Source organism: Pleurodeles waltl, chromosome 8 (assembly GCF_031143425.1).
Source record: "Pleurodeles waltl isolate 20211129_DDA chromosome 8, aPleWal1.hap1.20221129, whole genome shotgun sequence".
Taxonomy (NCBI): Eukaryota; Metazoa; Chordata; class Amphibia; order Caudata; family Salamandridae; genus Pleurodeles; species Pleurodeles waltl.
Genome location: NC_090447.1, coordinates 557670211 through 557814389, shown reverse-complemented (window position 1 = coordinate 557814389; position 144179 = coordinate 557670211).

Below are 144179 nucleotides of genomic sequence, written 5' to 3'. Positions count from 1 at the left end.
AGCCTCTCACACCCAGAGAGACTGCAGCCAACTTCCACCAGGCATGCGCTAAGGGCCAGACACAGCATCACATTGGGTGGTTGGCTGCAGTGATTGGCTGCAGGCCAGCCCTTGTGGGCAACCACTAATGCACACAAGAGAAAGCTGTGCCCTGTGCAAGGTTGGGCCATGCAAGGCAGTGGTTGTATTCACATATAGCAATAAAAATGATTATATGTTAAAAAAGAACATAGAAATTCATTGAAAAAAACAAAGGTTACAGGGACTTTATAGTTAGATTCTGAATTTACTCATACAAAACCATAGAAATTCAGCAGATAAAGTTAGAGTTATCTAACTAAAGTAAGTAACTAAACTACATGCCATAAGGTAACTATAGCTCACATCTAAACTGAATAGCTGTGGTATAAAATATACAGTGGACATTTACCCAACGTTGGAGCACTTACTAACTACCCAGTAGAAAGTACTCCAGTTGGGCATACATTTTGGGCAGCAAAACTGTGCACTCTTGTTGGATAAATGGGCATGTGAGCTTCCGTTCTATCGATGATTCTCATTTCACAGAAATGAAACCTTTACATGAAGCACTTACAAATATAAACACATGTGTGACTTTGATGAGAGCAAAGTATATGTTTGTCCCTTTAAATTGCTACAAGTATGCAAATGAACAAATTACCTTGAAGCTTCAATTAGTTGGCCCCATCCTGCCCACCTTAGTAGTATGCAAAGGTCTTCCCGCGTTTTGTCAGGATGATGCACAGCTTTCCAAGTGGCCCCCCAGTGCATTTATTGCTGATTTTGGTGGTGCATTCTTGATGCTGAGGAATATGAGGACATCCCCACCAAACAAAGAAGCCCCTACATCACATAGCTAAGAGGAAAGACCCTGATTTGGTGGAGATTTATGCCTTTGTAGTCTTGTTGGCCTTCCTATAGGAAGATTCCTGTTATCACAGAATTCTGGAGAAAGACGGACGAAGAACAATCATATTGTCAAACTCACACAAGGTCCCTAGAGATATTTCCTTGTGGTCCATTATGCAGCCATAGTGTATAAATTACAGTGGACATTTACCCAACAAGGTAGCATTTTCTAACTAACCAGTAGAAAATACTTCAGTTGGGTAGATATTTTGTGCAAAACTGTGGACTCTTGTTGGATAAATGGGCAGCTGCGGTTCCTTGTGGCCAAGTCACTCTACTCATTACTGACCCACCCACAGAGACACTCACACACTCACTCACAGAAGCACTCAGACACTCTCTCAGACACTCATGTACCCACTCACAGACCCACTCACAGACTCATACTCACTCACAAACCCACTCACTCATGTACCCACTCACAGACCCACTTAGACACTCATGCACCCACTCCAAGACCCACTCAGACATTCACACACCCTCTCACAGACCCTCTCAGACATTCATGCACCCACTCACAGACCCACTCAGGCTCACACACCCACAGAGAGACTCATGCACTCACTCACAGACCTACTCACAAACTCATGCACTCACTCACAGACAAACTGAAAGAGTTAGGCAAACACTCACAGACCTACTCAGACACTCACACACCCAGTCAAAGACCCACTTAAACCTTCATGCGCTCACTCACAGACCCACTGAGAGGCCCACCCATCCACCCCCTCACAGACCTACTCAGACACCCACTGCCAGACCTACTCATCCTCACAAACTCACTTATAGACCCACTCGGACACTCAAACACCCACTCACACACTCACTCACAAACCCACTTAGACACTCATGCTCCCACTCAGACATTTACACACCCACTCACAGACCCAGACTCTCACACCCCCACACACAGACAGACTCACCCACTCACAGAGACACTCTCACACCCACTCTCTCACACAGAGTCTCCCTCTCACTCCTACTCACACACTCGAACACTCTCACACCCACTGTCACACCCATATGGACCCTCTCACACCCACTTTCACACCCAAACAGACACTGTCACACCCACTCTCACACCCAGAGACACCCTCTCATACACATTCTCACATCCAGAGAGACAGGCCCTGTGGCCAACACCCACCACTCACACCCAAAGGCTGTGCGCAGTATGGGGTTGGGTGGTTATGGGGGTTGGATGGTAACATGAATTGGCTGCAGGGCCTGGCTGCAGGTCAGGCCCTGCGGCCAACCACCGTTGCACATGGTCAAAGACTGTGCACTGTAGTAGTTGGATTAACATATAATAATTAAAATAACTTTATGTTAAAAAAACATAGAAATTCACTGAAAAAAACAAAGGTTACAGGGACGTTATAGTTAGGAACTAAATGCACAAGATCATAGAAAATTCTATTTAAAAAAAAAAAACTTACAGGGATGGTATAGTTAGGTTATGAATTTTCTATTACAAAACCTTAAAACTTTAGCAGTTAGAGTTATTTCAATTAACTATAACTCGCCCCAAAGGTAACTATAAGGCCTGCCCTTGCCATGCACTGCTAATTACCCCAGATATCACAGCACTCATGAAATTTGTTTATAACATCAGTAAAAATACTAATGAAACATTATCATTCAAATTATTGAACAAAAAATTATGCATGGCCGGCGCGACCTGTAGTTACCTTAGGGTGCAAGTTATAGTTACTTGGAATAACTCTAAATATATGATTTTGTGCAAGTAAACTCAGAACCTTGCTATAATATCCCTGTAACCTTTTTTAATAGAATATATAAATATATACATACAATGTTTATATATGTAGGTATGTATATATATATATATATATATATATATATATATATATATATATATATATATATATATATATATTGGAAAGGAAGCATGGAACATGGTAGTTCTCAAGTTTTGGTGGAGACCAGCTCTATAAAGAGCACCCTACAAAACCAACAACACTCCGTATTTGCTCACCTCAAATGTCTGTTTTTCTAGTAAAGCTATAAAAGCATAGGATTAGCACACTGCCATCCACGTTGAGCTAGAGAGGAACAAAGACTTTTGCCATTTTTACAGCAAAGTCCTTAAGCATGGGATTAGCTAGTGCTATCTATGCCGAGCTGAACATTGACTCTTCCACAATGAATTCATGCTATCCAAAGACACCCTTCATTCCTTTGAGATAGCGGAATCCCCAGAGCATTTTCTAAGCTGTCCCTTGAAGTGGAATCTCTACTCGACATCTTACTCCTAGATCCTTGCTGGTGGTAATATAAGTAAGACTTCTGGGATACAAGGTACCTGTACCTAGTTAGTATTCCTACTGCTCCTGGTCAAAGAAAGTCCAGAGTTCCCCAATATTAGTGAAAAATCAGCCTCACTCTAAATGGCTGGGAATTGGAAACTCAGAAGATGGAATTGTTCTAACTGCCATTAATGTACTACCCATTGGCCACTGCAAAGCTAAGCAGAAGCCATACTCCAGGATAACTAATAATATTACCATTATGATACCAAGGGAATTCTGATGGTACTTCTTTGGATATGAGGAGCTGTGCTCTTCCACATCTATTTGACTGGACCCAAACCCAAATCTCTCTATGACACCTTTTGGCTGTCCTGCTGCTGTGCTTTGTGTTGATGTGGTACACCCGACATGGCATCAAGGAGGTTTGCATCACCCACCTGAGCACCCACAATGTTTCTTGTTCTTTCATCAGAGACTATGTAAAACTACCATAGACCATCACATAAGGTAAATGTGTACTTTCCTGGTGATCTTGCTTATGCTGGGAACCATGATCCTTACTTTTTATATTGCAGAGACGTCTTCCTTGAATCACTCTGACACTGACTAACCTTCACTCAGTGTGTCAAGAGCAAAGATTGTCACCTGATTTGGTCTCGATGTTAAAATAGGCATCTCATAGCTGCAATCCAATGTCCTTGATCTCAGTTGGCTTTGCAACTGCCTCAACCACTTAGTAGGTGGAGCACTATCTCAGGCACGTTCGTTGCTCCCAAGATTAATTTGTGTGCCAGTGTCTGTTATGGGCCATAAATTCAGTGTCAGAGACCAACCTGATCATTCATACTAGTATATGATATGTGCCCTGTGACCAGAGCCACTAACACAGCTTAGAGCCCAGATTTATCAAGGGCTTCCATTGCTCTTGCATCACACAAGGTAATACAAAGCAACGTACGCCATTAAGTCAGATTTAGTAAGCCACGCAGAGCCATCTTGTGCATGACTTAGTAAACCTGGAGTAATGCAAGACTGCGCAAGGCACTGCCTTGTGTTACTCTGCGTTGAGAAGTTGTTCCCACGCATCTACCAAAGGATTTTGGCACATTCCCAGATTTACTAAGACTTCACAGGTAAGGTGTAACAAGGAGAATGTTTTCCTCTTTCTATGCATGCTGCATTCTGCAGACACATATAAGTAGGAAAATGCTTCTGAGGAATGTTTTTGTGCCGGAGGGTGTCGCTTCCTGCACAAAACAATTTCTGCCTGCATCACAGGCACACTTGCATCATGGCACAAGGGTGCATGCATTGACGCTTGGCAGCCACAAGTGCACAAGAGAAGTAAGAGGGCAGGATTATGCTATATGTTAGCAAATATGGTGCATTCCTGCTCTTTCCATTTGATGCAGCAAGTTGTCTTGCTGTATTACGTTGCACCAAATGTTGATAAATCTGGGTCTGTTGGTGTTCTGCTGAGGACTGGGGCCACCACACTCACTTACCTTAAAACACATTGTTAATGATAATCATTTAATCTTGTTTATAGTGAAAAGCATGAGTAATACATTAAAGAGGTAGAACATGGGTGGTTGTGGCATGAGGAACAATGGGTGCGCGATGTATGGTCCTTAGTTGTAGGAGCAGTACAGGGTCCACTATGAGCAGGGTGTAAGGCACTGTAGTGGTATGGTCAAGTATGGTGTGCATGGCCCAAGTGAAAGGAGAAGTACACTGTCCAGGGAGAGAAGGGAACTGTGTGTAGGGGGATGAGGGATCAGATAGGTTTCTTGTGCCAAGTGCCAAAAGACTCTTGCATCTCTTTCAGCAGCTGTTTCAGTTTTATGCTCCTGAAAAGACTCACTTAAGCTAACATTTTCTTCTTTTAAATTTGTTTTGTTTGAAACATCATGCTTTGGAAAGTCTACGGAGCTTCAAAAAACAGTATGTATATTTGAAATTACCAATCATCAGCTCAAAGATACACTTAACGGAAAGTGAAAGACCCCACATTTGAGGAACCTGGTTTGGTGGTGTTTTACATGAGGGGATCAGTAATTAAATGTACATGCATGTGGTATGCATATGCAAGCACAATTACCTGTCAAACCTTAACATAGTGAAACAGTAGTAGGTGCCCTATGAGTGCGGTATACTTTGGGTATACCCTACGTCCAGCACAATCTAGTGTTCATCTGTAGGATTCGACCAAACTATGGAACACATTCAGTGGACTCAAAGATGTTGAATTCTCCAAAGGAAGACACATTTAGGCCCTGATTTATACTTTTTTTGCGCTGCATTACTGTCATTTTTTTACGCAAAAGTGGCGCAAACTTACAAACTTACTCTGGGCCAGCTCTTCTAGTATCTGTTGCCATATATGGGACAGTTCTCCTCACAGGTCTGCTATCCAGTTGGATGTGCAGAGCCACTGATTCTCATGGAGAGCTTTAATCTTAGTATCACTATAGGGAAATCGGTCGCACACAGCTCCCAACATCCATGAAAGCACTAGTCTGATTGGTTGATCAGTCAAGGTAACTGTCTCTTACCTGGTAAAGTGAAAATAGTAGGTATATTTGTCTGGTGCTCGGTAAGAGGAGAAGGGTAGCCTATCTTATTACTTCAAGAGATAGAAAAGATAGTGGCAAAGGCAAATATTGGCACAAAGACAATTCATGAGCTGTAGATAAAAGTTAAAAAGCAAGCTGAACCTATTCCCTGTTACCAAGGGACAGGAGTCGTACCTTATAAGAGTCAGTAGGCAGGAGGTTAATAAAACAGCCCTCTCCATCTTTCATCATTAACAACATCTTCCAGAGGTCTCATGCTGGGTCCTGAGATCTGCATGCGTAGTTCAGTGAGCAAGGGCCTCATAACTAGAGAACGTCTGGTCTCCTAAGCAGGCACCATCATGTACTGAGACTTGTCTAAAGGTAAGCAAGGCTGTCAAGAACTCACCTGGTTCCAACCGCGAGGCGATGTTGGACCTTCAATCCCAGCTGGGGCAGTTAAATGAAACAAGTAACAGCTGTCTAGTTCCATCAACTGTCCCCAGAGCGGAAGGGGAATGGGATAAAACAATAAAAGATGAACTTGCATCACTGAGGAGACCGCTCTCCTGTCTTTTGCACTGCCTAGTAGGATCCAGTCTCCCTGGACCATTTATCCGTAATGCAGGGGTGGAACATTAAAAACAACAAGAAGCAATGTTACCCATAGGTTCTCAACTCAGAATGTGTTATCAATAGTTTATACAACAAGTACACTTACGGACTTCATCATAGACATTGCACAAGAGAGAGAGCAGAAACCATTTCAAGAATAAAGTTGAGATTTTCTAGAATTCCAGAACATACCTGGTTCAGATTCAAACTCGGATACAACTTCAAGCTCTAGATGCTTCTCCCAAAATACTGGATACAACAGATTTTGAGTTCAAGAATAATAATATTCAGAGTGCCGCACAGCAAAAGCCCGAAGGGCTGGGCCTCATGGGATTAATACTCAAACAATGTCCAAAGTCCAAAGATGTGCTCACGCCTCATAGGAAACAGTCTTTGAATTATCTGCTAGCCTATGGATTAATGTGCACTACCCTGAGTGGAAAGTACTTAGCCATGTCTAGTACTTTAAGTGGAACCCAAAGACAACAGGAGGCTCTAGTGCACGAAGCTCAAGAGGAGGTGGAATCATAGCTCATGAAGGAAAACACTAGAAGAGTCCCACAAGCCAGGATCACAGGGTCATCAGGCAGACATGAAAGACTAAATGGCTGGAAGATCTGGGCGACTCAGGAGGTGAATGCAGGGATGATGCTTGCTCAGGACAGGAATGAGGCCAAGTGCTGATGCAGATTCAGAGGGGGTATTTATGCTGGAAGAAAAGATTGTTCTAGAAGGCACGTGTCCTGTGTAGAATATTCCAATGAACCTGGGGAAAATCACATGTTACAACGGATATGAGGCCTCGCAGGTGGTAGGTACAAACAGTAATCAAACACAATTAACAAATATAATGGAACCCCAGTGGATAACATAACTTGTTCTAAGAAACACAACCAAACTTGCTTAGCAAAAGAAAAGGATGGTCAGTGGTTCAAGCTTCCTGGGACGAGGGCCATGGCGTGCTCAAGACAGGAAGGAGCCACAAGGGAAGGATGACTTGGAGTGCTCGGGGCAGGGAGGCACCACAAGGGAAGGGTGACATGAGCCTGGTGAGTAAAACCCACAACACATAGGGCACAAGATGGAGTTGTGACAAAGGCATTCACTACTCAAAAGACTTTGAGGGCCAGCACTTAGGCCCATATTTATACCTTTTCACGTAAAACTGCGCTAACGCAGTTTTGCCTGAAAAGGTTTACCACCGGCTATCTCCATTCCAAGACACCGGCCAGGCGTCTTCTTTATGGAATGGCGCAATCTAGTGCAAAGTGTGGGCTAATGTCAAGGAAAATGAGTTTACCCAGGTGTGGGGGGGTTGATATGGGAGAAGGGGGGTTTGCACCAAAAAATTACGTTAGGCTGGTTAGAGTAAAAAATTATGCCTCTAACCAGCCCAGCGTCATTTCTTGATGCAAAACCTAGAATACCACATGACTCCTGCCTTATAAAAGAAAGGCGTCATGCCCACCACCCCAATGGCCAGCACAGGGGACAAGGGTCCCCTGGGCATGGCCATTGCACCCAGTGCCATGTAGGGGGGCCTATTTCAGGGCTCCCAATGGCATTTAAAAAAAATAATGCTAAATACTTACCTCTACTTACCTTAGATGGGGTTCCCCATCCTCTGCTGTCCCTCTGGTGTGGGTGGGGGTGTCCCTGGGGCCTGGGCAGGCCACCTGTTGGCTTATTCCATGGTGTTCCACCATGGAAATGGGCCCACAGGTCCGCTAACACCTTCCCTGACCCAATCGTAAAGTAATGGTGCTAAGCAAGATTAGTGCCATTATTTAGGCCCACCTACCTGCAGTGCACCATTTTTGCATGGGAGGATAATTTAGTCGCCTGAGCCTCAGAATCATTTTTTGCCCGGGATTGCCTACGTTGCATCTCATTGACGCAAGGTAGTTTCCCGCCAGGAAAAAATGACTTTAACACTATAACTTTGGCGCTAGGTGGGGTCTAGTGCCAAAGTACAAATATGGAGTTAGGTTTGTGCTGAATGAGCGCCAAAAAAAATTACGCTAATTCAGCGCAAAGCTAGTATAAATCTGGGCCTTAGAGTTTTGGTCTGTAGGGAATATGTACAATCCTCTGTTTCATAGAACACCTTCATCCTCCTTGGAAAAGGCCAGCCAGTGAGAGACCACATCCTAAACTGTCCCTCTTTATAAATGCAGTACAGTATTTCCAGGCCACCCTAGTTGTCTAACTAAGCCAATGAAAACTCTTCAAACAGGCTGGTTTATTTGATACCAACAAACTGGGTGTAATGCTTGCAGTCTACATAGGATATCCCCCTTTATTTATTTAACAGTGGTCCCAAATCAGTGCCATGTGCACTGACATAAGGACAGCAATCCCAAGAAAGAAATAGCAAACGCTCAAGCATATGTCTGTAAGATGCTTTAGAATGAATAACCCCTCAATGTCTTTTCAGTAAACAGTAAAATGTGCCTAAGAGAAAAAACAACAGAGACATATGCCAGGGGAAGGAACTAGAGAGCATACCAATGGTATATTTAAATGAACTCCATGTGAGCTTAATGTCACTGAAAGGAGGATTTCGAGTTTGTCTAAAAAAGTAGTCAGTTCATTTCTGGTGGCTTGGTGGCATCTTTCTAAGAACTAGTTAGTGAAAAGAAGAAAGAGAAGAAAAAAATCAACAAAATGCCTACTTCCACAGTGAAATTTTAGAAAAAATACCTATTTATTTAGACACATTTCATAACTAGCTCAATAGCTCAATATTAACAACATTTATAGAGTGCCATACAACCTTCAGATCTATTATGGACGTGATGATCTAGTAGTAAAATCAGGGTTCAGGCACCAAATCAGGTTTCGTAGTTCTAGCACGGGGGATCCTTTGTCAAATATATATTTTTTAATGTTTGTGATAGAATATGGAACTTTCTGAGATGGGGGTACATGACAAATACGTGTATATCTCCAAACGGAACCAGAACTCAGCGATTCAGAAAGTACACGTTAAAAAGCTGCCTGGATATAATGCATAGAGGAACGCCTATAGTTTCCATTAGAGTGGAGCAGACTTTCCATTTCTGCATTTATGACACAGAATAATGTTGTTTTTTCTTAAATATGCCTTCGAAACCTTAAAAAAATTAATAGTTTTCCACTTGGTCACATTAGACTGAAAGGGATGTATACCACATGATGTATCTATTTTCTGGTATCCATAAAACAAAATGTTATTTAATGTGCATTCTATCCAGTGCATCATCCGAAAGGGAATATATGCAATTACAGAGGTAATCAGAGCCATTCGAGGTTTGAACCTTTTGCCATTAAAGGATAATCAAAGACCACGAGCATCTAACCCAATCTCCTGCCTCGGGTTTTAGAAGAATAAATCATGCTGTGAAATCCAGGGGCACAGAGTAGCATGAATTGTGCAACTTCAGACCTTCCGGCTGCATTTCTGACGTGACTGACTCCTTTTGGTATTTATGGAGATGCTTCAGTTCACATTGATCCTGTGATGCCTTCTCATCATTCTCTTCTAATGTGATCTCCAGCTGTCTCGCGATGAAAGGCCAGGCCCAACGTAAACAAACGCATTGACGTGCTCAGAGGGGATCCGTTTAATGTTCTCTTTTCCCACATTTTATATTTTTTAGCTTTTACTTTCGAGCGTTTAAATCACTGCACTTTACTGCTTCAATAGAACTAGATCATTCGTGGCTACAATGAACGAGCAAAATATTTTATTTAAGGAATAGTCACTCACACACGGGGTGACGTCAGCTAGTAAAAAGATTCTGACAGAAGATAAAACGTAATGTGATTTTTATCACTATATCTGATTTAAGGATCACTTTTGCAATCAGACCACAATAGTATTTTACCTAAAATGTATTTTTTTATCAATCAATGAATGATTTAATTGATTTCGTGGTACTGCCACTTCACAGTATAAGAATAACTGAATGTATGGGAAGTGGAAGGTTTAGTGCCTGGATTGTGTCGACATGCTGGTTGTGATAGCTAGTACCTTCCTTTTGCATTCTAGAATGAACAGTTAATGTGAACGCCGATAGTTGTGTGTAATTGCGTGACCCTGTGGTACTGGTGTCAACATGTTAACCAGCAAATAGGTGTAACAACAGCAAGGTGATCGGTGGAATGCTTGAAGTAATATCAGCCACTGTCAATTGCTCTGATTTAAGGCCCTAAGTAATAAGTTAGCATTTTCTTGCCCTAATCAATTTGTGTCATGCCCAGTGTCCTGGGTCACATAACTGTGAGGGGCTCTGCTGTTAGACCTTTTGTATTCCTCCCAGTGACACAAAATAGGAGTAGGTGTGGGCAGGACGGATGATCCTAGCTGGATGGGCCATCCTGCCAGGGTTCCTGGAGTTGGAGCGGTTGTTTGGGGGGTGGAGCTGTTTCCTGCCCCACTTACCCTTCAAAAGGCTTGCCTTGAGCACACATAAATCAACCTGAAAATAGGCCTTTGTCACTCCACACTCTTTGAGCCTTGACAGGGGAAAGGAGGAACTTTCCAAAATTAGATGTGGGGCTAGCACAGGGTATAGCCCCACATACAAAGACTGGAATCAAGTAAAAATATTGGACCTTCAGAACAACTCTGCAGTACACTCCTGGACCCTTGGGAAACTTCAGAAGGACAGTCCTGCAACCAGAGCACTGTCCTGCTGCAACCAGGTGATTTACCTTCTGCCTAAAGGACTGCCTTGCTGCTTGAAGGAGAACTGGTCCATTGCCTTGAACCAAGAACCATCTGAAGTGACTCTAAGGGCTGGTTGGCCAGTTACCTGTATGAGCTACAGGAACATAATAAGCTCCTGTGGCCTTGAACCCTTCTGTTGGCATCTGTTGGAGTGAGTCTTAACTTCTCCAAGTGGAGCACCCACCTATCCTGGAATCTTGTCTGTGGGCCTGGTGATACTTCTCCAAAAGCTGTTTTTTCTACTAAAACATCTTGGAGAACCAACAGAAGACCAGGTCCTACCTGCCAGCCAATCCACCCTAGGTGCAACACCAGTGGACTTGACTTTGCAGAAACTACCTCAGCATTCTTGTCCACATTAACAAATCATGTTCAGTGGGATTACCTGGTGTAGGAATCCAGCCTTGTGAAGCCCTCTTCATGCATGAAGTAATAATGTTTTAACATGCACAAGCACCTAATTATACTTTTCTCCCAATAATCTGTGCACCTGGCTTTCCCCAAAATTGATTTGGCATGAGTAGTGTGGGAAAGGGCACATAACAATCCAGTTTGGTAGGTAGAGTGTGTGTACAAAGAGATGTTTTTAGTAAAAAAAAAAGAAAAAAAAATATATATATATATATATATATATATATATATATATATATATATATATATATATATGTTTCCTCCCACAGATTCCTCATCTTTATATATTCTCTATTCACCAGATTGGATCAAAAAAACCTTTGTTATAGAAATAGGATGCTACCGTACATATTCACATGAGTAAGCAAATCATTTTTGACTCCCCTTTGAGGTCAGATAAAAGAATAAGGGTGTCTCTTGCTAAAGAACTTTTATATTTGAAAGAATCCCCTAGTAATTCTTACATAGGAGAAATGACCGAGAGTACTTGAGTTAGACCAGACAGTCATGCAGAACAGACTTTCAGAAATGGGCATTAACCCTAGACTGAGAGTCCAAATATATGAAAGAAGTCCCTGGATACAGCTCTTTAAATGGCAGACACAAAAAACACACTAGAATACAGTGAGGAAATTATTTTATCTGTACTCAAATGTACCTTACTACACTCCAGATCATCTTCACAAAACTTAATACAAAAGACAATCCAGCAGGCGGTGATGAATTTATAAACTTCCTTCCAATTCCTCTAGCCTGTAAAACTAAAAAAGCTCATCACAGAAGTGCACCACTGTGGTCCTTTCCACATAAAATGTGATAACATACTTAAGGAAATGTGCTGCCATTTCTCTCTGTTCTTCGAATGGGGAGAAGTGGAAAAGAAAAATAGTGGAGCAATGGATTGAGCCACGGAGAATGGAGACAAAACATTGGGCAGAACCTACATGCTCCTGCACAGAACCAGCACAACCAGAAATAATTAGTGAGGCAACTGACAACATCTGATGGTCAGTTACTCTCCGCACAAAAGTTATTGTAAACAAGAAAGCAATTTTCTGAGACAATTTGTATAGTTCCAATGTTAAAGCCATCAAAAACATTAACAGTAACTTAAGATAACGCTGTAGGAGTACAAAAGGTGAAGGTGAGAAAAGTTGATTCCATCCTTTAAGAAACCAAACCAAACCAAACTAAACCACCAATACAGAATTGAACAAAAAAGATTGATCAATGATCAGCTAAACACAAGCTCCCTGCCAAAGTGGCTTTATAGCCTTCAGTGGTGTCTAACACCAGATCCTCTTTGTCCAAACAATAGGAAAACCTCTGAATGGCCTTCTCAAAAGTGGATCAAGTAACAAAAGAAACTCAGGGTACTGCATACATTGAATACATTGAAGGTCAACAAGCCACTCGGAATGACATCTGCAATTCCCTATGTGATAAAAAAAGAAAGCCACATTGCCCCTCTCAATTTCTAGGAATGTAACTTCAGACTTTGAAGACTGAGGTGGGGAAGTTACCTCTTCTTTTGTGAAAGAAAGTTGTCCTTGATTGGAAGGGAAGTCTGAGAAAGGTAATGCCTGCCAACAGCTCTGCGTACAAAACCCTCCTTGCCAAATCTAGCATGCTGTGGATACTGTGAATTTGGTGTATTGTCATCTTCTGAAGCTCTTGTGGAATCACCAGAATAGGAGGATAGTGGTGAACTTCCATTGTATCCGAAACTGTCTTTCAGAGTCCCCAGAAGGAGAACTGCATATTGGACCTCAATCCACCCTGTGTGCTTATGTAATACATTGTGATTGACCAGCACCCAATCCCCCTGGTGTGTGGATTACTGCACCTCCACCAAAATCATCTTCAACTTTTATTTCTTAAGCGCATTGTTGAAAAATGGGTGTAGCTAGTCTGATTCTGGCAACTTTTTTGTTACACTTTTCCAAAAGGGAGCAAAAGCCTTTTTCATGAAAATGGAGGCCTTGAGGAGATGAGTGAGAAACACTCATAACTAGGAAAACTAGTTGCAGGAACTTGGAGGGAGAAGTTCAAACATAACATTAGTAAACTATTAACAGGAGCCATGAGCTAAAGGTAATATTCCTTCAACACTCCAGAAACAGTTGCTGTTAGCTGTTGTCTTTGCAGTATTTGCATTTAACCATCTAGTTCTTCAGCCATGTGCCTTTCTGCCTACTTAAGGAAAGCCACAGCACACCCAGGGTATGCTTGTCTGCACTTGTTCACACCTTGAGGCCACCATTGTCCAGTCATGCTACCTATCTGATCTCTAGTGAGCCTTGTCTTACTTACTCCCTAAAATCAACTGTTTCACTTATTAAGCAACACAGTCCCATAGATGTCACTATTTGCTGTATATGATTAATGACTAAAACCTGTTTGTATCACCTTCGCTGGGTCACAATCAGTTTGTAATCTCCAATATTAAAGACACCTCAGAGGTAAATGCCTTTTTATGCTACGTAGAATTGCTAACAGACATAATATTCACAGTTTTACCACAGAACACAATCATGACCTTTTTTCTAATTGAGAATTGGTGCACTATTCTAAATCCTTCATCTATGAGTTGGCACTAAAGAGTTTTAAAATTGTACATAAAGATCACATCACCAAGAGGGATGTAGGAATGGCAGTTATCTAGTACACCACTCATGATTTAAAAACTGAATACTCTGACATTGGTATGCCCTCAGACCAACTTATAGTGGCTCAAAAATTCCACAATAGCATCTATAATGTGCTTTTAATGTACAGCCCCCAATACCTGTAATTATCATGTTTCCATCCGGCTTCAGAGATTGTTTATTGTTAGACCTGACAGCCTTAGCATGTCTTCCCCCCTTTTTGCCTGTTTGCCTCACATTTTTGCTGTATCTTTTTGTTGTTCTTAGGTTTCTGAGCACTTTACCACTGCTAACCAGTGCTAAAGTGTGTGTGCTTCTCTTCTAAACATGGTAATATTGGTGTATACACAACTGCCTTGTTTTATTTACTTATACGTATCTTGTAAAGGAGCATACCAGATACCTGGGGCTGGTAAAGTAATTGCTACTAGTGGGCCTGCAGCACTAAAGGCACCACCCCCTTGAGTAGCCTTGTAAAACATGTCTCAGACCTGCCATTGCAGAGCCAGTATGTGCAGTTTCACAGCCACTTTGACTTGGCATTTAAAACCTCTTGCCAAGCCTTAAGCTCCCCTGGTATTACATATGTCACCCCTATGGTAGGCCCTAGGTTGCCCATAGAGCAGGGTGCTATGTAGGTAAAAGGAAAATATGTACTTTTAAGTTTTTAAGTCTCTATTGTTAGGCTCATCCCTCTCCTAGGCCAACATTGGGAATTCCTTAATATACCTTTAAGCTGTAATTCCTGATCAGAAAAGAGTAGCTTCAGCATGCTTCATATGATTGGAATGGTAATGATAAATCCTCCTTATTGGTAAAGTCAGATTTAATGTTACTTTTTTTAGAAATGCCACTTTTAAAAAATGGGCACTTCTCTGCTCTAACTTAGCTCAGTGTGCCTTATAGCCTGCTCCCAATACACAACTGGGTTAGGACTAGGTGACAGCTACACTTTGTGTATTCTCTTTAGACAGCCACAAACACAGGAAGGGTGTGTGTTTCAAAGGATTCATCTGCATTCATCTGCATTCTGATGGGCATTCCTGTGCTGGAAGGAAGCACACACTTACATTCAATAGGGAAGTTCCTGTCCCCACACAAAGGGCTGTTTACCCCCTACTGATAGTCTGACCCCAGGGCTGGAATGAAAGCGTGAATTGTGCACTTCAAGGAACTGCTTTGAAGTCACCTCTTCTTCAAAGACACTTTTTGGTATATGTACTGGGGTTCTGAAACTAGCAAATCAGTACACTTCGGGACCTGGGAAGAACTCTTCTGGAGTCTGCTGTGTTGTATGGATTGCCACTTTGCTTAGACTGACAATTCCAAGGAACTGCTTCTCTGTTTTGCTACGCAGCCCTGCTGCCTGCTGATCTCTGCCCTACTGAGGAAAACGACTGGACCCATCTTGCTGACCAGATTGACTCCAAGAGCTTGCTGGCCTGATGCCTGTTCTTCTGCAGTCTCAAGTATATCATAGACTGCCTGCAACTCTCCTGGAGCTCCTGGACCCTGCCATCTGTGAGTCCTACCCTTTACTGAGGTGCCTCCTCCAGTCCTAGGACGCAGAAGTGGGTCCTACGGCTGGTTTCTGCAAAAACCAATGCATTGCTTTGACTGCATGAGAAATTCAGCCACATTGCTACTTTGATGCTAAGGCAGAGGCTGTTCGACGTAAGTGGATTCACAGCATGTGCGGCCCAAAAACATCTGTCTGCGAGGTTCGCTGACGAAGCATTACATTCACTTCAGTGGAGCCGGACAATGATGCAGTGACACAACTGCATGGAAATGCTGCATCGAGCCCTCAACGTTTACGCTTTGCTCCATCAAAGGTACTGTTTCAGTGGATACTGCGTGGGTTCTGTAGTCGACCTATCCTCCATTGCGGTCAGCGTGAACTTTGGATTTGCACTGGTCCCTCATGACCACAAGTAACCTTTTGACCACTAGTGACTTCCAAGCACTATTTTGGATTTGGGGCTTGATTTAGAGTTTGGCAGAGGGGGTAACTCAGTCACAAATGTGACAGATGTCCCGTCTGCCATATTACGATCCCCTTATAGCCTATCGCGATCATAATATGGCCGACGGGATGCCGATTGTGTTTGTGATGGAGTAACCATCCACAAAACTTTAAATCAGGCCCTTAATCTTAAAAAATTCACATCTTGCATTCGACTAAATGGATTTTTGTCATTGAGGTCTTGTTTTACTCAGATAAATATTTCTCCATTATTCTAAACTGGTGTGGAGTCCTTCTTGTAGTGTTTTCATTGTGTTAGTATGTATTTACACATTCCCTCTTAAGTTAAGCCTGTGTGATCTGTGTCAAGCTACCAGAAGGTGAGGACAGGCTAATTTAGGGTGTGTATCTCACTTACCCTGAGTAGGATTGTGGTCCCTACTTAGGCAGGGTGCATAACACTGCCAACTGGAGACCACATTTCTAACAGTTATTATTGCCTCAAAAGAAGCAATGAAACAGTGCTTGCTGGCCTTACTGTATGGCTGGACAACACACATGAGACTGCCCTTTCATTTAAGAACTCTCCAGAGTCATTTAGGTTAAGGCTTATTATCACTCAAGTCACTCATCTAAAAGTCCATCTCTTGGACCCCATTTTCACCAATTGTAAAAGCCTTCTATGACAAAAGGTCACATCTATTGCATGGTCAAACCATTTTCTTTTATCTTTTAGCCTTTCTTGCATCCATAACACTTTGAAACCCCTCAAAATATGATCTTTAGTAATACAAAATTAGAAGTAGGCAGCCTTTGGAATTACAGCAGCTAAAACTGTTAAGTTTCATAGTCAACCCTTGTGCTTGAAGAAGGCTTTAATCTGAATAACACTCTAGCTTCATGTTCCCAGATGTTGCAAAAGAGACTAGATTATATTTCTCCCTTAGAGCCAAAAAGAAATTATTACATTCATAAGAAGAACCTATGGTTCTCCGATTAATTATCCAAACTACAACAGGAAACATGACAAACTAAAAGACAATGGAGAAAATGCTATTTAAGTGAGCTTACAAATGCCTATCTACTTTAAGCAAAAGAACATAAAGAAAAAAATAAAATAGCCAAAACTCTCTACAACAGTGGTTCTCAACCTTTTGACTTCAGAGAACACCTATTAAATCACTACAGAAAGCAAGGGACATCCAAGTCTTTTTACTCCCACATCATTCTGAAATCCTCATCCTTCTAAAATGTTCATGTTTCACACATCCCACATCATTTTCTTCTTCTGCACTCTTTTCATTCACTCCTTCTACATATACCTCCTAGCATATTACTCACTTCCGCATCCCCCCACACAGAACAGGACAGAACACATCCATTCAATTGCAAATACTTTGGTTCTGTCAGTATTTCAGCAGCTTTGTTTATTCACTTTCACACATATTCACAATTACAATTGGATTGGCACATGCCACCATTGCTCTCTGAATTCTGCAGAGGAGCAAGGATTGGATGTTTAAGTAGTCTGAACACCTTAATAACCCACTTAGAGGCTCTGTGAGAAACTTGCACTGCTTCCTGCCTCAATTCCAAACCTCTAAAAACTGTCATATTAAAAACACCGACCTACAACCTGAACTCACATTGATACATAGGAGCGATCCAGTATAGAAAAACAAAGTTGGTTCTGTGGTACTCCTTTAGTATGTAATCAACACAACTCTGCCTCTTTATACCAAACTTCAATCAGCATCTATTTTCTTGTAATAGGTAATAATGAATCAAAACAATGCAGACAGTGTAGTTCTCTGGTGTGTGATATTTGTGCAATATTTGCAGTGATGAATATATAAAAGTGGGAGAGCTATTTAAGTGTATAAATTCCAAAACAGTGTGTTTACTTGTCACACATTCTACCGGGCACTTTACTTCCTAGCAGAACATCTTGCTCAAATGCTGGAGTATCTACATCCACACTTAATTGGGTCAACGTCAGCGAACCAACAGAAACGATGAGGTTCGCACATAGATACCACAAGAATCAGAGAGAGTGAGGTAGATGCTCCCTACAGATAAGCAGCCAGAAAGGCGAACTGCAGCCACTTTAGATGAGGCATACATACCAACTATGGAGGTTGTTAGCAGAAGAGATCTTGGAACTCCCTATACCTGCTAGTTCCTCTATATGCTTAAGGAACTCCTTGGTGACTTGCAATATCCTTATAATGTGTGGCAGCGGATACTTTATGCCTTCTGTACACAAGTCAGACAGATTTGAATCTTCACTGGGAGCTATTGCACGCACGCCAAGGATAAAGAGAAATGATCTCTTTTCGTCAGGCCTAGGACTAATCTTGCAGCCATATTTTTGACCAGCTTGAGTTTTTGCATTGAGGAATTACGGAGGTCCAGACAGAGAGTATTACAGTAAACATTCTATGCAGAGATACTGGCAAGCATGATTTGAACTCTATGTGAAAACAAAAAGAACATTTGTTTAAAACACACACTTCGAAGAAAAAGGAGCTAACAACACCATATATTTGTGCAGGCAAGTTAAGCTGTACATCAAATTGTTTACCCAAATCCTTAACACAGGGCAGTGAGGCACATTTTTCCTCCAAAATGCATAAGGCACTATATTTTCCATTTTGTCTCCTTCTAATTTGAATCACAACCCCAAGGAATGATGAGCGTTTATAGTACATACAAAAATGATTTATGTGAGAAATGAAAAATACAAAAGTTCATCAAGACATTAAAAAATATATAGTACAATCTTATTAATCTGCCATACAACCAATGAGGAGCCAGGGAGTAGTAGCAAAGTAAAGCTGTCATGATTGTATTTACATTGCCAAGCAGCCCAGCCACCGAGTTTCATCCAACAACAGACTTCATCAGGGCTGTAAGTTAAAAACATCTATTAAAATCTCACAATACAATAACAGAACAGACAAAGACATAATCACTAGTCTATACATTACAGTTTTCTTTTGAAATCCATCACATTAGATATGACTCCCCATAAACATCTACCACACATCAAAAATTCAAAATATTTTGTTACCATAGGAAATGTCCATGATATCCACTATACAGTGATTCAACTCATATCTTACAGTATAGCATATCTAATATAATTGCCTTGTGTTACACTGTGCCAGGAAGACATTACATGGGTACAGAATGGTTGCAGCACACTTAGAAAGAAGAGAATGCCTCCAAGGACTGTTTTTGTGCAGGAAGGTGTCCTTTCCTGCACACAACAACCCTGCCTATAAAGCAGGCACCCTTGCACCATGTCGCAAATGCATCTGCAGTGGGACTAGGATGCAGTTTGTGTTCCGGCGCAGTCAGAGAACACAAATGCTTTATCTCTTCAGAGACATTGCAAATTCCTGCTCTCTCCTTTTCACACAGTGAAGAAGTTGTATTTCTGCATTGTGTGAAATTATATTAAATCTTGGTCCAAATCACATTGCTCTCAAGACAATCAGTGCAACGTTTCTTCCATGGCCATACGACATGAAGCTGTTGTTGTGTTAATTACTCAATAATGTTCATCGAGAGGTTGTTCTCCAAATGATGCCACTCTTTTCCTATCCATGAGTGAGATCTCTTCATTTAAAGAGGATTAATGAGGCACATCTGAAGAGTTGGCCCCCTGGACAGCACCAACACTGTCAATTGCAGAGTTTATAAGGGGTCCACGCACGTTCCTCACTATTTATGTGTTTTATTTAAGGCTCAGAGCTAGTACCAAGCTACTCCATTGAGGAACAAGGGGTGCTGGGTACAAGCCATCTGAGGAGCTAAGGCTGAAGTTCCTATTCCACCTTAGTAGCAGAAGCCATGCCGTAGGGCTCACATGTTTTTCCACGAAAAATAAATATGAAGAAACAGTTTTGAATAATTTATTTGGTCAAACCTTTGTTGACATTTTTTTCTTTATGACTGGTTTTCACCAGGTTTATGAACCCCACCCTAAAAAAAACTTTCTTGATGAAACCTTTGTTTCTTTATGTTTGTTATTCCCTTTGTCTATGTAGTTATCAGAGTGCTCCTTGTCGCCAGGACTCATCACTTACCATCCTACGCAATTCTGTTGCAGCACTTTGTTTTGTTTTCAGGTTGGCACCACTGAAATGAATGAAACAATAACTCTTAGAATACACCGATTCGTTTCCCGAAAGTCCGTGACACAGCTTACCCAGTGGTGTGGAGTCGTCTGGCAACTGTTTGTATGGGAAGGGAAATTTAACAGTGAACTGCCCTCATAACTATAACATAACTATGAATTATAGTGGGCTGGTTGCTTATAAATCAAAGTGCTTCACTCATGATAGTTATCATTGCTTTCATGATAGTTATCATTGCTTACAGCGATGTTCCTGATGTAGTTCATATTCCCCCAAAAAACGCTCAGGTTACAAAGTGGTGTGTTACAAGATTCCCTTACTTTGCTCTACATTGCTTTAATGATCTAAGATTCACCTATGTCTCAAATTGTACTTGCTCCATGCTTGCCACTGCTTGTAAGAAGTTGTGTGAGTTGGTGCTAAAAGCAGGAATCAAATCAAATCATTAATATTTATAAAGCGCGCTACTCACCCGTGCGGGTCTCAAGGCGCTAGGGGGAAAAGGGGGGGTTATCGTTGCTCGAACAGCCAGGCCTTTAGGAGTCTCCGGAAAGCGGAGTGGTCCTGGGTGGTCCTGAGGCTGGTGGGGAGGGAGTTCCAGGTCTTGGCCGCCAGGAAGGAGAAAGATCTTCCACCCACCGTGGAGCGGCGGATGCGAGGGACAGCAGCGAGTGCGAGGCCAGAGGAGCGGAGGAGACGGGTGGGGACGTAGAAGCTGAGGCGTCTGTTGAGGTATTCCGGTCCCTTGTCGTGGAGGGCTTTGTGTGTGTGGGTGAGAAGTCGGAAGGTGATCCTTTTGCTGACTGGGAGCCAATGCAGGTGTCTCAGGTGTGCGGAGGTGTGGCTGCTGCGGGGTATGTCGAGGATGAGGCGGGCCGAGGCGTTTTGAATGCGTTGCAGGCGATTTTGGAGTTTGGCAGTGGTCCCGGCGTAGAGGGTGTTGCCGTAGTCCAGGCGGCTCGTGACGAGGGCGTGGGTCACAGTTTTTCTGGTGTCGGCGGGGATCCAGCGGAAGATCTTGCAGAGCATGCGGAGGGTGAGGAAGCAGGCGGAGGACACGGCGTTGACTTGCTTGGTCATGGTGAGAAGAGGGTCCAAGATGAAGCCGAGGTTGCGGCCGTGGTCTGTGGGGGTCGGTGCGGTGCCGAGGGCCGTAGGCCACCAGGAGTCGTCCCAGGCGGACGGGGTGTTGCCGAGGATAAGGACTTCCGTTTTTTCAGAGTTCAGCTTTAGGCGGCTGAGCCTCATCCAATCTGCGACATCCTTCATACCCTCTTGTAGGTTGGTCTTGGCGCTGGCGGGGTCCTTGGTGAGGGAGAGTATAAGTTGGGTGTTGTCGGAGTAGGAGGTGATGATGATGTCATGCTTGCGTACGATGTTGGCGAGGGGGCTCATGTAGACATTGAAGAGTGTTGGGCTGAGTGATGAGCCTTGGGGTACGCCGCAGATGATCTCAGTGGGTTCTGAGCGAAACGGAGGGAGGTAAACTCTTTGGGAACGGTTAGAGAGGAAGGAGGCAATCCAGTCCAGGGCCTGGCCTTGGATTCCGGTGGAGCGGAGGCGGGTGATTAGGGTGCGGTGACAGACGGTGTCAAAGGCAGCCGAGAGGTCAAGCAGAATGAGGGCGACTGTTTCACCGTTGTCCATCAGGGTTCTGATGTCGTCAGTGACTGAGATGAGGGTGGTTTTAGTGCTGTGGTTGGTTCGGAATCCGGTTTGTGAGGGGTTGAGCAGATTGTTGTCTTCCAGGAAGGTGGTCAGCTGTTTGTTGACGGTCTTCTCTATTACTTTGGCTGGGAAAGGCAGAAGAGAGATGGGGCGGAAGTTTTTCAGGTCGCTTGGGTCAGCCGTAGGTTTCTTTAGTAGGGCGTTGACTTCGGCATGTTTCCAGCATTCGGGGAAGGTAGCAGAAGAAAAAGAAGAGTTGATGACGGTCTGGAGGTGCGGGGCGATGATGTCGTCGGCTTTGTTAAAGATGAAGTGCGGGCAGGGGTCCGAGGGGGCGCCGGAGTGGATAGAGTTCATGATGGATTTGGTTTCTTCCGTGTTGATGTGGGACCAGTTGTTGAGGGTGATGGCCGTGGATGCCGGTTCGGTGGTGTTTGGTTGGGTCTGGTGTCTGAAGCTGTCGTGGAGGTCGCTAATCTTGCGATGGAAGAAAGTGGCAAGGGATTCGCACAGATCCTGTGAGGGCGTGACGGCATTGGCGTTGGCGCTGGGGTTAGAGAGCTCCTTGACGATGCTGAAGAGTTCTCTGCTGTTGTGTCTGTTTTTGTCCAGTCTGTCGGTGAAAAAGTTCCTTTTGGCAGCGTGGATCAGGTGGTGGTGTTCGCGGGTAGCGTTCTTGAGGGCGGTCATGTTGTCAGCGGTGCGGTCCTTGCGCCAGGCTTTCTCAAGGGCGCAACAAGTTTTCTTTGATTCTTTGAGGGTGTCCGAGAACCAGAGAGGTTTTTTGGTGTTGGTCTGTCGATGCGTGCGTTTGAGGGGAGCAAGGATGTCTGCGCAGTTGGAGATCCAGTTTGTGAGGTTGAGGGCTGCGTCGTTGGGGTCGGTGGTGAGGGTGGGTTGGTTGGCGGCGAGTGCTGAGAAGAGTTGCTCTTCGGGGATCTTGTTCCACTGTCGACGAGGGATGGGTTGGGTGCGGAGGTGGCGGGTCTCGCGTCGGAATGTGAAGTGGACGCAGCTGTGGTCGGTCCAGTGTAGGGCGGAGGCATGGCTGAAGAAGACGTGTTTGCTGGCGGAGAAGATGGGGTTAAGCGTGTGTCCGGCGATGTGGGTGGCGGTGTTCACCAGTTGTTTGAGGCCGAGGTTGCCGAGGTTGTCGAGCAGGGTGGTGGTGTTGGAGTCGTTGTTTTGTTCCAGATGGAAGTTGAGGTCACCTAGGAGGATGTAGTCCGGCGAGGCGATGGCGTGCGGGGAGATGAAGTCAGCGATGGCGTCGCTGAAAGGGGCGCGTGGTCCGGGAGGACGGTAGACGAGGGATCCTCTGAGGGTGGTCCTCGGATCGGTGCGAATCTGAAAATGCAGGTGTTCAGCGGCGAGAGGGGTGTCTTCGGTGGAGGTGGTGACGCTGATGGAGTCTTTGAAGACGATGGCGATACCTCCTCCTACCTGGTTGGTGCGGTCTTTTCTGGAGATCTTGTAGCCTTCGGGGATGGCAGTGGCGATGTCAGGGGCCGAGGAGGCGTTCATCCAGGTCTCCGTGATGAAGGCAACGTCCGGTGCTATGGAGTCCAGGAGGTCCCAGAGTTCAACGGCGTGTTTGTGGACGGAGCGAGCGTTGACTAGGATGCACTTGAGGTGGTTGATGGCGCGTGGGCTTGTGGTTGTGGTTGTTGCGTGGTGGAAGGTGCGTTTGCAGGAGTTGCAGGCGAAGGGTCCAGCGGTGCGTTTGGGGTGAGCATGGAAGCAAGTGTTGGAGCGTCCTGGGTTGAGGGCGTGGAGGGTGGTAGGGTCGTAGTGGGTCAGCGGGGCTTGGGAGAGCTGGGGACCAGGGGTCGTGGCGCTGGGCGCGGGACAGGCGCGGACGGGCGCAGACGGGCTTGCCTCTGGCGCGCCTGCTGCGCGCGTGCAGCTGCCGCCATATGAGGTAGGAGGGGGGGGAGGGGTCAGGTGGGGGCGAATGGGAGCTGGGGGGCGGGGGCGTGCAGGAGGTCGCAGCGGGAAAGCGCGAGGGAGGGGGGGACAGGTAGAGTGAGAAGAGCTGGGGGAGGGGGGTTTAAGGGTGGAGGGGGGTGAGTGTTAGGAGGTTTAGGAGATAAGGGAGAAATATAGGAGTAGGGTTGAGAAGATAGGGGAGGGGGGGTTGTAGAGGTGTGTGAGGGTGAGAGGTAGAGTGAGAGGATAGGAAGATAGATAATAGAGGGGGTGAGGGAGGGGGGGAGAGATAGAGAAATAGATAGAGAAAATAGATAGATAGGGAAATTGATAGATAGGGAAATAGATAGAGAGATAGGAAGATAGGAGGAGGTGGAGAGTGAGGGAGTTAGATAGTGGGATAGAGAGATAGAGAGATAGGTAGATAGGAGGAGTGAGGGAGGTAGATAGTGAACGGGTTAGATAGGGGAGATAGAGAGGGGGATGCGAGTGGGGGAGGGGGATGAGGCAGGAGCAGGAGGGCAGGCGCGGGGAGAAGAGGACGGAGGAGGCAGAAGAGCCGAAGGCAGAAGACAAGAAGACAAGAAGAACAGAAGACAAGAAGAACAGAAGAACAGAAGAACAGAAGACCGGAAGGAGAGAAGAAAGGAAGATCAGAAGGAGAGAAGAAAGGAAGATCAGAAGACCGGAAGGAGAGAAGAATGGAAGACCGGAAGAACAGAGAAGAACACAGAAGAACACAGAGGAACACAGAAGAACACAGAAGAAGATACAGAAAACAAAGAACAGAGGGCAGAAGACCACAGAAGAAGATGAGGAAGAAGAGAAGAAGAGTGAAGACGGGGGAAAGAAGAGTACAGAAGAAGATTTCAGACGAGGAGCGAGGAGGAAGAACAGAAGAACAGAGAAGAAGAAAAGAAGAAAAGAAGCAGGAGCAGGAGAGAGGGTGAGTAGCGCGGGGCAGAGCGAGGGGCTGGGAGGGGGGGTACTTACTGTGAGGTGGGTCTCAGGAACTCAGGAACCTGGAGGAGCTGCAGCGGCAGGGGGAGCGACCTACCCTTGGGTCAAGGGTCGCTACCACTGTCGCGCAGCGGCCGCCATATGAGGTAGGAGGGGGCGGGAGGGGTCAGGTGGGGGCGAATGGGAGCTGGGGGGCGGGGGCATGCAGGAGGTCGCAGTGGGAAAGCGCAAGGGAGGGGGGACAGGTAGAGTGAGAAGAGCTGGGGGAGGGGGGTTTAAGGGTGGAGGTGGGTGAGTGTTAGGAGGTTTAGGAGATAAGGGAGAAAGATAGGAGTAGGGTTGAGAAGATAGGGGAGTTGTAGAGGTGGGTGAGGGTGAGAGGTAGAGTGAGAGGATAGGAAGATAGGTAATAGAGGGGGTGGGGGAGGGGGGAGAGATAGAGAAATCGATAGAGAAAATAGATAGATAGGGAAATTGATAGATAGGGAAATAGATAGAGAGATAGGAAGATAGGAGGAGGTGGAGAGTGAGGGAGTTAGATAGTGGGATAGAGAGATAGAGAGATAGGTAGATAGGAGGAGTGAGGGAGGTAGATAGTGAACGGGTTAGATAGGGGAGATAGAGAGAGGGATGCGAGTGGGGGAGGGGGATGAGGCAGGAGGGCAGGCGCGGGGAGAAGAGGACGGAGGAGGCAGAAGAGCCGAAGGCAGAAGACAAGAAGACAAGAAGAACAGAAGACAAGAAGAACAGAAGAACAGAAGAACAGAAGGAGAGAAGAAAGGAAGATCAGAAGGAGAGAAGAAAGGAAGATCAGAAGACCGGAAGGAGAGAAGAATGGAAGACCGGAAGAATACAGAAGAACACAGAAGAACACAGAAGAACACAGAGGAACACAGAAGAACACAGAAGAAGATACAGAAAACGAAGAACAGAGGGCAGAAGACTCCAGAAGAAGATGAGGAAGAAGAGAAGAAGAGTGAAGACGGGGGAAAGAAGAGTACAGAAGAAGATTTCAGACGAGGAGCGAGGAGGAAGAACAGAAGAACAGAGAAGAAGAAAAGAAGAAAAGAAGCAGGAGCAGGAGAGAGGGTGAGTAGCGCGGGGCACAGCGAGGGGCTGGGAGGGGAGGGTACTTACTGTGAGGTGGGTCTCAGGAACTCAGGAACTCAGGAACCTGGAGGAGCTGCAGCGGCAGGGGGAGCGACCTACCCTTGGGTGGCAGGATATGCAGTGCTCCAGGCAAAATTACATTTTGCCTGCTGGATTCCTCTCTACACGTTGTAGAAGTGTCTGTTTTCAGCCTTTTGTTGGACTTTGACATCGCCTTTGGATGGCACCATAGGACCACTGATCAACTTGCCTTACGGACACAAGTACCAGCCTAAAGATTCTACTTTTTCATGACCTTGGTTTTAATAAAACAGAACCACTGGTCTCAATATTATTCAAACTTTACAAATAGGATGGTTTTAACAAAAAAAATAGAACGATGTAACCATGACCAAAATTCCAAACTGGGAACTTTTGGAAGTCAGCCAACTCAATTCAACTAGTCTAAAGGGACCACTTACTCTTCACTTAAGTTTAACTACTCACATTCCTATGTAAAAAAGCAGTGTTAACACAGTACTATTTATGAGTGAATGCCTCCCGCATGGAAACAGTATGAGACATTTGTGTATTACTTCCTCAACAAATCCAAAAAGTCAAGTATTAAAAGCAAAAACACCTCAGATGGTTTCCTTATTAAAAGCAAGTAGAAACTGTAGTCTGTGCTCAGTGGGTGGTAGGTATATAATAAAAGTTGTGAAGAGGAAATCCTTCCTGACCCAACAGAGAGCATCCAGATGGTTAACCGTATGGGGCACATTTGCCACATATTAGCATTCTAGTCTGTTTACATTTAGGTTTAGTAGTAGCAACATTACCTTATATTGCATGCATTCTGCTGTAGTTTATTATTGAAGGCTTCAATTTAGAACACCAAAATAGTTAAGAGGTAGTCTCTTTATGTTTTAAGTTCAGTTCACGTTTGCAAATTAGATGACATTTAGGCCTTGATTTATACTTTTTGGTGCACAACTGCACTAACGCAGTTTTGCACCAAAAAGTTGAGCACTGGCTTGCACCATTTCTATGCACCAACCAGGCAACATATTCATGGAATGATGCAAGCCGGTGCAAAGGGTGGGCTAGCATTAAAAAAAATTACATTAGTCAGGTGGGGCTAGCGCTATGGAAGAAGGGGATTTTGTACCAAAAAATGACGTTAGGCAGGTTAGAGTAAAGAAAATGACTTTAACCCGTCTAGAGTCATTTTCTGACGCAAAACCATCCATACCACATGACTCATGTCTTAGAAAAAACAGGAGTCATGTCCACCAACTCAGTGGCCAGCACAGGGGACCATGGTCCCCTGGGCATGACCATTGCACCCAGTGCCATGTAGGGGGGCCCATTTCAGGGCCCCCTATTGCACTTTAAATAATAAAATGCAATACTTACCTGTACTTACCTGGGATGGGGTCCCCCATCCTCCGCAGTCCCTCTGGTGTGTGTGGGGGGTGTCCCTGGGGCTTGGGGAGGGCACCTGTGGGCTTATTCCATGGTGTTTCACCATGGAAATAGGCCCACAGGTCCCCTAACGCCTGCCCTGACCCGGGCGTTAAAAAATGAGGCAAAGCAAGCTTTGCTCCATTTTTTGACCCCTCCTCCCTTCCGTGCACCATTTTTGCACAGGAGTATAAATATTTTGTTAAGGCCAAAGAGTCATTTTTTGCGCGGGAACACCTACCTTGCATCCCATTAAGGCATGGTAGGTTTCCACCTCCAAAAAATGACTTTAACTCCATAAATTTGGCTTTAGACGAGTCTAGCGCCAAAGTATAAATATGGATTTAGTTTTGCACCAAAAAACAGTTTTACAAAATGACGCTAATTTGGTGTAAACAGAGTAAAAATATGTCCCAAAATGTTAGAAATAATTCAGAAAATATTTTTTTTTAAATGCAACTCAAATATCTGTCACTGCACCAAAAATTAGGAATTGAAAGTGAGTATATCATGCTTAAACAACTTTTTGGAAACGTTTTTCCAGTGGCGGCTGGTGACTTTTAAAAGTGGTGGGGTCTAAAAGCTGTTCGCGACTTTGACAGAGCAAGTGATTCCAAGCGACTCAGAGTTCCTTTTACCCCACATGAACATTTTAAGATATAGAGTGCAAACTGATGCACCTTAGAGCATTTTGGAGAAGAATTTAAATAAAATGTATCGGTTTCAATATAGAATTTTATACCAAATTAAAATTTCCAGCTCTTGGGTCCTCAATTATCTGATGACATAGCTATCTTAAATAATTTTCTGTGGGGCAAAATTGGTGTATATATATTCTGCTCTATTTTGGCTGCTAGGTTAGTAAGAAAAGTAGTGAACTAATTTAATCTCAAACGCGTCCACCTTTAATTAAGTGGAGCAAAGTGTATTTGTTGTTTTCCCTATGAGGAAGTAAGAAAAATAGTCCAAATCAGAGCTTTCCTGCGCAAGCACAAATGTTTATCTAAAATGCCTGATGCTAAGGGGCATATTTATACTATACATATTTTTTTTACGCTAGCCTACCCTTTGCACCAGCTTGCACCATTCCATACATATGGTGCCCGGGTGGTGCACAGAAATGGTGAAAGCTGATGCTAAACTGTTTGGTGCAAAACTGCATTAGTGCACTTTTACACCAACCAGTATAAATCAAGGCCTAAGACTGGAGCCATATCTGTTTGTGCCATACCTACTACACAAGAAGAAAAAAACTCTACAAAATAATTGTGCCTCATTTTTTGCACCAACTCTACCATTTAGAAAAAATATCACACCGTAACGAATCTACAAATCAAATGTAGGAAACCTTCATATATCTCTATTGTAAGTGTTACGTGGTAATACAGTGCTCACCAAAATCATTGTTCGCATTATATGATTATAAATGCATCATTGTGTTGAATGGAAAAGGCAATGAACACTGTTGTAAGTCAAACAAAATTAGACTTTGGATACTCATTTTTTGACTTATTAAAAGGCCACTACAGTGACAAGCACAAACAGCGATTACTTAGCTGTTTGATTTTAGCCAAATTCATCTCAGACTTACCTTTTCATATAGCAAGTTTGTATAATCAGTTATTTGCTGGATCTGCAGATGGACGTGCGCATCTCTTGCCTCTGACTACACGGCAGAGTCGAATATTTATATCCAGCTAATAAGTTAACTGGAGTGGCACATTTTATTTGCTCGGACTGAAACAGTACCAGAACACATCCCCTTAGTTTACGAGATGCATACCCTGGTGAATTGTAAGTGAAAAAATAAATCTTACACAAAATAAATATGTAATATGTTTGACGTAACCTGGTTACTTTCCAGTGGCACCCGGCAGTTTTAGGAGGGAGGGGGGCAGGAAGCACACTCACACTCATTCTTTGACACACACAGGCATTCATGCACATCCATTAACAACACTCATCAACATTCAAACATTCACGCATGCACCAAACATTCATTTAAAAAGATCACACACACACACATTTACCTTCAGCCTCTGAGGTCCCAGGAGGGTTGAGACTGCTGCCTTCCCTTACTGGCTGACCTTATGAGGGAAGGCAGCAGTCCCAACTTTGTCACAGAGTGGGTTGGGATCAGTAAGACTGCTGACCCCACAACACTCTGTGACGAGGTGTCACTGATTGACACTCGCCCTGGGCGCTTCAGGGCTTAAACCTGAAGCACCCAGGTCGAAGTCAATGGGTGATGCTTCCCTTGTCACCCGGGGCAGGGCCTCGAGGCACCTTTGCTGAGCTGAGGAGGTCACGCCCACAGGAGCTGTGACCTCTTCAGCCCAGCAAAGTTCAGCTCAGGCAGCCAGGAGTCTGTGGAAATCATGCATGTCTGCTCCTGGCTGCCTGACCTGAACATGAAGAGTGTCTGTCAGGCTGACCTTTGTTCAGCCCGACCAGCACTCTTCTTGAGGGGCAAAAGGTGGGGGGCGTGGCTCCTCTGCCCTAAAGGACGGGCCGCGCCTTTTATTGTCCCCTACAGCATGATGGGAAAACATTTTTTGGCTTAAATAAGAGCGCACAAAATCAGAAATATTATGAATATTGACAAAATCTGTGGTCGAGTGCTTGAGCTGGGAACCACATACTATGCACTTCACAAAAGCTGTATCACAATTTCACTATAGGGAACTGCTGTGCATCTCTTGAAGTTACAGGAAGAGCTTTCGTGAACCGGCAGAGGCAGACTGTAACTAAAGAGTGAAACACACAGCCAGTGGAGACACATGCTTTTGGAAACATAAGGTGGGTGCAATTTTAAACGAAAAAGAAAGAAGCGCAGGTAGTACTTTGAGGTGTACGCTGCAGGTTAAAGACTACAAGGACACATACAGTGCTTGAGGTTAGCATCCATGTCAACATGTGTAGAGTCCATAGTTTGATATCCTGGACTCGTTTAAAACACATTCTTCACACTGCATTATGATTCCACTACTTCTGTTTAAACTACGACAGAAACTATAATTGACAGTTTTTTGTCATTAGCTGAAATAGGTGACAGCCACTCCACCCCCTACCCAAATCCAATAGCCTTCTGTTGCCACCAGGCAAGTATCATAACTAACAGAAATTAATAGGGAACTGATCACCCATTCTACTTACTACAGCTCATTGTTTGAAGATCTACATGAACCACTGGGCAAAGGGCAATACAGTAATACAGTTAACTTTGGGGTCAAGGCAAGTACTTCAGAGAACAAGAACAGCCACAACAGTTAACTTTGGGGTCAAGGCAAGTACTTCAGGGAACAAGAACAGCCACATGCAGGCATGTGCAAGTGCTCATCATTCCTGTGGACAGAATCATGGCACACAAATCTTGCTTTGTCCCATCCCTCCATATCCTTGTGGTCAGTAGTGCAATGTTAAGCGGGAAAGGTCCCAAACCACAGCCAAAACAAGGATCAGAAGAAACGTGGAAAATCAGTAAAGTGGCTTCAAAATAAAGCCCCACAATGACTGGCTGTTTCGAAAGGCTCTTCCTGCCCCTGCACTGCCTGGTAGGAAAGCAAGCCAGGTTGCTTTCTCTTACAGAGAACATTCAGCCAATTCAAATTCGGCTGCCATGCTATTCATTTATTGAAATAGCACAAGGGCACCATTTGCATTAGCTGGGCAGGTGCACAAACCACTCCCATTTGAATTGTCTGGGCAGGTGCACCTATCTCTCCATTTGACACCAGGGGGGTATCTTTGTCTCAGAAGGCACTGTTTCAAAGCACAGCTTTCATAAGGCTGAAGTACGCATGTTGGGCTGGTCATATCAAAGAAATCAGTCAGTTGGACATGCGCCCTTCACTTTCGTACAGAGGGCAGACAGACTGCCATCAATCCATGGCAATGTTGTGCTACATCCACTAACCAGTTGCACGTCATCCTGATTATCCGAACGGAATGAAACTAGAATGTAACTAAAAGTATAAATTAATTAATTATGTTCTGTTTCTAGCAGTGTGCAGTGGGATCGGGGTCAATGCCTATTACACTCCTAGAGACGAGTTACCCCTGCATTTTTCTCTACTGCAACCAAGCATATGGAGTGATTCACAGGGCAGGATTAAAATAACAAAGGTGGATATCTGGTTATGTAGGATTATTCCTATATATTGGGCAGATTTACGTCTATTAAGAGGCTGACAGATCATCCCACTAGGACTCTATGAAACATATACTAGACACTTCTTGGAGCTCCTAATAGTCATAAAGATTTAACTCCAGGAGTAAAATATGGCATACATTTAGGTAACACAAGCAAGCATTTTTGTGTGTAACTTTATTTTCTCTCTGGTGAAGGAGAAACTCCATTTCTCTAAATCCTCATTAAATATGGAGGTCTACCTACCCCAGACCCCTATGGAAATACACTAAATCCTGACTTTCACAACAGAACATGCATTCTTCTATTTAGGTGTCCATCTACTTATTATATGGTTTATCAACCAAAATAGTTCACAATGCTGTCCTAGACCCTAAACTTCCAAAATAAAAGGGATTTTGCACATTTCTGCACTTCTGAACATAAACACCACTAGTACAGATTCAGTGAGTCACGATTTAGATTTAGATTTATAATGTGTTTTTGTGTGCATGTCTAGTACATGGGTACCTTTATTGGTCTTCAGAAACACACCCTACTGAAGTTGAATGGAGCCATGAATTCCCTCGAACTGGGAATGAGGCTCCCCAAGATGCAGATAATCAATGGAAGGCCTAAACATGGAAAATAAAAAATTGGTTGATTACAGTTTTAGATGAACAGCTGAACTAGATATAATTTAACATACTTACATTTTAACATGTAAAATCAAATGTAGATATAATGATAATAATTTGAGCACATGTAGGATCTCAACATTTTGCAAGTTCCTAATTGCAGCTTTTTGCGACTCCCAATTAGGAACTCGCAAAGTGTACAACATTGTCTCAGACACTATTTATGATTCACAAATGGGTTACAAAGGACCTGCCTCATCAAATTTCATGAGGCAGGTCGCAATTTGGGACCCATTGGGATAGGCCTGCACCCACAGGGATGGTGGCCAGTTGGAGTCAGCAGACCACCATGTCTGTGATTGCTTTGTCAATAAAGCATTATTTTTTAAGTGCAGCCCGTTTACCTTAAATGAAAAATGTAAAGTGTTCCATTACGTTTTTTAAGCATAGGCAGTGCTCCGTGGGACCACTGCCTGCTCTTAAAAAATAAAGTCTTCCACATTCACAAAGGGGAAGGGGCCCCTGGGGGACCCCTTTCCGTTTGTGAATGGGTTACCACCTCCTTCACAAAGCTGGTAAAAGATGAATGATTTGTGATCGCATTCTGGTGGCAAAACATTCATACATGCTGCGGTGTCTCGCTATTGGGAAGTGGGGCCCTTAACACACTCCTTTCTAATACTGACTCGCAAACCCTTTTCTGTGATTCGGTAATTGGTTACTGAATTGCAAAAAAGGGTTGGTACATGTCAAAAGGCCATTTAGTGGTCGCAAATGCCCCAGTTTGCCGCTTCCGACCACTTAAAGCATTTGTGCATGTGGCCCTTGGTTTTTATATTGTGTTTCACTACACACTTCTGCCATCTCTTGATGCTTCAAATGACAGTTGGTACTATTATAAAAAGCAATGATGCTCAGTTACAAATCTCAAAAAATGGAAGGCTGGATTGATCTTGCAGGATTCATGCTTATAATCTGCAGCTGATATCAGATATTAGTTGTGAGTGTTAAGACTTTGAGCAATCTTGCTTCATATAGAGCAAATATGCAAGGATATATTGACTCCAGAAGTCTTACAGCTAAAGTTTACAAGCAAGGCTTAGCATAAAGTAAACAACATGATTTAATGAAAAGCATGGGAAGCCAGCAAAATCAAAACTTCCTCAAAAATATCAAAAAGATGATACATTACTTAGAGGCTTGTGCACTCCCCTGTCAGTTCTCTCTTTTTATTAAGTGGAATTGGAACCTCTTAGTTTCTCCAGACTTAGCTTCACTCAGCTCTACTGTCGAGAACAACTTCAAGCAGGTTATGTCCCACACAAAGCCACCTTAAAGGTGTACGAAGTAATTAATGAAAAAACAACAGAAGATCCATGGCAAATTAACCTTAAAAACAATATTATATACAACAATATTTTTGCTAACTATATTTTTTTACAGCAATAAATAAAACAACACTTCAAACGATATTCTTAACTTCAATACTTATGTCTACAATATTTTGGACATTATGATGTTCTTGCAATATTTCTGTATCACAATATTTTTTTTACATATTTTGTCCAAACATCCTTTGCTTGAATTGTTAGTATGGGCAATCTTTCATGAAGTATTCAGATTAAAAGTAGTACTAGACAGGGTTGCCCTTTGCTCTTTATTTAGAGCCTAACATCAAAGTATTAAAATCATCAACTCCTATTCTGCCCTTATAGCTGCACAGGATAGAGGTTAAACTTTTACCTTACACAGACGATATAGCCATATTAACGTTTTCTCTTGCTGTTTCTATTCCACCAATTGAAAATGCTGCCCTACAATATGTGAAGCTAAACATTGCAAAGATGGGGGTATTGACTGTTTTGTTACATCCGTTACTTAATTAGGTGTTTGGTTTTCCGTCAACATGAAATAAATCAAATGCCTTAATTTTGAGGCAATTTACTCACTAATAATATCCAGGGTAGGGATAGATTGCATCTTGGTTTGATAGGTAGATGTAATGTTATTGGAATGTTAACCTTTCATGATTCCTTCTTTTGCTCAGGTCTATCCCATTATTTCTTTCTAAAGCTTTTTTCAAAGGAGTTGAAACAAGATGGCAAAAATGTATATGAAATATAAGACATCACACTGCATTACCCTGTACCTGCAACTCCCTCATAGAAAGGGATGATTCTTTAACTTCAGTTGTAAGTCTTCTTTTATCTTTAGACTTTCTGCAGTTGCTGACTCAAGCAATGGGAAACTGGGAGGCTTTTCCTCAAGATTATCTGTTTTTTTCTCAGCGTAATCTGCCTGGGAGAGGCATGACAGATGTAGTCTATTTCAAACATACTATATTCAAGACAGCCATGGTATATCACAGAATGTGGCAAATTGTCAGGGCTATCTGTCAGATAGTTTTCATCACTGCACTCTGCTATAGCCTCAACGTGATGTTGTTTGCTAGTTATTTAAAATGCTGGTGGGGGATACAATCCCTTACCCTAGGCCAAATGTGTAAAGACTGGACTATGCAGTCATATGAGGATCTTTATATGGACTTTGGAATGCAGCAGTGTGCTAAGACATTTGCAATTAAGAGAGTTCCTCCAACATCTTCTCAGCACTGAGAAAGGTATGAGCTATTATGAGGTTTTGAAAGTTTAATCCAGGTACCAAGTCAGAGCTCCATCTGTTTGTTCTGTCAAACCATGATGAATAATAAAGATAAACAATATCTGTGTTTCCGCTTAGGATCTCTGGCTATTAAATGGTCCCAAAATCTGGCTACACTGGTATCTCCAGATGAAATTGAGAAGACCAATCAGCTTGCACAAAAAAGCCTTAATGTCTCACGGCTTAAGGCTCAAACTTTTAAAAATCTGTATGCCCCATATTACGCACCACATAGTCTGCATAAATGGTGCCGGAGGGATACCTCATAGCATATAGGCATACTAACAGAAACAATATATTCTACCATAACATTAGGGTAACATAAATGGCATTATGCAAAAGGGCAAAGTCTGTACATCAGAGTTTGATGGCCTTAGGCCAGATGTCCCAAGATCTTATATACAAATAAATCACATTGTGCACACAACAAATACACATGGTTCCATTTTGTGGTTAGGTGGGCGTTGATGTAGAATCCTTAGCTATGTTTCTGGGTGAAATAACTTTCTGATATAGACACAAAAAGTGTTTTGTGTGGTCCACAGACATAGGTTATTTCTGTACATCAACACACATGTGCAGATATAATTTACATTCCACTAACTTGACATACTCATTTAAAGAAAGTATGTACCTCAAGATTCCTCATAGTAACAACTACACTCAAATGGTACTCCAGAGCGTGAGGTCTCACTGAGGAGCACAGCCACTGTTTAGGATGTTGCTCTGGGTAATATTGTACAGTATATTCAAGTTTATAAATATCATCTGTTAAGGTTGGGAGAATCCAATTTATGTGGAATATGTACCTGAAGATGGGTTTCCAGTTTCTTAATTATGAATCCATTGGTGCCTTTTTCCTGACAATCATTCAAAGTTGAGGGACTGATTTAGATCTTAGTGGGAATGGTCCCACCGTCACATTTTTGACAGATTCCCCACCTGCTTACTAGGTTGGACCCCTGCTCTAAATAGATGCTTGTGGTTCAACAGACGAAAAACCTTCTGAATCCTGCCAACTCTGCCGGGAATCCACACCTTTGTCAATGACAACACTGAAAACAGAAGCTGGCGGCGGGACTCCAGCCAGCATTTCCACCAAGCGAATCACAATGTGCCTTCTGACAAGGCATCTCTGGTGTGCAAACCTCCACACCTGAGCTGGTGGTTTTTAAAGGAAATGAGGTAATAACCTACCTTTGTTCCCATTTAGACTTCTATTTCCCTCTTGAACCCAACCAGACAAGTCCTACCGTTGCAGCTGCCACTTGAAAGTGAAGGAAAATTATCCTGTCATCATCGGACCTGAAGGTAAGCAGTCCATATTACTTGTTAACGTTGACTTATCACTAAACAGTGTCTTGGGACTCATGTGTTGACATACATGTCCTACAAAAAATGCATATGTGTTTGCACTGGATGTGTCCGTAGTTTAACATCATACACATGTGAAAACACCTATCTAAATGCAATATTTTTTATGTGTTTTGGTAGTGTAATTACTCATTGCCTAAAGGAATACTTGCACCAGTTCCCAATCTACCTCACAATTGTCAGCAATGTCAATATCTCAACTTTACAATGGGGCATGTCAGTGAAACTTTATATTTCCAGTAAAGGATGTCAGTCAGAATATGTCTCTCTCTGTTAAATTACTTACAATCAATTGGCACAATGACGTGAACAGAAAGGTGCAATGTGGAACATACTTTGTGAAAGTTGAACACAAGTATCCATTCATGTGCTGCTTTACAATATTTTGGCATTGTCTGACATATGTGACAGTGGACAATGGTGTGTAGATACACTTTCTACCGGCTTTGTTGCCCTTCACTTATCTCCTGTCCATTGTCCAGGGGTAACCTTCTCCTCAGGAAGGGGCATCTATTGGGCCCATCTCAGGCACCTAAAAACATTTACTTGCAAGGTGTAGGAGTATGTATGGTAGGGGCCCAGGCAAAGTAGCTTAAGAACTGGATAGTTGGAGTAATGGTAGGAGGGGTGTGAGTGGATTTGCAGGATGAGGTAGAGGAGTCGGTGTGCAATATTCAGCTGAGTGTGGTTGTTTGGTTTGGTTTGTGTTGCTATGTGTGTAGGTGTGCTTTTGTGTGAGTAAAAGTGTGTTGATGTAGATGATTGTGTAATTGTGTTGGTTGGTGTGGTTGTTATGTATGATGGTGGTGGAATGGCAAAGATGCATGGTGTGAATGGAGTGTGTTGTGTAGTGTGGTATGCAGGTGGACACATGTGGCCACAGTACCTCAGGTGTGTGCCACTGGCATTCACTCCATAGCCACAGACATGGAACAATGTTCAACACTTCCTGCAATGGACCCCCGCCGTCAGGACACTGCTGCCAGAACAATGACAGTACAACTGTGAAACCTAATGATGGTTGGCGGTAACCTGCTTTCCTGACATCGACGGAGTAATGTTATCCAGCATAGGAATCCACAGCGCCGGCAGTCGGAGGCTCAGCTGCAATACATCTAAATACAGTGGCCGAAACTTGGTCATCTTGACAAAGTATTTGGGGCTGCCGCAGCAATGGGACGGCGGCAGTTCCATCAAGATCTAAAACAGGGCCTTAGTTCTAGGTGCTTTTATTGGCGTGTTGATGTGCTACATAGGCAAATCATTCTTTACCCTCTGTCAAAAGGCATAGGCCAGTCTGAACTGAACCAGTTTTGGCCTACTTAGGCCTTGTCAGTGAGGTGTATGTCAAATTGTAGAATCCAGTGTATTCGCCATGCATGGAAACAGGTCAGCAGCATAACATTACTGTACATTCGACTGCCTGTCCTGCAATACCCACCTAAAATCTATTTATTTTCCCCTTCTCCTCCCGGAGCCACCTTTCTCCCGATTTTAAATCGTGGAAGTCAAAGTAAACCTGCAACCGGCGTGCTGCTAAACCACTCTCCTCTTGGAGCAATGTTTAAAGTTTACATCTGTGTGGGATTTTAAAGAACAACAACTGTGTATTTAGTGTTTAGGTGCCTTATGTTTCCCGATTAAACACCTTAGTTTAGACGAAATATTTTTCTGACTGCGTTCTTTTTAAATGTTATGGCATAGACGCCATCGTTCCATCCTTGCATGACACGTCTCTCCCAAGTTGAAAATGTCTGCACGTGCAAATGTTTATGTATTTATTTTCTGCGTCTACATAATGTATGTTCGACTTTACTGCAAAAGGTATGATAGATTCAACAGGCATACGTTAGATGGACGCATAAGTGCATTAATATATCAAGCTTATATCAAGCGAACATAACATATGAATTTTCAAAAGCAGATAGTCACCTGGGAAAATCATCTATAGAGCAAGTCCGTAATGTATCTGAGCCCAATAAAACTTTCCACAAAGATCAAGTTAGGATGTCTTACTTTACAATATTTTGTCTTGAGACAACCGGTCTAACAGACCAGCTAATATTTGCTAGGGGCTTGAGCCAAACAAGATTTGTTTCATTTGGAGACCTACCGAGGTTGAAAATTGAGACAAACGCCCAGACATCTCTGTTTCTGTACAAGCCTTTTTTTAAATCTTTACCAGACACCAATCTATGGCTGGACCACTTTTTTGCCTTTTCGTTAAAGACTTCAAAACTTAAATGTATGTATTACATGTTAAATAAATGTTGATTACGATTTACTTTTTCTATTTTAGAGAGTTTTGACCAATGTTTTGATTTATTTTATTTTATTGTTTGGAATGGTATTTGGAAATTGATTCTCTTCTGCGTTTTTATTGCATAATCCTGTAAATAACACCCTTTTAGGGTCGAGAGCAAAGCGCTCTGTCCCTGGTGTAATCTCTCTATAGGCTTTTAACCACGCCCATCAGTTTGGTTGATTCGTGGGCTTGCCTTTAACAATCCGCTTCATTTCGTTAGTGAAAGGCTTGCATACATCATGCCTTTTCCGGTGTTTAGCCCTCATCGAGCACACCGGCCAACTACTGAAAACATACGAGGCTCCATGTTTTCTGTATGGTTTCGGGACTACTTTTTCTCTTTATTTCGCAGACAGCACGATCTCGCTGGGCAGTAGTCATGCCCCTTGCATGACAGTGACCCTGTTGCATGGCTAATTGCACGTTTTCTGGTTACATTGCTAATTGCTCTTTTGCCGATACGTTTCACTGCGAGGGAACTTTTGTTTCTTTTTGTGTGTCTCCGTTACGCTTTATGGTGGCCGTGGGCTCCCTTCTGTGAAACTGTTTTACTTTTCAGTTTATGTGGCAAAAAAAGATGGATTAGGAGTTTAAAACACAAATAGCTCTAAATCGAGCAAACACAAGACCCTTTGCATTGCAAACGCTTGTTAAGGTATACCGTTAAAAATCTCGAAATAATCAAATACATGAATTCGTTAATACATAAATAAATCAAGTGGATAGTGAGTTAAACTAGTTATGCTTAGCATCAAAACTGGAATGGAAATGCACAAATATTTGGATGCATTTCATAGTATATGGTGATATCTTTTCAGCATTCACGCATTTTGGTATGTCACACCACATTTCCTAACACTCTATTTGTGCAATATATCCAATGCATCAACAGTTGCAGGATTGTCACAACTGCAATTTCCTTTAGTTTAAGCAGTCTTTTTTCTACTATGTTGACATTGATTTAAAAATGGTCTTCCTTCCTACAATCATGCCGTACAAATGCATGTTTTAAGACACTTTAGAGCATATTTGATCCATTTGGCTGTATTTCCAAAATACTTTAATCTAATAGATCCGTTATGTCAAATATTGCAAACACTTAAAATGTCACATGCTGTTTCCTACTGCTTACATTCTTTTGATGATACACATAAAATCATATAAGATCAAGAAATCCAGCATATTTGTAGAAATATTTTCTAGTAGTTATATATAATTGAGTGATCAGTCTCCTAGCATGATGCACAGTCTACTACCCCATGCTGCCTTGTTTCTACTTCTCTTACAGTATGATGAAATAAATCTGCAACCAATACAAGTATGCCACTACATGGGTACATATTTACCCATTCACAAAGCTTTCCATGTTTAGGCCAGGTTAGCTGAGCCAGTCATAAGTTCCAAAACCTACTCTTTTTAAAGTTTTGAAAACCCTGTTTAATACATAGACGCAAGTATTTTCAAAATAGGGAATCTTATGCACGGTACAATTGGTACTGTCAAACGGCAGTTCCACTGACCAATAACACATTTTAATCTATTTTTGCCTCCACACGAAATGCGTTTTTCCTTTTAAAGAAACCTCTTTCTCGAAACCTCCAAGCACTCTGGAGGTGTTCCTTTTACCTTCCTACCATACAACGATATTTCCTTGGCAGAAGCAAATCTCCAATCGTTTCCAGGGTAGGTTGTGAAAGGTAGTGAGTAGGGCAACTAACTTTCAGATTTGTTTGAGCTAGTTAAATGTGTAATAATGGTGCTAGAAAAAGTGTTGGATGATTATTCCTCACGTTTTGTGAATAACTGTTCATCTAATTTGCATTGTTTATACATACCTTGCAAACATGCACACAAAAGTGTCCATTAGGCCTAGTACACTTGGAAGGATATTTTTACATCACCATCCTGTGTTTTAGCTTCTTATTCTATCCTTTTAATCCCTTCGCTGCCAGCCCTTTCCCCCTCAGGTGCCTTTTTTGACTATTAGAGGCAGTTGGCGTTTAGGGCCTCATAACTTTTTGTCCACATAGGCTACCCACACCAAATTTGTGTCCTTTTTTCCAACATTCTAGAGGTACCCAGAGTTAGTGGTTTCCTCATGAGGAGACCAAAAAGTTAGCCAAAATACAGTGATTTGTTTTTTTAATGGAAAAAAGGGCTGCAGAAGAAAGCTTGTGTTTTTTTCTCTGAATATGGCATCAACAAAGGTATTGCTGTGCTAGAATCAACATTTTCCCAGCTTTCAGGAATACACAGACTTGAGTCATAAACCACATTTTTCATTTTGGCATTTTACTGGGACATAACCCATTTTTGCATTTTTTTCTGCTTTTAGCCTCCTTCCAGGTAGTGACAGAAATGGGTGTAAAATCAATGCTGCATCCCGAAAGCTAAACATTTCTGAAAAGTAGACAACATTCTGAATTCAGCAAGGGGTCATTTGTGTAGATCCTACAAGGTTTTCCTACAGAAAATAAAAGCTGAAATAAAATAATATTGAAATTTAGGTGAAAAAAACAATCATTTTTCTCCACATTTTACTCTGTAACTTTTTCCTGTAATGTCAGATTTTCAAAAGCAATCTAAGATTATACCTGCTGGCCTCTTCTGGTTGTGGGGATATATAGGACTTGTAGTTTCATCAAGAGCTCTAGGAACCCAGAGCCAATAAGTGAGTTGCACCTTGCAATGGGTTTTCATTGCATACCGGGTATACAGCAATTTATTTGGTGAAATATAAAGAGTGAAAAATAGGTATCAAGGAAACATTTGTATTTCCAAAATGGGCACAAGATAAGGTGTTGAGAAGCAGTGGTTATTTTCACATCTCTGAATTCCGGGGTCCCTATATTAGCACGTGAATTACAGTGCATTTCTCAAATAGACGTCTTTTTTACACACTGTCTTACGATAAAAATGGTACCTCACTTGTGTGGGTAGGCCTAGTGCCCACGAGAGGAAACACAACATAGCCACATCACATTTTTACATTGAAATCTGATGTGTTTTTTGAAAAGAGCCTAGCTGTGGATTTTGGCTTCCAACTCAGTCAGCACCTAGGGAAACCTACCAAACCTGTGGATTTTTTAAAACTAGATACCTAGGGGAATCAAAGATGAGGTAACTTGTGGTGCTCTCACCAAGTTCTGTTACCCAGAATCCTTTGCAAACCTCAAAATTTGGCAAAAAACACTTTGTCCTCACATTTCGATGACAGAAAGTTCTGGAATCTGAGAGGAGCCACACATTTCCTTCAACCCAGCATTTCCTCAAGTCTCCCGATAAAAATGGTACCTTACTTGTGTGGGTAGGCCTAGTAACCGTGACAGGAAATTCCCCAAAACACAACGTGGACACATCACATTTCCCAAAGAAAACAGACCTGTTTTTTTGCAAAGTGCCTAGCTGTGGATTTTGGCCTCTAGCTCAGCCGGCACCTAGGAAAACCTACCAAACTTGTGCATTTTTTAAAACTAGATACCTAGGGGAATCAAAGATGAGGTAACTTGTGGTGCTCTCACCAAGTTCTGTTACCCAGAATCCTTAGCAAACCTCAAAATGTGGCAAAAAAACAAATTTTCCTCAAATTTCGGTGCTGCAAAAATCTGGAATCTGAGGGGAGCCACAAACTTCCATCTACCCAGCGTTCCCCCAGGTTTCCTGATAAAAATGCTACCTCACTTGTGTGGGTAGGCCCAGTGCCCATGACAGGAAATGCCCCAAAACACTACATGAGCACATCAAAATGATCAAATACAAAACTACCTGTTTTTGTGAGGGAGGGCACCTGTGTTTTTGGTCCTGGGCTCCCCAGTCATCTAGGGATACCTACCAAACCAAAGCATTTCTGAAAACTAGACACCCGAGGGAGTCCAGGGAGATTTGACTTGCGTGGATCCCCCAGTGTTTTCTTTCCCAGAATCCTCAGCAAACCTCAAATTTAGCTAAAAAATCTCATTTTTCCCACATTTCCCACATTTCTGTGTGGGATCACCGTACCAGGACAAATTTCCTACCACCCAGCTGAAAACATGTCGGAAATGAGGGGGAACCAAGTGGGTCCAAAAGGGCAGTTTGGAAAAAAATGTTTTTGGGCTGACAAGTGGAGTAGAATTTTTATCGGTGTATCTGTGACAATGCTGGTTGGTAGAAATGTTGTGGATTCCTGCAGATTCTGGAAGGTTCCATCACAAAAAATACGGGAAAAATGTGTGATTTCAAGCAAAGTTGAAGGCTTGCAGGGCATTGTGGATGGGGTGCGGGTGCATGCGAAGCACACCTCCCTGGACTCACCCAGATGTTTAATTTTCAGATGTGTCTAGGTCTTGTAGATTTTTCTACATGGCAGCGTCCAAAATCCAAAAAGTGCAGCCCTCACCATTCCAAGTGGGACGATTTTTAGAGTTAGACAAGCTATCATGCCCAAAATGTAAAACCAAAACCCAAAGTAATCAAATATCCTCTTGCTTGCCGTGGGATAAGATGTTTTAGTGTGCGGGGAGAGCTGAAAGACTGTTACCCCCCCCATGCCCATACTGGTTGGTAACCACCACCCAACTTTTTTTTTAATTCCCTGGCATCTAGTAGGCTTTCTGCCCCCACAGGGAGTGGATCAGGGGTAATTGCCCCATCTGCCCACCGGTGGGTAGAACAACTTTGTCCCCATTTATTTGGGGTGGGGGTATGGCCATACCCCCACCCTCTTTTTTTGAAAAAAATCTTTTCTGGTTTCTTGTGGGATTTCTGCCCCCTTGGAGACAGATGGGCCTATACAAAAATAGGCCGATCTGCCCCCAAGGGGGGCAGGAATGGCCAACAATAATGTGCCCCCATGGGGAGGGGCCCTTGCCCAAGGGGCTGCCTCCCCAAACAAAACACACATACACACATACACCAATCCCTGGTGCCTAGTGATTTCTGCCCCCAAGCCTAATTAAAATAGGCTGACCTGCCCCCAGGGGGGGCCAGAAATGGCCTAAAATAAATTTGCCCCCAAGGGGGGAGACCCTTCATAAAGGGTCGCTCCCCTTGCGTGAAACTGACTAACAAAAAAGATCCCTGGTGCCTAGTGGTTTCTGCCCCCCTGGAGGGCAGATTGGCCTAAAGAAAATAAGCTGATCTGGTGACAAGAGGGACAGAAATGGCCTAAGAATAATTTGCTCCCAGGGGAGCGACCCTTGCTCAAGGGGTCACTCCTCACATGTAAAAAAAATGTATATATAATGATCCCTGGTGTTTAATGGGGTCCCCCGGGGGAGGAAAGGCCTAATTAAGAAAGGCAGATCTGCCCCGAGGAGGTGGAGAAAAGGCATAATAATTATTTGCCCTCCCCTGGGGAGCAGCCCTTGCCAAAGGGGCCACTCCACTTATTTATAAACACACAAAAACAGCACAAAACACAAAATCTCTGGTGTCTAGTGGGCATTTCAGCAGCCTGATCGCTTCACGATTGGGCTGCAGAAATGCTTACATAGACATGAAAGGACAGGAAAGGCCTTTCCTTTCCTTTCATGCCTCTGCCTGCCCCCACCTCCCGGTCGGAAGAGAAATACTTTGCATTTCTCTTCCGGATCACAGATCGGAGGTGACCTTTGATGAGGTCCGCGCTGACGTCATCAGGCTTCAAGGCGATTCCCCTTCCATCCCTGACAGGGGTGTGAGCCGGGTTCAGGACGAGCTGGTCTCATCCCCTGCACATGGCAACTGTGCCTAGGGAGAGATCAGCTTGTTCAGGGCACCCAGGGCACAAAGTGGATTAAAGACAGTAAGGCCCTCATTCCAACCCTGGCGGTTTCAAACCGCCAGGGCGGAGGGCAGCGGAAGCACCGCCAACAGGCTGGCGGTGCTTCCAGGGCTATTCTGACCGCGGCGGTAAAGCCGCGGTCAGAAAAGGGGAACCGGCGGTTTCCCGCCGGTTTACCCCTGGCCCAAGGAATCCTCCATGGCGGCGCTGCTTGCAGCACCGCCATGGGGATTCCGACCCCATTCCCGCCATCCTGTTCCTGGTGGTTTTTACTGCCAGGAACAGGATGGCAGGAACGGGTGTCGTGGGGCCCCTGGGGGCCCCTGCACTGCCCATGCCACTGGCATGGGCAGTGCAGGGGCCCCCTAACAGGGCCCCATAAAGATTTTCAGTGTCTGCTTTGCAGACACTGAAAATCGCGATGGGTGCCACTGCACCCGTCGCACCCCTGCAACTCCGCCGGCTCCATTCGGAGCCGGCTTGCTTGATGCACGTTCTTTCCCGCTGGGCCGGCGGGCGCCCTTTTGGCGGTCGCCCGCCGGCCCAGCGGGAAAGTCGGAATGACCGCCGCGGTCTTTTGACCGCGGAGCGGTCTTTCGACGGGGGAACTTTGGCGGGCAGCCTCCGCCGCCCGCCAAAGTTGGAATGACCCCCTAAGTGCTTTATGTTATTCTGTGTTTGATTCAACTTCAAAGTTAGTCCGATGCCACCTGAAGCCCCAGATGATGAATCTACAACACCTGATGGTAGGAGCATATACAACTCTAGATAGACATACTCAGAGGCCAATTTAGGGATAAGGATTTGAAGTGGTCTCCTACCCAGTCTTACAACATGAACAATCAACAAGATGGGTTCAAAATGTGGCTTGCTGATGTCTGTTTGGTTTGCATAATGTTCTTGACATCCTGCATTAGATGGACACTTGAAAGAGCAACTTTACAACATAAATTCACCCTGTGCTGGACCTGATGATAATGGTTTCAAATGTGTTAAATGAAACAATTTTCAACGGGCTGGAACAGGACCGATGGTGGGTTATCATCAAAATCAAAGCAAGTTTACATATCACTTGAATCACACCGCACATTGTAGTGACAGACCAAAGAGCATGGGGACTGAACCAACTTCAGCCTAATGTCAGTACAAATTACTGGATATGTATCTTCCTGTGCACCACCAATGATTTCAGATTTACAACTCTGTTTGGTTGTGTTTCATAATCAGTGACTGTTTGTGTATTGCGTTGAACATTGTAATTGGCATGAAGAATCAAAAGATGGGTGAGTAGGCAATTTCGTAAGGCCCTGGTTGGTGCTCTGTTGTCCACATTATGGGCCTGATTACAACTTTGGCGGCAGGGGTTAATCCGTCCCAAATGTGACGGATATCCCCCCCACCGTATTACGAGTTTCATAGGATATAATGGACTTGTAATACGGCAGGCGGGATATCAGTCACATTTGGGACGGATTTACCCCCTCCACCAAAGTTGTAATCAGGCCCTATGTCACATAGCTGTACCTGCTGGTCGTAACTTCTCACCTAGCTTTCTTTGGATGTAATTGTAAGGGCATATACTATGTGCCAGTGCTTGTTATAGGTACTGTTGGACTCTTGGTTGCATGGGATTATGTCAACACCTGCACATCACCATATGTTTTAGTAAGTCACTTTAGGTGCCTCGCATCCATCATTAAAGTAAAATTCAGCTGCCATTAGACTTCTATTCTATCATGTGAGAAATAGTTATGGAGTTCACCTGTGGCATTACCATGTCAGTGGCGTAACAAAGGCCCCCGCAGCCCCTGCGGTACGGTGGATCCCCCGAGCCCCATGGGGCCCCCTCAGCACATTACACTGTGCACAGGTGGCAGGCCCCCAGAGACTTTGCAGGGGGGCCACCTCAAGTTTCGTTATGCCACTGCAGACTGACAGAGAGAATTGAAATGGACAAGTGTTTGTAATGAAACATGAAACAGTTGCAGAAGTGCATATTTGTACTACAATGCTACTGAGGTTTGATGGTTTCCATCCTCAATCCCTTCGAGAAATCTTTTCCTATGACCAGTTACTCCATCCACCATGTAAGTGTATGGAAACAGTCAGACGGAGGGACCATACTGCGAAAAAAATGTACTCTAGAAACTATTCAGCTGCTATCATTAAGATAAAAATAGAGCACTGAACAATTTGGGGCCTGTCTGGGAATAACATTGAATCACCCAATAACAGACTCATATTCATCACAACAGGTGAGTGTAAGTCAAAGGATTAGAAAAATCATAAACGGACAATGGCATATCTTGAACAAAAGAACTGTCCATGTTCCAAAACCGCTCTCTGATTTTGATCGGGTCATAAATTTGAGAAACACGCTGGTCCATGCTAAACCTAAGGACACAATCCAAAAATCACTTGTGCATGTAGCGCTTGAATAACCAAGTAAAATTTTTTGTATAGACCATATGATAGTGATACAATTATGCCAACATCGATGTCCGGAAATTCACCTCAATCGTACTTTCCTTTATTTATGTATATTCACAGAAAGTAGATTACAGATCGACCTATTCAATAATTCGTAGCAAAGTAATAGAAGTATGCATTCACTGCAATCACATCCAACAATCTTTTTTCATAGGCCCTAGACTATTACTTATTCATTTCTAAAGTTTCCCTTTTGATAACAGCAGCAGCGGGCAGTGACCCTCAACAGTGGAAGGTCATTGAGCCCAGTGCCAAATCCAGTGGCAGGCACTGTAATAAATCAACAATGCCTTTATGCTAAAATTCCAAAGCTCTCAATCATAGCCGGTTATGTTATAATGGGCTGTGACTGAGAGCTCTGGAATTAAGGCTAAATGCAAAGCAAGTTTCTCACAGTGCCCGACAGTGGGTGAAAAAGTTAAAAATAAAATGAAAAATGAACTTACCTTTTTCTTCTTGATTGCAGTCAGCTTGAATACTCCTTGAGCCTCAGCAAGCTCCCTTTCCTAAATCCTGACTCTGCTTTCATACTGTAGATGAGCAGCATGAGAGCAGTTCCAAGATAGGCTGGCGAGGGCTGCCCCGACACTCCAGCAGACACAAGGGGTCTGTGCCTGCTTTCCATCAACCTGTCTAAGACAGCTAGATGGAGAGGTTTACATTGCACAGGTCAAGTTGGCAGGCTCCGGACAGCCGTCCAAACTGACATGCACAGTATGAACTGGTGGAGTGAGCACCACTCCTATGCTGCCAGTCAGCAGCAATGCCCCACCCCAAATACTGCTTGTGTTGGGAGCTGTGAAAAATAAAATGGTAATTCATTTTATTACCATTTTGTTTTTCATTTTTGCTACACTGGCAGCAGGGGGGTGACTCTGGATAACAGTGTTTAGTACAGTGATTCCTCTCCCATCAACGTGGTAAAATGTGCAATGGACATTTTTAAGATTCTATAACAATGAAGAGGGTGCACACACATTTTTTCAGATGCCTCCATCTCCCAAATTCCATTGCAAATATGTCAGGAAGATGATGCTATGCACCTAAACCTGACATCAGGTGCTCTAAGCACTGCTCTATATCAGTTGCCTGGTTCAAGCACCCAAAGACAGTTGTGAATAAAGTTTAATTCCTCAGGACAAGGTAGCTGATTAAATCATAGACAAAATCTGTCAGTCTTCTTTTTTACAATTATGACTACTTAATATAAAAAGCACTCATGTTGACAATGTTTGACAATCAGGATTACTTAGGGTATCCCATCCCTGGGACCATCTGATAGTTTAGTATGAGCTGAAATCTACATTTATTAATTCCTTTGCTCACTTGTGTGTCTCACATTCACACTGCATGTTTGTGCTTCTTTGACTTGATGCATATAAATGGTTTTTCATATATAAAACTGTATATTATCATGATAACTATTTTTAGCATGTGGGATATGTATGTTTTTGTATGATTACAGATTACATTAGTCCAAAAGGGACGTTCATTTGATTTACACTGATCATTTTCTTAAAACACACATATACACGAACACACACATGTGTAAGCACAATGGGCCAGATGTATGAAGGCATTAGGGCCTCGCAAACAGCGAAAAACGCCGTTTGCGAGGCGCTAATGCCCTCACGCGATGCAGAAACACATTTTGCGAGTCGGAACCGACTCGCAAAATGTGTTTCCGACTCGCAAATAGGAAGGGGTGTTCCCTTCCTATTTGCGACTCGCACCGCGATGTAAGTTCCGGTCGCAAATCAACTCGCAGTTACCATCCACTTGAAGTGGATGGTAACTCATTCGCAAACGGGAAGGGGTCCCCATGGGACCCCTTCCCCTTTGTGAATGCTCACAAAAGTATTTTTTCAGAGCAGGCAGTGGTCCTATGGACCACTGCCTACTCTGAAAAAAAACGAAACAAAAGGTTTCAGTATTTTTTTCTATTTGCAGCTCGTTTTCCTTTAAGGAAAACGGGCTGCAAAGAGAAAAAAAAAACTGCTTTATTTAAAAGCAGTCACGGGCATGGTGGTCTGCAGTCTCCAGCAGACCACCATCCCCGTGAGTGCCTAGACTCGCTATGGGGTCGCAAACTTGCGACCCACCTCATAAATATTTATGAGGTGGGTCTTTGCGACCCCGTAGCGAGTCGCAGAAGGTGTCTAAGACACCTTTCTACATACCAATTTGCGAGTTGCAAATTGCGAGTCGGAAGGACTCGCAATTTGCAACTCGCAAATTGCTTTCTACCTACATCTGGCCCAATATTAACAAAGGCAGGAATTCTGAAAACAGGTATCTTCTTATTTGTCCTGAAAAAAGAAAATTTGTATGTGTTGGTGTACCATGCATAGTGTTATATATAGTGAAGCAAAGACTGTGTCTCAAGTGCCACAATCCTCTATTGAGGGAACCATTCCAAATGGCAAACACATTGTAAGATTTCAATGTTAACTTGAGGTTCCATATGGGGAAACACTGCTTCCAGCTGTCTTCTTTTTCACAACCCAGAACGGATTCTTCTCATGTTCATTGGGTGCTGTTCCCAATATTTAATGGACAGTTTGTGGATTGATCCCTGTAATGGCCAATTGATTTAGCTGGAGCAGACTTCACTGGGGTGGCACTTGAAGTCTGCATTTTGAATTGTATCAAGTATCTATATATTGCTAATAGCTCATTGTATAATGCGTGTATTTCAGCTGCTTGCATAGCTTCTACATTGGGATGTAGTGTCTAAGTGACCAATGTTGGCCATGTTGGTCCGTCATTACTTAGGGGACCTCATCTTACAAGTTGTAATACATGTGGGAGAGCACCATTAAATCAATCATATTGCTCTTGATAATTTAGAGGTATTTTTAAGTATTGGTAGGCTGTGAATTTTTGTGGTATATTTGCTATTCTGTATGTGTGAAATGTACTTGAGTCTGCATAGACTGCTGGGAAGGTGACCCATGAGTAAAAATACTTCTGCTCTGTATGCGTCGTGAGCTGCAACGATGGACATACCTTCCCCACCCTTATTGGTTAAGTCCATCAGCTAAGAGAACATGAGTGGCGGGTTTTCTACAATTTTCTGGTATATTTACTAGTTGTCCCATATCAAAGGGTAGGGATCAGAGTTGAGAACACCAGTGATGGGAAAGGTTCAAGCTTGAACAACACACAGCCTAGGTAGGTACTGCCTTTTGAGATGAGGGGGATTTTTTCTCAAGACCATGGACATCTTCATATAATGGTACTTAGGGTACCTTTAGAGGGTGGGAGAAAGAGATACTTGCGAGACCTGTAGTGCCTTACCAAAGTTGGTGGCGCCATGTGTGGTACTCTCATTATGGGACCAAGACTGCTGGATTTGGGTGGCAGCACCACTGCTTGTGGGTGACTGAGTCAATCCCACATCGTTTGGTAGCTGTTGGCTTAACCCTTTCAGCTAGCTAGTAGCACCTCACCCAAATGTAGAAAGCAAAGGTGATTTGTGGCAGCATGATGCATGACACTGGGTGACTCCTCAGGGAAGTCTTGATCGGCAGATCTTACCCCTTTCTCTCATTAGCACAAGTCTCACATAGACATAGGCAAAGAGAGATGCAGGATAGTTATCAATGCATTTATTGAAAAGACTGCAAGTTGTGATAAAATATATGGGCTGCAATTATTAGGAAGATGAGGCAGAGCAACATCAGGATTGTTACCACAAGTGAAAATGAAATAAACATAATCAGCGTATTGGTATAAACATATGCATAGGAATCCTACCCAAACACCTAGCTTCTAAGCGGGAGCATAATGGTGATAGTCAAAATAGGCCTGTACCTTGTCTATGGAAGGAACACCTACCCCAACTACCTGAAAATAGAAGTCTGTCCGCCGTCTCCTTGGTTGGTTACAGAGACAGAACTGAGGTCAGTAAAGTAGCAGTGAAATGGCATATAGCATGGATGGCTCTCCTTTCCTGGAATTAACTTGCATGCGTTGTTTTTATTATAAAACGTGTTTGTGTGCTGAGAAATAGAATAAATGAAAATATAGCATGTATCTGGATGAAAGGGCACAGGTGACAGACCTAAGCTAAAATATGTGTGACCAAGTAAGGCTCTAAAATGAACCCATAACACCGTCCCTATTGTTGTCACAGGAGTGAAAAGTTCAAGATCTAAAACTATTATGCTTGAACACTAAAATAATAAAAGCATATTAAAATGTATGATAAAAACAGATAAAATGCTGAAGTTAACAAGCAAGGAAGGCTAACAGACAGGCCAAATGAAAAGGGAAATTTAGAAGCAAAAAATGTCAAAGATCTAATTTGGCAATAGTCATGGTCCTGCAGGAAATCTCTGATGTCATCAATGGAGATGAAGCTAGGATGGACTCCACTTCAGCAGGCGATAGTTGACCAGCTCATTATGTGAAGGATCCATGGAGCATATGTGTGCAGATACCTCAGCCAAAGGACTGGCGGATGGAGCAGCATTTCTTACAGCGCCAGATGTAAAAGGAGCCAACATATCTCAAAAGAGCATGTCTGTGAATGAATTCTCATCAAGAACATTAACAGATCCTTGTCCAATGAAGGCACAGACTGCACAGGAAGACACACCTTTGATGCACACTTGAAGAAGAATCACAAGCAATGGAAAATCAGCTGCACACACATGAGCATTGGTTGGAATTACAGTGACCAATTCAGCTCTAGTTCCTCCAACGTTGAAGCTCCAAAATACTGCATCAGGTGGTCACAACACAGGTGGGCTTGTGGGAGCTCCATCACTCCACTTTGCTGTGATGGGACAGCCATTGTATATCAAAAATAGCAACAGCAAGATGCCGGCAATTAGTGCCAAAGTTATCGGAAATCCACCAAAGACACTCAAAAAAGTGAATGGATGGTTGAATGTCTAACTCCAAATACACAGTCTTGAAGGTGCTAATGAACCAAGAACCAACAGCCTTAAAGTACACAATCCCTTCACTATTAAAGACATTAAAAATCCTGCTCACCAGTTCTCAAAAGTCTTTGGGGAAGTTGGTATTTAATATAGACTATGGGCCTGATTACAACTTTGGAGGACGGTGTTAAACCGTCCCAAAAGTGACGGATATACCACCTACCGTATTATGAGTTCCATAGGATATAATGGACTCGTAATACGGTAGGTGGTATATCCGCCACTTTTGGGACGGTTTAACACCGTCCTCCAAAGTTGTAATCAGGCCCTATATCTCTGCAGTTGACCTTCTTGCCTGGAGTTCATAGGTCTCTCTGGCCGATATCAGAGCCACATGTTTTTGAAACTATAGCGCCTTTAGTCTGCTCAGCTTGCCCAAATTTACACTTGGAGTAGTCATGCACAACCACATGTTTGCTACTTTTATCTCACATGTGAGGGGAAATAACACATGGCCACACCACAGAATTTGGGAAATCAAAGTCACATAGGTGATTCAAGGCTTCATTCCACAATAGCCTTCATCACTCAGCATCACATAACTTCCATTCAAAAGTATTCGAAATACTGGGTTAATCAAAGAAACAGGAGCACTCTACAAATAGCAAGCCAAGGTTGCCACAGCCACATTGAAAGTGCTGTGCAAGGACACCTGTTTACAAATCATAGAATGACTAACAGCAGTCTTGCATTCGCTTCTACTAAGAAAGATCTCTGTTTCGCCGTTCAAACATTTGTAATCAAAAGGCAGCTCCCACACCTTGTGAATATGACTGTCCCTTATCAGCTCAAATTGCCTACAGCAAAATGTTTTAAACACTTGGTGAATTGAAATGTTGAAACGGGCAGATTATCCACTCCAAATACTGACCATAATGCCAATGGAATTTCCGCTGCAGTAAAAGTCAACTTCTCTAACTTTTCAATGTTAAGCATGTTGTAACTCATTTCTTTTTTAGCCATTATCTGTTGCTGTCTTTTCAAATTAGGTGCTGCAAATAACTCTGTGCTGCCAGGGCACATAGCCATTTTTGAGGACCTACAACATCTAACCCGACTGCATAATGAACCTAATCTGACTCTGTCCATGGTGTAAAAATGACATGACATTCTAAAAGATGTCTACTGCAAATGACACAATGTTATTGAGTGTGAGCAAATGCGGCTGGACAATGTGTTCATACCATTATCAACAACGGCAAGTGCCTTCTCCATGTTTCCTTTATCAATCTGCCTTGAATGTGAGGAAACTTCCATTTGTGAAAGCTTCCATATCTTGCTATAGATGGCATATAAAATACCTTTTGAGTGCGGCTTTCTAAGACCTAATAAGAAATCTGGTAACTTGATATTTTCTGAAGGAGACAAAGGTGTTCGTTTAGGGCTGTTAATGTGGAAGAACGCAGCCACTGTTGGCACAGTTTGCCCAAACTATGGGCCAGATGTACAAAGGTCTCTTTGCATTTCTTAATAGGCTCAATCACAATTTTAGGTCACTAAGAAATTCAAAACAGCCTTTTCCTATTTACAAAGGCCTTTAGGGAATCACAAAATGCAATTTCTACTGTGCAGAAATCACATTTTGCGATTCCCTAAATAAGAAATCGCAAATAGGTATTTCCTATTTGCGATTTCTTGGCACATTTACAAAGCATTTCCTAAATGCAAAATGAGCATTTGACTTCAAGTTCATTGTGACCACTTGAAAATGCTTTTTTAAAGTACAATAAAGTGCACACATGTCCTTGGGGATCAGATGTGCACCACCGTTTTTGGGGTGTAGCAAGGGGGTCCTTAGGCTGAATGTCACCCTTCCTTTAGCATTTACTAATTTGCAAATTATGAAATGCTAAATCATTTGTCCCTATAGGAATAAATAGTTTGGTATTACCCAAATAGCAATTTCCTAATAGAGATTCCTACACTGCAGGAAATGGTAGTAGGAAATCTCCATTTTTGTCAATACCATTTTGCATTTCCTAAATAGCGATTTCTAAGGACTCTCAATTTAGGAAATACAAAATAAGTATTTCGTCCATCTGACCCTATATGTTGTAACAATACCTGAGTGTTGAGCTGTGACTTAACAAGGGTCTGGTTGGCTCACTTGAAAATCCTGTGTGGAGTTTACAAAATGCGCATCACAACCATTTGTGTCCACTGGCCACAATAACCACCTGTCGGGATGTAAAGGTGATGAATTAAAGGTGCCATTCTGAACCCAACTATTGAGCTGTTCTTCAGTAACATTTAAGAATGTCTGCCAATTGTCAAATTTAGCTGGTGTAGGAAAACTGGGTGCATTCAGCTCTTCTATTTCTGCTAACCAAAGCTAGTGGTTTGCTGAACAGTGTCCTTAGAAAATATGATTTGTAAAGGAATAAGACATGCTCTACATAAAGCTTTTCTGCCCTGTATTTGCCAATCTTGTATTCCCCATACACTGCTTAAATCAATTGTATTTTTCCAAAAATCATCGCCCTCCACAGCCAGCTCGGAAACAATGGAATCAGAGTAGATCAATTTGGTGTTGGTTAGCAATATTTTTCTCGTTTTAGAGGGAGGTAATTTAAAATAATAAGACTCCGCATTCTGGACAATGCTGCCATGTGCATAATTATAAACTAATCCATGGGTACCAGCTTGATGCAGAAAGTAATGTCCATATGATGATAAAAGACCATTTCCCACTAATTTGCTGTTGACATGTAAACAGCTTCACTTTCAAATAAAGTATAATATTCAAGCTCAGAAAGCCTAAAATCAACTGTTTTTAAATCCCAGCCATCAGAAACAACCTCCAATGTAAAACAACAGTCACAAAAACTTTGAAATTATATGGAATTTAAATGACCTCAGTACGTTCAAATATATCATTTGGTACTTTATCCCAAACAATCCCATCGGGAATCCGAAAAGTTGAAATGTTCACAAGGGACAAGTCTCTTCAGACCTTATGGAAAGACAGGTAAGGTGTTAAAGCCTCACCGACCTGTTGAACAGCAGAGCTTTCAGGAAGATAGTGACTATTTACCAGTAAAAAGAAAACAATGACAAAAACAATCCAAAGCAGGAAGGCAAGCATTGTCAGCAGAGAGTATCATGGACGAACCGAATAATTGTTTTTAAGCCAAGGGTAAACCTTATGTGCTTTTGATAAAGGTGCAGTTGTTGAGATGGAAGAATTTGAAGAAAACTCATCTATGTCTGCAAAGAAACAAGAAGCAGTTTGTGCAAACCCTGGAGCCGGTGCAGAACTGGTAAATGTGCCCAAAGTTGGTGGCTCATAATAAATATTATCATCCATTTGTGTTGAATTGGAATAGTAGAGATCTACATTTTGTTTGGACGTTTCTTATCGATGAAGTGGTGACAGCAATTAGCAAAAGTTAATTCTCTGCTTTCCCAAGCTTATGGAGACAATTGTAGCAAAGATAGCTGTGGAAGCATTTTTGAGTGCTTGAAGAGGTATAGCCCATTGGGTAGTGAGAGAGGCAAGGGAATAACCTAGGAGTCCTCATGGTCTACTGTGCAGGATCGCCTACATGTTGCAATTTGGCATTGTCAATTGAAACAAGGCGGGTTTCTTTAGAACTTGGCAGCGTTGGTAAAATGACAGTTCTGGTACTGTGTACTCCCGGAACTAGAAACGGTGCTCAATATGATGGGTCAAACTCCTTTTTCACTGCAATTCTTTCACACACTAGATCCTTAACTTTAGGAATTCAGCCAGCAGATGTTGTTGGCAATTCCCTTATTCCTAAGGTGGCGGCATAGCCAGATGATTTTTCATCACATAAATGTTGTAATTCCTCTAAAACAGCAATGTTCATTTATGTCAAAGGGTTTTTCTGCCGCCACTGTGCAAGGTCCGTCAAGATCTAGGACATACAGAGGTATCCCAAATAAGATCTCATAAGGGGTACGTCCTCCCAAGGCCCTTCTGGGCAGATTATTTTGTGCTCTCTGGTCCCCACATAGGTGATAAAGCCAACTATGACCAGAACCTAATACCCTTGCTGTTAGAGATTGCTTTAAGTCCCAGGTCCTACTCTCCACAACCAGATTACCCTCAGGATGGTATGGTTAGGAATACTGGAGTTCAACACCCATTGTTCCCATGGGATCCCTAAATGCCCTGGAGGCAAAGGCAGGGCCCTGGTCCAAATGAAATGCTGCAACTCCATATGTTGCGATGAAGACTTGCTAATTTTTAATGAAAGTTTGAGAATCAGCTGATTGCTATGGGAATACCCATAGTAATCTAGAACATGAGTCAACAGCGACTAAAATGTATTTGTATGCACCATCAGGTTGTAAGGGACCACAATGGTTCAGGTACACATATTGTAGTGATTTGTTTGGCACTAAGATGGGTGTCTGCTGTGTGCATTTGGTAATGGACCCTTTCATTTTTTGGCATATGTCACAACAAAGGACATACTGTTTGGTCTGTTTTTATAGACCTGGCCACCAATAGCGTTTTTGCAATAGAAAGATGGTAGCCACCAAACTAGCATGGGCAGAAGCAACACCCTCATGCTCTCTTTTAATCAGATCTAATCTCTGATCTTGGTTCGGGATTACATGATTCCCCCGCCCCTGGAATTATTGCAAATGCAATATTTTGGGTACTGAGGTGATGGAAATATTTTGCAGGGTATGCTTTTGGTAGAGGCTTGCTCTTAGCCGAAGCTTTCACAGCAGCCAGTTTCTTATCATCCAGTCTCACATGAGAATGAGTAATGGACGCCATCATACGAATCACACACAGTCAGAGTTGAAAGTTCAGGATCCATGTGTTCCAGTGTGAAAATTAAAGCCTTAAGCTCCGCAAATTGTGCAGTGCAATCCTACCTACAGCTGGTTGTGCTCAACCATCAGTATAAATGGTAATCCAATATTGGTCAAGAGGCATGATGTTAGTGAACATGGTTTTCTTCAAGTTCATGTTGAAGGAATTCTTGAGTCTGCAGTTTTGGGTCAAAAGCATAATCAACATCAGTGGCTGTCAGCAAGGTTGTCCATTGAATCTAACATGGATGTAATGCTTTAACGTTTGAGATGCTGGCTTTGGTAACAGCCTCAAGAGCTGGTACCAGGGTAACGACAACAAAGTGTTTCCATCAGGCAAGTGGCCTCTCCTTAATGACCGCCATCTCTGCAACAGTCAGTATTTTTTTTCTGTTGATGCAAAATGTTGTTCTGCCTTCAAGTACAAATGTGATTTGTCTGCTATGGGGACCGTGTCGCCCTTGTTAAATGTAAAATAGATGAATACGATAGCCCCAGGAATTGCTATGATGACCACATTTGGTTTTTTTTGTCACATGTGTGTAAGTGTTGTGCTTCTAGCATGTCTTATTGTAATACTATGAGAATGCACATATTCAGGTGTCCAATGTTTGCTTGAGAAGTCTATGTGAATTAGATCATAAAGAGGTTTATGCATTGTGCAAAGTCAGGGATGGATGTTCTGCCAAAAATGAAGAAACCCAGCAATGTCTGTAATTTCTTGATGGTGTTTGGAAGTTGAAGTTGAACGCATTTTTCTACAAAGTGCACGGTCAGGCTCTTGCCTTCATCAGATAATTTGTATCCTAGGAAAAGGACACTAAGAAAATTTTGCTTTTCTTAAAATTGAACTTATAGCCAGGGGTAGTGAATCCTAAAATGTTGCGGTCTACCTGGGCTAAATGTGAATTGGGGTTGTCATCTGTGAGATTGATGTCATCCACGTAGGACAACGCTTTGGCATCAATATCATGTACTATTGATGTTACACAGGCAGAAAACAACCCAGGGCTGTTCTACCTTTCTGGCAAATGACAAAATCTCCTTTGGGATCCAAGTGCACTGAAGGCACTTTAATCCTGGCTTTCAGCGTCTAGATTTTGGCAGAAAATAAACAGTGGAAATATCCAAGGTTGTTTTGTTGTTAATAAGTGCTGTACTGTTTGTATTTTGCATTGCAAATATGAATGTGTGACTAGTTAAATTTCTATAATCTTAGACTATTCTATATGAATGGTCAGATTTTTCTATGGGAAATGAAGGGTTATTCATTGAAGAGACGCAGGGTTCGATTACTCCCTGGTATTCAACCTGTGTGGGAATTTCTCTCATTGGTGCTTTAGCTCTCTGTTTAACTGGATATTCAGTCTGTATCTGTGGAGTTGATCTAATTGAGATAACATCATAGGGGGAATCATTATCCTACTGTACCTGGTTGTGGTACAGCTCTGGAGCCTGTGTCAGTGCCCAGTCTGCTGAGTATGGTTCTATTTGTCTGGAACTAGGACTGAGAAAGAAGGCAAAATTACATCTTCAACTTGTGGGAGTGCTGGTCAATTTCAGGTGGCCAATCTTCTTCTTCCAATAGAATTTCATAATTTAGTGTTAATCTTTTCCAGAATATAACTTTAATAGTACGCGCTGTGTCTCCCTCAATCTGAATATTTAATCTGTCTACCCTGTTGGGTGGGGAGATGTGCCTGTCCACTGTTTCAAGGAAGTTGTGCCACATCCAGAAGATCTATAAGATTCTGGTGAAGTATCATGACCTCTGCAGTGCTGTTGATCCTATTGTTCAACAACGTTCTCAATATGTGTGGCATCTTTGACTGATATATTGCAACCTTTTTCTTTTTGATTTGGGGATTTTGCTGTGGAAGTTTCTCTTCCTTTTTCATAAAAGTTTCTGAAGAATGCTGAAAGTCATTTTTCATCTTCACACAGTCACTTTGGTGTTCTGACCACCCTCCACTGTCCCTCAGTTAATCCTATGTGTCCTGGAAGGAACGAGGGGCCACATGTAGGTAGGCTTTTGCACCTCGCAAACGGCGAAAAACGCGAGGTGCAAAAGCCCTCAAGCGATGCAAAAACACATTTTGCGAGTCGGAACCGACTCGCAAAATGTGTTTCCGACTCGCAAATAGGAAGGGGTGTTCCCTTCCTATTTGCGACTCGCACCGTGATTTAAGTTGATTTGTGACCGCGAAAGCGGTCGCAAATCAACTCGCAGTTACCATCCACTTGAAGTGGATGGTAACTCATTCGCAAAGGGGAAGGGGTCCCCACGGGACCCCTTCCCCTTTGTGAATGCTCACAAAATTATTTTTTCAGAGCAGGCAGTGGTCCTATGGACCACTGCCTATTCTGAAAAAAACCGAAACAAAAGGTTTCGGTATTTTTTTCTATTTCAGCTCGTTTTCCTTTAAGGAAAACGGGCTGCAAAGAGAAAAAAAAAAACTGCTTTATTTAAAAGCAGTCACGAACATGGAGGTCTGCTGACTACAGCAGGCCTCCATGTTTGCGAGTGCCTATAGTCGGTATGGGGCCGCAATTTGCGACCCACCTCATTAATATTAATGAGGTGGGTCTCTGCGACCCCATACCGACTCGCAGACGGTGTCTGAGACACCGTTCTGCATTGCAAATTGCGACTTGCAATTTGCGAGTCGGAAGGACTCGCAAATTGCAAGTCGCAATTTGCAATTTTCCTACATCTGGCCCGAGATGGGCAACTGTCAGTGTATTTATAGTTATCAGGGTTTTTGAAAGTTTCCCTATTTTTAAGATTATGGGGGTCATTATGACCCTGGCGGAAGGCGGAGAAGCGGCGGTAAGACCGCCAACAGGGTGGCGGTCTTTTCTTTTGTATTATGACAATGGCGGTTACCGCCATGGTCATCCGCCGCTTCTCCGTTCCGCCCACCAGGGCGGAGACGACCGCCGGGCTGGAGACCTGGGTCTCCAGCCCGGCGGCAGTCACAATACCCCTGCCGGTATTTTGACCCGCCTTACTGCCGTGGATTTCCTTCGGTAGGAACCGCCATGAAATCCATGGCGGTAAGCACTATCAGTGCCAGGGAATTCCTTCCCTGGCACTGATAGGGGTCTCCCCCACCCCCACCACCCCTGCCACCTCCCAAAGGTGGCAGGGCGTCCCTCCCCACCCGGCCCCCAACATCACAGCACTCACACACACACGACACGCACACAGGCACCACCAACACACACAAGCACACACACCGACATACATGCCTACATCCACACACTCAGTCAGACACGCACACCCATATACAAACATACACGCACACATCCATACAGACATACATACAGATATACACGCACTCGTTCCCACAACACGCAACACCCCACATGCATACACGCACTCACACACCCCCTCTACATACACACACGCACACCCCCATGCACCTACACAACACCCACCACCCCCATCCCCTAACGGACGATCGACTTACCTGTTCCGTCGATCCTCCGGGAAGGGACGGGAGCCATAGAGGCTGCTCCGCCGACACCACACCGCCAACAGAACACCGCCGCACCGAATCACAGGACGTGATTCGCTGGGCGTGTTCTGTTGGCATGGCGTTGGAGCAACCTCCACTTCCCCGCCGCCCGCCAGTATGGCTATTGGCGGCTCTCCGTCCTAAAAAGGACGGAGAGCAGCCAACAGTCATAATATGCCGAGCGGCAAACCGTCACTACTGGCGGTCTTCTGCACGGCGGTCCCTCAGCGGTCTTGAAAAAAGACCGCTGAGGTTGTAATGACCACCTATATCTTTTTTCTGAGTCCAGTTGCGAAGATTCTCCTCTTTGTCTTGTTCCTTATTTTGGTTTTGTTTATCCCAGCATTTTTAGACCTCTCTTTTGCTGGCTTAATACTCTCCTTTCCAGAAGTTCTTTGTAGTTGTGGTTTAGTTGGCCTGGCCCCCAGACTATCCTGACCTATACTAGTGTACGTTTTGGAAATAATCTTTGGCAGCTCGCTTTCCTGATCCCATTGAGGAGTCTCCTGGAGCCAAAGATGAATCGCCAGTGCTGCTGCTTCTCTTTTAATATTGCCTAAAATAATTGAGGAGACTGTGTCAACATTGTGCATCAGTTTCATCTCCAAATCCAGTGGCACAATCCTCTATTAAGGGAACCATTCCAGATGGCAAGCACATTATGAAAATTCTATGTTTATCTTGGGGTTCTGTATGGGGAAACACTGCTTCCAGCTGGTATGTTTTTTGTACAACCCAGAACTGAATGTTCACCCAATCGGTGCGTGCTTTTCCCATTATTGAATGGGCAGTTTGTGGACTGATTCCTGTAATGGCCAATTGATTTATAGATGGAGTAGCCCTCGCTGGGGCGGTGTTTGAAATCGGCATTATGAATTGTATCAAGCGTCTATATATTGCCACTGGCTGACGCCTACAGTACCTTCCTGGTGCGGGTCATGACCAGTGGCCGACACCAGGGAGAGGGTTAAAAAATCTTCCGGTGCATTGCACACAAGGATTTTTTTTTCATTTAAAAATACCCCAGGAGATACAAAAGATCTTCTGTGTCTCCACCTGCCCTTTAGGAAGGCCTTGTTTGAAAGGGTAGAATCTCCCCTGTAATCGAGGGGCAGGAAACCCCTTCTAGACACCAGGGATTTCACTTGGGGGGGTCGGCCCCCTGGGCAAACGTGCCGATCACCCCCACCGGGGGCATATATATTTTTTTTAAAGGTGAGTTTACCCCTGTGGGGCGTGATTGTGCACGACCGCGCCTTCCAGTGGTTATTTTTTATTTTTTTTTAAACGAAGAAAAAAAAAAGAAATTGACAGGGTGTTGCCCGTGAACTGGGGCAATAATTTTTTTTAATAGTTGTATGGTTTCCATGGCGGCCACTATGGCCACCAAGGAAACCATACAGCTCTGTCTCTCTCTCTCTCTCTCTATATATATATATATATATATATATATATATATACAGATGTGTAGATATGGATCTATATATATATATATAGTTATATCTGTGTAGATAGATATATCTATAGATAGATATCTCTCTCTCTCTCTCTCTCTATATATATATATATATATATATATATGTCTAAATATAGATCTATATATATACATATATATAGAGATCTATACATATATATATATATATATATATATATATATATATATAATTATCAGCGTTTCTTTGTCCAGTATGAGGAAAAGTTCAGGACACTTTGGTAAAGTTGCAAATTGATTTACTGTCACCAGATTCTTCCTCCCAAAGCGTTTCAGCTGTAGCCTTGTTCACGGATGGGGGAGTCATAAAATTAACACAATAAATACCAAAATTCACCAACATTAAAAACGGACTAACAATGCAATACAAACTTTATATTCAATAAGGCTACCGCCATATTGAAATGTTATCTAATCCCCGTTTTTTGCCTGAAATATCATAATTTAAATTGAAACTAGTAGAAGCCCCTATATTTATAGGGATAAAAACATTGCAAACAATAGGAAAAATTGAAATAACGTGTGTAAATACTATATATCAATGCTCAACCCAATAATATTAAATTAATGTCATATACATTTGCAATCACATTATATACACCTATTCCATATCCAATGGACATCCCACTATAAATCAATGGGGCCTAATTTGTATATTATTACTGTTGTAATACTACCTCCATGGGATAACCTACATTAAATTCAAATATTCTCCTCTACAAGTTGAACATGATTTTTCGAAATTCAAACTTTCATAACAATAAAAATATGGCCTTGCCGCCCTAACGTCTATGTTTGTACTTTTTTTCATATCGTCTGACACCCTTAACATGTATAAATATCATTTTTCTATATACATCCAATCCAATAGAAGCTCAACTGTCATAGTTATATTCTCTCCTCATATACCTCATATACCCAACTCTAACTACCCAGGTGAAAACTCATTTCTTCTCTTGAGTTCAGACCAAGAGGATCAATGGTCATAAACCTGATGATATATTTTGATTCTAATATACGTAACGATTTCTGTCTGTCCCCCCATGTAAATTAGGTCTAACCTGATCACATACCACATAGCTAAGCAATTTCTCATCTCCCTGATGTACCTCATGTAAATGTCTTGCTACCGGATAGTTACGATCAAGATTATGAATGGCTCTTATGTGTTCCAGCTCTCTCTTTTTTGCTTTATGTATGGTACTTCCCACATAAATCTTATTGCATGGGCACCTTAAACGGTATACACAAAAATCTGTGTTACAGTTAAAATGCCCCTTAATCTCATAGTCATTTTGTCCATTACCTAATCTGACATTCAAGCAGTTAGTATTATGGCTCAAACTATCCCATAGTGACCTTTTCTCTTGGAAGGTGACCAATGGCATATTGAAAAATAAGTCGCCAAATGTGGGTCTGTGTAAAATAAATCTTATTTTCTCCTCATTTTTACATGGTTCTTGTACGTTTTATAATAGATCTACTCTAGGACAACTGTCTACTTTTCTTTTAGCCTGTGCAATTACATCATTACTATGTCCTCTCTCTCTGAATCACCTGCATATTACCGTATCCTGTTGGTAGTTTTCCCATGTGCTACATATGCGCCTAGCTCTCAATAGTTCCCCATTTGGGATACTCCTGATCAAATTTGGTGGATGTGCACTTCTGGCATTTAATAAGTTGTTACCTGCTGTTGCGTTTCTAGACAATCTAGTGCTTACAACATAATTATCAACTCTTATTTCTCCATCCAAAAATTGGATTTGTGTCTTACTATGTTGTTCACTCAATTTAGGATATTATTCATTATCATTTAGAGCTGCCACAAAATTCATTGCTGAGTTCTCATCCCCTCTCCAAATTACAAAAATGTTGTCTATATAACGGCACCACAGCACAGCTTTGTCCTCATAGTGAGTTACGTCAATGGACACCTGCTTTTCCCACCAGTCCATGAGAAGATTCGCATAGCTGGAAGCAAAGCAGGTGCCAATAGCTGTCCCCTGTAATTGTCTGTATTTTTGATTGTCAAATAGAAAACAGTTGTTATTATGACAGTACCAGATCATATCACAAATCATTTCAGTATGCATTAAGTATGCGATAGATCCAGCTCTCATATAATGCCTGACTGCCACTAATCCTAAATTGTGCTGTATACAAGTATAAAGGCTAGTAACATCCAATGTCAAAAGCAAAAAGTCATCCTCCCACCTCAGACCATCTATCATCTTCACAAATTGTGTGGTATCTTTGACATACGAAGGCAAACTTTCTACAAATGGTCTGAGATAATAGTCAATATATTGTGAAGTATTTTCAAGTAAAGAATCTATTGCTGACACAATCGGTCTGACTGGAGGGTTCTGTCCATCTTTATGTAGCTTTAGTAAAAGGTAAAGAACTGGAATCTTAGGCTGGTCGCACTTAAGAAACTGATATTGATATATGTGTATATATATATATATATATATATATATATATATATAGCGATCACTTTTGTGAACGCATGTGTGGTTTCCCTGGGGGCTGCGATCGGCCCCCAGGAAAACCACACCCACATCTAAAAGTGATATATATATATATATATATTTATTTATTTATTTATATATTCTCAAATGTCCTGCTGAAGCTGACTGCTACGCCTATGAAGTTGATGCACAGCTGCGGGTGCGGGCCCGTAATTTTCCACAAATCTTCCTTCCAGTCATCATGGTAAAGGAAACTCCGGCACTCTCGCCACCAGTTGCCTTGCAGTTACAGTTTACGTCTTCAAAACAATGCACATACTTCAACTGACACGTTTCAACTGTAGCTTTTAGGCAGCAATAAAAAAGTCAAGTAAGACTTGTGATTATGTTTCTGCTCCAAAAGGATCAGACTTTTGTCTAGTGGCAGTTTTGATGCCATAAAATAGCGCAGAAGGTTTATGTGCCTACTGCAAAGATCAAATCTGTATTTTATGTAAATAGCTGAGTACATTAGTAAAGTCAGCCATTACCTGCGCTACAATACAAATGAAATGAATGTGCGGGGGTGCTATGGAGAGATGAAGGGCACTTTTGCTGGGTGGTACTGAGAGAATCTGAGGAGGAGGTCATGGGAGTGGGAGTACCAATAATGATTGTTGGACTGAGTGCTAGAGGTGCTAAAGACTGTGACGTTTGGTGTGTGGAAAGGTGAAGTGATAGTGTGTCTTTTTTTGAGTGTTTTAAAATAATGTGCTGATTGAGGGAAGAAGCAAAGGTAAGGTGACCTCTACTGTTGCACATATCACACACATGCACACACCAGCAATTTTGTCACTGTCTATGTGGGCTAGTGTTTTAGAGCAAGAGTTTAGCCAGTAGCAAGGATGGCATCTCGTTAGAGGACTGCTGCTCAAGCGCTCACTCGGGTTATAGAGGACAGCTCTGATGTAGGATCAGAGACTGACGCAGCAGATACTGAGACAGCATCTGAGGGATAGGACAATGGCACAGATTCTGGGAGTAATTTTTCAGTCAGAGGAGTCCCATTCAATAACTCTCTTCCATTGATTTTGAGGGAGGTGATGAGGGCAGTCCTGCTGTCCCATCGCAAGCACAGTCTTTGCAGTGGGACAATAGCGGGTTAGCCTAACCCAGAGAGCAGGTGCATGCGGCGGCAAACACGGAGAGAGTGCCCTCTTGGGAGCTCCCCGATTTAGTTCAGCCCCATATTCTACCACTCAAATCCTATTGTGGAGACATCAAAATTATCTATCACAAAACAACCTGGTTTTGTAAGGTAGGCACCTGTGTTTTTGGTCCTGGGCTCGGTGGCCTCATAGGGACACCTACAAAAACCAGACATTTCTGGAAACTAGACATATGGGGTAGTCCACAGAGGTGTGAATTGTGTGGATTCCCCAAAGTTTTCTTACCCAGAATAACCTGCAAAGGTGAAATGTTGAATAAAAACTCACGTTTTTCTTGCATTTCTGTCACACAAACTACAGGAATATGCTGGGATCAACACAGTTCCTACCACCCAGTGTTTCCCCACCTGTCCTGATAATAATACTACCCCACCTGAGTGCCTGTACCTAGTGCCTGCGTCAGTAATGGATCACCCAGAGTCAACAGTGCCCTCATGTTAGGACCAACATTGACGATTGTGTGATCTATTCCTGTCGCGGGCACTAGGCCTACCCACACAAGTGAGGTACCATTTTTATCAGGTGACTTGGGGGAATGCTGGATGGAAGGACATTTGTGGCTCCTCTCAGATTCCAGAACTTTCTATCAGTGAAATGTGAGGAAAAAGTTTTATTTTTGCCAAATATTGAAGTTTGCAAAGGCTTCTGGGTAACAGAACCTGGTGAGAGTGCCACAAGTTACCACATCCTAGCTTCCTCTACGTGTCTAGTTTTAAGAAAATGCACTGCTTTGGTAGGTTTCCCTAGGTACAGGCTGAGGTAGAGACTAAAATCCACAGCTAGACACTTTCCCAAAAACATGTCAGTTTTCAATGTAAAAATTTGATGTGCCCATGTTTCTTTTTTTGGGGCATTTCCTGTTGCGGGCACTAGGCCTACCCACACAAGTGAGGTACCATTTTTATTAGGAGACTTGGGGAAATGCTGGGTGGAAGGAAGTTTGTGTCTCCTCTCAGTTTCCATAACTTTCCATCACCGAAATATGAAGAAAAGGTGTTGTTTTGCCATATTTTTAGGTTTGCAAAGGATTCTGGTTAACAGAACCTGGTGAGAGCCCGACATGTCACACCATTCTGAATTCCCCTAAATGTCTAGTTTTTAAAAATGTACATGTTTGCTAGGTTTCCATAGGTGCCGGCTGAGCTAGAGGCCAAAGACCACAGCTAGGCACTTTGCAAAAAACAGGTTTGTTTTCTTTTGGAAAATGTGATGTGTCCATGGTGTGTTTTGGAGCATTTCCTGTTGCGGGCACTAGGGTTACCCACAAAAGTGAGGTACCATTTCCATTGGGAGACTTGGGGAAATGCTGGGTGGAAAGAAGTTTGCAGCTCCTTTCAGATTCCAGAACTTTGCAGCACCGAAATCTGAGGGAAAAGTGTTTTTTTCCCAAATGTTGAGGTTTGGAAAGGATTCTAGGTAACAGAACCTGGTGAAAGCCCCACAAGTCACCACATTCTGAATTTCCCTAGGTGTCTAGTGTAGGAAAGTACCACCTTGCCTGGCATGTTACCCCCATATTTCACTGGATATATGTTGTTTTAGTCTATGTGTCACTGGGATCCTGCCAGGCAGGGCCCTAGTGCTCATAAGTATGTGCCCTGTATGTGTTCCCTGTGTGATGCCTAACTGTCTCACTGAGGCTCTGCTAACCAGAACCTCAGTGGTTATGCTCTGTCTGCTTTCCAAATTTGTCACTAACAGGCTAGTGACTAAATTTACCAATTCACATTGGCATACTGGTACACCCATATAATTCCCTAGTATATGGTACTGAGGTACCCAGGGTATTGGGGTTCCAGGAGATCCCTATGGGTTGCAGCATTTCTTTTGCCACCCAAAGGGAGCTCTGACAATTCTTACACAGGCCTGCCAGTGCAGCCTGAGTGAAATAACGTCCACGTTATTTCACAGCCATTTACCACTGCACTTAAGTAACTTATAAGTCACCTATAAGTCTAACCTTCACCTGGTGAAGGTTGGGTGCAAAGTTACTTAGTGTGAGGGCACCCTGGCACTAGCCAATGTGCCCCCACGTCGTTCAGGGCAAATTCCCCGGACTTTGTGATCGCGGGGACACCATTACACGCGTGCACTGTACATAGGTCACTACCTATGTACAGCGTCACAATGGTAACTCCAAACATGGCCATGTAACATGTCTAAGATCATGGAATTGTCCCCCCAATGCCATTCTGGCATTGGGGGGACAATTCCATGATCCCCCGGGTCTCTAGCACAGAACCCGGGTACTGCTAAACTGCCTTTCCGGGGTCTCCACTGCAGCTGCTGCCAACCCCTCAGACAGGTTTCTGCCCTCCTGGCAGCCCTGGCCCAGGAAGGCAGAACAAAGGACTTCCTATGAGAGAGGGTGTAACACCCTCTCCCTTTGGAAATAGGTGTGAAGGCTGGGGAGGAGTAGCCTCCGCCAGCCTCTGGAAATGCTGGTGCCCATCTCTGCATAAGACAGTCTCCACTGGTTCAGGGACCCCCAGCCCTGCTCTGGCGCGAAACTGGACAAAGGATAGGGGAGTGACCACTCCCCTGACCTGCACCTCCCAGGGGAGGTTCCCAGAGCTCCTCCAGTGTGCCCCAGACCTCTGCCATCTTGGAAACAGAGGTGTTTGTGGCACACTGGACTGCTCTGAGTGGCCAGTGCCAGCAGGTGACGTCAGAGGCTCCTTCTGATAGGCTCTTACTTAAATGGGTCAGAACAAGAGTGAACAGAAAAGTTCATACAGGGGGTGACAAGGCTGGCAAGAAGAAGGATGGTAAGTCTTCTGACAAGGGTGGGGACAAAAGTAAAAATGAGTCTTCATCAGGCCCACAAATATCCTCTGGTGGGGGTGGTGGGTCCAAATCCTCTTCAAATCAAATTAAAAAGCCTTGTGTTATTTGTGTAAAGTCAAAGGCCATTGGACAACTGATGCCAGTTGTCCAAAGTAAAACACCAAACCTCCCACTACCACAACCCCTACTGCAAATCCTAGTGCCCCTAGTAATAGCAGTGGTGGTGGGAGCAAACCTACTAATAGCCAATCCAAGGGAGTAGCTGTGCTCACTTTTGGTAATTTAGTTGGGGTTGGTCTTGTTAGGGAGACCACAGAGGCTGTGTTAGTCTCTGAAGGTGCCATTGATTTGGCCACATTGGTTGCTTGTCCCCTTAATATGGATAAGTACAAGCAACTCACCCTAATAAATGGTGTTGAGGTTCAGGCCTACAGGGACACAGGTGCCAGTGTTACCATGGCAATGGAGAAACTGGTACACCCTGAACAACACCTACTTGGTTAGCAGTACCAAGTGACAGACGCTCATAACAACACTCTTAGCCACCCCATGGCTGTTGTGAATCTCAACTGGGGGGGGTTACTGGTCCAAAGAAAGTTGTGGTTGCCTCAGATTTACCTGTAGACTGTGTACTAGGGAACAATTTAGAGACATCAGCTTGGGCAGAAGTGGAGTTGGAGGCTCATGCAGCAATGCTGGACATTCCTGGGCATATTTTTGCTTTGACAAGGGCTCAGGCCAAAAAGCAAAAAGGACAGGGTAACTTGGATCCTGGAACAATGGACCAAGTTCTCCCTAAAGCTAGGGGTAGCAAGGGTAAATCCCTACCCACTGTCCCTCCCTCTACAGATGATTCTCCTTCTGAGGAAGAATAATTTTCTCCCTGTGCAGAACCTTCACCAGATGAGCTGGAAGCAGACACTGCTGACCTTTTGGGTGGAGGGGGACCTGCCAGGGAAGAACTGAATGTGGCACAGCAATCCTGTCCCACTTTAGAGGGTCTCAGACAGCAAGCTGTCAAGCAGCAACATGGGGATGTCAGTGCCTCATATAGAGTTTACTGGGAGGACAACCTCTTGTACACAGAAGCAAGGGACCCAAAACCTGGAGCAGCCAGGAGATTGGTCATTCCCCTGCAGTACAGAGAGTTCCTCCTAACTCTGGCACATGACATTCCTTTGGCTGGGCATTTGGGCCAGATCAAAACATGGGAAAGGCTTGTCCCCCTGTTTCACTGGCCTAGAATGTCAGAGGACACAAAATACTTTTGTAAGTCTTGTGTGACCTGTCAAGCCAGTGGCAGGACTGGTGACACACCAAAGGCTCCCCTTATTCCACTACCTGTGGTTGGGGTCCCCTTTGAAAGGGTAAGGGTTGACATAGTTGGCCCCCTTGACCCTCCTCCTGCTTCAGGCAAATTTATCTTGGTGGTTGTGGACCATGCCACAAGATACCCTGAAGCAATTCCTCTAAGGACCAATACAGCACCTGCAGTGGCAAAAGACCTCCTGGGAATCTTTTCCAGGTTGGGTTTCCCAAAAGAGGTTGTATCAGACAGGGGTAGCAACTTTATGTCTGCATACTTGAAGGCTATGTGGAAGGAATGTGGTGTAACCTACAAATTCACCACACCCTATGATCAACAGACTAATGGACTGGTAGAGAGGTTTAATAAAACTCTCAAAGGAATGGTAATGGGACTCCCTGAAAAACTCAGGAGGAGATGGGATGTCCTGTTACCTTGCCTCTTTTTTGCTTACAGGGAGGTACCCCAGAAAGGAGTGGGCTTCAGCCCCTTTGAACTCCTATTTGGACAACCTATAAGAGGTCCACTAACACTTGTGAAGGAGGGTTGGGAACAACCTTTAAAAGCTCCCAAACAGGACATAGTGGACTATGTACTTGGCCTAAGATCCAGAATGGCTGAGTACATGAAAAAGGCCCTTAAAAACCTTCAGGCCAGCCAAGAGCTCCAGAAGCAATGGAAAGACCAGAAGGCTATTCTGATCCAGTACCAACCAGGACAGAAGGTGTGGGTATTGGAGCCTGTGGCCCCAAGAGCGCTCCAGAACAAATGGAGTGGACCCCATCTAATTGTTGAAAAAAAGGGTGAGGTTACCTATCTGGTAGACCTGGGCACTGCCAGGAGTCCCCTTAGGGTGATTCATGTCAACTGCCTAAAACCCTACTATGACAGGGCTGATCTCACCCTGTTCATGGCAACAGATGAAGGACGGGAAGAAGAGAGTGACCCTCTCCCTGATCTCTTCTCCTCCACTGAAGAGGATGCTCTAGTGGAGGGAGTAGTTTTGGCAGACTGTCTGACTGCATAACAGAAAGACAAATGCATAAATCTCCTTGGACAGTTTTCTGAACTCTTTTCAACTGTGCCTGGCACCACATCTTGGTGTGAACACACAATTGATACTGGAGACAGCTTGCCTGTCAAAAGTCAAATCTATAGGCAGCCTGACCATGTCAGGGACTGCATAAAACAAGAGGTTCAGAAAATGCTTGATCTAGGAGCGGTTGAACCTTCTGAAAGCCCATGGGCGAGTCCTGTGGTGCTTGTACCAAAGCCTCACTCAAAAGATGGAAAAAGGGAGATGAGGTTTTGTGTTGATTACAGAGGTCTCAACCAGGTAGCAAAAACTGATTCTCACCCTATACCCAGGGCAGATGAGCTCATAGATACACTGGCATCTGCCAAGTATCTAAGCACCTTTGATTTGACTGCAGGGTATTGGCAGATCAAATTGGCTGAGGATGCTAAACCTAAAACTGCATTTTCAACTATAGGAGGGCACTACCAATTTACAGTGATGCCCCTTGGTTTGAAAAATGCACCTGCCACTTTTCAGAGGTTGGTGAACACAGTCCTACAAGGGTTGGAGGCTTTTAATGCAGCATATCTTGATGATATAGCTGTTTTTAGCTTCACCTGGGATGAGCACCTGGTCCACCTTTGGAAATTTTTGGAGGCCCTGCAAAAGGCAGGCCTCACTATCAAGGCCTCAAAGTGCAGATAAGGCAGGGAAAGGTGGTTTATCTGGGACACTTGGGAGGCGGAGAACAGATTGCACCATTTCAGGGGACAATCCAGACAATGATGGATTGGGTTCCCCCTACAACACAGACCCAGGTGAGAGCCTTCTTAGGCCTCACTGGGTATTACAGGAGATTCATTAAAAACTATGGCTCCATAGCAGCCCCACTTAATGATCTCACAAGTAAAAAGATGCCTAAAAAGGTATTGTGGACAGCTGTCTGTCCGAAAGCTTTTGAGGAGCTCAAACAGGCCATGTGCACTGCACCTGCCCTAAAAAGCCCATGTTACTCCAAGAAATTCATTGTTCAAACTGATGCATCTGAATTAGGGGTAGGGGCATTCTTATCAAAACTGAATTCTGAGGGCCAGGATCAACCAGTTGCTTTTATCAGCAGAAGGTTGACCCCTAGAGAAAAGCGTTGGTCTGCCATTGAGAGGGAGGCCTTTGCTGTGGTCTGGGCACTGAAGAAGTTGAGGCCATACCTGTTTGGCACTCACTTTATTGTTCAGACAGACCACAAACCTCTACTTTGGCTAAAACAAATGAAAGGTGAAAATCCTAAATTGTTGAGGTGGTCCATATCTCTACAGGGAATGGACTATACAGTGTAACATGGACCTGGGAGTACCCACTCCAATGCAGATGGACTCTCCAGATATTTCCACTTAGACAATGAAGACTCATCAGGTCATGGCTAGTCTTATTGTCCTTCATTTGGCGGGGGGATTGTGTAGGAAAGTACCATCTTGCCTGGCATGTTAACCCCATATTTCACTGTATATATGTTGTGTTAGTCTATGTGTCACAGGGCTCCAGTGCTCATAAGTATGTGCCCTGTATGTGTTCCCTGTGTGATGCCTAACTGTCTCACTGAGGCTCTGTTAACCAGAACCTCAGTGGTTATGCTCTCTCTGCTTTCCAAATTTGTCACTAACAGGTTAGCGACTACATTTACCAATTCACATTGGCATACTGGTACACCCATATAATTCCCTAGTATATAGTACTGAGGTACCCAGGGTATTGGGGTTCCAGGAGAGCCCTATGGGCTGCAGCATTTCTTTTGCCACCCATAGGGAGCTCTGACAATTCTTACACAGGCCTGCCAGTGCAGCCTGAGTGAAATAACGTCCACGTTATTTCACAGCCATTTACCACTGCACTTAAGTAACTTATAAGTCATCTATAGGTCTAACCTTCACCTGGTGAAGGTTGGGTGCAAAGTTACTTAGTGTGAGGGCACCCTGGCACTAGCCAATGTGCCCCCACATCGTTCAGGGTAAATTCCCCGGACTTTGTGAGTGCGGGGACACCATTACACGTGTGCACTATACATAGGTCACAATGGTAACTCCAAACATGGCCATGTAACATGTCTGGCATTGGGGGGACAATTCCATGATCCCCCGGGTCTCTAGCACAGAACCTGGGTACTGCCAAACTGCCTTTCCGGGGTCTCCACTGCAGCTGCTGCTGCTGCAAACCCCTCAGACAGGTTTCTGCCCTCCTGGGGTCCAGGCAGCCCTGGCCCAGGAAGGCAGAACAAAGGACTTCCCCTGAGAGAAGGTGTAACACCCTCTCCCTTTGGAAATAGGTGTGAAGGCTAGGGAGGAGTAGCCTCCCCCAGCCTCTGGAAATGCTTTGATGGGCACAGATGGTGCCCATCTCTGCATAAGCCAGTCTACACCGGTTCAGGGATCCCCCAGCCCTGCTCTGGGGTGAAACTGGACAAAGGAAAGGAGAGTGACCACTCCCCTGACCTGCACCTCCCAGGGGAGGTGCCCAGAGCTCTTCCAGTGTGTCCCAGACCTCTGCCATCTTGGAAACAGAGGTGTTTGTGGCACACTGGACTGCTCTGAGTGGCCAGTGCCAGCAGGTGACGTTAGAGGCTCCTTCTGATAGGCTCTTACCCCTCTTGATAGCCAATCCTCCTTCCTATGTAGCCAAACCTCCTTTTCTGGATATTTAGGGTCTCTGCTTTGGGGATCTCACCAGATAACGAATGCAAGAGCTCATCAGAGTTCCTCTGCATCTCCCTCTTCACCTTCTGTTACAGGATTGACCGCTGACTGCTCAGGAAGCCTGCAAAACAGCAACAAAGTAGCAAGACGACTACTAGCAACTTTGTATCGCTCATCCTGCCGGCTTTCTCAACTGTTTCGAGAGGGTGCATGCTCTGGGGGTAGCCTGCCTCCTCTCTGCATCAGGAGCTCTGAATAAATCTCCCGTGGGTCGACGGAATCTTCCCCCTGCAACCGCAGGCAACAAAAGACTGCATCACCAGTCCTCTGGGTCCCCTCTCAGCACGACCAGCATGGTTCCTGGAGCTCAGCAACTCTGTCCAAGAGACTCCCACAGTCCAGTGACTCTTCAGTCCAAGTTTGGTGGAAGTAAGTCCTTGCCTCCCTACACTAGACTGCATTGCTGGGTACCGCGTGATTTGCAGCTGCTGCAGCTCCTTTGCACTCTTCCAGGATTTCCTTTGTGCGCAGCCAAGCCTGGGTCCCCGACACTCTATCCTGCAGTGCAGAACATTCTGAGTTGTCCTCCGGCGTCGTGGGACTCCCTTTTGTGACTTTGGGTGGACTCCGGTTCACTGTTCTTCTAAGTGCCTGTTCAGGTACTTCGGCGGGTGCTGCCTGCTTCTGTGAGGGCTCCCTATGTTGCTGTGTGCCTCCTCTGTCTCCTCATCCAAGTGGCGACATCCTGGTCCCTCCTGGGTCACAGCAGCACCCAAAAACCCTAACCGCAACCCTTGCAGCTAGCAAGGCTTGTTTGCGGTCTTTCTGCGTGGGAACACCTCTGCAAGCTTTTTCACGAAGTGTCACATCCATCCTCCAAAGGAGAAGTTCCTAGTCCTCTTCGTTCTTGCAGAACATCAAGCTTCTTCCAACAGGTGGCAGCTTCCTTGCACCCTCAGCTGGCATTTCTTGGGCTCCTGCCCACTCTCGACACTCTCGCAACTCTTGGACTTGATCCCCTTGTCTTACAGGTACTCAGGTCCGGAAATCCACTGTTGTTGCATTGCTGGTGTTTGTTCTTCCTGCAGAATCCCCCTATCATGACTTCTGTGCTCTCTGGGGGTAGTAGGTGCACTTCACACCTACCCTCACTGTTTTCTTACAGTGCCAGCGACCCTCTACAAGCTCACATAGGTTTGGGGTCCATTTGTGGTTCGCATTCCACTTTTGGAGTATATGGTTTGTGTTGCCCCTATACCTATGTGCTTCTATTGCAATCTACTGTAACTTTACATTGCTTGCATTACTTCCTTTTGCTATTAGCTGCATAATTTTGGTTTGTGTACATATATCTTGTGTATATTTCTCATCCTCATACTGAGGGTACTCACTGAGATACTTTTGGCATATTGTCATAAAAATAAAGGACCTTTATTTTTAGTATATCTGTGTATTGTGTTTTCTTATGATATTGTGCATATGACACCAGTGGTATAGTAGGAGCTTTACATGTCTCCTAGTTCAGCCTAAGCTGCTTTGCCATAGCTACCTTCTATCCGCCTAAGCTGCTAGAAACACCTCTTCTACACTAATAAGGGATAACTGGATCTGGCACAAGGTGTAAGTACCTCTGGTACCCACTACAAGCCAAGCCAGCCACCTACATCTAGTTTCCAAAAATATAGAGGTTTGCTATGTTTCCCTAGGTGCCGGCTGAGCTAGAGGCCAAAATCCACTTCTAGGAAATTTGCAAAAACCACGTCCGTTTCCTGTCGCGGGCACTAGGCTTACCCACACAAGTGAGGTACCATTTTTATTGGGAGACTTGGGGGAATGCTGGATGGAAGGACGTTTGCAGCTCCTCTTAGATTCCAGAACTTTGCAGCACCGAAATCTGAGGGGAAAGTGTTTTTTTTGCCAAATTTTGAGGTTTGCAAAGGATTCTGGGTAACAGAACCTGGTGAGAGCCCCACAAGTCATCCGGTCCTGGGTTCCCCCATGTGTCTGGTTTTCAAACATGCACAGGTTTGGTAGGTTTCCTTAGGTGCCGGCTGAGCTAGTGCCAAAATCCACAGCTAGGCACTTTCCAAAAAAACACATCAGCTTTCAATGTAAAAATGTGATGTGTCCATGTTGCATTTCCTGTCGTGGGCATTAGACCTACCCACACAAGTGAGGTACCATTTTTATTGGAAGACTTTGGGGAACACAGACTAGCAGAACAAGTATTATTACCCCTTGTCTTTCTCTAATGTTTTTTCCTTCCAAATGTAAGACAGTGTGTAAAAAAGAAGTCTATTTGAGAAATGCCCTGTAATTCAGAAACTAGTATGGGCACCCCAGAAATCAAAAATGTGCAAACAACCACTGCTTCTCAAAAATAAATTGCTTTATACCCGGTATACAATGAAAACCCATTGTAAGGATGCAGCTTCTTTTTTGGCTCTGAGTCCCTACGGTTCTTGATGAACCTATAATCCCTATATATCCACACAACCAAAAGAGTCCAGCAGACGTAACAGTATATTACTTTTGAAAATATTACATCGCAAGAAAAAGTTACAGAGTAAAACGTGGAGAAAAATGGCTGTCTTTTTCACCTCAATTTCAATATTTTTTTTATTTCAGCTGGTATTTTCTGGAGGAAAACCTTATAGGATCTACACAAATTACCACTTACTGAATTCAGAATTTTGTCTACTTTGCAGAAATGTTTAGCTGACCTGGATCCAGCATTGGTTTCACACCCGTTTCTGTCACTAACTGGAAGGAAGCTAAAAGCACAGAAAATAGTAAAAATGGGGTATGTCCCAGTAAAATGCCAAAATTGTATTGAAAAATGTGGTGTTCTGATTCAAGTCTGCCTGTTCCTGAAAGCTGGGAAGATGGTAATTTTAGCACTGCAAACCCTTTGTTGATGCCATATTCAGGGAAAAAAACACATGCTTTCTCCTGCAGCCCTTTTTTCACAATTTTCTCAAAAAAATAAAATTTTAGCTGTATTTTGGCTAATGTCTTGGTCTCCTCCAGGGGAACCCACAAACTCTGGATACCTTTAGAATCCTTACAATGTTGGAAAATAATTATGCAAATTTGTCATGGATAGCTTATGTGGAAAAAAAGTTATGAAAGCCTAAGCGCGAACTACCCCAAATAGCCAAAAAAGTGCTCAGAACTGGGGGGGATAAGGTCCAGCAGCTAAGGGGTTAAATGAGCCAAGTGCTACCTCGTAGCACAGAGAGGGCCGGCCAGCACTCTCAGAATGTGCACTGTCTTCAAAGCCCCCTGTGGCCCCCAAAACACCCTCACCTCTAGCCTTTCCATGACAGTGAAAACGTCATGGAAAGGCTAGTAGCAGGGGGAGCTGTAATCAGCCAGGTGGCTGTGAGTTTTCCATGTTCCCAGTGGGGACAGCAGTCTGCTGGTGGGTCAGCCCCCTAGGGTTGTAATTTGGCAGTCAGACTGCCCGGAGTACGGCAGCCCAACTGTCAATGCAAGTGTCCTGGTTCTCAGACCGCCACACTCACAATGAGGGCAGCCAGAATCCGTTTGTGTGATGTGAACAGTGGAACAACCAGTTCTATACATACTGCCTTTCATATTGTAGAAAGGGGTGTTTCACTATTATTGTACCAAACGTATTGGAGCAAATTATGCATCCCAAATCTTACCTCTACATTGAGAGAAATTAATTATTCCAAAAACGTTAAACATATTCATAGTATAGTAGAGGGACAAAGATGTGTGGTTCACATCTAAAGGCATGGAATGTAGTTGAACGTGGTAACTTCAGAAGCAGCGGTCTTGTATTGAAATAGTGCCTGTATTCTGATTCACATTGTTTATCTATCACAGACATGAAAAGAGGAGGAGACATTGTTCATCCCCAATACATTTTGCCACAATTTAATGTCTTTGGTAACTATGTTACAATTTGTGTTTCATGAGCAAATCAGATGGTACGGCCCAGGTCCCCAGTCCTACCACTTCCTGGTTTGTGTGGTGGCAGCTAAGCAGTTCTCTGCTTCAGATCTGTTGAGTCTGACATATAACATTTTTGTGAACCTTAATTTCTTAAGTGAATTTACAACCAAACACGAAAGTACTCTTTCTGGACCAAGATCTAGTTTTCTGTCAAATTTGGTGTAATTCCATTCAGCGATTTGGGCTGCAGCTATGTCTAAAGTTCCTATAGAAAAATTAATCAAGAAAACACATTTTTGGGGCCCCTGCTTGGCAGATCACCTTGAAACTTTTTTAATCAGGAATTAGTTAAGAAGTAGCAATTTTTCCGAAGGTTTCATCTTCAATTGGCACCACAGTGATTAGCAATACAAAACAGACATTTTCTCTAGAAACATAATCCTAACTATCTGTACCAGATGGGGAGTGCACTTACTGGTACACCTCATATGCCGGGGTCCCTAAACCTACGTGCCATACCATATACTAGGGACTTATAGGTAGGTTTACATAGCCAATTATAATTAGCCTAATTTGCATACTAATTTTACAAAGAGCACAGGCCCTGGGACTGGTTATCAGTACCCAGGGCATTATCAGAGTCAAGAAAACACCAGCAAAAAGTGAGAAATGGGGGAAAAAGTTAGGGGGCTTCTGCAATCAGTCCTGTTTTCACACACACATGCACACACGCACACACACACACACACACACACATACACACATATATAAATTCACTTAAAAAAACATAGGTTACAGGGACTTTATAGTCAGGCTCAGATTGTAACCATACCAAGCCATAGAAATTCACCATTTATAATGGGAGTTACCTCAAGTAACTAAAACTTGTGCACTAAAGTAACTATAACTCTCATCGTCCCCATGCACTGCAAATTACCCCCAAATTACGTCAATCATGCCATCCTTCCAACATTATTGATAATATTAATGTAATATTTGCAATAGACGTTTTGATGAAAAAACTGAGCATAGCGGCTCCCTGCTTTAAGTGTAACTTTAAGCAGTGACCTTATAAAATATGTTTTATAAGCCCTGGCGGGAAAAAAATAGCCAAATTAGTTTTTCCCTCATAGTAGTGAATAGGCTCCATAGGCTAAAATGGGGAACTTTATTTTAATGAATTAAGTCTCCAAAAGTGCTGGATATGTCAGATTTGGCCTCAAACTGATTGTTAGAATACATGCAACACCTTGTCATTGTTGGATTTAATATAACTAGTTTAGAGAAAGAGTTTTAGAACTCTTCCTAAAAGTTGCCAGTTTCAGCTCTGTAGTGCCCTTCTCTGATTGGCAAACCTCTAGCAGCCTGGCCAGGCTGCCTTGATCAGGTGTGAAGTGGCATGGGCTCAATACAAAGGAAGTGCCTGGGGAGGAGATCTGCCTCAGTATATGGTGAAACAGGATGAAGGGAGAGCAGCCAAACTGGTCTTCAAAGGGGGGAAGGACATTTGGAGCAGCTCAGGACCTCCCCCATTCCCTGCAAATCAAGAGAAACAGGTGCCCTCTTGATTAGGTTAAAAGAGGGCAGGAGCGGGGTGTGTTAAGGATTTGTAGCCACACCAGTGGGTGGGCTCAGTCAGACCTAACCTCCAAAATTCAGTTTGTTCCATTTTGGATTTTTAAGGAATGGTCCTCCCTGGGATTGATTTTTGCAACACTTCCCAGGAAGTGGTCATCTAAGAGGGTAATGGCCGACCTGTGATTAGACAGTTGCCTCCCTGCTTTTCACCCGAGGAGCAAGAATAAATATGACAGAGTTGTACCCACACCACAGATCCCGACAAGGAACAATATCAGAAGAATGAGTGCCCTGCTGGGCCCCTCACCTGCACCTGGACACTGCTCTCTGAAGGACTGTACCAGCTGCACATTTGGGCTTCACCACCTAAAAGGACTTTGCCTGTCTTCAACTGGTTCAAGAAGGGACTCCCTGCTTGCTACAGGTGAAAAATAGCTAACCAGAGTCCCCTGCATCAAAACCTGAAGGAACAGACCAGCTGACCAGTGGCTAGTGGTCATTTTGGATTTCAACCAGGTGCATTCTGGGAGTTGAAGTCCCAATCCCTCAAGGAGCAACTCAGAGATTCTGGAACCTTGGGATGTGTTTTGGACTCCTAAAGGACCTTCTAAGACCTTCTGAAAGAAGATCCAGAAATTTGGAAAACGGGACCGACCCACCGTGGTGAGTCAAGCCGGCCTACCTCAATTTCGACCCATTCTGACTTGCAGGTTCATCCCAAAATAAAAACTCCGGAGCCCAGACTTCCAGGATTGTGCCTGGGGCTCCTGGAAAGGTAATCTGATGACCTCACATCAAAATCAGCTTGAGGAGGAGGGTCGACCCCCGTTGGAAGGAAACATTTCCAAAAAAGTGACAAGGTCCGAACATAAAAAGGTGACCGGGACTTTCCGTTCAGCATAATGGAGGTGGACTCCAGGGACGTCAGATCAAGATTCAGCTTTGGCCCAGATGAAGATTTCAGTCCTGCAAAATTGTCTAAGTGCAATGGTAAAAATTTTCACTGGAGTACCCTGTGACGTGTATCTGAACAGGGCTCAAGGGAGGTCGGATCAGATTGGTGATTTTGCCATGCTGAAAAAAATCTTCAACAAAAAGACTAAGGGCCATATTTAAGAAAAGTGGCTCTACCACTTTCTTTGCTCCCCTTCGCGCCCCTGTACCGCCACCATGTGTGTGTCGTATCTAATATACAGTGCACCATGATGCAGGGTATGGGGCAATAGCATAATTTCTATTGACGCTATTGATATACTCTGCAGGAGTAGCACCAAATATGGGAGCTACGCCTGCAGAGTACATAGGGGCCCATTATAAATAATGGAAGCCCCCTTTTAACGCCTGCTCTGAGCAGACATTAAAAGTGCCATAGAAAATGACGCAAGGAATCTCTTAGATTTCCTTGTACCATTTTCTGACCCCCCTTAATGGGGGAGTGCCCCCTTTGCATACATTATGCCTGGCACAGGCATAATGTAGCACAAAGGGTTACAAAGTGCGCAATGCATGTATTGATTGCACTACTTTGTAAATATGGCAAGAGGATTTTGGCCTTGTTGGGCCACATTAGCGTAAAAACAAATGAAGCTAATGTGGTGCAATGTGGTGCTAGGGGCTTACAAATATGTCCCTAAGTAAGAAGGTAAACTTTTGACCAAGGCCTCCCACTTGCTATAGCCGAGCAGGGCTCCATCACGGTCGACCTCAAACTTTGACTTTGCCCGGGTCTAGTGCGACCAGATGACCATATTGTTGCTTTTAGTTTCTATGCGCTAGAAACATTAATTCTTTAAAAATTCATATCTCCGGTCCCCCTTATATGGTTTTAATAATTTTGGTGACATTTTAAATATTAAAATATAATCTATGTTTATAAACTGGTGTTGGCTTTTTACTGTGTTTTGTGTTTTACTTATTTAGTGTTTTGGGATTTTTAAATGCTTACACACCTGCCTCCTAAGTTAAGCCTTGTCTCTCGTTGTCAAGCTACCAACGGTTGAGATGGGATTAATTTATGGAGACCTGACTGGACCTAGTGAGGGTTAGTGGCCCTTTGCTAAGTGTAGGTATTTGCCTGCACTCACCAATAATCCACTTTCGAACATCTTTGTTTTGTTTGGTGAATTTGGATGTTTTTTAAAATTCTATTTCCTAACTATGGCCTTTGGCTGTGTGCAGCAGCAGTTGGCCACAGGAACTGGCCTGCGGCCAGGCCCTGAGGCCAACCCCCTTAAAGCACCCAGCCTTGCACCTTGCATGGTGCACAGCCTTCACCTGTGTGCAGGGAAGGTTGCCCGCAAGACCTGACATGCAGCCAGACTCTGTGGCCAACATCTCCTAACCCAAAACCATGATGTGCACAGCACTTTGGCTGTGCACAGTGGGAGTTGGCTGCAGCTTCTCTGGGGGTGAGAATAGGTGTGAAAGGGTGTATTTGGGGGGTGAGGGTGGCTGTCAGATTGTCTGTCTGAGTGAGAAAATACATACATCAGTGATTTACTGAGTGTGTCAGTGTGTGTATGGGTCTGCAAGTGGGTGCATCAGGGTTTCAGTGGGTCTGTGAGTGGGTGTGTGACAGTCTGAGTGGGTGCATAACTGTCTGAGTGGGTCTGAGTGGGTGCGTGAGGGTCTGACTGGGGCTGTGAGTGAGTGCATGAGGGTCTGACTGGGTCTGTGAGTGGGTGTGTGGAGGTCTGAGTGGGTCTGTGAGTGGGTATGTGAGTGTCTGAGTGGGACTGTGGGTGGGTCCATTAGTGTCTGAGTGGATGTGTGAGTGGAAGAATTCATTGAAAGAGAGACAGAAAGCAAAATAAATTTGGAGGGTGAGTGATAGAGTTTTTTAGGTTTTGATGTCTGATATACTTAGAATTAGATATTTGTATTAAATTAAAAATAACAAAATATATTTGCTTTTTCAAAAATATATCTTTTTTTATTTAAAAACATGGTAATTTGAGTCCAGCTGGATTCGACCCCCCATAGCAAAGTGTGAAGGCCTGCAACCTTCACATTGAGCTACAGGTTTTTTTTGTTTAATTTATTTTTAGCTCTTTATGGGTTATCTGGGACCACGAGGGAGCCCTTAAGAGCCCCCCAGGAGCCCTATTTATTTATTTATTAATACAATAAATAAATTAATTAATTAAATGCCCTTTACTGCTTTGACAGCAGCTTTGTGATTGCTGAAGCAATTCATCTATGTCCTCTGCAGGATTGCAGGGGACAAAGATGAAAGCTCTGCGATTTGACAACCAGACCTGCTTTAAAGGTCCTGCTGTCAAACAGCAGAGTGTTTGCTGTGGTTGGCCGCAGCGCCTGCGCTGCAGCCAAGCCGTAGCAAACAGCTATGTCCTGGGGGTGGGCACCCCCGGGACATAGCAGGAGCCGGCCCTGTGGGGTGATGGTCCCCAGAGCCATCTGTGGCCCCCTTCAATGTGAAGATAGCCCTTGTGGTGGTGGTCCCTGGGGCAAGGGGATCCAAAATGGACCCCCTTTAAATTTGTTACTGTTTGCCCCAGGGGTGGTGACTTCCAGGGAGTGGATGGGCCACAGGCTCCCTTACATGTATCAATATAGAAGCCCCGGGTGGTGGTGGTCCCCAGGGCTTGGGGGTCCGTCAGGGACCCCCTTTCTTTTTTTAAAGATTTATCCCAGAGGTGATGGTTCCTGGGGCACAGTAGGTCCACAGCCCCCCCCACATAAAATCAAATCAACACCCCAGGGAGGTGGTGGTCACTCTGGCAGTGGGGGCCTAGGCACCCCCACGCCTATTACATGAAAGCTCCGGGGAGGTGGTGGTCCCCAGGCTGGCAGGGGGGGCCACAGGCCACCCACATACAAAAAATAAGCCCTGGGGAGGTGGCGGTCACTGGGGCATTGGGACGGGGGCCTAGTGCCCCCACACACACTTTCTGTTTCAAAAAAGTCCCCAGGAGTTGGCCCACCTAGGGGCATTATGCTAAGAAAGTGCAGGCGACTGCTCTTTATTTTTTTTTATTTTATGAGCTGATTCCAGATCTTCTGCATCTCTGCTTGTAAAATTTGAAAAAATGCTTTTCAGCCCTGGTGGGGGGTGCCTTTGGGACCCTACCACCAGAGCTAAGGAGACACAATGTTGGCACCCTGGCTCCTTTTGTTTAGTTTTTTTAACTTTTTTGGGGGACTTGGCTAGAGCGGAGTCCCAAAAAAAATGGCTGACAACACTTCAACAACTTATGTTGTTGAAGTGTTATCAGCCAATCAGATCTCAGCACAAGATTGTTAGGAATCGCAAATCCTTCACATCCCTAGATATACAAAATTGTTTTTCCCTTAATTTCTCAAAAACTACTGAACAGAATTACACCAAAACACAAAAAAATGACTCTTTCTGGACCAGGACCTACCTTCTTGCAAAATTTGGTGTAATTCTTTCCTGTAGTTTTTGATCTATCACTCTTCAAAACTAAAACTCCCGACCACCACTAGGTAATATACATATATAATATATATGTGTGTGTGTGTGTGTATAAATATATATATATATATATATGTATAAATATATATATATATATATTTATACACACACACACACATATATATTATATATGTATATTTACCTAGTGGTGGTAAGCAGAGTTATGTTTGCTTTCTCTTGGTGGAAGCGGTCTGCTCCCACCAAGCAAAACCAAAAGCAGACAGCCACGCCATGGGGTAGGCACCCTGGGACATAGCAGGAGCCGGCCCTTGGGGATGGAGGTCTCCAGGGCCATCAGTGGCTCCATGAGGGGGTGCCAAAGCCCCCCTCCAAAATACAAAAGCCTTTGAGAGGTGGTGGTCCAAAACTGGACCCCTTTGTTTTTTTTTTAGTATGTGTCCCAGGGAGGTGGCTGTCCCCCAGGCTGTGGGGTGAAGATCCATCAAATAGCGCCAAAGTTGTTAGCAAAACAAAAATGCTTTTTCCATAGAAACTAGGTCCTAACTATAATTAGATAGTGCCATCTGCCACTAGGCAATACACACACTTAGATATACATATCCCATGAATGTGGGATCTGTCAAAGAGGTCCGGCTGCCAGAAAGCATAGCTTGCATGAGGATATGCAATCAGGGAAAACCGATTAACACATTGCTCCAGCAAGCAGATTGCTTGCTGGAGCAATGCCAAATCCCTCAGGAGGTGGGAGCTAGCTGGGACAGTGAGGGGGGCCTTAAGGCCCCCCACTGCAGTCCCAGATAGATAGTAAAGGGCAAGAAATGAGTAAACAGGCTGCAGGGCCGGCTTTAGCACTGGCAGCGCCCGGTGCGAAAATGTTTGTTGGCGCCCTCCTCACCCTGAATTCCCTCATTAAAACCCTTTAACAGTGCCCCTCAAGTCTCCATAACCACTTCTCTCACATGGATTTAATTCGTTTTATAGCACCACTCATACCATTGTAGGGCATCAGAACACTTTACATCACACACATGTTACACAGAGACAACCACCATATGTGTGTTAATCACTTTATAGGAAATGTCACATAGGGCAGAGGACTACAAGTTATAGGAGTCACATGTCATCCATACTGGTAGGCGGTATAGTTTGAGTGCTTGGTCTGGAGAAGCACAAACTCCGAATTTAAAATGTGACACCAGGGATGGGAGCTCTCTTTAATAATACGAATTGATTTCTACCCATGTGAACCCTTTTGCTGCATTCGATTAATGGAAGACAGGGACAATTTATGACACTCTAATGACAGCTGTTAAAAATGGGGTCTCTGGTTGGAAGTCAGTTTGCACTCAGTTGAAGCAGGGACCCTTACTCTAGTCAGGGCAATGGAGATACACACTCAAGATCACCCTCCTCACACCCCTGCTAGCTTGGCACAAGCAATCAGGCTTGTCTCAGAGACAATGAGTAAAGTATTTCCACCAAACACACAGTATTACAGTGAAACACTACAAAATGGACACCACACAGGTTTAGAAATATAGTCAATATTTATCTAAAACAAACAAGCCCAAAATGACAAAAATCCAACATACACAAGTCAAGATATGAATTTTCAAAGTAAGTAGAGTTTTACTTCATAGAAAACAATGGAAACGTTGATTTTAGACAAAGTACCTGGTTTGCGTAAAAAATAAAGCAGCAAGGGTGAGCTTTCATCGCAAAGTCAGCGATGCATCGATTCCTTATTTGCAAGTGAGGCCAGGGGTCATTTCTTCTCCGGTCGGATAGGTGATGTGTCGTTTTTCTCCCTCCCAAGAGAGTGATGTGTCGATTTCCAGACAGGGCACCTCAGATCTGTGCAGGTTCATGATGACCTTGATGTCCAGCGATTACGTGTGAGAAATCCAATCACACATGTTAGAAAAATCACGCTGCATGGGGTTTGCGTCGTTATCATCAGCTACAAGTGGGTATTGTGTAATTTTTCTCACTGCGATGCGTCGATCTCCCAGCAGCGATGCAGGTGGCGCGTCGATTCTACCCGTGACGCAGGTAGCCATTGTTGTCAGCCGTGTTGCAGTGGTGTGTCAAACATTTCCCTGCATGGTGCTTTGTGCGTGGATTTCAGTCTTTGATCTGTAAACTTCACCTCTCAAGGGCCCAGGAACTGGATAAGGGACCACTTGGCAGGGCAGGAGTCTCAGCAGAGAGTCCAGGTGCTGGCAGAGGAAGTGTTTGATGGCCCTGAGACTTCAAAACAGGTGGCAAGCTCAATCCAAGCCTTTGGAGAATCTCCTCAAGCAGGAATGCACAACAAAGTCCAGTTTTTGTCCCCTTTCACAGGCAGAAGCAGCAACTGCAGGATAGCGTAACAAAGCATAGTCACAGGCAGGGTCAGCACTTCTCCTCAGCTCTTCAGCTCTTTTCCTTGGCAGAGGCTCTTATTGAATCCAGAAGTGATCTAAAGTCTGGGGTTTGGGGTCCAATACTTATTCCCTTTCTGCCTTTTAAGTTGCCCAACATCAATGAAAAGTCTCTGTTGTTTACAAGATCCTGCCTTGCCCAGGCACGGCCCCAGACACATACCAGGGTGTAGGAGACTACATTGAATGAGGGCAGGCACAGTCCATTCAGGTGTAAGGTCACTCCCCTTGTGTCACTGTCTAGAGGAGATTGACAAACAGCCCAAATGTCACTCTGACACAGACAGGAAATCCACAAACAGACAGAGCCACAGAATTCTTTAAGCAAGAAAATGCCTACGTTCTATAAGTAGAATTTTCAAACTAACAATCTAAAAACCAACTTCACTAAGAGATGTATTTTTAAATTGTGAGTTCAGAGACCCAAAACTCTATGTTTCCATCTCAAAGGGAAACTGCACTATAAAAATATTTAAAGGCAGCCCCAATGTTAACCGATGAGAGAGATAGGCCTTGCAACAGTGAAAATCAAATTTGGCAGTATTTCACTGTTAGGACATGTTAAACACATCAGTACATGTTCCACCTTTAACATACACTGCAACCGGCCCATGGGGCTACCTATGGCCTACCTTAGAGTGCCTTACATGTATAAAATTGGAAGGGTTTAGGCCTGGCAAGTGGGTACACTTGTCAAGTCGAATTAGCAGTTGAAACTGCACACACAGGTCTGAGCCAGGTTTCATGTGAGTGGGACAATCAGTGCTTCAGGCCCACTAGTAGCATTTGATTTACAGACCCTAGGCATCTCTAGTACACTTTACTAGGGACTTACTAGTAAATCAAATATGCCAATTACACTGCAGTTTCACATAGGGAGCATTTGCACTTTAACACTGGTCAGCAGTGGTAAAGTGCCCAGAGTAACAAAAACATCAAAAATGGAGTCCAGCACACAGCAACAACCGGGGAAGTAGAGGCAAAAAGTTAGGGGAGACCACGCCAAAGATGCCAGTTCTCACAACAGCTCTTGATTGACATGTACAAGCTCACTGTCCTATATTAGGATTTTACCTTATAAACTGCAAGTAACAAAATGTACTCTGTGGCAAAAGCAGTAACCCACTGAGCTACTTATATTACATGCACATTGTGATCTGCATAGTGCACGTTCTTTGCAGCAGGCATATTAACCTTCTCTGTTACCCTACGATGACTCAAAAGCTCGCAAGACAAAACTCCGACCTCTCTCCACGAAGAACATTAATTAGTGAGTTATCTTAACATTTTTGTTGCTGCCTGATAATTGCTGGAGGTAGGGTACGGGCAGTAGGTGTGTTTAAAACTACAATCTTCTTGCAAACAAAGTACCCCCGCCCGAAGTTGACACCCGGAGCGTGGCACTGGTCACACTGCTCTAGATCCAACCCTGAGAGGCACAAACAGAGGGCAAGAAAACAGACATAAAGGCACACACAGTGGGTTACAAAATGGAAAGGCCATAACAGAGGGCAGAAACGAGCAGAAAGGCACAAACAGAGGGCAAAAAAAAGGAGCGGAAAAAAAGGACAGAGAGGCACAAGCTGAGGGCAAGAAAATGGACAGAAAAGCAAAAACAGGGGGCAGATATGAGCAGAGAGACAGAAACAGAGGGCTGCAAATAAGCATAAAATGGCCAGAAAGGCACAAACAGAGTAAAGAAATGGACAGAAAGGCACAAGCAGAGGGTACAAGTTACAGTTACCTTAGGGCATGAGTTACAGTTACTTGAAATCATTCTAACTATAACTGGTGAATTTCTTTGGTTTTCTACTACTAAATTCAGAATCTAACTATACTGTCCCTGTTACCTTTGCTTTTTTCAGTGAATATATATATGTGTGAGTGTGTGTGTATATGTATATATTTGTTGGGGTTCTTTTCATGGAATAGAAGTTTAACGGAATCCTGTGAGTGCTGCATCCTTGACTTATTTGTCAAACTGGTGTGAAGATTAATGGGAGTAGGTCCTTCCCTGATGCAGGCAACGACAAGAAATGAGCGCGCCTTGTCTGGACCTGTTGGAGCTGATATATATATATATACATATATATATATATATATATATATATATATATATATATATATATTCACTGAAGACAACAAAGGTTACAGGGATATTATAGATTATAGTCAGGAAATAGATTTAAAAAAAATACAGAAATACAATTAAAAAATTAAAAAACCAAAGGCTACAGGGACGTTATAGTTAGGCTCACATTTTAAATGTACAAAACCATAGAAATCCACCTGTTACAGGTAGCGTTATTTTGAATAGCTATAACCCGTGTATCCGCCATGCATAGTTTTTCATCAAAAATTTTACTGCATAAATTACATTAATATTATCCATGATGTTATCAAAGGTGTCATGAGTACTGTAACTTGTAGCCTCAATAGCAGTGATTGGCAAGGGCACAAGTTATAAGTAAATTAGGGCACAAGTTACAGTTACCTTTGTTTTTTTTAGCCACCCAACCCCTATAGTTATCCAACTCTGCACTGCAAACGGCCTTTGGCCAACCCCTATAATCACCCAACCCCATGATGCGCTCAGTCCTTGGTCGTGCGCAGTGGGGATTGGCTTCATTGACTCGCCTGTGGTCAGGCCCGGCAGCAAACCCCTCTGGCCACCCAACACTGTGCACAGTGGGGGTTGGCTGCAGGGCCTATGGCCAACCCTTATAACCACCCAACTCAATGCTGTGCCCAGCCTTCAGCCATGTGCAATGGTGGTTGCCTGCAGGGCATGTCTGCAGCCAGCCCCTATGGTCATCACCCCTAACCACCCAACCCCACCTTGCACAAAGCCTTGGCAATGCACAGTGCTAGTTGGCCACTGGCCTGCATGCCCCCCTCCCGTGGCCGATTTCAGCCCCAGGGACCACATCCCCAGCCTTCTATTTTTATTTTATTTTTTGCCACCCCAGGCCAATCTCAGCTCCAGGGGATGCGGTCAGGCCCTGCAGCAAACCCCTATGGTCCACAGTGTGGGGTTGTCTGCAGGGACTGGCTTGTGCCCATGCTCTGCAGCCACCCCCTATTGCCACCCAACCCCATGCTGCACACAGCCTTCGGCCATGTGCAGCGGTGTTTTCAGGGCTTGGTCTGCTAGCAAACCCTATAGCCACCCAAACTTGCACTGAGCAAGGCCTTCGGCCATGCGCTGTTAGGGCTGACAGCAGGGCCTGGCCACCCCTCCGCCCTACCCCTATAACCACCCAATGCCCAATGCGCACAGCCTTCAGCTGTGCGCAGCAGGGGTTGCCTGCAGGACCTGGTCTGCGGCCAGTCCCTACCCCTGACACCCATAACCTCCGAAGCTCACCCTGCACAAAACCTTTGGTCATGCACAATGCTAGTTGGCCACTGGTCCACATGCCCCCCTCACCGACCAGTTGTGGTTGTGGCTCCAGGGACCAAACCCCCCTGGGCCCAGCCTTCAATTTTATTTATTTATTTTTGCACCCCAGGACGATCTTAGCCCCCAGGGGGCCCAGCTTAATGTTTTTTTTTTGGGGGGTGAGGAGGGGAGCCAGTGCCCCCCTCTCTAGGCCTATCTGAGTCACAGGGGCCACATTCCCCGGGGCCGGGCCTAATTAATTCATTTTTTTGGTTGGAGGTGGCCTCGCGGGCACCCTCCCTAGGCTGAATTTCACCCCAGGGACCACATCCCCCAGGGCCCAGCCTCACTTTTTAATATGTTTTTACCTTTGAGGGAGAGGTGACACATGGCCCCCCTCCCCGGCTGATTTCGTCCCCGGAGACCCCAACCCCGGGGTCTGGCTACCACTCCTGGGTGCCCCCAGTGTGCGTTGGGGACAGAGGGAAAAGCCTAAATGCCCTATTGATTCCAGCTGGCTCCTTGCCTCCTGCAGGAGCTGGCATTGCTTTTGCAGACAGGGAGATACTAAAGATGCAGCTCCCTGTCTGTAAAACCAATGTTTCCTCTTTCAGTTGGCAGGAAAACAAAGGAATTCTTCACTCTGTGCAAGTGAGAGTTGCTTTACAGCTCTCGCTTGTTCAGAGAAGAGTGTTTGCTTCAACTTGTTGGCAGCTGTCTGAGCTGCTGTCACGTTTGTGCAAATGCAAAGTCCCGGGAGTGGGTACCCCAGGACATAGCAGGAGCTGACCCATTGGGGTGGCAGTCCACAGGGCCATCAGTGTATTTTGCAGGGGGGAAACCGACCCCCTTCTATTTTTTTATTGTAGCCCTGGGGAGGGGGCTGTCTCTGGGGCTGCAGGGGGGCTGTGTGACCCTCTGCACCATATTTGTTAAGAACCCCGGGGAAGTGTTGGGCCATAGGTCTGCATGGGGCAACGTGGCCCGTGAATCACTTTTAGTGTATGTGCCCCAGGGAGGTGGTGGTCCCTGGGGCCGCAAGGGGTTGGAGTGGCCACTGCTTTATTCTGATGAACTGCCCCAGGTAAGTGATAGTCCCCCAGACTTTTTTTTACCCAAATTTGCATTGTCATCATGAATTTGCAGTAATAATTTTTAAAATATATATATATTTTATCCTCCGGGATCCCAAACCAGAGCTAAAGGATCAAGGAACTCCACTCCTAACAAGCAAGAGCTGTTTGACATCTCTTGCTTGCTGGGACGGGAGTTGTGTTTGCTCTGACTTGGCAGGGGCTGCCAAAGCTCCCGCCAAGTCAGAGCAAATAGCTATGTCCCAGGGGTGGGCAGGTTGGGACATAGCATGAGTGCACCCGGGGGGGGGGGGTGGCGGCTCCAAAGCCATTATTGACTCCTGGAGGGGGGGAGTGCAGTCCCTCTCCTTCTGTTTTCCTGTATGCAATTTTAAACTGCCAATTCGATTTGCCAAAATAAACCTTTTGCCAGGCCTAAAACTCCCTAATGCATATAAGTTGGACAAGTACTTTTAGGTTTTACATGTCCTGAAAAACACAGAAATTCATTTTTCACTACTGTGAGGCCAACCTCTTCCATGAGGTAACATTAAGTTATGTTATTACATTTAGTATGTGATAACGTTTGTTTGGGAGCAGGTAGAAATATCATGTTTGGAGTTTAAGGAATTGTAATTTAATATCCTCTTTAATGGTAAAGTTGGATTTTAAGTGACAATTCTGAAAACACAACTTTTAGTAAGTTGGCATGCTTGTGTCTTAACCATTTAGTGCCTGCAGCCTGTTTCCTGTGTCACATGTAAGCTGTAGTTGATCATTGGCCATTGTGTATTCCTCCCAGACAGCCACACAATAGAGGGACTGCATGTTAACAGGATGGGACATTCAATCAAAATAGGGGGAAATATCTGTGTCCAGCCCTACTTGCAGTTCAAAGACACTGCCTCAGCTCACACACAAAGAACTCCACACAAGCCCATTGTGACTGCAGACAGCCTAGGATGGAGGCAGGAAGGCAGGACATTACAGACATGTCTCTAGGGTAAAGACTCCAGAAGTTTCTTCCAGTTCAAAGAGGGCCTAGATATAAAAATAGGACCATCAGGCTCAGTTTTCAGTTTACCTTTGAACCTGCGGAAGGGCTCTTAGAGGACGTCTCTGCTGCCTGTGACCTGTTGTGTACTTCAAAGGACTGCCTTCCTGAACCAAAAGGGCTGCCCTACTGCCTGAAGCCTGCCTTGTTCCCTCAGAGGACTACAATGCTTCTTAAGGCCTGCTTTCCTGCTTCAACCCAAGACTGCCAGAGTGACTGCTATCTGAGTCGGCGAAAACCTTTGACTTTGCCCCCATTTATTCTAGTTTTCTACATTGGTTTGGGATTTTTCTCATGTTGTGTTTTCACTTTATTACTGTTTGTGCTGTAAAAATAGTTTAGGCTTTGCCCGTAAATTGATCCTGACTGCTTTTGCATTAAGCTACCAGAGGGTTAAGCAGACGTTAATTTGGTAACTTTTTGTGGTTTGCTCTGACAAGTATTGTGCCTGTGCTGTTCTGAATTTTCTCGTACAAAACCATAGAAAGTCAGCAGTTCTAGTTATCGTTATCTCAAGTAACTGTAACTTGTGCCCTTGCCTTGCACACTTTTCTCATCAATAATGTTATTGCAAATGTTGCAGTGATAATATCAAATATTCCATACAGGGTGTCATCAATGACATAATATGTGGAGTAATTAGCTGTGGAGGCTGCCTAGCCCCCTGAAGCCCCACGGACTGCCACCTCTCAGTCCCTGGGTTGTTATAAGCCCTACAGTTAACCACATACGCACAGCCTAAGGCCATGTGCAGCATGGGGTGGGTGGTTATAGGGGTTGGCCACAGGCCAGGTCCTGCAGCCAGGCCTGCTGCACATTCCCAAAGGCTGTGTGCAACACGGGGTTGGATTGTTATAGAGGTGGTGCAGGGCCATGCACAGTGGTGGTTGGATTAACGTGTAGTGATGAAAATTACTGTGGGGGTCATTTTGACCTCAGCGGTCTTTTTCCAAGACCGCTGAGAGACCGCCGTGCGGAAGACCACCGGTGGTGGCGGTTTGCCGCTCGGCCTATTATGACCGTTGGCAGCTCTCCGTCCTTTTGGGGGTGGGGGAGACCCCTATCAGTGTCAGGGAAGGAATTCCCTGGCACTGATAGCGCTCACTGCCATGGATTTCATGGCGGTTTCAAACCGCATGAAATCCATGGCGGTCAGCCGGGTCCAAATACCGGCGTCGGTATAGTGACGGCCGCTGGGCTGGAGACCCAGGACTCCAGCCCAGCGGTCGTCTCCGCCCTGGTGGGCGGAACGGAGTAGTGGTGGATGACCATGGCGGTAACCGCTATGGTCATAATACAAAAAAAAAGACCGCCAGCCTGTTGGCGGTCTTACCGCCGCTTCTCCGCCTTCCGTCAGGGTCATAATGACCCCCTTTATGTTAAAAAAACTTAGAAATTCACTGAAAACAAAGGTTACCAGGACATTATCGTTAGGAAAGAGAATTTAAAAAATCATAGAAATTCACTTAAAAAACAAAGGTTACAGGGACGTTATAGTTAGGTTCACATTTTAAACTTTCAAAACCATAGAAATTCACCTGTTATAGTTAGAGTTATCTCAAGTAACTATAACTTGTGCCCTTGTCTTGCACTGCTAATTACCCCACAAGTTACGGCCCTAATGACACCTTTGATAACATCATTGATAATGTCAATGTAATATTTGCAGTGAATTTTTCACAAAACAACTGCATGGCGGGGTTGTGAGTTATAGTTACCTTAAACCGTGGTGAGTGGTCTGTGCGGTGTTGGTTGCACATTGTTTCCAAAAGCTTCGAAGTCCTGCATTGGGTTGTTTTGCTTTGCACTGAGTCAATTCTGCTGAAGCTGTGCAGCAAGACTTTGTGAGGCTTCACATCAAGTTGAGTTGGTCTGATGACCTTGCAGCAGGGTGAAACGGCTTGGTGAGGCTTTGCACTGCTTGTTGTTCATTCCGTTGAGGCTGGCAGCTGTGTAATGAGGATCTGCGGGGCTCCGCATTGATTGTTGTCAGTTCGGATGAAGCTTGTAGCTCTGCAGCAAAGCTTCGTGGGGCTTCACTTAGCTTCTCACCTTCTGGCTTATCTTCAAGTGTCCAGGACTAGGGTGGTATCAATTGGGGGCAAGAACTCAGGTAAAGACAAGGTGTATGGTGCAAGAGATTTGAAAACGTTTCTGTCCTTGAGAATCTGATCAGGAGGCCAATGAACTAGCCCTTGGAGCCACTCTGATGGTTCTGAGTTTAACATGCAGGTCTAGTCCTTCTCACTCAGACAGTAGGGTAGCAGGACAGCAGGATAGCAGAGTAGAAGGACAACAGGATATCAGTCCTTCTTGCAGCAGAGCAGCATAGCAGTCCTTCTGAGTCTTCCATAGGACCAGATGTGTACAGAAGAGTTAAATCTAAGGGTCAAATATGTATACCTGGTGCCAGCTTTAAGTAAGAAAACATTCTGGAAGTTTGCGCCCTCATAGGTACTTGGAATTTCCTGCCTCCCTGTCCTGACCCAGCTTGTCTGGGGGCAGGAAAGACTGTTGTCAAACCCTCAGCAACTGTTCCTTCCTGGGAGTGGATGAGTGTTGCCCCCACACTGCTGAGTAGAAAGTGTGAAAAATAAAATTATTTTATTGCCATTTTATATTTCACTGTCTGCCAGCATAAGGAGTGTGAGGGCAGGGTGGGGCCAGTGCATCACTGCTGTCAATGATTGGCAGCAGTGAGGCTTGTCCACTTTGTTTGAAATGTGCATGTTGGTTTGGCCGGCTACCTTGCGCCGGCCAAACCGACATGGGCACTTCAAACCTCTCTAACTCCACTGCTGTGGACAGCGGGGTTGGAGAGCGGAAGCATGCCTACAGTGCTTTTTTGGAGCACTGAGGCAGCCCTCTCCAGCCAATCAAGATGCTTCATTCATGCTGCTTAACAGCATGAGAGAAGTGCATTGATTGGCTAAAGGATATGGCTTTGTGACCTCGTACTCAGACTGGAGTCCAAATCCAGCAACAGCGATGATGAGGACATGCTACAGAACATGCTGCCAACAGTTTATGTTTTTTTTATATATTTGTTTTGTTTTTCACCCCTCCATAGAAATATTTTACCAACCCTTGGTGTAAACCCTTTGTGTGTGGGCTCAGGCAGAGCCTTTGTAATGTGCAAATGTTAAAGGTGACAGCTCATCCCCCTTATCAAGTTAGAGATGGCCCATTCTGCCAACATCTTTTCCCCTTCTCTCACTCTCGGCAGCAATGCACAAAGACCAACTGCTAGCTACACCTGTTCATGTGAACCAGCATACAGGCTGGAGGCACCAAATGGTTAGGACAAGAAAATGCAAATTTCCTATAAGTAGCATTTTCAGAATTGTGACTTATAATCTAACTTTACCATTAAAGTGTTTTAAATGACAATTCTTTAGACACCAAACTCAACATTCTACCTCCTCCCAATTGAAAGGTAACTAACCTAATGTTATCCTATGGGGGAGGTAGGCCTCGACGTAGTAGCAAACAAATTCCAGAGTTGTTCACTAGCAGGACAGGTAAAAGTTGAAAGCACATGTGCAACTTTTTAAATATACTACACCCTGCCCTTTGGACTATGTAGGGCCTATCCTAGGGGTGATTCATATGTATTAAAAAAGATAATAGAGGCCTCAAAAAAGGTTATTTGCCAGGTCTAAATTGCAGTTTAAAACTGCACACAGACTGCAACGGCTGGGCTGAAACAAGTGTAACAGGCAACATAAGTGGTTGGGCCCAATGAGTGCTGCAGGCCAATTAGTAGCATTTAATTTACAGACCCCGGGCTCAGATAGGACCATTTTACTAGGGACTTACAAGTAGATTAAATATGTCAATTGGATGTAAATCATTTCTACCAAGTTTAAGGGAGTGAGCACAAGCACCTTAGCACTGGTTAGCAGTGTACAGAGCCATAAAACCAGCAAAAACGAAATCAGCGAAAACAGGATGATTGAATGCAAAAAGCTGGAGGTAAACCATGCCAAGGACATCCAGTTCAACACAGTCTATTGTGTTCAAATACAGATATATTTGTTTTTTAAGTGCAGATAAAAAGTTTGGAGATTTTTTTAAATAATTCAATTGTTTTGATTTATCCATGCGTGCGGTTGCAATGGTATAAACTTTATGTATGGACTCAACATAGCTTAGGACATATGCAGCTAATGTACTTTAGACTCTATTTTTTATGTTTACAAGGCATTTATTTTTCCTGGAAATTTAGGGGCATATTTATGAAAAGTGGCACTGCCCTACTTTTCTTGCACCCCTTAGCGCCCCCTAACACCACCATGTGTGTGCCGTATTTAATATACGGCGCACCCTGGCAGTAGTTAGGGAACTAGCATCAGAATTTTTGACGTTGAAGGTAGTTCAACGTTTTGCAGGATTAGAGTCAAAAAGGTTGATATTAATCCTGCAAGGCACTCGGAAGCCCATTGTAACCAATACCAGCCTCCTTTTAGCACCTGCTCAGAGCAGGAGATAAAAGAGCCGAAAAAACAACTCAAAGAAATCTCTTAGATTTCCTTGGGCCATTTTTTCAGCCCCCCCAATAGGAGAATGCCCCCTTTGCATACATTATGCCTTGCCCAGGCATAATGTAGCGCAAAGTGTTAGAAAGTGACGAATTGCATGCATTTCATCACTCTGTAAATATGGGGCTGCGATTTTGCCATGTAACGCCACATTAGCATTAAAAAATGACGCTAATATATCCTTAGAATGGCGCGAGGCCCTTTTAAATCTGTGCCTTAATGTTTTATGCCACTGTCGATATGCATTCAAAATACTGATTTATCTCTCGCCATAAACTAACTATGCTATTTAAGTAATACGATCATCTAGGAGCTTGTCACAGACTGAAAAGATTTTGTACTGTGATAAACTTGATGTTTGGTGGAGTCGGAAACAATACAGAGATCAGCGGTCTGCTCTACATGACACTGGCTTCAAGAGACTTTGAAAAAACACCCAGTATAAAACCTGCCAGATTGCTTTTAGCGGATCCCGTTTACAATGATTAAGCTGGTAATGCATATGTGTACATTCTGTTTTGAATAAACTGCTAAGTATGACAGCATATAAAGTAAACCAGCAAAATGACTTAGTAAGTGATCTTAGTCACAATAGTAAATACAATATTGTAACTTCTTTTTTCAGGTTAGAAGGTCTATTTTTGTTATTTTGTGGGGGGTTGGGGGGCGGGGGGGCGATGATCTTAATAACCTTGTACCAAAAGCACATCTTTTTAGAAGTCACCGCATGCTCAGATATTTTTTTCCACTTACACTGAGTGTTTGTGGAGTAGAATGCGTTTGTGTAATATTCAACAGTCCACTCATTTGTTCCACAACTGTGTCAAAAGTCACTCATTTAACCCACAAAAGACACTGATTATCCCTACAATGTCACACTTACCACCAGAGACTATTATGTATAGCGCCTTGGCAAGCAACATGCAATTGTGTCCATGTTTTGCACACCTGGGGCACTATGGTATTCTAGAAGCGGCCGCCTCTGCTTGCTCAGCCCCTCCTGTAAAATCAATTGTGACACGTTAAGTGTGTGCTTGGGGGATCCCATGAAAAAGAGGGAATCATTTGCCTTTGTGGACCCAGGCCGTTTTACAGATGTGGGGAATCGGAGGCGCACTATCAGTGTCCCCCCAAAGGTTCCCCTGCTGGGAAGGGTATGGGGACCCGGGGAACACCCAGGCATACCCCTGAAGATGGGTGCTGATACTGAGTGCACCCACTTGCAGATACATCTCCGCCTACAGCTCTGAAATAGTAGTCTGGTCACTACCCCCAGTGAAAATGAGACCAGCAGGGTCAATCAGCCTGTCCGCCATTTAATAATGTGTGGTTGTCAGTGCAGGCTCGAATCCATGGCTGCACTAGGAACAGAGACTTTGTTGTAATAGGGCACACACTCTCCTGGTCTGCTCAGACTGGGGCAGTGCACCCTCTGACCAATACTGCCCATGAATGTTCGTAGTTGTATGTCCTTGAAATGGTTTTGGAAATGACCATTTTTTGTATGGCATTCCCCCAGATTGTTTGCTTCTATTGCTGAACCGGTTTTTGTTGGCCATTGGGGACTGTGCACTTTACCCCTGCTAACCAGTGGCAACATGCTTGTGCCATCCCTTGCAAACCTGTTGAAATTGATATACACCTGATTGTCAGATGCAAAGTACTTGTAAGTTCCTAGCACATGGTACCACCTGTACCCAGGACCTGCAGATTAAATGCTGCTTGTGGGCTGCAAAACACGTGCCACCCACTACAGTGGCACTGCAAATAATGTCTCCAGGCCTGTCACTGCTGCCTGGGTGTACTCGCACCCCCTCCATGCACAGCTTTTTCATAATTTTTTTTACTGCAAATATTACATTGATATAATCAATGATGTTATCAAAGATATCATAAGTGCTGTACATTTCTGGGGTAATTAGTAGTGCATTAGCAGTGCACGAGGGTACGGGTTATAGTTACCTTAGGGCATGAGTTATAGTTACTTGAGCTAACTCTAACAGGTGAATTTCTATAGATTTGTAAGTTTAAAATGTGAACCTAACTATAATTTCCCAGTAACCTTAGGTTTTTAAGTGAATTTCTATGTTTTTTTAATTCTATTTCCTAACTATAACATTCCTGTAACCCTTATTTTTTTTCAGTGAATTTCGATGTTTTTTAGATGTAAAGTAATTTTCATTACTACATATTAATCTTAACACCACTATGGTCCTGGGGCCAACCCCTATAACCACCCAACCCTGCGCTGCACACAGCCTTGTCATGCGCAGGTGGTGTTTGCTGCAGGGCCTGGCCCCTACAGCCAACCCCTATACCAACCAAATCCCGCATGGTCCCCTCTCCAGGCCAATCTCGGTCCCAGTGACCGCATAACCTGGTGCTCGGCCTAAACGTTTAATATTGTTGGGGGGAACGTGGTTCCCCTCCCCAGGCCAATCTCGGCCCCAGTGAACCCATCCCCCTGAACCCAGCCTAAACATTTTAGTTTTCTTTGGGAGGGGGCCACGTGGCCCCCTTCCCAATCTGATCTTGGCCCCGGGGACTCCATTCCCTGGGAGCAGCCTAATTATTTTATTTGTTTGGGGGAAGGGGACAGCCCAAACCCCCTCCCCAGGCCAATCTTGGCCCCAGGGACCTCATCTCCAGAGGCCTGGCCTTATGACCTGGGTGCCCCCCAGGGCACATAGTCACAATGTGGGGACTGTTGGGGAATTCTGAAGGCCCCCACTGTCCCAGCTGGATCCCTACCTTCTGCATGAGCCAGCATTGCCAAAGCAGCTGCCTTTCTTTGAGAGCAATTGTTACCTCAGTCTCCCTGCCTGCCTCTCCGCAGGCAGAAAGACATAGGAAATCTCTGCTTGCAGTAAGGGGGAGCTGTTTGAAAGCTTTCTCTCACTAGAGTAGAGTGTTTGCTGTGGCTTGGTGGCAGCTACGTAAGCTGCCTCCAAGCCACAGCAAGCAGCTATGTCCCAGGGATGGGCACTCTGGGGTATAGCAGGAGCCGGTCTGGGGGGTGGTGGTCCTCACAGGGATGGGCACTCTGGGGCACAGCAGGAGCCAGTCTGGGGGGTGGTGGTCCTCAGGGCCATCATCTGCTCCACATGGGGGACCGGCTGACCCCCCTCCAACAAACATTGCCGCGGGGAGGTGGTGGTCTCTGGGGCTCGGGGGTCCGCAACTGACCCCTTCACTTTTATGATTGTAGCCCTGGGGAGGTGATGGTCTCCAGGGCTGTGGGGGGGGGGCTCCCAGTCCCCCACATTCAATTTTCAAAAGTGCCCAGGAAGGATGTGGTCCCCAGGGCTGCAGGGGGCTGCGCGGTCCCCTTGCATTCTATTTACAAAAGTCCCCCTGGGAGGTAGCGGTCCCCGGGGCTGCAGGGGAGCCATGTGCCCCCACCACATTCAGTGTAAGAAGTGCCCTGGGGAGGTGGTGGTCCCCAGGGTGCAGGGAGGCAGCCTGCCCACCCTGCACATATTTTACTAATCACCCTGGGGAGTTGGTGGTCTCCAGGGTTGTGGGGGAGGCTGCCGGGCCTCCCGCACACAAACAATGGAATTTGCCCCACGGAGGTGGTTGTCCCCGGGGTGAGGGGTGGTAGCCCAGTCCCTCAGTAACACTTAAATCAACAACTGTGTGCTGTCTTACGTGTTTCTCCCATTTATAGATTAGTGTTTGCTTTATTTTGTTTTTCAAGACATTTCATGACAGTATTTTTTACGCCATTGTGGGGTTGGTTTTGGGTATTGGTCTTTATGAAATTTGAATAATCTGAGTGCAACATTTATACTGACTTGTCAATAACCTTTGATTGTATAATTAAAGGAAGTGCTTTCATACCCAATATTTATAAAGCTGTGATCCTGATATTATTGTGGTACTGGTTGATGCATTACTGTGTGGTATAGTATGTATAGCTGTATGTAAAAGGTGGGATATAGTACATGTGAATATAGTATGCACCCAAGGGGGGATTTAATATGGTGCTCCGTCCCCTTGTAGTGAGGGACACTCTCTCTGTCACTGTTTTTACAATAGAGTATCCACCAGTGGCAGTCTGGACCTGTGCCAATGTTACATAGTGGTGATACAATGCCATAGGCAAATTCTAAGCAACAAGAACATTTATAAGGTGTGGATGTTTATTCTCTAAGTAAGATTTAAAGGCATTGCAAATTGTTGAACAATGTACAGTGCAGAAAAGATTCACTTAATGGTGATTTAACTCACACTGCTCTTATAAGCTTGGCTCTAAGACTGTGTGACACTGTGTTCATTTCAGGCATGTGTATATAGTATTTTGCCAAACTACTGAGGGTTGTCTATTACGCCTTGCAGAAGTTGTCTTATTTGTGGCAAATACATACCTGTCAAACCCTTGACTTGAAATTTTGGCTCATGTGAAGTCTTTCAGATGTTGATTCCTGTTAAGGTAAATAAAATAAAGTACAAACTTTTTTGGGTGGGGGTTCAATGTTTAAAAAGGTGAGGCCTCCCCATTAACGTCTATTGAGGCCTTTTATTTGTTAGATAGGTGATTACCAGTAAAAAAACATGTATCAACCACCAAATGTTGGTAACTTGACAGATGTGCTTTGTGTCCAGCATAGGGACTAAGTTTATGTCCATTATCACTGAATTGGTGATAGAAAATTGGGCACTGGAGTAGACTGTTGATTTACTTTAAGTGCAATGTGCAGATACGATGTTGCCACAATGACTACATTATGGCATCAGTGATGTCACTTATTATATCTTCAGCAATGTCATTAATGATGTCACAGATAGACACACATATTACACTGTGAGGGTCGCCTCCGTGTAGCTGCGGTTCAGACAGTGTTTTCAGCACCTTGTCAGTATGTGTTCTAGAGTGTCATTGCAATGAAATTGAATGAGATAATGAGTTTGAAACTATGTATGAATAGATGACAGTGTGTGTGAGTGAGTGAAGGAGCGTGAGTGCATCAGAAGGAGTGAGTGATCTGAGATTGTAAGAAAAAGTGGAAGTGAGTCAAGGGTATAGGGATATCAGTGCATATTGAAAATAAATCTTGACATAAGTAAAGGAACCCATGGCAAAATGCAGGATCCAAAATATAAGAGGCAAATCTTGGCATGAGGCCCCAGGTGAAAAAATGGTGGCACCTGCATATTAGAGGAAATGTTTGGCATGGAGAGAACAAATGCTGGTGATGGGACATTGATGGTAATTCTTGGTATAATGGTGGGCAATTTAGGCAAAATGCAGACCCCGAAATACTGACAGTAATACTCAACATAAGGGGACATCTCTGGCAAAATGCAACAGTTGGCATACTTGAGGTAATCCTTTTCCCCAGAGAGGGCAGCCATGGCATTTTGGGGCTGGGGTGGCTTGATTGAGTTGAAAGAAACAAAGACATGCTAAAATGCTGGTTCTGAAACACTGGTGGTAATTTTTTATATATGGGCCATCCATGCTATGTGAACAGTATCAACGGCAAATATCTGGCACTGAAATAATGTATGTGTTGTTTATTCTGCAGCTAGAGAAAAAGATATAACTGGCACTATAGGTACACCCTGACTCCAAGATGACGCTACTTATGATGTATGATGGGTGCACTTTAAACCATTACTGGCAAATTTCAGTGGTTTTACGCTTTTGAGCCAAAACAAAACCTCACTTTTTAAATGTGATTTTATTCAGTGAAAACCTGAGTTTACCCTGCAACTGGAGAGATAGCCTAAAATGCTTAGATCAGTCTGTCACATGAACATAATACTTTTTGCCAAGTAAACACATGGGGTAAAATTACATTGAAATGAGTTATGCTTTAGATCAGTTGACCTGTGTCCAATCAATGTCCATACTATATACTGTGGATTGTAGTCCAATTATCTTCTCTAAAGGTAAGAGAAAAGATCAGAAAGGTGTACAGTACCTTACTGAAGATCATAAGTGATATAACAACTTTGTACTTGCATTCCCCATGCATTGTTTAGTATTTATGTTTGTTGTCTTATTAAAATACTTTATTTTAACTAAAAGGTAAACACTGGGCCGGAAAATAAGATATTGTGCCTATTGGTTGACTGGGGTTTCTTGTCCCCCACACTACCTCCTAGAGAAGCCTGTGAGTGCTAGCACTTGATAACCTGAGAGTCATGTGTCAAAAAGGGTTGTCCTTCGCCCAGTTTGCAGAGCCATCAGACTCCAAGACACAAGTGACAAATGATCTCAACCACCACAGTTGGGGCCCAGTACCATTTGCCTCCCCCGTGGCTCCTGTGGCTCCCTGAATCGGGTCTGGTAGAGGTGCTGGGGTATACTTGGAAATCAAAGAACTGCAAATGTTTGCTGACATACCCCAGGTTTGTTGGTGAATCCCAAAAATAAATTAGTCTGCTAGAATTGAATACCTACAACTCTATCACATAGATGTACTAGTTGTTAAGGTATCTAAGGTCAGAAAGTTTCATAGGATGTATTTTATGAGGAGATTTTTTAGAGGTATTATAGCACTTATATTGTTATTTAAATGGGAAAACCTGAAGACAGGTTTTCTAAAAAAAAATGTAGAGGATGCATGATGTTTAGAATGTTATGGGCAAATTACAAGCTGCAAAGTTATAGCAATTATACTGCAAACACTAGCTAGCTTTAGCATGTAAGACGTGAAACATAAAATTATAGGGGCATATCCTATAGCTCTCCTGCATACTGGCAGGTAATGTTCATTCTCATTTCGTTGATGCAAGTGCTTTTTTTGATGTTCTAAGCAGGAAGGACTCACCTCCAAAGCCTTCAGTAAAGAGCGGCTCTGGCTTGTGTGGTATGAATGTCTGCTCTAGAATCCACTAGATTAAGGCAAACACTCGCTTCTGACCTAGAAATAGTGGACTAATTGTGACTTGGTACATCACCGGTTGTTTTTACTCTAGAATAATACCATACTGTGTAACTCTTCTCTTTCTCCTGGTTTTGTTGTTAATGATATCAACTAAGGACAGTTTTACCTGTAAGATTGAGCTGGTTGTGGATGAAGCACAACCTTGTGTTAGAGTAAATAATAATAGACAGGTGTCTGGTCGTTGCAGTCTGTGGGCCCAGGCACAGGGCAATATCCCTGAAGGCATAATGCTATCACATTTGACATAGAATACAAAGGAATAGAGTGGACACACACTAAACTAATGGTGCTGCCACTGTCCTATTTGATATCCCTCCTTCCATCTCAAAACTCTTTGTTCACATTCACTAACACTCGCTCAGTTTACAGCATGAATATGTAAACCAAAGACTGAATTCAATGGTAGCATGAAGTCTCCCTCCACCTTCTCTTTATGGTCTTATCCAGTACAATATGGAGGTGGGTTGAGTTCTGGCAGACCAAGCTAACCAAAACACTCCCACCTCTTTGCTGAGGAGAGCATTGTCAGTCATACTGCACAGCCCTCTCACAAAACAATAAGCAGGCTATTTACTATCATTATGCACGGGCGTGATCATGGTGCAAAGTGACATAAAGCACTGCATTCATTTAATTGCCTTCAACAGAGTCTACATGTCCAGCACAAACGTATGCAGCACTGCACGAGTGCCTACGCACCCTTTGGTACTTCTAGAGCCACATATCTGAACTGCAAACGACTGTAACCAAAATGACTGTTGACTCTGACAAACCTTATAACCCCGTCTACAGTAATCAAAAACACAAATAAAACCAATACCCTAGAAACTACTGGAGCTGACTATCTGCGAAGCAGTGGTGTTGGGCAGCACAATATGAAGGAAGGGGAAGAAGTAAGACCCGTGACATCACCGAAGAGGTTAAATACATCCTGGAGACCAGCATTTGTTTACTGTGTGATGCTGGTGAGGAGTGACCTCAGAATAAGAGTCACAGACTGTACCACACGACCACATCGTTAAGTATGATGCTGTTAATCACTGTATCGGCCTCTGCTGGGAGATAAGAAAATCACACCTCTCCGTCAGGTTACATTAATCTGAAAGCCTTTTGACTTTTGATACAGTACTTTGGGAGAGATATCATAATAGTGTTGATGCACATGAGGAGCCAGTGTTGCCAGTTGACACAGTGAGCAGCATGGGACTGGTTGGCGTGGTTCAACTCCTGATCTTAGCTGCCGTTGCCTGGAATGTTCCCAACATCTAACAATGTGTATAGGCCAAACCTATGAGTTCTAAAACACTGGCTCTCCAGTGTGGTCGGAGAGACCCTTGGCCCAGCCACACCTGCCCTAATAATGCAGAAACTGGTACACTACCATATCATTGATCCCTTTACGATTTGCAGAAATGTATTACTTGCCTGCTGCTGGATTTGATTTTGATGTGCCCAGTCTCCCACTGCATCGTGCTATTTTAGAATTGTCCTATATATCTTGCTGTATTTTATCTGGCTATGTGCGGCATTCCTTTGCACCTTTGCCACACAAATACACTTAACTAAATAATAATAAAATATAAAAACATGAACCAGGATAAAAAGCCTATCTTCTTACCCAAAGTATCTCTATATCGACATTTATAGTAATAAAACAAAAAATTACAGTTGTTATTCAGCCACATATGTATCAGTTTCTGAAGAACCCTCTCTCCGGGTCACTGATCCTTAAACAAGACTATTATAAACTAAGAGCCTGATATAAGAAAAATTGCGCTGCACCTAGTGCAGCGCCAATTTTCTTATGGCCCTTAGCCCCCCCTGCCGCCATCATGTGTGTGCCGTCTCTAAGATATGGCACACCATGGAGGTAGTTAGGGGAACTAGCATCAACATTTTTGACACTAGTTCGGAGCTTCGCAGGATTAAGGTAAAAAATGTTGATGCTAATCCTGCAAAGCCAATTAAATTTAATGGTGTGCCTCCTTTTAACGCCTGCTCTGGCCAGGCGTTAAAAGTGATGAAAAAAATGACACAAACAAATCTCTTAGATTTCTTTGTGCCATTGTTTAACTCCCCTCCCCTACCCCAATGGGGGAAAGCCCTTTATTGCATACATTATGCCTGGGGCAGGGATAATGTAGCTTAAAGGGTTACAAAGTGGCGCGATGCATGCAATCCGCCACTTTGTAAATTTGGTGCAGCGATTTTGGCCTCTTTGGGCCACATTAGCATAAAAGAAATTATGCTAATGTGGCGCAAGGAGGCACTAGGGTCTCTTAGAGACCTCGGTAGGGTTCTTTCCATACCACATATTGGACTAAGGGCCACATGTAGCAAAGTCCGATACTGTGACTCGAAAATTGCGAGTCTGTCCGACTCGCAATTTCCGAGTCGCAATATCGGATGCAGAACGGTGTCACAGACACGGTCTGCGACTCGCTATGGGGTCGCAAAGACCCACCTCATCAATATTAATGAGGTGGGTCACATTTTGCGACCCCATAGCGAGTCCCTGCACTCACAGGGATGGTGGCCTGCTGAAGTCAGCAGACCTCCAAGTCTGTGACTATTTAAATAAAGCAGTTTTTTTTTTTCATTTTGCAGCCTGTTTTCCTTAAAGGAAAACGAGTTGCAAAATGAAAAAACTTCCGAAACCATTTGGTTTCGTTTTTTCAGAGTGGGCAGTGGTCCATAGTACCACTGCCTGCTCTGAAAAAATATTTTTGGTGACATTCACAAAGGGGAAGGGGTCCCATGGGGACCCCATCCCTTTTGCGAATGAGTTACCACGAGTGTGACACTGGTGGTAACTGCGAGTTGCTTTGCGACCGCATTCGCGGTCACAAAGCAATTCTGAATTGCGATGCGAGTTGCAAATAGGAAGGGAACACCCCTTCCTATTTGCGAGTCGCATTCAGAAATTGCGAGTCGGTACCGACTCGCAATTTGTGAATGAGCATCGCGTTAGGCTGTTTGCATGACGCAAACTGCGATTTTCGCAGTTTGCACCATGCAAACGCCTTCCTACATCTGGCCCTAATTTACTCATTTTAATAAGTAAAGTCAAGAACACGTTCCAAACCTTGCTTGAACCAATCTGCAACTAAATAAAACATCTATGAATATATCCTGTATTAATCTTAGTACATACAGATACCAATGTTATTTATACAAGCACTATGGCGCTGGTCTTCCTATCTGATAAAAACAACTTGTGATGAAAGTGATCTGTTGAAGTATAAAGAAACCAACCATAGTGTGCTATACCGATTCTTAGTTCTAGCTCAATTCTTTGTTTTCTGATTTTGCTTCCATGCAGAATACCATTTGTTTACCAAATAATAACTAAAGCGTTTTCCTCTTATTTGTCAGCACACAGGATCAAATATACCTTTTTGAAATTTTGAACACATCCTCTGTAGCTCAAATACTCGCTCTGGATAGGCATGCGTGCTGGGCATGGCATGAAGCCGGTTCTCATCTCTAAGTAAATATACTTTTGTTAAACTGTATGTACAGCCTGACTTCCCATTCTAAAGCTCCGTTTCATGATCACACAAGCAGATGATATTCTATTGTCGCTTTATTGTATGGCTTATTATTGTCTTCAATCCACGCTGCCTTTGTTCCATCAAGGTTGATTGATGCGCTTTTGACCATAAAGCTGGTTCAACTTGAAATGTAATTACACTGTTTTCTTCAGCTTCTCATCAGTTGTGTTGATTCAGTGATTAGCCATTGTTTATTGGGAGCTATGTTTAAATTTCTTTATAGCGTTTTATTACAGATTTACCTGGTTATCTCTTAATATTTAACGTTGACAGTCCGGTTAGCAATGGCTGTTTTGAGAGTTTAGAAATGGCTCATACAATATAGAGAACTGCTCGATTTGGTTCAAAGGAAACCTCCTGTCTTTTGTGAGTGGCTTGGCACCCCATCTTGGGGGTTGGACGCCGAAAATACATCACTTCAAAGTATCCGTTCTCAACGCCATTTTAGGAGTTGGTAAAACTTTACTGACTCTTAACTTGGGTAATGTACATTGGCAAATCAATTTTTGCGATCTCAACACAGATTCGGAGCGTTTGCAACCTTAAAAAATTCATAGTCTGGGCCAATATTTGAAGTTTATACATTAAGGAGTGTAGTTAATTGTAGAAATACATTTTTCACTAAACTAATGCTGTGCAATGGACCAAAAGTGAGCAATTGTTTTAGATGTGTAATCGAAATAGGAGCAATGTCATTTTCCTACTAGTTACAGATTTTAGATATGCGACACGTTTTGAAGTTAAAGTTCCCTCTCACTTCCCATGTGCACAGTTGCAAGCTTAAGTGTCATTTAAGTGTGAAGAAATTTAAATTTTGTATTGGTAAATTCGAATTCCTAAACCAGAATCAGGACATGGTTTCTTACGAATGAAAATACAACTTACGTATGGTGGAAATTGGACATACTTGACAGGTTTCTGTTTGTGAAGGTGTCTGTCATAGGGGAGGGAGAAAGGTAGGAAAAAGGTCTATTACCTCCTCAATTTTTATCTCGGATGCCAATAGTTACTCAAACGAGGTGTTCAACCTCTACCCAAGCACCATGTGACCTAGCTAGAGCCAATCACAAGATTTTAGCTCTAGATGCTCCCCCCACCAAGTCCTCCTACCAGTATGGGGGATGAAAGGGGATGGAGTCCACAACACGTCCTGTTTTTTTTGTCTGCTCATCGGTACGAGACCTGCGAGCCTGTGGTACCCCTTTTCAGGTAAACCTGGAAAGGTGAGGCCTCTCCAGGTCTGGGGTTCACAGTTGTTCTCCACCTACTCCTGGTAAGTTTGCTGTGTGAAGTATCTAGGGTGTGGGGAGCATTGTTTTTCTTTGTGGCCAGGGTCTCTCCTTTTCTCTGCGGTGGTGAGGCTTGTTATTATTTACCACGTGCTGCAGGGTCGGGTGCGTTTTGCCTCCAGTTGCCTTCGCACCCCCCATTGGTTTTCTGGGACTTACTTGGTTCGGGTAGGTGGCAGCATGTTCTTCACCCTAAAGCAATCCACTGGGCTTGGCAAAGTTTGCTCATTGTCGGGCATGGCCACAAACAGACTTGGTTGGATGCCATGTTGGTTTTCTCAGTAGTCAGCTGGTGCGGCCGATGGCTGAACAGGGCTGTCTGGCCACCATGTTCCAGTGTGGATGGTGCTTATCTGCAGCTGTGCACCTTCGGCTTCGCACTTGCCGTGCCTAGTTGTTTTTCCCTGCAGGTCAGTTTTGACCGGACTTGTGTCTTTTTTGTGACTTTGGCTCCTTCTTGTTGATGATTGAGCTTATGTTCCTCTTGTCACCGGCAGGTCTGTGTTTTTTAGGTCGAGTGCGCAAGCTCTTTGACCAGTTGTAAATATTGTGGACTTTCAGCAATGCCCATCTCATGCACGTCACTTTCATTCGTTCCTGGGCTTGCCTCTCAAAAAACCCTTGATGTCATTTGTAAATGCTTTATGTTTGTCCCGCCTTGAGACTGTTTTTGTCACACCTTGCAGACTGCCCCTGTTACATGGATTATTGTATGATTGCCGATATACTACAACTATTTTTTTTCTTTTTTCCCTCCCCTTCGTGCTGCATGGCGGCCATGGAGCTCACAGTGCGAACAGGAACAACAGTGTGAAGTCGATCGGCAGTATTGGAGCTCTGGTCACATTGTTCACAGTTACCTATTCAGAGTAATTTCTTGTTGCTCTCCCCTTAAAAAAACTTGAAATTGGTAAATACTTTACGTAAAACAGGCACAGCGGGAAAGCCAATACTACAATATACACTACACTCAGGAAACTCGCCTCATAAAGCTTTGCAGGGCAATACTTTTACAAAACATTTTTTCTCATACATAATTCAGCCTGTGGTGGTCCTAGGAAAATGGGACCACCACTGAAATGTCCAGGACAACATGCTCTTTCTGTCTACATCATCTTTCGGTTCCCACACTAGGTTAGTAGGGACCCCAAAATAATAACAGCTCCCAATGTTCAGTGTCTGTTTAAGCTCTCTCGTGTCTAGAACTTTTGTTTAATAGCTGGGAGTAGTTTGTGTTTTAAGGCTCTTATTTGTAATATAATTGCTACAAACCTGCTTCTCCTGAATATCTGTAATGAAATAGGGGCTAAATATATGGTTACATTTCATTATTTATTGCCATTTGTTTATGTGGTTATGTGCTCCAGGGGCTAACTATATAGTTGCATGACCATGTTTCTTATAAATGCTTTTGTCATTGTGGTATTCTCTTGGGGCTGTTCTAAGAATTGCAGTTATATCAACATATTAAAATATTCTTGGCACAGACATTTGTCCAATAATGCTTCGAAGGGCATTACTTTTACAAAACATTTTTGCTCATAACTCAGCCTGTGGAGGTTCTAGGACAATGGGACAAACTTCCAAACAGTGACCACAATGTGCTCTTTCTGTCTACATCATCCCTGGGTCTCCAGACAATGTTAGTGGGGACTCCAAAATAATAACCCCTACCCTCGTTCTTTATCTTTTGAAACTTTCTCATGGTTGGAACTTTTGTTTTACAGTTGGGAGAATTTGTGTTTTGTGGGCCTTGTTTTTAATATCATTGCATTAGTCCTGATAGTTTGTAAATGTGTAATACACTATGCTCTCTAGGGGTTAAACATATGGTCAACCTGCATTACTTTCACCCATTCTTTTTTCATGTTGTTATGCTCTCTAAGGGCTGACTGTATTGTTACATGACCCTGTTTCTTCTAAATGCTATTTCCATTGTGGTGTGCTCTATGGGCTGTTCTGAGCATTGCAGTCAACATACTATAATATTCGCGGCACAAAAGCTCACTCCACAATGCTTTGCAAGGTATTACTTTTATAACACATTTTTTCTCATAGATTAGCCAGTGGTTGTCCTAGGACAATGGGACTACCTTCACAACACTCTTCTGTCTACAACTTATCTGGGTACCCACACTAGGTTAGTGGAGACCCACGAATAATAACCCCTGCAAACATTCAGGGTCTTTTAAGCTTCCTCATCAATACAACTTTTGTTTTACAGTTGGGAGAGGTTTTGTATTAAAGGTTTTGCTTGTAACATCATTGCAGTAGCCCTGCTAGCTCTAAAAGTGCTCTAAAGGGGCTAAGTATTTGGCTACACTGCATTACTTTCTCCTCTTCTTTTTCAAAGGGTTATCCTCTATAGGGGCTAACAATATGATTACATAGCCCTTACTCTTACAAGTGATATTTTTGGCTGTTGTTTAGGGTTTAGCGTGCAAGCCCTTTGACTTGTTGTAAATATTGCACGCTTTTAACCATACCCATCTCATGCCCATCACTTTCATTAGTTCCTGGGCTTGCCTCTCAAAAATCCCTTGCTGTCATCGGTAATGCTTTACATTTGTCCCGCCTTGAGGCTGTTTTTATCATGCTTTGCAGACTGCCCCTGTTACAAGGATTATTGCATGATTGCTGATATACTTCAGCGTGGGCAAACAATGTTTTTCTTTTGTCTCTCACTATAACTGTTTGAATACTCTTGCTACGTGTGGATGACTCATCTAGTTTATTTCTCCTCTGTGGCTGTCTTGTGTCGTTTTTTTGGTGAATTGTGTTAGCCAGCCAGCAACTCTAATGGTGGGGTGGTGAAACTAGTATTCTATTGCCACTAGCATGGCAGATTTGAATTAGGATGCTAACTGACAACATTTAAAAAAAAAAATCTGCAGACTGAGGAAGAAGTTAAATGGAAGTGCTTTAGTTATATGCAAGGCCACTGGAATTTTATGGCAGGAAAAGACAAAATTATGAGGCATGGTTGACCAATTTATGTGGCACGAAAGGTCCAGGTATGAATTTACAATGCCAGTAGCTCTAATTCAAGCAAATGCGAGACCTATTGTATTGCAAATGCTTGTTTTCTTGTTGCCATGGCTCTGTGACGTGGTGTTTGTCACGGTTTCATGTTTCATGTAAACCTTACCCACGTCCACTGTAGTTATGCGACTGTGCATCCGTGGCAGATTTCACATTTTTGTGCATTTGCCGCATTTGTCCCTTACTTTGTAATCTGCTGCTTTTACCAAATTAAAAAAAAAAAAATTCTAGCTCACGCTCTGCAGTGGCAAACCCTTTGCAGACCTAGGCCAATATTTAAGAAAAATTAGTGCCACCTTTGTGCCATTTTTTTTGCAAAAGTGGTGCTAACCTAGTACCATATTTATATTTAGTCGCTAGACCCTTATAGCGACAAAATTTCAGAGTTGCATCATTTGTTGGGAGCGCCACCCAACTTGCATCTTTTAAAGACAATGATGTGCAAGGTAGGCGTTCAGTTCCAAAAAATGATGCGCGCCATCTAGTGCCATAATTACTGCCTGACGCAAAAATGATGCACATGAAGGAATCGGTCCCAAAAAATTACGCAAAGTCCCATTAGCATCAAAATTTAACGCCTGCTCAGACCAGGTGTTAAAATAGGGCTCACACACTACTACTTAAGGGAAACTCACAGAAGGAGCATTGTCAACCCTCTGGACAACATGGAACTGTTAATGCTCCAGCTTGGCACACGCCGCAGCCATCCTTCCCGACCTTCCTACCAAAGGCTCTGGGAACAATCATCCACCTCACACCCCACCACATCAGCTTCCCCAAGACCCAGCAACTGCAGCAGGAGACCAAGCAAGGTTTCTACCAAATTGCTGGGTTCCCGCATGTGCTGGGTGCAATGGACTGCACCCATGTCCAACTTGTGCCACCTGCTGCAACAAAACACATGTAGAGGAACCGCAAACACACCCATTCTATAAATGTGCAGGCCACTGTGGACCACCATAGGCTCTTCACAAACATCCTCGCCAAATATCCAGGCAGCGTCCATTATGCCTACATATTCTGGCATTACACCATCAATGAGTGGTTCCAGGATGGGCAATATATCAATGGGCTTCGCGTAGGTAAGCCACCATAGCACCCATTACACAGAAAACCCACCAACCTTGTAGGACAAACTGTACATACACCAACACTAAACATACATGGAAATGGGAACACAGATGTACAGACAACAGCAAATATGCTACATGAGACCATACATCGCATTCATTGTACATCACACAAACATACACTTATATGTATAACACAGCATAATCTAACTTGCACACCACGTGAAGGACAGGGGGAGCTATGTCCTCTCTGCATAGAGAAGCTGGACCCAAACCACTACAAGTGTCTACTGGTTGACAACTAAATACAGATCCTTTACATAACACCTAACAACAAATAGCTCACCTATGTGAATGGCATTGGCCATGTCAATGTAAAGAAAGTCATATACAGCAGCACATTTGTCATGGTGTGGAAGGCTCCGGTGGCACCAATATCAAATGCCATCCAAGAGTTGCCATCACCAACTACATATCACCTGGTTCATTGTGCCACATACATAGGAATACAACATCACCAGCCATGAATGACCATTGGGCAGATTTATGTAAATTGGTGCTGCACCTCGTCCAGCACAACTTTTCTTGCACCTCTTATTGCCTCCCTAATGCCACCATGTGTGCGCTGTATACAATAAACGTTGTACCATGGTGTAGAGTAGGTGCAATGGTGTCAAGATAATGGATGCCATAGTAGGACTCTGCAGGACTACTGAGAACATATCTGACCACTTCATGCACAGTACATAGGGACCCATTCAAAACTATGGTGTGCCCCCTCCTAATGACTGCTCTGTGCATGTATTGAAAGTGTCTCTGATAAATCATGTCTAGGAACTTTGGAGATTCCTCTGCACCAATTTTGCTACTCCTCTGTAGGAAAGTACCCTCTCTCTTAGCATGGTTACCCTCTTTTTCTGCCTGATGTCAGTGTGATTGACTGTGTTCACTGGAATCCTGCTAAACAGGATCCTAATGATTATGCTTTCTCTCTCAAAACTCTGTTTTTCACCCAAAATTGCCACAGTGATGCCCCCTTACAAGTCCCTAGTATATGGTACCAAGGTACCCAGGACATTGGGGTTCCAGGGGATCCCTATGGCTGTAGCATATATTTTGCCACACATAGGGAGTCGATGCAGAGGCTTCTGCAGGACTGCCATTTCAGCCTGTGTCAAAAGTACCCTTTCACTGCCATTGTTCACTACACCAGGTCACTTATGTCACCCCTATAGGCCTTCTAGCCCATAGGGCAGGGTGCAAAGTACCTGTGTGTGAGGGCACCCCTGGACTAGCAGAGGTGCCCTCACAAACTCCAGGCCCATTTTCCCAGACTTTGTGAGTGCAGGGACACCATTTTATGCGTGTTCTAGACATAGGTCACTACCTATCTCCAGCTAGATAATGGTAACTCCGAGCATAGGCATGTTTGGTATCAAACATGTTGGAATCATACCCCAAGGCTTTTGAAAGCATTAGTTGTATGATTTCATTCACTCTGGGGGCTCCTTAGAGGACCCCCAGTATTGCCATTACTGCCTTCTGAGAGTTTCCAGACAGCCCAAGCTGCTGCCAGACAGGTTTCTGCCCTCCTGTTGCCCAGGAAGGCAGAACAAAGGATTTCATTTGGGAGAGGGGTGTTTCACCCTCTCCCTTTTGGACACAGGTGTTACAGGCTTGTGAGGGATAGCCTCCCCAAGTCACTGGAAATGCTTTGAAAGGCCCTTTTTGCATAAACTAGTCTACACTGATTCAGGGATCCCCAGTCCCATGCTCTAGCACAAAACCGTGCTCAAAGCCCCAAGTCCCTGGGTTTTGCCATCTTGGGTCCAAGGTTGGCAGGGAACTCTGAGAGCATCTGAGTGGCCAGTGCCAGCAGGTGACATCAGAGCCCTCCCCTGATAGATGCTTACCTGGCTGGTGAGCAATTTGGCTTTCAGGGCTATTTAGGGTCTCTCCTCTGGGTGGTTCCTCAGATTCGGATTGCAAGACTCCAGCAGGAATCCTCTGCATCCTCTACTTTGACTTCTGACCAAAGAAACTGGATCTGGACTATTCAAGATACTACAAGCTGCAACAAAGAAGCAAGATGCCTCCTGCCACATTGCATCTCCGGCTCCTTCCAGCGATTGCAACATTTCCCCAGTTGTGCATCCTCTGAGGACCTGCATCAGATGGAAGAAGGAATTTCCCTTGGGGTGAAGGAGTCACTCCCCTGCTTCTGTAGGCACCAATTGTGACGACAACTGGCTGCGTGTATCCCCTCACCTGCTGAGCTGTGTGGATCCTGCATCAAGGGTGGTAGACTGAAGTGGTCCCAACAGTCCTCTCTTCCAACTATCCAACTTTGGTGGAGGTAAGACCTTGCCTTCCCACGCAAGACAGTACCCCCTTGCACTATGTCTTTTGCAACTGCCAAGGCTTGTTGGCATCCTTCTTCCAAGATCTTCATGCATCTTGAAGATCCAACCCCTAGCACTCCCTCCTGTGATACACAGCTCTCTGAGTGGTTCTTCGGTGGCGTGGGAGCCTTTCTTATAGTGCTGTATGGGCCTCTTCTGCAACTTTTGTGTCCCCATCATGTGGGGCTCCTGTGTGTGCTGCCTGGTCTTCTGTGGGCTCTCTATGTTGCTGAGGGCCTCCTCCGACTACCCCTCCAGGGTAGAGTCCATCTGGTCCTTCTTGTTCCCCGGCAGTGTCATTTTCCGCTAACCGTGAGCTTTGCGTGTGCCAAGCCTTGTTTGCAGACTCCGATGACACAAACCCGACTGCAATCCTCCATCTGGTGTGGGAAATCACTTGCACCCTCCAAGAACCCCACTTTGTATTCTTGGGTGCAATGCTGACTTTTCTTCTTCACAGGTGGTTCACCTTTTGCACCTTCATGAGGGTTGGTAGGGGCTCCTGCCCTTCCTGGACTCTTCTGTATTTCTTGGACTTGGCCCCCTTCTTCCACAGATCTTCTTGTCCAGGAATCCACTGTTGGTGTTGTGCAGTCTCTTCTGGGTTTTGCATAATTCTTCTTTTCGTTTCTATGTGTTCTGAGAAAGTTACTATGATTTACTCCTGCTTTCCTGGTCTCTGGGGTGGGTTGTGGTACTTACCTTTGGGCTTTTCTAGTACTCCCATCTCCCTTCTATACACTACACTTGCCTAGGCGGGGGACCAACTTTCTCATTCCACTTTCTTAGTATATGGTTTGTGCTCCACAGGCCCATTTCTAACTATTGTGATTTTTACTAATTGCACTGTTTTCTAACTGTATTTATGCCTATTTCTGCATATTAGTGTATATAATTTGTGTATTACTTACCTCCTAAGGGAGTATAGTCTCTATGGTATTTTTGGTATTTGTGTCACCAAAATAAAGTACCTTTATTTTTGTAACACTGAGGGGCATATTTATACTCTGTTTGCACCAAATTCGCGTCTTTTTTTTAAAACTCTAATTCGGTGCAAAACTAACTCCATATTTATAATTTACAGTCATTTTTTGGACGTGGAAACCTGTGAAAAAAATGACTCTATGCCTTAACCGTCACGCCATATTTACACTGCAGTGCAAAAATGGTGCATGGGAGGGAGGAGGGGTCACTGTGTCAGGGCAGGCATTAGGGGACCTGTGGACCTATTTCCATGGTGGAACACCATGGAATAAGCCCACAGGTGCCCTCCCAAAGCCACAGGGACACTCCCACTCACAGCAGCGGGACAGCAGAGGATGGGGGACCCCATCCCAGGTAAGTACAGGTAAGTATTTTATTTTATTTTTTAAAGTTCCATAGGGGGCCGTGAAATGTGCCCCCATACATGGCACAGGGTGCAATGGCCAAGCCCAGGGGACCCATCTCCCCTGTGCTGTCCATTGGGGTGGTGGGCATGACTCCTGTCTTTTCTAAGACAGGAGTCATGTGGTATGGATGGTTTTGCGTCAGAAAATGACTCTCGGCAGGTTAGAGTCATTTTTTTTTACTCTAACCTGCCTAACATAATTTTTTGGTGCAAAACCCTCTTCTTCCATACCGGCAGCCCCACCGGACTAACTTCATTTTTTTCACACTTGTCTACCCCTTGCACCGGTTTGCACCACTCCATAAATATAATGCCAGGCTGGTGCACAGAAATGGTGAAAGCCGGTGCTAAACGTTTTGGTGCAAAACTGCGTTAGTGCAGTTTTGCCCAAAAAAGTATAAATCAGGGCCTCAGTGTGCCTACAGTGGTATTCCATGAGCTTTGCATGTCTCCTAGATAAGCCTTAGCTGCTCATCCACAGCTACCTCTAGAGAGCCTGGCTTCGAGACACTGCGTACACTACACTAATAATGGATAACTGACCTGGTATAGGGTGTAAGTTCCATAGGTATCCACTACACACCAGGCCAGCCTCCTACATCCTCATATTGTGTGAATCTCACCCTTGTACACATGTTGGCTGGCACAGGCATAATCTGCCACATAGTGTTACACTGCATGCGTAGTGCCACATGGTAACATGGAGGCCTGTGTTTGGCCTTGTAGGGCTACCATAGCGTCAATACACATGACACTATTGTGGTACAAGGAGGTGGTAGGTACTACTAACATTAGGACACAGCCTCTAATATGGACAACACAACACATATTTTACATGGTCAAACTGTCAGTCCAAATTGACAATCACCAGGTCCCCGAACCACAACCCATAACAGTAATGTTCACCACCACACACCAATGCAACCATTCAACAAACCAGAAACATACACAATACCAGAAGCAAGTCTGAGTCACCACTCTGCCTAAAACTAACATCTGCCATGGCACATACGAAACCACAAATATGCATGACCGACACATGTTCTTTCATTCCTTTGCAGCTGATCAAGGTGACGGCATCTAGCCATGAGTGATGACTCCTTTCGGCAACCTGACAACGGTGGAAGAGCGGGCATGCAATGAAGGGAACAGAAGGACATGAAGTGTGGTGGAGAGGACATTTGGGCTCCCGAAGTCAAGGTTCAGGTGCCTGGACCTGACAGGAGGAAGTCTGTGGTATGCACCAATGCACCACCCTGGTATGCAAGAAGATCATTGTATGTGCAAACTTGCATAACATATGTATTCAGGCTCATGTCCCCTGCGATGAACTGGTAGATGTCCCAATGAGTAGGAGGATGACGGTGCAGCACAGGTGGAGGGGGAACAACTAAATAATGCTGCTGGAGGTCGCAGGAGACAACAAATGTTACAAATGTTCTACACCTAGACACTGCACAACTAATACCACCTTGTAAATATCACCATTAAATCACTTTGCATGAGATCGTCCATGGTGTACCCATTCTCTACTACATATACCTTTGGAATGTTGCTCACACCTCAGAGAGCAGGAAAAAAACACAACACTTACAAAGATTGTTGGAACATAAGATGTGATGTAAGAGGGTCTACCACCTCCATGCCACACATCAACATCACATAAGACAGGCTCATGTGGCTCTGGAAGGTCTAGATCCGTGCATCAGAAAAATGAAGTGGCACTAAGTAGGCATAGTGTGAAATCCTACCCCCTTCACCACATCATGGTTACGCCAGGCAAGATGTATGCAAGAGGGGGCATACATATGGTAGGGGCTGTTTCTATATGGTGTATTTGAAAATAAGGAACTAAATTGTGTCACATCTCATGCGGGTAGCTGTAACGCCAGCACTGAACACGTGTGACAAATGGACCTTCATGGACTGTTCAGGGTTAGGGACAAAAGTTTGAGGCTAATCCTGCACCATATATCAATGGAGTTGTGTACCGTAAGTGCTATTGTCCACAACCCATCCACATGGTGTGCTCTACCTCAAACATAGCACACACATGTTGGCTGTGAAGTGCGCTAAGGATCGCTAGACAAGTGAAGCAGCAATGGGTGGTGATCCACTCTCCGCACATATTCCCCATAGCCACGAATGATCACTAAAATGGGAGAATGCACCACCACATGAATGTATGGGTGGCATGTAGGCAAAGTCTGTAGCACCTCCTATGTACATTCTAACACACATGTCACACAATTGTGTTGTCTTGACATATCCCTGCAGCTAATCTGGAAATACATATGAAGACTGATGTACCGCTGTATGGCCTAGGTCGGAAATGGTTGCAGTTACCTACAATGGCTGATATATGGTCAGCAAGGTAACCCAGTATAGTCTGCATGATACTATCACACACCACATATGATAACACACCTCTCATCGACACTCACATGTCTGACCAAGAGAAAGTGACTTACTGGGACCAATACCCTAAAATGCCTATGTCTTCCAAATGCCAACCCAGTTTGGGATGTGCATGTAAGTCTAGAAATGTCCAAACATGTCACACAACCATACTAATTAGTATGGGTGAAGAAGGAGACACATATGTTGCATGTGGCAAATCAAAAATTCATAGCTGAGATGATTTCACACACTAACAAGATACACTCATGGTGACAGTGACAGGGGCTGTGCTTCTTGTGCATTCACTCAGACACACCCCAAACACAGGATACTCAGCCTCAATTGCATACTTCTGCATCTTGAATGGGTCTTTCTGGGCTGGGAGGGTGGAGGGCCTGCTTTCACACAAAGGACTGCCACACCCCCTACTGGGACCCTGGCAGGGAGGATTGAACTGAAAGGGGACCTGGTGCACTTCTAAGCCACTCTTTGAAGTCTCCCCCACATCAAAGTCACATTTGGGTATAAAAACAGGGCCTTTGCCCTACCACCTCTGACACTTCCTGGAGAAGAAACCTGAACCAGAGCCTGCACCCTGACAAGAAGAACTGCCTGGCTGCCTACATGACTCACCTGTCTGCTTTCTGTAGAGGGCTGCTGCCTTGCTGTTGCCCTGCTGTGTTGCTGCTCTCTTGCTTTGCTGCAGAAGTGCTCTCCAAGGGCTTGGATAGAGCTTGCCTCCTGTTCTCTGAAGTCTCAGGACCAAAAAGAGTTCTCTCCTGCAGCTGTAATCCCCGTGCGGCAAAACTTCGATGCACCGCCTGCCAAGAATGACACACAGCCTGCTTGCAGTGAAAAATTCACTGCACGCCGAGTCCGGAATGACGCAGCCCGACTTTGCGACAGAAGAGCGATGCAGCGTCAGTGACACGACCGGAACTTTGATGCACGGCCCTACTGGATCCATGCAAGCCGACTCAGAACAACGGCACCCGGCTTCCTGAGAGGAATCGAAGCAGCACCTGCGGTGCAGAAGAATATTCCCTGCATCGCCTACCGGAATCGGCACAGCCCCTGTGACTTCGCTCCACAAGCCCAGGATTCCACGCATCATCCCGGGGGCGTCCGAAAACCCCGCAAACCGAAGAGGATCCATGTCCGCAACAGAAAATTGATGCAACGTCTTCCCGCGTGGAAATTAACGACTCAAGTCCATGTGTGAAGGGGCGAAACCGATGCACGCTCACCGTTTTCCATGCATCTCCTCCCCTGTGGTCCCTTGCAAGGTTTTTTTAATGCAAACCAGGTACTTTGCCCTGCCAGTGACACTTGATGTTTCTAAGAGAACTTAAGACACTTTTTATTGCTTTTAGAGTGATATTTTAACTCTAAGACATTTGATATCACTTTCATTGATATCCCTACATTTGCTTATTTCATCTTTAATCGTTTGATCTGCATTTATCCAGATAAATATTATGAATTTTTCTAAACACTGTGTGGTGTTTTTTGTGGCATTATACTGTGGTATTGTATAATTTATTGCACAAATACTTTACACTTTGCCTTCTAAGTTCAGCCTGACTGCTCAGTGATAAGCTACCAGGGGGTGGGCACCGGATAATTTGGATTGTGTGTGACTTACCCTGACCAGAGTGAGGGTCCTTGCTTGGACAGGGGGTAATCTGACTGCCAACTAAGGACCCCATTTATAACACAAAGGATGTGGAAGAAAAGCTGAGAGACTACCTCAGACACTTGGAGATACAACATGGGGAGGTCACTTGGACACTACACAAGTGCTGTGGCTGGTGTACTGTAATGTGTGTGTGGAAGTCATGTAGTCTAACAAAGCTAGGAAATGGGAGGGAAACTATCACATAGTCAGTAGTAGAAGATGTGTATATCTTCAAATCATACAAGTCACACGTAGCATCCTGTTCATGTATGCCCGGTCAATGTTGCAATAGAAGATGTGTAAAAAATGAAAGCAGCCTAAAGAATGGCAGCAATGTAGGAACAAATCAATTCAAAACAAGATATGCAATTAATGTTGGAAAAAGTACACACATAGACCAATACTGACTGTGCAACACAACAATGTTACCATGTTATCACCCGACATATGTTCACAGAGAAAGGATAGGTCTGTACATAACCCATTCATGTTTGCAACAACAAAAAAGATGTAGTTGTTCTTTGCATACTATTCTGACAGAAGGCAATGACAGATTACATCATCTGTCGCCTGGGTCGGAAAACATAAATAAGTTACACTAGAGATACATGCCCTAACCAAGCTGCATATGGAACATAAAAACAATGTATAACCATTTGTGTCAGACCATGCCAAATGATTAGACATGTCCTACACATTTTAGCAGCCAGTCCCCTGTACATGATAGGACAAGCCTGACATCAAGTACCCCAAAGGAAATGAAAAATCCTAGGCCATGGGATTACATTTGTGCAGGTGTCTGTCTGTAGGGGACTGTGCATTGCACCGCTGAAGAGCTAATATGATGAGGGTAGAGAACCGCCCAACACTCCCTAACTCACATGCTGAGACTACATTGATTCTTAACACAGTCAGGGGCCTGATGCATGTGCACAGTGGACTGAGCTGAGTGGAGCACCGTCAACCTGCATCAAAACATGCAACCATGGGTCTGTGTGGGCATGCAAAGTCCCACAGGAGCAATGATGAGTAGGGTGCCATCATTGCCTGACTGTAACCCTGCTACACAGTTGTATCCCATTGTATGTAACAGTCATAACAAACATTTTGTGGTCGATTGTATGTACCTTGTTTTGTGCCTTGCACACATATGTCTGATTTCTCAGTACACATGTACCACTTCAATGGTACAGGCCTGGTATTGTGTATTGGAGTATACACAAACGTCTACTTTCCACTAATGAAAATGTATTTGTATCACATGATCATACATAGACTTTAATGACCTTCAGAGGTGTTCCCATTTACGGAAACATAGGTGCCACTGATATGACTACACAGCCATTAAACAATGTCCAACATATGTCCATGCTGGAAGATAGATTTGTGAGGTTTCATTTCCCATCACATACCGCTTTGGCATTCTTTACACGTTACAATACAGATGTCTTTCCATACACACGTTGCATACCAACCTTCATTGACACATGTGAGTATACCATCTTCTGCATCATAGATGCATGGGGAACCATTACGTTACATGTGGAGGATAGCATCATGAACCCTAAACCATACAACACACCACAGGGTGGACACCCATGCACTCACACTGCCCCGGGTTACATGAAATCAACCCAGCCATAGTCCACTGCATCCTCTGAGTACCATTTGTCAAGGGTATCACATGCATGAACATGTATTAGACATTGCCCATCATATCTAAAGTGTTGTTGTCAAACTTACATTTGGAAATCAGACATGACAATGTAGTAGGCCAACAGTTATGTGTTACATCACATATGTACACTCCCAGTACACATGAGGTAATATGTATGTGAGAAAAGTCTATCAATTCATGCACATATGCGAACGGTATTAGTCATTGCATGCATCACACACACATACAAACATATGGTAGCACATTCCAATGTTACAGTTACAATATGAAGGCACATGCACACACCGGTAGCCATACCATACTGACTACATACATGCATAGCCCCTGTGACATGGTATGTGAATCTGGTTGCACTATTGGCCTTTCCAACAAAATCCACTCATTCCCGTTATTTGCCAAAAATGTTGATGCAAACGGCAATACTCCATACTATGCTATTCCAAAAAAGTACGCCTGGCCCCTGCAAATCAATCACAAATTGGCAGGCCTTGCCCTTTGGGAAGGAATACCACACATGACCCTCATTCGTCAACATTTTTAATGCAAACGTTAATACTCCATACTTGTCTAATCAACAAAATGACGCCTGGCTCCTGCATGTCAAGTCAGGCTTAATGGGAAAAAAACCACGCATGACCATCAAAAGAAACAACACATATCAGAAAACATGACACACATGCCCAGGAAGTGGTGACACAGGACTTCCTTGCTGCATTCAAGGTACATTTATTTCATTTTCACTTTCACTTTACAGTCTTTTTGTCTGTGATAGTGAGAGGGTGTGTGGAGATGGTGCAGGTCAGGAAGTGGTGGTTTTTGAGACTTTTGTGCTGCGTCCTATTGCTGTCCTGTGCATTTTGTCATTTTTCTGAGTCTTGTGTAGTGTTTTTGTCCTGTCATTTTTATTGGATTGTGGGGTGTTTGTCTTGGGATAGCATAGTCTGTTGGGGTATTTGGGTTTAGGTGGAGTAGTTTTGTATTTCTTTTGGGGCTGATAGAATTGCAGTGAAGGAAAACTGCCAGATGTCTGGGAAAGGGAGAATACAAAGGATGAGTGGAGATGAACTGGGAGGGTTCATCTAGCTGGTTAAACATTACCTCCTCATGATGTTGTCTTTGTGTGGCCGGGTCATCCAGGGCTACCAAACAGAGGCATAAATTCTGCAGTGGGCAGCAGATATTTGAATTTGTTTGCACCGACGACCAGATCAAACACCGTTGGGCACCGTTGGCAGACCTCATTGCACTAGAGCAAGAGCTACTGGATCACGTGGGGATTTGGATTGGTGGACCAGTTGGTAAGTACAGCATTTGCATTGCAACATCCTTATTTGCATGTGAATAACAGTGGGATATAAGGGTGACTGTAGCATGTTTTGTCAAGGGTCAGGATCGGACGTTTTGGCCCAGATTTAAGAAGAATGATGCAAAACTGCACTAGCGCAGTTGTGCGTTAAAAAATGTACCCGCAAGCTAAAGTCATTCCAGGTGTTAACCCAAGGACACATGAATGATGCATTGGCATTCCTTTGAATTCCCGGTGCCTTTTTTCCTTCCCCCAACCCCCTCCACCGGGTGAACCCCACAATGCATCCATGATGCCTTGCCAAGGCTTGATGTAGCGCAAGGGGTGTCAAAGTGGTTGAAGGCATGCAATGCACCACTTTTTGACAATGGCAAAGGGATTTTGGACTTGTTGCACCACTTGATCCTCACTAGAATGATAACACAAATATTGCACAAGGAGGCAGTAGTCCACTTACCTCTGGGCCCTAATGGTCAACAATGGGTAGCTGTGAACTCAGTGACACGATATCATAGATGGCTGTTAGGAAGTTTAATCTTAATTTGGAGATTGACATTGTTGTGGAATGTATGGTGGACAGCATGTGTCATCGGAGGATGCTGCGTACATTGCAAGTTTCTTCTACCAATGCAGCATTTGATGCCATGTTCATCTCATGTTTCAGCTGCCACTATGGCCCGGCAGAGAGGCGTGCTTTTGAAAAGAGGGCAGGACGTTTCCGCCACATCATGGAGGTCTAGGCCGAGTACAAAAAGATGACCAGGGGGTATCGTCATGAAAAGTCTTCATGCGCTTTGCTTGCATTTCAACATGGGGGATCTCTGGTACAGGCTGCCACTGTGTAGGATACATCAGGCACAACATCTGGGGTCAAGGGGGCCTCAGCTGGTCCAACCTAGTAAGCCATGGCAACAGTCACCTGCAGCAGCTACATCCTCAACATTTGAGGTAGACATGAGGAGGGACATGGCTTCCATAATGTCAAGGTTGGACCAGCTTGAGAAGGACAATGCCAGTTGGTCACGTTTTGTATAAAAGACTGAAGAAGCTCTAAACATGTAGATGCACAGCCTCCCAGTTCCTTCCCTTCTTCATTTGTATATTGTTATCGTTTTAGTGGGTTTTAGGTGGGTAGTGATAGTTTAGTTAATTAGATTAGGTTATTTGTAGGATAGAGTAAGTATGGTTGGGAGTTTATTATTGTTTTTTGCTTTAGGGTTGGGTGAGGATTTTGTATGGGGTTCTATACTTATAATATATATATATATATATATATATATATATATATATATATATATATATATATATATATATATAATGTACAAAATATATATTTGTTTAGGATATAGAATATGTATATGTATAGCCTTAGTTTATGTAGTCCTACCGCATATTGTCTCTTAAGGGGCATGGAGGAGAATGTTTAGTGTGTGGCATTAAATGTTTAAGATAAATTTAGAGTAGGGTGGACAACTGTATGGGTAAGTTTTGATAAGTTAGTATAGGTTAGTTTAGTGTAGGATAGTGTCTAGGTTAGGTTTTCATACAGTGTTGTTTTAATGTTACAATAAATCCTCTTAGTTTTACACAACTAGGTCTCCATGTTGATTGAGTGTCTGGGTGTTCTCATTTGTTCACTGGGCAAGTTAGAGGAATGCCTTCGGGTATGCTTTCTGTATTAATTTACGAGTATGACTATGTGTATCCCCTATGACCAAGGAGCTGTCAGATTGGCTGCAATATGACATCAGCTACTCAAACAAATTTCCTTCCCCAGTTCCTGACATTCACATTGTGTATGTATACAGATTCTTTGACAGGTAAGTATTTAGCTCCAACTGTCAGCATTGAAGTCTGTCATAAGGCATCTTGTAAAGTGTGGCAAGTATTTATAGAACTCATTTGAGGTATGTATCCTGACACACTGACATCTGCCCATCACTGACTAAAATGTCCTCTTCTGTTCCACACATATTAGTAGTACTGGTGCACTTATCAGGGAAAATTCCAGAAACTTGGTTGTGACCCAATAATGCCATATGTCAACATGAATGAATATATGTTCATTACATACTTTTAAGGCTATGTAAGTTGGTTGTAGTCCACAACACAATCAGTCACCTTTTTCATCTTTGAGTCCTACTGTGTGGCATTGTGTCTGAAAGTAAGCCACATGTAATTAGATTCTGTCCTCATTGATGAAGCGTCACCTAATGCATGAGTTGCTAGATCACAGTAAAAGTGGACATGAGACATGTGTATATGGAGATATATTTACAAGTGTATTTTCCAAAGCAATACAATGTATACTTCACAGACCCCATGAGAGATCCTGAGCAATTTGCTGTACCTTCAAAGTCCGCGGGTGAGGGACATGTCATGAGATATGGTTAAGAGAAGTGTGAATTAGTGAGGAGGTGTCCAAATTGACCATAGGTAGGATTAGAGATAACAACAGTTTGAGATAACAACAGAGAATGAGGAGTTAAGAGGGCACTTTGCCAGCTGTCACAATACTGGCATGATCTTAAGCATAGAACTAAAGAGATACTGTCCATGTGACACAGACTGGTGCTACTGTGTTGTTTTCAATCTGAATGCTGTTCCTTCTTGCTGTTCATCTTCTGATGTGTGTGGTGCCTCCTATGCCATGGATGGTGCTGTTATAGAAGTTGAGGGGGCCACTCATACATCAGGATATAGAGATAAGGAGTCAAAAGTCCCAGCAGCTGCCATTTGTGAGAACACATAAGGCATCACTGCAGCAAGGAGGAACTGCTGATTTCTCAACACCGCAGCAACATCACAGTGGTAGGTAGCCATGTTTTCCCTGAGGGAGGCCACTTCCCGCTGTATGGACTCCAGGGTATTTTGTATAGCCCCCAGCCAGTTGTCTATCATGCTGCTGCCACTTTGGGGGGGGTAATTGTTGAAGCCTCTGCCTCATGACAGCAACTCCATCAGCCAAGGACTGCAGAAGTCCACGTGGTGGGCAATGGGTACCTCTGATGGCAGCTGAGCTGTCCTTATTTGTACTGAGGCACCTCTGCACTCCCTCTAGTCTGTCTGCCATGGTCTCCATCCACACCCACACCTGCTTGGCCAGCTCCTACTGGACTCCTACCACTGTATTCTAGAAGGTGATGACTGGGGCCTCGGAGTCCTGGGTTGTAGCAGGACTGGTTGGTGCTGTGTGTTGGTAACTGAGTGGGTCATGTGGAGACCCCCTCAATGCTGTGTGTCCTCCCTGTGACTGGGGGTGGTGTCTGGAGAGAACCTAGGATATCCTGGTTAGTCTCTTCATTGACTGTCGGCAGCTGGTCATCCATGTCATCTGTAACACCCAGGACAGGCAGGTCGGCAGGAGGTAAGACATCATCTTTTGCAGTGAGATAGTGAAATGTCAATCTTTGACTGTAGTGTCTGTTGACATGGCTCATCATTTACTTGCTAATGGAGGAACAGTGACATGTTACAGACCCCAGGTTGTAGTTGTAAATATGTGTTGCATTGTGCACCACACATGGGGCAACTTTTCAAAGTATTTTGTGCATTGATCCCACACCACCATCTTTCTTGCAGGCCCATTACCCTTGCCCCTGACACCACGGTAGCATGTCAGTTACTTTCCTATTAACCATGGTGGACATTTCCACAGTATTGTAATGTGTGTTGTCACTCTTTTGGTGCTTTACTGCATTGGCATCATGAATGATGGCACTGGTGCAGCAAACACAGGTAGATCTACTGCTTACAATGCTTGTCTTACTTTGTCATCTGCCTTTAGCAGGCCCCACACATGTGCTAATTGGATGAGACAGTGCAACCATTATGGATTGTGTGCCCCATTAGTTTGCCACTCCCTACATTTGGGACATTTCCCTGCATACAGCTTCCCTTCCAAAGGGATATATTGGTGTAAGGATGTACAATGTGGATCAATTAATTCATTCTGAGACTTTTTTGATGTAGCACAAGGGCAATGGCCAACTTGGATCCACATGGGCACCTATTTCTATGATGGTACAGTTGCATTACGGGCTAGTGACATTGTGCCCATAGTGCAACATTGATTCCACTTGTGCCATTTCTTACGCATGTAGCTGTCCCTTTATGCAGAACACCAACCATTCACACAGCACAGATAACCTTATTAAATGGTGACATTGAAGCTACCTACTTATACAGCAGCACAAATGATGATCAGAGACATGCCCCATGTGTTGTACGAGATCACTTTTGTGGCCATTCCCAAATGGTGCATGGAGGTGTGTGAGAATTATTGTTGGGCCATCCTGTGTGAGTTGCGTTCCACAGGGTGCACACTTATACCCTGATTTTTTCTCAAGTGGTGCAGATCAGTGCAGCAGCAATATTAGTAGCATGGTGTGAGTAAACAGGGCTGATTGTAGAGGCCCCCTAAGTTTTTGCCCCCATTTTTCACTTTTTGCTGGTGTTTTCCTGACTCTGATGATGTCCTGGGTACTGCTAACCAGTCCCAGGGCCTGTGCTTTGTGTAACATCAGTATGCAAATAAGGCTAATTATAATTGACTAAGTCAACCTACCTATAAGTCCCTAGAATATGGTAGGGCATGTAGGTTTAGAGACCCCAGCATAGGTAGTGCACCCATAGATGTACTGCTGAGGTGCCCTGTGCCATTTTAAGGGAGGCCTGCCTTACTGGCTGCTTTTAAATTAAAGTTACATGCAAATTGGACTTTGGAATTAAAAGTAGTTCCAAAGCCTTAAATTACCTTATTTTTACATATACGTCACCCCCAAGGTGTGCCCTATGTGCCCCTAGGGCTGGGTGCCATGTAACTATAAGCAGGGATCTTATAAAAATAGCTTTATAGGCCCTGCTGAGGTAAAACAGCCACATTTGTTTTCCCTCATTGTAGTGAATGGCCTCCATAGGCTAGAATGGGGAAACTCTATTTAAATTTGAAAAGTGCCCTTAAGTAACAGATACCACAAGTTTGGTATCAAATGAATTGTTATAATTATAATAAATCCCACAACTTCAAGTTGTGGGATTTAAAATAACCTGTTCAGGTAAGGAGTTTTAAACTTTACCTGAAAAGTTGCCAGCTTCAGCCCTGCAGTGTTTTTTCTACTTTGTTCTGATTGGCCAGCCTCTGGCAGCCTGGCCAGGCTGCCTTGATGAGGTGTGAATTGGCCTGGATCAACACAAAGAGGTGTGCCTGGGGGAGGAGATCTTCCCTCAGCAGATGGGGAAGCAGGAAGGGGGGAGGGCTGCCAAACTGGTCTTCAAAGGCAGGAAAGGATATTTGAAGCAACCCAGTAACACCCTCACATCCTGCAAACCCAGACAATTAGGTGCCCCCTTGATTAGATTAGGAGAGGGCAGGAGAGGGGTGGGTTTAGGATGTTTAACCACACCAGTGGGTAGGCTCAGCCAGATGTAACCTCCAAAAATCACTTTCAGCCATGATGGTTTTTTGAGGAATGTTGCTCCCTGGGATTGATTTTTGCCACACTTCCCAGGAAGTGGTCATCACAGGGGGAAGGACCCTGCCCCTGATTGGAGAACCAGGACCCCCTGTCTTTCACCTAGGAGCAAAGATAAAACTGGCAGACCTGCACCCACACCTCAGTTCCCTACCAGATCCCTATCAGATTCCAAGAAGGAAGAACTACAAAAGAAGAAGGACTGGCCTGCTGGACCCCCGGCCTGCACCTGGACACTGTACTCTGGAGGACTGCACCAGCTGCACACTTGGGCTTCACCACAAGAAGGATTTTGCCTGGCTTCAACTGGTTCAAGGAGGGACTCCCTGTTTGTTACAGGTGAAAACTTGCTAACCAGAGTCCCTTGCACCAATTCCTGAAGAAACAAACCAGCTGACCACTGTCCAGTGGCCAAAAAGGAGTTTCCACCAGGTGCATTCTGGGAGTTGTGGTCCGCACCTTCAAGGAGCAGCTCAGAGCTTCTGGAACCTTGGGGTGAACGGTGGACCTCAAAAGAACTTTAAAAGAACATCTGGAAGAAGATCCAGAAGTTTGGAGAACTTTTGGTAAAAATCTCCATAGAGGGACCGACCTACCACGGCAACTCTAGCCGGCTTGCCTCAACCACGACCCGGCCTGACTTGCAGGTTCGTCCCGGTGAAGAAAATCTAAAAAAAAGTGACTAAGTCCGAACGTAGGAATATGACCCAGACCTCCCAGGCAGTGTATCCGAAGAGTGCTCCAAGGACGTCGGATAAAGACTCAGGTTTGCCCCAGTTGAAGGATTTTTACCTCGAAAAAACGACTAAGTCCAAAAATAAAAATCTCCATCAAGGGCTCCCGCGACGCGTATCCGAGGAAGAGTTCCAGGAGGTTGGATTGGACTGGCAGGTTTGTCCCGCTGAGGAAAATCTCCAGAAAAATGACCTAAGGTAAACTTTTGAATGAGGCCTCCAGCGGGCTGTAGCCGTGCTGGGCTCCATCGCGGTCAGCTTTAAACTGAGATGCGACCAGATGACCAGATTGGCGCTTTTTGTTTCTTTGCGCTAGAAAGCATTAATTCTTTAAAAATTCACATCTCCAGTTCCCCTTATCCGATTTTATTCATTTTGGTGTATTTTAAAGCTAAAATATGTCCTATTTGTATAAATTGATTTTGGATTTTTAAACTGTTCTCTGTGTTTTATTTAATTACTGTTTTGTGATATTTGAATGTTTTAAGCTTTGTCTCCTAAGTTAAGCCTTGTCGCTCTTTGCCAAGCTACCAAGGGTTGAGCTGGGTTTAATTTACTGAGACCTAACTGGACCTAAGTGGAGGTTAGTGGCCTATTGTTAAGTGTAGGTACTTACCTGCCCTTACCAATAACCCATTTTCCAACACATGGTGCTGCACCACTTTTGAATTGCAGGGATGTGCCATGTTTACTGGAATATGGCACACCCCTGCGTTCCCCCAGTGCCTGCGCAGACCTGTTCTCCCTGCACCATCGCAGGCATCCTTGCACCATAATGCAAGAGTGCCTGCATTAAGGGGCTAGATCGTTTATATGCAGGCAGGTGTCCTTATAGCACTTAAACAAATTATTATGGCAAGGTGGCATTTCTATGTGGCAGCACACATGAAGAGGGCAATGACTCGAGGAGGATGGAAAGCATTTTGCCTTATTGCGCCATCCTCACACCACACCTGGTGACTTCAATCACAGTCTCTGGTGAACGTGTTGTCGTGAATCCGGGGCAAATACAATATGCAATGGGTGTTGTTGTGGCACAGCCACAGTCACACTTTTGCATGTCCCTTCCAGGCAATGTGCTGCATGATTACAAGGTGGTGTGAAGACGCAGCAAGTGGCTTAAGACCATGTTGTGTATATGTTGTAATGCATTGGGCCACCAGAGCATCACTAAAAGCGAGGCCCTATGTGTCCCGATGCGACCCTTTAGCATGCATTGAGTGTGTGCTATGTGACTTCCCCTTCTGCCATTTGTGAGATTCCAGATAGTCCCCCATTGCAACTTGCCCTGCATTTGTGGTAGTTTTTGGTAGTCTGTTGTGAAATTTCAGTGACCAGCTTCTCCGAGATGACCGCTGCCACCATCTCCTCCAGCTCATCCAGGTCCTCTTGGGGTGGGGGACTTCCACCTGTGGTCTGCAGTGCTGCTTTTCGGTTCCTGGCCAGTTTCTCCTTAGTTCTGCGATTGCAATCGTGCCAGCACTTCTTGCAATCAGTGACAGTTCTCTTCACCTCTGCCATGCTGTTGACTTTATTTACTGTTGCCTGCCATAAAGCCTCTCTCCTATCTATTGGCAATTTGGAAGTGATGAAGAGCTGGTGTTGGTGCTCCATCACCTCTCTGACTAAGATGTCATGCTACTTTTCACTAAAGTGACACTTCCACTTCCTCTTCTCTTTCTCCTGGGACTTTTCTGGACCCTCCTAGCTGGTACTTGGCTGATTGGAATCTCCCAGGGGTCTCTCCTGGCCTGCTTTCTCCAGCTTGTCTTCCCAAATGATTTTTTCTTGCTCCCATGTTTTTTTAAATGCTAATGCAGTTAAATATGGTGTTATCCAGTTTTGCATAAATAAAACATGCTGCAAAACAGGATAACGCCACGTTTGCTGCATTAGCGTAATTTTTTGTTATGGCATGTTGCAGTGGTTAGCACCATTTTTTTACACTAACCGTTCCTTAGCGCCATTGTGAATCATTTTTATAAATATGGCGCACAGATGGCACTAGGGAATGGCATTAGCTTGTGGTAATATGCGTCATTTGTGTTAAAAAAGGGCCCTAGAGTGGTTGCCTTTCTGTTGCCTGTTCCTATGTTTGGGTGTTGGAGTGGGACTGCTGCGGTACGGCCAATACCCACGCAGCATTACTGAGTTTTGCGATGACGAAGTGTTGCAGTGGTACTGTTCTTGGATGTGCTGCTTTGTGCCGCATGCTTGGCTTTTTGTATCTTGTGGTGTGGTTTGCTCATCCCTGCTGCATGGTTTGTCCCTCTCCTGCCAGAGGATTCCTGTCACCCTGGCCCTTCCTCATTCTTCTGGGGCTGAGTATGGAGTTACAGGTTTGGTATCTGGATTGTCTGACCTGCTGTTGACGAGGTGCTTTGGCTCTGTAGCAAAAATTAGTAACCCATTTTGGGGGTTTGAGTCCAGTGCTTGCTCTTCAATTTTGGACTTTTACTTCTTCCCAGACAGTAGGTGCACTCCCACTGTCTTCCTGTGTGGTTTGGCGGTTGGACCTGGCAACCTCCTTTCTTTTCCTGTTCCCAGTTTCCTCTTTCTCAGCGTTCCTGTGGCTCTGCTTTTAATGCTGTTCCTTCTCCTCTGTGTAGGTGTCTTCCTTGGCAGCTCTAGCAGTCTCCCTGATGATGGGGTCTGACATTGCACAGTCTGTTGCTTTCCTTGGGACAGAGTCATGTGGTGTCTGGACATGTTTGGTTACACCTTCTTGGTCACACTGGTGCTCCCCTCTTTTGGCAATCGATGCAGTGGTGGCTGGCTCTAGTGACTCTGATCAATGGGTTTTTCTGGTTCTTCTACCCCTCACCCCAAATTATGTCCCCAGATGCTAGCATGTTGGGATGAGGTGTGTCTTTGGATGTTCTCTCAGTCCAGGGGTGCTGGTCACCTTTCCTCTCACTCTGCTCCTCAGACTGGAAGGAGTTGGGTGCACCTTCTCTAGCACTCTTCCTCACATCTCTTTTACACTCAGATAGTTCTTCTTTCACCTGTCACCTCTGTGGCAAACAGCTCTATGAACACACTTTTGGGGAGAGATTCTCAATCCCTGCCAGCTCTCAAATTTCAAGTGTCAGTGGGGGGTGTCTCACTTGCTCTCTTTATCTGCAGCTTACCTCTGGGGGATGGACACTGTCCGGGCCGGCAGGCTCTGCAGTCTCTTTTGGGCTTCTGTCTGGTGCCAGGTATATTCCTCCTGTGTTTCTGTCCAGGTTCCAATTTCCGGGGTGTTCGGCGGTGGATGTACTCTTGCATCCCTGGCCTTCTCTTCTCTTACATGCCTTTCCCCCCTTCCCTTTGTGCCTCAGACTCCGGGAACGAGTGTGGAGGGGACATGTGTGCCTTTTTCTGTTTCTCTCTTCCGGCAGTGTTTACTGAAGCCACTGTCTTTTTGACTGCTGGGACCTTGATCTTGGGTCTAACAGGAGATTTGTGCACAAAATGGCCTGCCTGCCACAGTAAAGATACAGATTATGAGAACGGCACATGCCCTTCTCTTCATTAGAAAGAGGCGAACTAAGTCCTACTATCCGCTTGGGTTCACTGCCATTCTGTTTTTTTTCTTTTTGAGTGATCTTTCTTTTCAGTGCGCATTCCCAGAAAGTGGGTAGAATCACCTTTAAACTTTTCTCCTTTTCACTTGCTTAAGCGATGATCAAGTTTAACTAATAGATCCTCCTCCAGAGGGTCTAATATTTGAGATAACAAATCTTCCAAGTCATCTAGGAGACCTTGATAGAACAGTGATGTGTGTTTATCGTTGGGCCAGTGTGTCTTAGAAATCAGTCTGATAAAATTGGTAACATAAGTTAAGAGGTCCTTGTTACCCTGTTTGAGATTTAGTAATTCTGTGTCACTTGCTTCCATAAAGGTGTGCTTGGCAAATAACTTTTTCATTTGGGTCTTAAGGGAGGGGGTCTTTGTTTTGAACCAAGGGACTATAACTATGAAAGTATAGTGTGGGCCTTCGCCATGCACTGCTTATTACCGCAGATATTACAGCACTCATGACACCTTTCAAAATGTCAATAAAAATTTCAACTAAACATTAAAAGTCAAATTATTGAAAAACAAACTGTGCATGGCGAGGGCGCGAGTTATAGGTTCTTGAAATAATTCTAACTATAACTGTTGAATTTCTTTGGTAAATTCAGAGCCTATCTATAATGTCTCTGTGACCTTTCATTTTTTAAATGTGTATATATATATATATGCATAGATAGATATAGCTAGACAGACATATATAGATATATACGTATACATATAATTATATAGATGAATATGAGAACAATTTAGACTTTCAGGCTTACAGTGCTTTATAAATTATGCAATAAAGAAGCAGAGAAATCTCAGTAGTTCTTAGGTTTAGGTGGAGAGCAGCTCCTGAATAGAGCACCCACCAACACTAGAGACACTCTAAATTTGCTCAACTCAAATGTCTGTTTTTCTAGCAAAATTTGTAAGAATAGGATTAGCACAGTGCCATCCAAGTCAAGCTAAAAAGTGACAAAGGGCCTGGTTTAGATATTGATCGATGGGTTACTCTGTCACAACAGTGACAGATATCCTGTCCACCAAAATCTAAATCCCATTATGCTCTATGGTTTTTAGATTTCAGAGGACGGAATATCCGCCACTGCTGTCACAGAGTAACACATCCGCCAATATCTAAATCAGGCCCACAGTCTTTTGCCATTCATACACCAAAGTCTTTAAGCATAGAATTAGCACAGTGCCTTCCACTGAGCTGAGCTGTAAAATGACAAAAGCCTTTTACCACTCCAGGCACAGTATTACAGCTTTGGGTTGGTAAAATGTTATCCAAGCCAACCTGGAATGAATGGGAATGGTTTTGACTGATACTGGTTGCTCCATTGTGTCTGGACAAAGCTAAACCTCTCTGAATAGGTCTCATTTGCAGAAAGTGAAGTTTTCATAAGTTTCCCTACACACAAATATGCATGTAAGGAAACAGATGAAACATTGCTCCATAAAGCAGGGAGCTACATTTTAAAGACGCTCCCTGCTTGTAGGAGCAATGTCTTCTCCCACAGGATGTGGAGAGCCAACTAGGACCACAGGGGTCTTCAGGTTCCTCCGCGGGCCTGTCACTCTCTCTCTTCCATCCCATAAAGGGATGGAAGAAAGAGAGAGATAGATTTGTAGTGCAATCGTCTCTCTAGACAATGACTTCAAAGAGTCAGACTAGCAAGATGTTTGGTAAGAAAGTTATAATTACATTTGGATGGAGAGGAGAACAGCGTCACTTCTGGCCTAATGGTCAAGGTCTTGTGCTGTCACTCAGTAGGCTGAAGGTTCAAATCCCAGTGTCGCTTGACAGTGTGTTGGTTTATATTCTAGTGTTTTCACTGTTAAACATTCCTAGTGATGGAACATTGAAGTCTTTTTCCCCACAAAATCTGTGGACTGAATGTCATAGTTAAGTCTTAATATTACACAGTAATGAGTCATCTCTGGGCTAGTGGTTAATGTCTCAGTCATGCAAACTAAAGGGTAATGGTTCTATTCTAGGTGAGTCTGTGGTAATTTCCTGTTTTAGTTTCTTTTCAAGTATAAATATTTAAGTTACATACTAATGGTGATCTCACTCTTTTTAATCAACAAAAACATTTTTCTGTTCAGTTTGTCCAGAAATATCTCATTTTAAGTATATTATTAATCAAAGCCTAAATTGCTCTCTCTCTCAATCTCTCAAGGGGTTGGCCACAGGGTCATTCCACAGGCCAGGCCTAGCAGTCAATGCTGATTGAGCATGGCGAAGGCTGTGCGCCACAGTGGTTGAATTAATGTATAGTAATGAAAATTGCTTTATGTTGAAAAAAATAGAAATTCACTGAAAAAAACAAAGGTTACAGGGATGTTATAGTTCGAAATTAAAATTGTAAAAATATAGGAATTCACTTTAAAAACGAAGGTTACAGGAACGTCATAGTTGGATTCTGAATTTACTTGTTCAATACCTTAGAAATGTACACGTTTTAGTTATTTCAAGTAACAAAATAGGCAAAATGAAAATCCCAGCCTTGATTGCCATATTTCTGCTGATAATTGGATGCATTATTTCACTGAACTCTATAGACAGGAGACTGTGCCTTCCGTAGGTACAGAGAATGCAAAAGTATTCGTCACTTCTGGTGCAGGTGTGCTTACACAGTTTACCCTAAGGGAAACTGAGATAGCTATCACAGTCCAAAAATTGGGAAAGGTGCCTGGTCTAGATGGAATACCATCTGATTTGTTCAAATCTGACCTTAAATTCTGGGGCCCTTATATAAACAGTGTGTCCAATGCAGTCTTGGTGGTTTGCAATCCCCCCATACTTGGAAAGGTGCAATAATTGTCCCAATCCATATAAAAGGGGATAAGTCAGTTGCGGGTAACTATAGTCCAATAAGTCTCCTAGACAACTTGCAGAAGATATTTTCCTACCAGGTCCTGGGTAGCCTTAGGGATTGATTAGAGGAAAATGATGTCATACGCAACCCACAGAAGGGTTTTAGGCAGAAGACAATCGACCTGGACACTGGGAGACTTTTTATTGCCTTTGTGGACCTCTGATTTGGTCCCTGAGGTAAATTATGGGAGATACTCGGCAGGGCTGAACTCATGGGTCCTTTGCTAAACCTGATCCAAGAGTTATATTCTGAGAGTTAAGCTGGAGTAAGGTGGCCAATGAATGGAGAACTCACTAGGGAACTCCCACTAGAGAAGGGGGTGAGACAGGGATGTATGTTATCTCCCAAAGCTTTCTACTCTTTATAAATGCTTGCTTCCCCTACTTATATGACTGTGAAAATGATGCCCCCAAACTGGGTGGGGTAAAGACCCCATGCCTATTGTTTGCTGATGACACTTTGCTGCTATTGCAAACTGCCCCAGGACTTGTTAGGCTCCTTGAGGAATTATCGGGGTTTTGCAGGGAGCACGGCTTACAAATAAATGCTAGCAAGACCAAATACATGGTTTCTGGTGATACAAAACATAGAGTGAAGAAAACCATATCGCTGGATAGTAAAATTTTAAAAAGAGTTTCTGACTTTGACTATTTGGTAGTTAGGATGGAGGATTTTCATAAATGGCCACCCAATTTTTAAAGTGCACTATTTCCAGGAAACAAAAAGCAGGGTGCTTCTTGACATTTGCGAGTAGATCTCCCAGTTTTTCTATTACACCAGCAATGGAAATATACAAAGGTCAAGCAAGAGGGGGAGCCCTGTATGGAGCAGAGTTATGGGAACATGGCAAATTACAAGATTTAGAGAAAGCTGAGAATTGTTTCATAAAGGGCTTGCTAAAAATCCCTCCTAGTTCCCCCACACTGCCTATTCAAATGGACTTGAATTTACACTCTATTACTGATATAGCTGCCATAAGGCCATTGCAGTATTGGATCAGAATATGGTCTATAGATTCTTTAGACCCGTATAGAACATGGCTAAGAGTGGTGCTAGCCACCCCCAAATTGAAAGAATTCCATGGTGCAGATATGTAAAAATACCTTTTCTAAACTTGGGCTTAGCCTGTATTGGTCAGATTCTTCTCACCTCCCAAAGAGTGCTACACAGACTTTGAAGGACGCATACTGGGTGAGCTTGCAAGTAGCAGAGATAGCATCAGTTCCACCCACTAGTCTGCCGGATAGTTTTTGATTAGCTAAGTGCCACTATGAATTTGAGCATTATTTAGATATGATTACAACACCCCTAGCATGTGTACTTTATATCAGATTTAGAATGGGATCCCTACCTCTACGGGCCCTTACTTCCAGATGGAAGCAAACTGAACGCCAAACAGATCTTTCCCCGATGGGATGTAAGACCAAAGAGAACATTGCCCACGTTCTATTCCACTGGCCGATGTACAAAAAGCAGAGGGCTTGTTGGATTAGGCCACTTTGCAAATACTTGTGTATCAGGGATCAGCATTCAGACCTTAGGATTTGTAGAACTAGTCCGTGCGGGATTGTAGCATGCGCGTTGCCAAAGTTCTTAGAGGCAATCTGGTACATTAGAGTCAAATCTCTGACTACTACTGCATACATTTCATAAGCAGCTTACAATTGTGTCTTGATCCACAGTCTTATTATTTATGGATACATACATGTTTACTGAATGGGAGAATATAGCTACTAGATTTTAAGGAACCTTGTACTGAATTTATTCCCATGCTTTGTGACTTGAAGTGAGATGGTAGGTTGGGAACTCTCCCTCATGTGAAATGAATACAACACTTTGATACATGTTGACTTTGGAAATATGAGATACAGCTTGGATGACAAGGCCCATGCTGTTCTCGCTATGAAGAACTGTATTTGTAACTGTTTTTAAATGTATTCATCATGTTTTGTATATACAATCGTACTCCTATTTTATACTTTGTGCAACTTTTATAATATGACTTTGGACAAGCTCTTCTTTAAGTATTTTTGTGAATATTATTTTTCTTTTTTAATTAAATGAATGAATGAATAATTGAATGAATACTTTATTGTACAGATAATAAAATCCAATACAAATAAACAAGAGAGCAAAGAAGCAATCAAGAATAAATACAATCAAAAACAGAATTCATGCTAAAGCACAAACCTTGATTTAAACAAGCATGACACATAAAAAAAAAAAACATTCAGGCCTAAAATGTGAGACAATCCTGAAATATAAAAATTAAACAAACCATCCAGCCCAGAACCCCACATAATACATAAAAAGATAAAAAACATAAGGCACAGCACTAAAAGTGCATAGTGCGTTAAATGGTAATTACATTAAATAACAATATATGCCACTGGAGCTCCACGGCCTGACCAATAACGGGCAATGTGGCAAGAGCGTGGAAGATATTCTGATTATAGCTATTTATTGCTCGCAGTGCCACTAAATTTGGATTGTGCAATTTTAATAAATTTAGTCACTAACACATTTAGGCGGTCATTCTGACATGCGGTCACCGCCATTTGGCCGCTCCGAGGTCAAAAGACCGCGGAGGCCATTCTGGCTTTCCCACTGGGCCGGCGGGCGCCCGCCAAAGGAGCGCCCACCGGCCCAGCGGGAAAGGCCCTGCAACACAGAGGCCGGCTCCGAATGGAGCCGGCGGTGTTGCAGGGGTGCGACGGGTGCAGTTGCACCCGTCGCGATTTTCACTGTCTGCTATGCAGACAGTGAAAATCATGCTGGGGCCCTGTTAGGGGGCCCCTGCACTGCCCATGCCAGTGGCATGGGCAGTGCAGTGGCCCCCAGGGGCCCCACGACACCAGAAACAGGATGGCGGGAAGGGGGTCGGAATCCCAAGCAGCGCCACCATGGAGGTTCAGCCCTGCCAGGGGTATTCCGGCGGGAAACCGCCGGATCCCCTTTTCTGACCGCGGCTTTACCGCCGCGGTCAGAATGGGCACTGAAGCACCGCCAGCCTGTTGGCGGTGCTTCCGTTGCCCGCGGCCCTGGCGTTTTAGGACCGCCAGGGTCAGAATGAGGCCCTTTGTGTTGGATTGGCTGGGTCCAAAGACTGGATGATAGCCTGTCGACAGGAGCGAATTCCCAGTTCGTTCCATTTGCTCCGAAGCAAGAATCTACACTCCTTTAGTAAAGCAGGGCACAGGCAAACCACATAATCAATAGTCTCATCTGCATTACTACAAGGTCAGCATGTCACTCCTTCCCCAGAGGATAGCTGCCATTGGGTTAAATGTTTTAGAAAGCCACAATCGCCCATCCTTAAGGCCATAAAGGCCTTTATCAACCAAAACCCGTAAGAGCAGGAGAGAAAGCTAGAAGACATACCTGGCTTAAAGAATTGAATTACTGCCCAGGCAAGTTGAGCGAGGAGGGAACAGTCAGAGTGGTGCTAATACAGTTGAATAAGCCTTTATACATCTAGTTTAAACAGAGAGTAGGAGGATTGCTTTCCCAAAGATCGTCAGCATCTAGGTCGCTGTTTGCATTCAACCAAGAAATAAGAATAAGTACCCTTTGATTTCGACTTGCTAATTTCTTGCCACAAGACTGCCTCTAGGTGACCATCCGGGGCCTGACACAATGTATAACAAAGCTTCAAGAAAGCACCAGCACCAACTGCCACTAAATCCGGAAGCCCAAATTCCAGCCGTACCTGCGAGGGTGAAGCCAAGCACGGAACGTGAAAGACTCTTTTGTAGATTTTATTGACCAGCCTATTTAATAGGCAGGAGCCTTTACCCATCAACATTTCTTGGCCATAGGCTAGCGAAGGGATAATCTTTGCTCTCATACCTTCCATTAAGGCAAGGAGGGTTGGCCCCTTTAAAACTTTAGCTAATTTAGAAAACGTGACCTGCAGTGCCACAGCTTTGAGCTCAATTTCCTTCTTATCTTTAACAAAGCTGCCCCTGAAATCAAAGTGTACCCCAAAATATTTGTAAGACTGATCGGAAACAAGTTTAAAACTTCTATAATACCAACTAAAGCCCGAATGTTTTTTCCTCCCAAAGCAGACCACTTTTGTTTTGAGCAAATTAACTTCCAATTGATTCACAGAAGTTTAAGATGCAAGTTGGTTAAGCAGCCGTTGAAGTCCGTTCTTAATTGCCTTTTATACTGAAGATCTTGTGCTTAATGTGCTTTTAGGGCATTTTTTGCCAAAATAAAGCTGAAATCAATCAATCAAGTAATTATAACTCGTGCCCTATGGTACCTATATCTTGCGCCCTCACCATGGACTGCGAACTACCCCAGATATTACAGCGCTCATGACATCTTTGATAACAGCATTGATAATATCACTGTAACATTTGTTGTAAAATTATTCATAAAAAACTCTGCATGGCAAGGGAGAGAGTTATAGTTACCCTAGGGCATGAGTTATAGTAAATTTAAATTACGATAACCATTATGGGTGAATATGTAAGGTTTTGTACAAGTAAATTCAGAACCTAACTATAATGTCCTTGTAACCTTTCGCTTTTTAAATGAATGTTATATATGATATATATATATATATATATATATATATATATATATATATGTATTTAATTTAAATACTTTTTTGTTCATAAACCAGTAAAACATCCAGCATATATATATATTTAAACCTGTTCCCAGACACACATGGTTTAGATATTGATCGATGGGTTACTCTGTCACAACAGTGACAGATATCCTGTCCACCAAAATCTAAATCCCATTATGCTCTATGGTTTTTAGATTTCAGAGGACGGAATATCCGCCACTGCTGTCACAGAGTAACACATCCGCCAATATCTAAATCAGGCCCACAGTCTTTTGCCATTCATACACCAAAGTCTTTAAGCATAGAATTAGCACAGTGCCTTCCACTGAGCTGAGCTGTAAAATGACAAAAGCCTTTTACCACTCCAGGCACAGTATTACAGCTTTGGGTTGGTAAAATGTTATCCAAGCCAACCTGGAATGAATGGGAATGGTTTTGACTGATACTGGTTGCTCCATTGTGTCTGGACAAAGCTAAACCTCTCTGAATAGGTCTCATTTGCAGAAAGTGAAGTTTTCATCAGTTTCCCTACACACAAATATGCATGTAAGGAAACAGATGAAACATTGCTCCATAAAGCAGGGAGCTACATTTTAAAGACGATCCCTGCTTGTAGGAGCAATGTCTTCTCCCACAGGATGTGGAGAGCCAACTAGGACCACAGGGGCCTTCAGGTTCCTCCGCGGGCCTGTCACTCTCTCTCTTCCATCCCATAAAGGGATGGAAGAAAGAGAGAGATAGATTCGTAGTGCAATCGTCTCTCTAGACAATGACTTCAAAGAGTCAGACTAGCAAGATGTTTGGTAAGAAAGTTATAATTACATTTGGATGGAGAGGAGAACAGCGTCACTTCTGGCCTAATGGTCAAGGTCTTGTGCTGTCACTCAGTAGGCTGAAGGTTCAAATCCCAGTATCGCTTGACAGTGTGTTGGTTCATATTCTAGTGTTTTCACTGCTAAACATTCCTAGTGATGGAACATTGAAGTCTTTTTCCCCACAAAATCTGTGGACTGAATGTCATAGTTAAGTCTTAATATTGCACAGTAATGAGTCATCTCTGGGCTAGTGGTTAATGTCTCACTCATGCAAACTAAAGGGTAATGGTTCTATTCTAGGTGAGTCTGTGGTCATTTCCTGTTTTAGTTTCTTTTCAAGTATAAATATTTAAGTTACATACTAAAGGTGATCTCACTCTTTTTAATCAACAAAAAAAAATTCTGTTCAGTTTGTCCAGAAATATCTCATTTTAAGTATATTATTAATCAAAGCCTAAATTGCTCTCTCTCTCAATCTCTCAAGGGGTTGGCCACAGGGTCTTTCCACAGGCCAGGCCTAGCAGTCAATGCTGATTGAGCATGGCGAAGGCTGTGCGCCATGGTGGTTGAATTAATGTATAGTAATGAAAATTGCTTTATGTTGAAAAAAATAGAAATTCACTGAAAAAAACAAAGGTTACAGGGATGTTATAGTTCGAAAATATAATTGTAAAAATATAGGAATTCACTTTAAAAACGAAGGTTACAGGAACGTCATAGTTGGATTCTGAATTTACTTGTTCAAAACCTTAGAAATGTACACGTTTTAGTTATTTCAAGTAACAAAATAGGCAAAATGAAAATCCCAGCCTTGATTGCCATATTTCTGCTGATAATTGGATGCATTATTTCACTGAACTCTATAGACAGGAGACTGTGCCTTCCGTAGGTACAGAGAATGCAAAAGTATTCGTCACTTCTGGTGCAGGTGTGCTTACACAGTTTACCCTAAGGGAAACTGAGATAGCTATCACAGTCCAAAAATTGGGAAAGGTGCCTGGTCTAGATGGAATACCATCTGATTTGTTCAAATCTGACCTTAAATTCTGGGGCCCTTATATAAAAAGTGTGTCCAATGCAGTCTTGGTGGTTTGCAATCCCCCCATACTTGGAAAGGTGCAATAATTGTCCCAATCCATATAAAAGGGGATAGGTCAGTTGCGGGTAACTATAGTCCAATAAGTCTCCTAGACAACTTGCAGAAGATATTTTCCTACCAGGTCCTGGGTAGCCTTAGGGATTGATTAGAGGAAAACAATGTCATACGCGACCCACAGAAGGGTTTTAGGCAGAAGACAATCGACCTGGACACTGGGAGACTTTTTATTGCCTTTGTGGACCTCTGATTTGGTCCCTGAGGTAAATTATGGGAGATACTCGGCAGGGCTGAACTCATGGGTCCTTTGCTAAACCTGATCCAAGAGTTATATTCTGAGAGTTAAGCTGGAGTAAGGTGGCCAATGAATGGAGAACTCACTAGGGAACTCCCACTAGAGAAGGGGGTGAGACAGGGATGTATGTTATCTCCCAAAGCTTTCTACTCTTTATAAATGCTTGCTTCCCCTACTTATATGACTGTGAAAATGATGCCCCCAAACTGGGTGGGGTAAAGACCCCATGCCTATTGTTTGCTGATGACACTTTGCTGCTATTGCAAACTGCCCCAGGACTTGTTAGGCTCCTTGAGCAATTATCGGGGTTTTGCAGGGAGCACGGCTTACAAATAAATGCTAGCAAGACCAAATACATGGTTTCTGGTGATACAAAACATAGAGTGAAGAAAACCATATCGCTGGATAGTAAAATTTTAAAAAGAGTTTCTGACTTTGACTATTTGGTAGTTAGGATGGAGGATTTTCATAAATGGCCACCCAATTTTTAAAGTGCACTATGTCCAGGAAACAAAAAGCAGGGGGCTTCTTGACATTTGCGAGTAGATCTCCCAGTTTTTCTATTACACCAGCAATGGAAATATACAAAGGTCAAGCAAGAGGGGGAGCCCTGTATGGAGCAGAGTTATGGGGACATGGCAAATTACAAGATTTAGAGAGATTTAGAGGAAGCTGAGAATTGTTTCATAAAGGGCTTGCTAAAAATCCCTCCTAGCTCCCCCACACTGCCTATTCAAATGGACTTGAATTTACACTCTATTACTGATATAGCTGCCATAAGGCCATTGCAGTATTGGATCAGAATATGGTCTATAGATTCTTTAGACCCGTATAGAACATGGCCAAGAGTGGTGCTAGCCACCCCACACATTGAAAGAATTCCATGGTGCAGATATGTAAAAATACCTTTTCTAAACTTGGGCTTAGCCTGTATTGGTCAGATTCTTCTCACCTCCCAAAGAGTGCTACACAGACTTTGAAGGACGCATACTGGGTGAGCTTGCAAGTAGCAGAGATAGCATCAGTTCCACCCACTAGTCTGCCGGATAGTTTTTGATTAGCTAAGTGCCATTATGAATTTGAGCATTATTTAGATATGATTACAACACCCCTAGCATGTGTACTTTATATCAGATTTAGAATGGGATCCCTACCTCTACGGGCCCTTACTTCCAGATGGAAGCAAACTGAACGCCAAACAGATCTTTCCCCGATGGGATGTAAGACCAAAGAGAACATTGCCCACGTTCTATTCCACTGGCCAATGTACAAAAAGCAGAGGGCTTGTTGGATTAGGCCACTTTGCAAATCCTTGTGTGTCAGGGATCAGCATTCAGACCTTAGGATTTGTAGAACTAGTCCGTGCGGGATTGTAGCATGCGCGTTGCCAAAGTTCTTAGAGGCAATCTGGCACATTAGAGTCAAATCTCTGACTACTACTGCATACATTTCATAAGCAGCTTACAATTGTGTCTTGATCCACAGTCTTATTATTTATGGATACATACATGTTTACTGAATGGGAGAATATAGCTACTAGATTTTAAGGAACCTTGTACTGAATTTATTCCCATGCCTTGTGACTTGAAGTGAGATGGTAGGTTGGGAACTCGCCCTCATGTGAAATGAATACAACACTTTGATACATGTTGACTTTGGAAATATGAGATACAGCTTGGATGACAAGGCCCATGCTGTTCTCTCTATGAAGAACTGTATTTGTAACTGTTTTTAAATTTATTCATCATGTTTTGTATATACAATCGTACTCCTATTTTAGACTTTGTGCAACTTTTATAATATGACTTTGGACAAGCTCTTCTTTAAGTATTTTTGTGAATATTATTTTTCTTTTTTAATTAAATGAATGAATGAATAATTGAATGAATAATTTATTGTACAGATAATAAAATCCAATACAAATAAACAAGAGAGCAAAGAAGCAATCAAGAATAAATACAATCAAAAACAGAATTCATGCTAAAACACAAACCTTGATTTAAACAAGCATGACACATTAAAAAAAAAACATTCCTGCCTAAAATGTGAGACAATCCTGAAATATAAAAATTAAACAAACCATGCAGCCCAGAACCCCACATAATACATAAAAAGATAAAAAACATAAGGCACAGCACTAAAAGTGCATAGTGCGTTAAATGGTAATTACATTAAATAACAATATATGCCACTGGAGCTCCACGGCCTGACCAATAACGGGCAATGTGGCAAGAGCGTGGAAGATATTCCGATTATAGCTATTTATTGCTCGCAGTGCCACTAAATTTGGATTGTGCAATTATAATAAATTTAGTCAATAACACATTTAGGCGGTCATTCTGACATGCGGTCACTGCCATTTGGCTGCTCCGAGGTCAAAAGACCGCGGAGGCCATTCTGGCTTTCCCACTGGGCCGGCGGGCGCCCGCCAAAGGAGCGCCCACCGGCCCAGCGGGAAAGGCCCTGCAACACAGAGGCCGGCTCCGAATGGAGCCGGCGGTGTTGCAGGGGTGCGACGGGTGCAGTTGCACCCGTCGCGATTAGCAGACAGTGAAAATCATGCTGGGGCCCTGTTAGTGGGCCCCTGCACTGCCCATGCCAGTGGCATGGGCAGTGCAGGGGCCCCCAGGGGCCCCACGACACCAGAAACAGGATGGCGGGAAGGGGGTCGGAATCCCAAGCAGCGCCGCCATGGAGGTTCAG